Below are 144,179 nucleotides of genomic sequence, written 5' to 3'. Positions count from 1 at the left end.
TAGTTGCTAGCTACAGCTCAGGGGATGACATCACCAAGTGGCTGGCTGCCTATGAGGTCTCCTTAAGAGCCCATGGGATCCAGGAAAAACACTGGGGGGGTGGTTTATACAAATACATGCCTCCTACTGAACGGGACACACTATTAGCCCTGGAACAGGAAGAGCAGACCCACTACCCCACCATGAAAGTGGCGCTACTTAAGAAGTTTGGGCTGACCCCAGAGAGGTACCGGCAAAAGTTCAGCGGAAGTCACAAATTAGGCACACAAAATTGGGTGGAATTCCTGGACTACGCAAGGAAGGCACTAGAGGGTTGGATACAAGGCAGCGAGGTGAGGGACTATGAGGGGTTGTACGACCTTATTCTCAAAGAGCACCTACTCGAGAATTTTTTTCCCGAGCTGCGTCAACACCTGATGGACAGCAAGCTGACCAACCCCGGAAGCTTGCAGAGGAGGCGTACATCTGGGCAAGTACCCGGGTGTCCTCAAAGGGGACTGGAGGGGATTCCCAAAGGGCTGGACAGGGCTCCCCCCAGAAGAAGGAGGGGGGAGATAAAAAGCGGGAGTTCTCAAAAGGTCCCCAAAACAGTTTCCAGGGAAAGGGAACAGGATTCACCCCTAAGGCTAACCCGCCCAGAAACCCTTATCCTGGCCAAAGCCAGCAGCCAAGGGTTGTCCACTGCTTTGAGTGTGGTGGTGTTGGACATTATAAGGGAGATGTCAAGTGCCCAAAGAGACCACCCCCTCCCACTGGAGGAAAAGCCCCAGGAGTAGCTAGTGTAGTGCTCGGGGAGGAGGTACCCTTAGATAACGGGGGTGAGTGGGCGGGTGTCACTTAGTGTCCCTGGGAGATCGGGAGATGGTTCCTAAGATCCAGGTGCCCTCAAATACTACCAAGTATGGGCAATGGATCACCATCAATGGCCAAAGAGGGGAGGCTCTGAGAGACACAGGAGCCAGTATGACTATGGTAAGGAGTCATCTGGTGTCTCCAGAGCAGGTGATTCCACATGTACTCCACCCCGCCGCGATGGCTGACGGCAGATTGGGCCACTACCCTGTGGCCGAGGTTCACTTTGAGTGGGAAGGGGTTGCAGGTTCACTTCGAGTTGCCGTAAGCCCTGCCGTGCCAGTCGATTGTCTGTTGGGAAATGACATGGAGCACAATGCTTGGAAGGAGGTGGAATACCGGACTCATTCGGAGATGCTGGGTACACTTGACTGGGCCTCTGCAAGCACAAGGTCTGCGACTACCCGGAGAGGGAGTTTTCCTGGGCTGGAGCCTGGAACAATGGCCCAGCCCGCTGCCAAAAAGGGAAAGACCCGAAGACAGGAGAAGCCTGTTTCGGCTTCCACGCCCCATGAGACAGATCTGCCACCTGCGGTGGTGGGCCAGGAGTCCGTGGAGGGGGAAGTAGTCTCCCTGGAGGAACTACCCATCCCTGCTGAGTGGCATGTGGAGGGAGGGCCTACCAGGTATGAGTTTTGTAAGGGCCAGAAGGAGTGCCCTACCCTTGAGGGACTGAGGCGACAGGCCGAAGCCCAGGCAGCAGGGAACGTTGCAGGGCACTACCATATTTACTGGGAGGACGGACTCCTCTACAGTGAACCCAAGGTACCTTTGCCCGATTCATCACGGGCCTTGGTAGTCCCTCAACGGTACTGAGCCTTTCTTCTAGAATTGGCTCATGAGATTCCCTTGGCAGGACCCTTAGGTCAGGACAAGACCTTTGCCCGGCTGGTCCCCCACTTTTACTGGCCTCAGATGAAAGTGGCATCCGACACATACTGCCGGATGTGTGTATCCTGTCAAGCCAGTGGGAAGACAGGGGTGAAGCTGAAAGCTCCCCTGGAACCACTTCCTGTCGTTAGCACCCCCTTTGAAAGGGTGGGCATCGACATTGTGGGGCCATTGGATCCACCAACTACCGCTGGTCACAGGTTTATTCAGGTTCTGGTGGATCACGCCACGCGGTACCCAGAGGCAATTCCTCTGAGGACTGTCACTGCACCTGTTGTGGCTAGGGCACTGATGGGGATCTTTACCCGAGTGGGTTTCCCCAAGGAAGTTGTGTCCGACTGGGGAACCAACTTTATGTCAGCATATATGCGGGCAATGTGGAAGGAGTGTGGAGTGACCTACCGGTTCACCACTCCATACCACCCCCAGTCCAATGGACTGGTAGAAAGGTTCAACAAGACCTTGAAAGGCATGATAAGAAGTCTGCCTGAGAGCCTGCGGAGGAAATGGGACGTCCTCCTGCCCTGTTTGCTATTCTCTTACAAGGAAGTGCGCAAAAGGGAGTGGGCTTCAGCCCCTTTGAGCTACTGTACCGGCACCCTGTGCGTGGACCTCTCAGCCTGGTGAAGGATGGATGGGAAAAGTCTCCCAGAAAGCCTACTCAGGATGTGGTGAGCTACATGCTGGCCTTCCGGAGCCAAATGGCAAAGTTGTGGAAGCAAGCTTCTGACAACTTGGAAGCCAGTCAAGCAGTAATGAAAGAGTGGTATGACCACAACGCTCACCCGGTGGAGTTGGAGCCTGGCCAGAAAGTGTGGGTGATGGAGCCTGGAGAGATAAGTGCTCTCCAGGATCACTGGACAGGCCCCTTTGAGGTATTGGAGAAGAAGGTCCCACAAGGCTCCTCGCTAAGTCCTATGCTTTTTAATATCTATGTAGCGGACTTGGCGAGGATAATAAAGGCCTATGGGATACAGCTTACATCGTATGCAGACGATACCCAGCTGGTGCTGGGTATTCACAAGGATGGTCTCACCGTAGCAGCCAACTTTCAGAAAGCTATGCTTGAGGTCAGTAGCTGGATGGCTCTGAACTGCCTTCGCCTCAATTCGGATAAGACCGAGATCATGACCTTCGGAAGACTCTCCCCTGAATGGTCTCTTGGTTGGTGGCCAGAAGAGCTTGGCCCTCCACCTGTCCCAGTAGAAAAAACCAGAAACCTGGGAGTGATCTTCGATAACAAGTTGGTTTTCGACCTCCACACCAATAAGGTGGTGTCGTCGTCTTTTTTCATGTTGAAAAAAATCAAGAAGCTGCTGCCTTATCTCCCGCCGTCAGCTGGGAAGACTCTGGTCTCTACCCTAGTCTTCTCCAGGATGGATTATGGGAATGCACTTTTCCTTCACACCCAGAAGCGTGTCACAACGAAGCTGCAATCTATTCAGAATGCGGCTGCTAGGATTCTTCTCAACATCCCTCGTCGCAAATCTACCACTCTTGGTATTCGTCAGCTTCATTGGCTGAGAGTGGAGAACCGCGTCAAGTTTAAGGCCCTCTGTATTGCTTATAAGGCTGTACATGGCATTGGACCTAGGTTCCTGGTTGAAGCCTTCCAGATGTATACTCCTAGGAGGCAATTAAGATCGGCCAATAACAGTCTCCTCCCGGTGCCACGCACAAGATCGGTCACCTGGGGAGACAGGCGCTTTCTTGTGGCCACTCCAAAACTTTGGAACCTCCTGCCACTAGCCATCAAAACCGCCCCGAACCTGATGAGCTTCCGCAGGCTCTTGAAAACATGGCTGTTCAATCAGTAAGAGGATGATTTGATGACAGACTCCAGTTGCTCTACAGCGCCGAGACACCTCCGGGTATCTGTTGCGCTATAAAAGTTGCGTAAATAAATAAATAAATAAGGGTAAGGCCACCTACCTGGTGGATCTTAAGACCCCTCGACAGCCCCTACGGGTGCTGCATGCTAATCGCCTCAAACCCCACCATGAGAGGCCCGAGGTCATCTTGATGATGGTGACTGATGGAGGAGAGGAAGCGGAAAGCGAGCCTCTCCCTGACCTTTTTTGTCTCAGGAAAAGGATGGATCGGTGGAGGGAGTTATTCTCTTCCCATCCCTAACTCCTGAACAGCGGGAGGACTGCCGCCAGATATTGGAGCAGTACTCTTCGTTGTTATACCTTGTCCCGGGAAGGACCCACCTGTGTACCCATGATGTGGACACAGGAGACAGCCCACCAGTGAAGTCAAAGACCTACCGGTTGTCAGACAAGGTGAAGGCCAGCATCCACGGTGAGGTTACCAAGATGCTGGAGCTAGGAGTCATTGAACCTTCCAGTAACCCCTGCTCCAGTCCAGTGGTTTTAGTACCAAAAGCTGCCCCACTAGGCACCACTCCAGAGCTGAGGTTCTGTGTGGATTACCGGGGACTGAACTCAGTGACCAAGACTGATGCTCATCCGATCCCTAGGGCGGATGAATTGATTGACCGTCTGGGAGCTGCCCAATACCTGAGTACCTTTGACCTTACTTCAGGGTACTGGCAGATCTCCCTTACAGATGGAGCAAAGGAAAGGTCAGCTTTCTCCACGCCTGAGGGACACTACCAGTTCTGTGTGATGCCCTTTGGGCTCAAGAACGCCCCTGCTACTTTTCAGCGGCTGGTGAACCAGGCCCTCTCTGGAATGGAGGCTTTCTCCGCTGCTTACCTGGATGACATTGCCGTCTTCAGCAGCAGTTGGGAGGACCATTTGCGTCACTTGCAAGCTGTTCTCCAGGCCCTGAAACAGGCTGGCTTGACAATCAAGGCCAGTAAATTTCAGATTGGGCAGGGGTCGGTTGTGTACCTAGGCCACTTGGTGAGTAGGGGAACAGTGCAGCCCCTCCAGGCAAAGATTGAGGCAATCCCCACTTTGAAAAAAAGCAAGAAATCTCAACCCACCAGGCACAAAAGATGGATTCGAGAGACTAAAGAGAAGAATATTGAGTTACTAGTACAATGCTGTGAGAGAGACCTACAGCCACCCAGCAACTTGCAGAAGGTAAGCGATCTAACAGACCACTACACTACGTCAATAGAGAAAATTATCAATAACACCATGCCGCTAAAATTGAAAAGAACCACAGAGAAGATAAAAAATCCATGGTTTAATGGACTGCTAAACGAAGAAAGGCGAAAACTGAGAATGGCCGAAAGAAAATGGAGACAACACCCATTGTGTCCAGAGTTGAAAGCTCTCAGGAATATCAGGAACCAATATAACAAAAAGGTCATCAACTCCAAAAAAGAATTTATAAGATCAGAACTTGATAATGCCAAAAACAGACCGAGGAAACTATTCGAAATCTTAAAGCAACAATCAAATAAACTACCAAATCTGCCCAAGAGAACACAAATATACTACTTGACTGCGAAGAATTCTCATCATTTTTCACAGATAAGGCCAAAACTCTTGAGAAAGAGCTCAAGAGCGTTGCAGATAACCTACCCTCTCAACCAGTAACGACAAAAGATACCAGCCTGAAAACAAACTGTAAGGAGGCCAAAAATAAGGCACATTGGGACACCTTCGATTTATATGACCAGAATACTGTCGCCAAAACGCTCTCTGATATCAAACCTAACAACCACTATCAAGACCCGCTACCGGCGAAATGCCTAAAAAAAATCAGTCATGTTGTGGTACCAATCTGGACCAAAATTATAAATGCATCTCTGACACAAGGGATCCTCTTGGATTGCCTGAAAACAGGACAAGTCGTACCCATAATCAAAAAACCGACAGCGGATGCAACAGATCCGAATAATTTACGTCCAGTGACCAACATCCCTCTACTCGCCAAACTAATTGAGAAATGCGTGCAAGGCCAACTGAGTCAACACATTACCAACTTTTCCCTGCTGGACGATTACCAATCAGGTTTCAGAGCAGGCCATAGTACAGAAACAGCGATCCTCCATATCGTTGACGACGCCCTACATGCTCTAGATCAAAACCAGGCATGCCTACTGATTCTCCTGGACCTATCTTCCGCGTTTGACAGTGTAAATCACGAAGCATTACTGACCAGGCTGCAAGAGAGGATGGGAATATCTGGAAATGTGTTGAAATGGTTTGAATCATTCCTGCATAACCGAACACAAAGATTCCTGGTCAACCAAGCACTTTTACTACCATGCCCTAACTCTATCGGAGTTCCTCAAGGATCGACCTTATCCCCAGATCTATTTAACTTGTATGTTGAACCTCTTACAGAAATCCTCCGCAATTCACAGATATCCTATCACATGTACGCGGATGACACGCAAATATACATAAAGATCTTGTCCTTGGAAGACATTGAACAAATGAACGAGACATTAAAAATGACATTGGAATGGCTAACAACCAATCATCTGAAGCTGAATGCAAGCAAAACTGAGTTCCTACTAATCGCACCACCAAGAAACCACACAGAAATGAAGGAATGGACCAAGCTGGTGACTGTGCTAAACTGCACCCCAACCCTAGTCAACTCAGCGAAATCGCTAGGAATCAATTTAGATGAGAACCTCGACATGCAAGCCCACATTAAGTCAATGGCTAGAAATGCGCATTTCCACCTGAACTACCTGAGGAAACTGAAACCATACATATCAGAGGCGGATCTTAAACTGGCAGTCCAATCTTTAGTTGTTTCAAGAATTGAGTATGGGTGCTCCACCTTGGCTGGTCTACCTAAATTGTCCACTGCACCGCAAGACTTATCACTGGATAGAGGAAATTTGATCATATTTCTCCCTACCTGAAAGCACTAAACTGGCTACCATATGAAGCAAGAATTCAATTAAAAATAGCATGTATCACCCATAAAGCGCTCCACTACAACACCCCCAGTTACCTAGCAGGGAAAATTGAGATATCAGGGGGAAAGAGACCAGCCAGGAGTGCCAAGGAGCTGCTGCTGCGAACAGCCTCTTTCCAGAAGAAAAAAACGTACGATCGAGCATTCTCGGACGCAGCCCCCAGAATCTGGAACTCATTACCTCCAAACATTAGGAAAATTCGGAATACAGGAACATTTAAGAAGGAAGTGAAAAACATCCTGATGAGTAAATACCTACATAGTGGAGGCTGATGACCTCTGACTGGAACTATTGTTCATCCTAATTCACAGCATCAACGTGACTATAAGGGAAAGATGCTGACTTGACCAAAGATAATGCAGAACACTGACTCGGATCAGGAGTCTCTCCCGAGACCTAGCTGTATCCTTACTTGTACCTATTGCTGGTACTTATACACATAGGTTATATCCTCCTAGTACATCCTGCTGTTATGGATACGCATATTTACCTAATCTACCTCCGATATGTATTATAACTACCTACCTCATAGTTATTCAACGAGTGACCCATTTACTATATATCCTATTTACTAAGCTAACTCTTTATGTAGATGCCCATGCTATGTAAATTTGTATATACTCCCAACCCACAATGGCATATAAGGTTCTACCTCAGTATTTCACACAAGTATCTACCTCATTTATGGACTATTTTAAAAATGTTACTATCTATGTGAACTATAACCGACCTCATACTGTGAAGCGCTCTGATACCCACGGGTCTTGTTCGCGCTATACAAAACTCTATAATAAATAAATAAAATAAATAAATCATGGCCTGGGAACCCCCCAAAACCCAGACTGAGGTCCGAGCTTTCCTGGGCCTCACAGGTTACTACCATCGCTTTGTGAAGGGATATGGCACTATTGTAGCGCCCCTCACAGAGCTCACATCCAAGAAACAACCTTGACGGGTAGTCTGGACAGAGGCTTGTCAGCAAGCCTTTGAGAAATTGAAACAGGCAATGTGTGCAGCACCGGTCCTGAGGGCCCCAGACCTCTCCAAGGAGTTCATTGTCCAGACAGACGCATCAGAGCATGGCATTGGGGCAGTGTTATCGCAACTCAATGTAGACGGTCTGGATCAGCCTGTAGTCTTCCTGTCTAGGAGACTACTTCCCCGGGAACAGAAGTGGAGTGCAATTGAGCGGGAAGATTTTGCGGTGGTATGGGCTCTGAAGAAGTTGCAGCCATACCTGTTTGGCTCGCACTTCCTGGTTCAGACTGACCATCGACCTCTTCATTGGCTGATGCAAATGAAGGGGGAGAATCCCAAACTGTTGAGATGGTCCATCTCCCTACAGGGAATGGACTTCCGGGTGGAACATCGGCCTGGAGTGGACCACGCCAATGCAGACGGTCTCTCTAGGTATTTCCGCCTTAGTGATGAGGACTCCCAAGGGGTTGGGTAGCTCTCCCCACTTTCAGCTGGGGGGGGACGCGTGTTAGACCTGTCTGCCCTTTGGGTAGTCCCTCCTAATTATTTATATATTTTTGTCCCCTTTTTGCCCCTCAAAATCTTTAATTGTTATGTCCACTGGGTTTTCAGGTGTTGACCTAGGGGTTAGGTGCTCTGTGCCCCCATAGTCTTTTTCTTGAGGCCTAGGTGCCTCCCTGACTAGATTTACCAGACCCACAAAATGGTGGTCAGTAACTGCCATAACGGTCACCTCAGGACAGGACCAATAGGTTAGAATAGGGACCTTCCAGAACCTTCTGGTCCCTTCTGGACCTTCTGAGGCCAGCCTATAAAAGGTCAGCTGCGGAGCAGCCATTTTGTCTTACAGAGAGAGTCAGCTGGAGTACAGGCTGTAGCATAAGGCGGGGTAGGATATCCAGAGGGTTGACCTCCCACTGTAGGGTTGCTTCCTTACTGCTTCACCACCCTTCTCCCCTTGTAGCTACTGACTTGACCCTGCCACATTGTGTTCCTGATGACCCTGGGCGCCTGACCCAACCAAAACCTAGAGAAAGGAATAGGAGTGGTCGAGGGAGACTGAACCGGTAGATAGTTCTGTCCATTGCCCAGTGGGAAAGCCTTAATAGAGACTCTGAGAGTGCTTGTCCAGAAAGAAGAAAGGACTGAAGCTGAGGAGCCGAGTTCATTTGTCCTCCCCTTTGGTTCACTGCGTTGAACTGAGGCCCTATTTTCTCCACCCGGCATACTAATAACCCCCCCTCCCCATACCTGAGGTAAAGACTGCCAAGTTGAGAGTAGCGGTTCACCCGGGAGTGGAAACTTGGTCCAAGTGACTGGGGTGGTACCAGCGGGCGGTGTGGCCGTGAGGTGGAAGCAGCCTAAATACTGCCTGGGCCGGCGAAAGGAGTGTTGCGACATTGTGAGGGAAAAGTGCCCTTCCAGGACTGCGCAGGCTCGGCGGAGCGGACGCTAGTCCTAGAGAGGGGCGGAGCGATGACAGGAGATCTGACGGAGTTGAGCGGGCTCAATCGTGGAGCCACTGATCCCCTGCGCTTGCCCAGTAGTGCCGCTTTACCCCAAGAAAGGCGGAGGCAGCGCACGGTGAGGAAACGGGTGTGAGGCGATCGCCGAATCTCCTCAGTCTGCTTAGCCTTCCCCCGGCGCCAGCTCTGTGACCGGGTGGCTGGTCCTGGGGGTGAGGTTTAGCTGAGGGCAGACAACATCCTGCAGGTACCGCTGGTTCCCCCCCCCCCCCCGGCGATCCCAGACTTTGGCCACAGTGGCTCAACACTGGAAGTAAGGAGCGAGTTGGGGGTATTCAAAGAGCGGGGATCTACTGACCGGGGGTCCCGAAGAGTGGTTCCTTCCCGTTTTTTTCTAATTGGAGGAGTGAATAGTTAACCCAGGAAGCCCTTGAGACTTCTACAAGTGCCCCTAAACCCCTAAGCTTATATGAAGGCTTTTATCGACTGTGTTGGTGTTTAACCCTTCTGTTACAGGGGTAAAGGAGAAAGCCTTCGATAAAGTCAGTTTGGTTAATAATTGTTGACCCTTTGTGCAGCAGAAGAAATATCCGTTAATATTTTCTCTAGGAAGTACAGAGGTTGCTTGAACATTCATAGTGGACAGACTCTGTTCTTGAGAGCACTTTTATTTGTCCCTATTTTATACAGACTGAGAAGTGACTGAACATCTCCAAAGTTGAGAAGAATGTAGCAGCAATGTTTAATGTGTAATGTAACCGTATTGACAAGTGATATAAAGGAGAAGGAGAACAAAATATTTTTATAAACCAGAATGTATTTTCCTACAAATTTTAGTGTGGTGTCGTTTTTGTATGGGAGAATGCTGAGTTACTGAAAGGTGGAACACAAGCTTAACACTTTTGCCTCTAGGATTTGACTGTCTACCGCTGGGCCAGGCTACCCTATGTGATCTGGTACCCCCCAGGTCCAACATGAGGGATCAGGGTTGTCATGTTCGATAATTCCCAAGAACTATTCTCTCCTTGTTAAGAGGGTTTTTTAGTTGACCTGATAGCTAGCTGGTATGTAGGCTAACATACCCGATAGGGGTGACCAGAATCAGTCTGACACCAATCCTATGGTCTATATTGTCTAAATGCGCAGAACCTCTATATATATAACTAGCAGCCCGTCCAGACGTTGTCCGGGTATGAATTGCAGGCGGCCAGTAGTATATTGTTTTGTAGGATTTCGTTTTGATAGCATTTCTTATCTGTGACAGGCCTGTGAAACGCTCAAATTCACAGTGCACTGCTGATGCACTTAAGAGTGCGCGTTCAGTAGTGTGTGAACTCGAGTTTCCCTACTTTATTTTTCTTTGCAATATTATATAGCGCGAACTCGACAACATGCCATGAGCATAATTTACATTACAGAAGAACACATTAATTTGTGGTAGGCACGGGGAGACAAAGCGATTTGCCTGGAATCACAGGATGTTGAGCTGATGCCGAGATTCGAACGTAGCTCCCCAGCTCTAAAGTTCGCAATTCTAGAACTTGTGGTGGGAGGTGTGTCTAAAAGTGTATGTCGGTGCTGGCCATCAATGAGAGAGACCTATGCATTTTTCAAATGGGTGGTGAAAAACTATGAGTATGTTGCTGGAGATGTGGGCCGCCGTGCCACCAATATACTTACGGGGGAGGGTAAACACCCATTATTCCTCAACTTTCTTTCCGCATACCATCACTCCGCATACTTTAATTACGAAAGTACCATGACTCCGTAATGCCATTACAACGCATGGCATTACATTTTATATGCTTTTACCACGCATACATTTACAACGAAATTCGTTGTAAATGCATGAATGGTAAAAGCATGTTTTTTTTTTAATCTTTGGATAAGGTAAGTATGGGTATAGGGGTATATGGTTTGGGGTACTGAGGTATATGTTTTTGGGTGTTTTAGGGTTTAGGGATAAGTATGGGTTTTGGGGTACAGGGGTATTTTTAGGGTTCAGGGCTAGGTTTGGGTTTTGGAGTATAGGGGTATTTTTAGGGTTCAGGGGTAGGTTAGGGTTTTGGGGTACAGGAGTATTTTAAGGGTTCAGGGCTAGGCTTGAGTTTTGGGGGTATTTTTAGGGTTCAGGGCTAGGTTTGGGTTTTGGGGTACAGGGGTATTAGGGTTCAGGGGTAGGTTTGGGTTTTGGGGTACAGGGTTATTTTTAGGGTTCAGGGGTAGGTTTGGCTTTTGGGGTACAGGGGCATTAGGGTTCAGGGGTAGGTTTGGGTTTTGGGGTACAGGGGTATTTTTAGGGTTCAGGGGTAGGTTTGGGTTTTGGGGTACAGTGGTATTTTTAGGGTTCAGGGCTAGGTTTGGGTTTTGGGGTATAGGGGTATTTCTAGGGTTCAGGGGTAGGTTTGGGTTTTGAGGTACAGGGGTATTTATAGGGTTCAGGGCTAGGTTTGGGTTTTGGGGTACAGGGGTATTTTTAGGGTTTAGGGATAGGTTGCGATTTTGGAGTACAGGGGTATTTTTAGGGTTCAGGGGTAGGTTTGTGTTTTGAGGTACACGGGTATTTATAGGGTTCATGGCTGGGTTTTGGTTTTGGGATACAGGGGTATTTCTAGGGTTTAGGGATAGGTTTGGGTTTTGGGGTACAGGGTATATTTATAGGGTTAAGATGGGTTAGTGTTTAAGGGTGTTGGGGTATTTTAAGGAGTAAGGGTGGGTTATGATTATGGGGTGCAGGGGTATTTAAAGGGAGCAGGGTGGGATTAGCACACAATATGAGACATGGCATGAAGGGCGGAACGTACCACACGCCCCCAGCGTTTGTTACGCCCCCCAGCACACGCCCACAGCACAACGCAGACACGCCCACAAGGGACTACTTTGCTGGCATGGTTCTTTTACCTTTTAAATTTATACTAGCAGCCCGTCCCGACGTTGTCCGGGTATGAATTGCTGCCGGCCAGTAGTATATTGTTTCGTAGGATTTCATTTTGATAACATTTCTTATCTGTGACAGGCCTGTGAAACTCTCCGATTCACAGTGCACTGCTGATGCACTTAAGAGTGCACGTACAGTAGTGTGTGAACTCGAGTTTCCCTACTTTATTTTCCATGCAATGTTATATAACGCGAACTCGACAACATGGCATGAGCTCAATTTACATTACAGAAGAACACATTGATTTGTGGTAGGCACGGGGAGACAAAGCGATTTGCCTAGAATCACAGGATGTTGAGCTGATGCCGAGATTCTAACGTAGCTCCCCATCTCTAAAGTTCGCAATTCTAGAACTTGTGGTGGGAGGTGTGTCTAAAAGTGTATGTCGGTGCTGGGCATCAATGAGAGAGACTTGTGCATTTTTCCAATTAGTGGTGAAAAAATATGAGTATGTTGCTTGAGATGTGGGCCGCCGTGCCACCAATGTACTTACGGGGGAGGGTAAACACCCATTATTCAGCAAATTTCTTTCCGCATACCATCACTCTGCATACTTTCATTACGAAAGTACCATGACTCCGCAATGCCATTATAACGCATGGCATTACATTTTATATGCTTTTACCACGCATACATTTACAACGAAATTTGTTGTAAATGCATGAATGGTAAAAGCATGTTTTTTAAAAATGTTTGGATAAGGCAAGTATGGGTATAGGGGTATATGTTTTGGGGTACTGAGGTATATGTTTTGGGGTGTTTGGGTATTTTAATGGTTCAGATATAGTTTTGGGTTATGGGGTACAGGGGTATTTTAAGGGTTCAAGGCTAGGTTTGGGTTTTGGGGTACAGGGGTATTTTTTGGGGTTCAGGGCTAGGTTTGGGTTTTGGGATAGAGGGGTATTTTAGGGTTCTGGGCTACGTTTGGGTTTTGGGGTACAGGGGTACTTTTAGGGTTCAGGGGTAGGTTTGGGTTTTGGGGTACAGGGGTATTTTAAGGGTTATGGGCTAGGTTTGGGTTTTGGGGTACAGGATTATTTTAGGGGTCAGTGGTAGGTTTGGGTTTTGGGGTACCGGGGTATTTTTAGGGTTCAGGGCTAGGTTTTGGTTTCGGAGTACAGGGGTATTTTTAGGGTTTAGGGATAGGTTTGGGTTTTGGGGTACAGGGTATATTTATAGGGTTAAGATGGGTTAGTGTTTAAGGGTGTTGGGGTATTTTATAGAGTAAGGGTGGGTTATGATTATGTGGTGCAGGGGTATTTACAGTAGAGGTCAGTCAGATTTCCAATTATTAAAACAGAAACCTCATATATTCAAGGTAAAATAAGTATTTCTACATGCTAAAATGCATATAGTCATTTCAAAAAAGTGAAATTAGCTTCCAGCAAGCAGTGAGAGAGGTGATGATTTTGAGATCAAGCCCCTGCAAACCATTATGGGACGAGATTAGCAGTGGGAAGTGAATATTATAGTATCCAAATAATTCTACAAAGAGCTGCAGTTCACCTCGTTCTCCCCAGTTGTCCCCAAGAGGCAAATGCAATAGCATTTAAAATATTATACATCAAGCTACAGTTCACCTCATGGTCCCTAGATGTCCCTGATGAGGCAAATGCAATAGCATTTAAAATATTACACATCAAGCTGCAGTTCACCTCATGTCCCTAGATGTCCCTGATGATGCAAATGCAATAGCATTTAAAATATTATATATCAAGCTGCAGTTCACCTCGCCGTCCCTAGATGTCCCTGATGAGGCAAATGCAATAGCATTGAAAATATTATACATCAAGCTGCAGTTCACCTCGCCGTCCCTAGATGTCCCTGATGAGTAAAATTCAAAAACATTGAAACCCTTTCATGAATGCTTAAATTTATGCTAAGCTTATCCGATAATGCTTTGCAGGGCTTTTTAGTTGTATTTTTGCCCATAACTGTGCTTGGGGTGGTTCTAAGAGAATTGGACCTCAACTGAATTACTATTTAAAGGGAGCTGGAATGTATAGAACCTGGTAAGAAAAAACAACACTCGTGACGGAATGCCCCCAGCGATTGTCACGCCCCCTGCACACACCCACAGCACAATGCAGACACGCCCACAAGGGACTACTTTGCTGGCACGGTTCTTTTACATTTTAAATGTATATGGTGGGCGTCTGCATATTCTGTGTCCTTCTGCTGCAACTGCCCTTTCCAACGCTGTATTGGGTGTTGTGATCGGTGCTGTGGTTCCCGGGTTTACCTGGCCAAAAGGTGCAAGTTCTCTCTTTATAATAGTAGTATAGATGGTGGGCGTCTGCATAGCCTATGTCCTTCTGCTGCAACTGCCCTTTCCAACGCTGTAGTGGGTGTTGTGATTGGTGCTGTGGTTCCTGGAATTACCCGCCTCAAAGGTTTGGGCTCTCTCTTTATTTTATTAGTATAGATTAGTATACATATAGATGGAACCACAAAACACCCTGGGGCATATTATCAAGGGGGTTTATCTCCGCTTTTTTGGTTTTAAAAGCCAAGAAAGCGGAGATAAAATTATCTCCCTATTACCTAGCTGTCGCTAACACCAGTTAGCGACAGCTAGTAGGAGATAGCGACCATCTTGGGCCCCGCTTTGCATGTCAGAGAAATTTATCACTAATGACATGCAAAGTGGGCGTGCCAAGATGTTAGCAATTGGAAACAGTAGCTAACATCGCTATCTCCTATTACCAACTTTTGGAGATATTCGCGCTAAGCGCGAATATCTCCAAAAGCTAACACCTGCCCTGAGCAGTTCTTAGCCATGTTATCCAATGGGAGGTGGATAACATGGCTAAGAGCATTAGCTCGGTAATGCATGAATATCACTGACTTTTCAGCGATATTCATGCATTGCGGCCGATTTTTATCGCATTTGCGATAAACCTTGGTAATACCAAGGTTTATCTGCGATAAAAATCGCCGCAGGTCGGCGGTAAATTTTTGTCTCTAACCAGGCAATAGCGATAATTATAGCTATTGCTTGGAAATATGCCCCCCTATGCTTTTAAAATGACACAGCTGGGCACAACAAAATGGCTTGGGGGACCTCGCTTTGTTATTTTTGTGTAAATGAGGCCTGGTGTTCTTTGTACCACATTGCAATATAAAATGAAGTAGAATTTGTTTTAAAAAAAATTAGCCGCAATTTCCTCTCTAATGAAATCTGATCAGTGGCATCTGATGCTCTTATTAGTTTGATGATTGTAAATAACATATTGGGCCTTCTTATGGGGAGTCTATTGACTGATGAGAGTACTGTGAGTTTGTGTTCATTGGTACAAAGGTACGTCTTGTCTCTCCGTTTTCTTTAAACACACCGCATCTGCTGACTATTAATCTGGGGCTCTTAGAAACCGTTTTATATTGACTGCCTGTCAGTGCACTTTCAGAGAGATTTGTCATTCAACATAAACCTTACAAAATGTATTAGATTGGGCAATTAGCTAGCAGCAAATCCAGAAAAGCATTTGATAGCTTTGAAAGATTGTATAGTTTGCAAAGTACCAAATAAATGTGTAGTGCAAAACACAAAGGGGCTTATTTAAAGCTCATTGTGCCGCTGATGCGTCACCTTTTGGACGCACCAGTGGCGCAGTGTGCCTACCCCTATTTACAAGGCCACATATAGTCACCCAGCGTGGCTTTTCATGGCCTTGTAAATATGGTCCCCTTTCATGCATTACTCTGCATGAAAGGGTCGATGCATGGGTGTTGCTGTGGGTGTTCCCAGGCATCATCCATGGAACGTGATGCATTTCAAGATTTACAATATTTTGTAAAACTGGGACTGTGCTAGAATTCGATGCCTCCCCAAGGGAGTCGTAGGAATGGCGCAACGCAGAGAAACGCTTTTATCTCTCCTCGTTTTTTCCTCTTTCCAGTGCGCATAGAGAAAAATTCCATTTATGATTGTTTTTGTGCAGTCATCCCACAGCGCAGGCACCCTTGCAACATGACCAAGGATGCCTCCACTGGCGCATTGCAGCCATTTGTGCACCAGCACAGGGGAAAGCACAGGGATGCGTTCTATTGTTGTTAATTAGGGTTCCCGGTTTTATGGTATTTATTTTTTTAACATTTCCATCTGTATTTATCCATATTTCATTTTTTGGTTATCTTAATGGCCTTTATCCATATTTACTTTATGTTTTGATAATAAATGGAACTGTAAAATTTGAAATTTACACATTTATTTTACTCTTGGATGTGCACTCATACATGGATGCCTGTCACGTTTTAGCAAATTAAGCAGCCACGTACAACAAAGCACTACACTCTAAGGTTCATATTGTGGCTATACTGCACATATGTGTTAACATGTGTGTGTTTTTAAAGAAATCTCATGCTACATTATACATGTTTTATAACTCTTGCTGCTGTCTATCTGATCAGCTGTTGCCTTGAATTCCTGGAAGACAGCTTGAGGAGTCTCTCCCAAGAAGCACCATTTTCAGTTTTGTTCTGCTTTTAAAAATATATACAGACAGGAAACACATTGGGGTATATGTACGAGGAAGTGGTGGAGTGAGGCGTTAGCTGTCATGGCTAAACGCTTCACTCAGCCACTTCAGAAACGCAAGGCTGCACCATGTTTACAAGGATATGGTGCAGCCTTGCGGTTTCCCCTGCTCCGGCGCTACTCTTACCAGTGCAGCGCCAATGCAGGTTACACTTGCCCCATAGTACAAGGGTGTCTGCGTGCAGGGAAGGATTGTTTATGGGTAGGGAGGTGTCCCTTCCCGCACATAAACATTTCTAAAATGTTGTTTTGTCACTTTTATGCATTGTAAACAAGGCTAAGCCCCTATCGCCACCATAACGTCAGAAAATTGACGTTGAGGTGGCAATAAGGGATTTTGCATAAGCCCCATTGTTTTCTGACTGTATTTGTCTGTAAAAATCATTAAAACGGAAAACCGGAAGCCTTATTGCTAATACAATGCATCCCTGTGCTTTGAAAATGACCAGCACAGCACAGCTAAATGGCTTGCAAAGCTAAGGCATGCAAATTGCAGTATGCAACAAGGATTAGTATCCAGATCAAACGATACATTAGTTTAGAATGCTTCTCCATACTTTGCAGCAGTCTGTGGTCAGTTAGCACACAGTTTGTGCATTGCACGCTGCCAGTAGCGCACCAGGCTCATGCTGATTCACCTAATGAACGTGACGAACTGGAGGCGCATTTCACTTCTCCATATTTACAAGGAGAGGAAAGCCACCCTGCCTGACTTTTCCTCTCCTTGTAAATACGGCCCCTTCACATGCAGCACTTTCCGTGGAAGGGGCGTTCCATTGGTGTTGCTGTGGGTGTTCCCACGCAACACCCATGGAGCGAGACACATTTCCAGATTTAGGAGGAATCGTGAATCTGGAAATGTGCTTCAATGCTCCAGCGAGGCGCAACGAGGAGAAATGTTTTCATTTCTCCGAGTTTTTTTCTCTTTCAATGCATGCTGCATTCTACAGCATGCATTGAAAGAGGAAAATGCTCTTTGTGATTGTTTTTGTGCAGGAAGGTGCCCCTTCCTGCACAAAAACAATCAACCCATGACGCAGCCATCCTTGCATCATGGTACAAGGATGCCTGCTCCGGCACATGGCTGCTGTTTGTGCGCCAGTGCAGGGGAGAGCACAGGAATGCGACATATTATTTTAAATATGTTGCATTCCTGTGATTTGGAAGTGCCGCAGCGTGGTGCAGCCAATGGGCTTGTGGTGCAGCGCTGTGGCACTTCCTTGTAGATCTGACCCCATGTTTTTAGGCAATGCCCTTAATTATAATGGCCATGCCCCTTTGAGAGATCCCCTAGTTTTTTTTATCCCACTTAAAGCCCTGCATACACACTCTCTCTCACTCTCTCTCACTCTCTCTTTCTCTCTCTCTCTGCACTGAAGTTCATGTGTCTGATCTCTGAAGCATGTGCATTAACCTACTAGGCCGTCCTTCCAATTAGTTCCACTGATAACCAAGAGGAACGTTTTTTTTCTTTATATTTCAGATGCACAATTCCACACAGAAAATAAATGTGTGGTGTACACAGTGAAGTTACCAGGCTTGCAATAAAAAGCTTCTGTTTTCGAATATGTACAACAAATAATGTTAGAAATGCATTATGAAAACAGAAAGATAATCAAAGGACCACTTCTCTCCCCCTTGAATTAACGCCCTACTCGTACCTTCGAGTTAATCTTTAATGTTTGGAAAGAGTGTGTCCTTCTACTCATGAAATGAAAAAATGTCACTCTTAAGTGTCACACATGTGGTCACTTAATGACACTCATAAGCCCGATAAAATTATGGAAATGTCACAAAGAAGCAATCTTAAACTTTGGCAGCTATGAGTGCCCTTCCATTTCTGGTTCTTTGCAGAGGTTTGCAGATATCCTCAGACTTTCTTGTTGCGCAAATGGGTGTAATTTCCAATATTTATATGTTTCCCTTGTCTTCATTGCTTGATTTTGCTCACCAGAAAATGTCACTCATAGTTGTTGAATGTCACTCATAATTACACTGAAGTTATGAAAATGTCACTCATAAGCAATCTGAAACCGTGGCAGCTGTGTAAAGATAGAAGACAGGCTTCACACTACACAGTTTTAAAGACAACTCTTTCAAATGAAGTGCGTGCCGCTAAAAGAACGTCATAATCAGAAATGTAAGGGGGTTCGTCCAGTATTCAATTAGTAAAAGAAAGAGAGGTGGGAGGAGAGCACCATAGCTCAGGCGGCTATTCTGTAGCCATGCTCCTATTGGCCAGATCGGACAGCTCTTCTGTAGCCACGCTCCTATTGGCCAGCTCAGATGGCTCTTCTGTAGCCGCGCTCCTTTTGGCCATCTTCTACGGCTCATATATAACCACGCTTCTATTGGCTGCTCGGATGGCTCTTCTCTAGTCGCACCCCTATGGGCCAGAGGAAGCCACGCTCCTATTTGTCTGCTTGGACAGCTCGTCCGTACCCACGCCCCTGTAGCCTAGCTGTGATGCCTCTTCTGTAGCCACTCTCCTATTGGCCAGCTTTGACAGTTCTTATCTAGCCGCGCCTCTATTGGCAGCTCGGACAGCTCTGCAGTAGTCACCCCCCCTCAAGGAGAGGGGTGCCTCCGCTCGGCATGGCTGACAGAAGCAGCTTTGCTGCCAGCTTTAAAGGGAGCCTGGCACTGCCAGCTTTAGAAGGAACACTGCAGCCTCTCCTTGTAAAATCTGATTTACCTCGAGCAAAGCCCCCTCCCTCACTACCCTCTCCCCTTAATTTGTAAAATATGAAGTCCAGGTGCTCAAATGTTGATCGGAGGACACACCCACTTCCTCCACTGGCTCCACCCACTTCCTCCACCGGCTCCACCCACTTCCTTTCTTGGCTCCAACTCCCTCCCGACACTTGTATCAAACACATAGGGCCTCATTTATGAGGCTGTGCATCACTTTTACGCCGCCGAGGCGTCACTTTTTGTGATGCACCAGTGGCGTAAAAAATGCGCCTTGTTGCGCCATATTTACAAAGTGACGCATCTAGGTAGATGCGTCACTTTGTAAACCCCTGCGCCACAATATACCTGCGCCAGGTATAATGTATGCAAGGGGGGGCGTTTTGACGCAAGGAAGGGTTGTAGAAGTGACGCAGTGAAATCTATGAGATTTCACTGCGTCACTTTTAGGACGCCGTTGCGTCAAAATCTTGCGCCTGCCTCACAGCAGGCGTAAGACTGACGCAGGCCCTTTCACATGGGGCTTGCCCCGTGCGAAAGGACGCATTGCTGGAGTTGCGTCACTTTTGTGACACACTCCAGAAATGCGTCACTTTTGCGCTTACAGATACGTCAGAAATACTGACGTATCTGTAACTTCTTGCGACATGATGCGTCATACATTAAATATGACGCATCAGGAATGTCGCAAAGAGTGCGCGCTGAGAAGTGACGCATCGCTGCTTTCACGCAGCGGTGCGCCATTTCTCATAAATGAGGCCCATAATACCGAGCCAAAACTCTATCAGACCAATATCCCCTCTCTATGGTCTTTTCTGACTTGGAAATTGCAAGGCACCATTTTTGAGGAACAAATATTCAAGAAAAGACTGAGGCTGTTTAAACCCAAAATGAGCATCACACAAATGACACATACCTATGATAGGCCATGAACTGCACAAAACAGCATAAGCAGCCTTTTTAGGCTTTTACACTGACCTATATAGAACACAGGGCCTTGAATCACCAGGAAGAACTCCGCTCCTAACTGGATTGGATAGAGTGAACCTGACAGGATTCCCTCCAGAGAAGCAAGGCCCTTTGAAGATGCCCATGATGGATTCAAGCTTCAGTGGGCAATAAAAGAATCGGCGATGGGATATACTCCTAGACCATATGGCCTGCCTGTTACATTTTGCAATGCCAATAGGCAGGGCCACTGGAATTACACATCAGGGAAGGGCCAAATTATGCGGCAGGGTTTAATAAATTATGCGGGAAGAAAAGGCAAATCATGCAGCATAATGAGGCACATCTTATGATAGTATCACTTCATTTAGTCAGTTTTACACTTGTTAATGGAGCCCTATTTAAATACTATACATAATTCTCTTTCTGCCCTAAACGGTTTTATCCATGTGCCTCTCCAGGGACCCTCTGCACATTCCGCTGAACTCCAGTGAATATGAGACACACCCAGCCTCAGACCCACAAACCAGTGTGTGCTACCCTGGTCCTGGAGGGCAGCTCTCTCGACTCTTCTCAAAGGGCCTCAGACCTTCAAGATGGATGAGGCTCCCTTGCGTTCTGAGGCATAGGCCTATTTTGGTCAAGAACATTATTTGTTGTGCCTTTTATCCACATACTACTTTTTTATTGCAGAACTTATGAGATTGCTATTAAACTTCTCCATGCAAGCAGATGCTTGTCTATTCAGTAACCACTTCCTCCCCTACCGCTCCCAGCTGATACTTTTCTTTTTTATTGCTATAGTATCATGTAACATGATTGGTTGTTGTGATACATAAGTTTCACCAGTGCCGTATTTGGACCTTCTTCACACACATGTGGACGTTTATGCTTGGACCTCCCACCCACACATATCTGTTTTCCCTCATACACACCTGGACTCACTCTCAAATACTAACACACATGGACCTACCCTCATGCACACGTGCATCTATCCTCACACACAATCCTGGACCTACCCTCATGCACACGTGCATCTATCCTCACACACAATCCTGGACCTACCCTCATGCACACGTGCATCTATCCTCACACACAATCCTGGACCTACCCTCTTACACACATGCATCTATCCTCACACACAATCCTGGACCTACCCTCATACACACGTGCATCTATCCTCACACACAGTTCCTGGGCCTACCCTCATGCACACACAGGCCTTTTCGTATCTAGCTGGTTTAAGCTTAGGCCAACAACCAGGTATTGCAGTACCCCCAGGAATGGTGCACTTCTCGACCCGTGGAAAACAATGCCAATAAAAAAAATGGGAAAACTAAAGAAGTGTTCCTTTGGCAAACTCTGTTAAAGTGGTGTTAATGTGTTTGGGTGTGAATAAAATCAATCTGGACAAATTTTTTTTCTTCATATTTTGAACTTTTTATTTCTCTCCAAAGAAAATTTTAGAAAAAGACATTTTCAGCAAAAGTGTTTTTGTTTGGATCCATTTCACAGGGGAACAAATAAAGGAACGGAGAGGAACAAGAAGGTAAGTGCCATGTCTTGATGTCCCGGTTTTCAGCAAGTGAGGAGAAGCGAGACAGAAAAATGGGGAATAACAGAAAGAAGGAGAGCAAGAGAGAAGCGGGGGGCAGCTGCCAGAGGCAGAGCAGGAGTAATGGACATTGTCCTTGTTTTCTCTGGGTCCGCCCCGAACGGCCACGAACTGCCTTATCTATAGGACTTAGCCATTTCTGCCATCCTGGACGCAGTTGTAAAATAAACAAGTAGAGGAACGGATTCACTTCAGTTGAAGAAGAAGGGGCCCTACCCTGGCGATCCCTCTCACTTCGACCACTGGGCGAGCCAGAAGCTCACTATTGAAAAGAATGCATGCACCACTTAAAAAACATGGGGGCATATTATCAAACCCATTATCGCCACGTTATCAGCACTTTTCTGCCGCTAATGCGGCGATATCATTATCACAGTATTACAAAGCTGCAGCTAATGAGCCTTAGTGCGAGTTTTTTTGCAATAGCAGCCCGTTTAACGCCAAGCATGTCAGCAATATTTATCGCTAATGACAAGCAAAGTAGGCGTTCCTGTGCAAAAATGCACAAAAACACCCCTACTCCATATTATCAAGGGGCTGCTTGAAGTTCTGAAGAGGCAAAAAACTGGCTCTAACGGCAGTTAGAGCCAGTTACTTTAGACAGAAAATAGCTGGTCTTAAAAATGTGGATAAAACTTGTGCAATGTTGCAGCGCTGCCCTGCGACAAAACTACAGTGCAGGAATGCGCACAATCAATAAGATAGTGCACATTCCTGCGCCACAGTCATGAAAAGTGTTGCTGCGCTGCGACAAGACAGCGTTGCAACACTTCTCACTACGCCCTTCTTACGACAGCATGGATGGGTTGCAATCACTGGACAACACTCCATGACACAAGTAATGACAGATACGTCAGAAATCCTGATGTATCTTCCTGCGCTAAAGTCACACATTGCTGAAGTCGTGTCACAACCATGACGCAACTCCAGCAATGCATAGGGACAGCCTATCCCTGCGGCACTGCCTCAACCTCATGCCTGCCATCAGGCAGGTGGAAGGTAATGACGCAGTGCTATTCATGAGGGGTGCCCGAATGTCGGCGCTGTTGGAGATCTATCGATGGTGGTTGCGCACTGCGGTGTCATCGTTTGGAAGCATTGGTGGAGTGGTGGTACGGAGGGAGTTGACGAGATGTTCTTCGGTGACCTTGATCCAGCTGTGAGGGGGTGCGATGATGGCGGTGGTGTCCGGTTGGCAAGGTGAAGACATGATGTGACTGATAGAGCGCCATGGTATTCAGAAATTTGTAGGGGTGCATCATAATCACCAGTAGTCAGCACCCGCATATTTAGAGGACTGTATTAATGTGTGATCATTAGAAATTTAGTACTAAATCAAGTATATTGCAATATGTAGAAGTGTGCTCATATAATTTGCAGACTAATGTAGTGTTTGAATCGGGAATATGCCTTTAGTAATGTGGAAATTGTCGTTTCACATATAAAATGTTGCATTAGAATAAACGGGCCCCATATTGAAGTTGCACGTGTACGTTTGCTATTCATGAAGTAAAGAGCATTGCTTTAACATGAGAAAATGTAATGCTTTAGAAATAAAGAGAATAGTGCCTTTGAATTAACTTTGAATGTGATGCCGATGATGTTTGTGTTAGAAATGCATTTAAACGTGTAAAGGCCATGTAAATATATATTTTTTTTATATACAATAAAAAATTACAGAAATTAAACGTGTAAAGGCCTGAGACATGAAAACACCAGTAAAGGCCTAATTGTAAGTTTCTATGTTGGACCAAACACTGTAGGCCTGAAATGTAATTTCCATGAGAAGGCTCCTCTTCTCAGTTAATTTAAAACTGTATATTTGTGTGAGTTGCAGGTTGCAGTTTCATAAACTTTCTGTTGCAGGTGCAAGGACGCGGACCTCGTTAAGTAGAATATTTCTTTGTTTTAGGAGTTAGGATGTCAGGGACGAGTATTTCGGGGGTTAACCGGTATTTGGAAGGGATACATTTGGCGGAGAAGGTGCCTGGGACCCAAGGAATCAGCAACGGTTTTTGGATGCAGCTGAAGACGGACGGAAAAATCCAAGACTCAAGGCCAGCCGAAGGGATGTGTTTTAGGGCGTGTTTACTGTTTTGGGATTTTGTATTAGGTGCCCAGAGGGTGGAAATTCAGTCTTAGAGCAGTCTTAGAGAGAGATGGGTAGGTCACTGGGGAGAGAGGAGTCTTAAGGAAGGAGCATCTTAGAACGAGCTTAAATGCTTGGGGCCTCATTTATGAAAAGTGACGCATCGCTGCGTGAAAACAGCGATGCGTCACTTTTCACTGCGCTCTCCCTGCGACCCTAACGATGCGTCATATTTACAGTATGACGCATCTTGTCGAAAGTAGTTACAGATACGTCAGAATTTCGGCGTCCTTGAAGTGACGCAGTAAAATCTCATAGATTTCACTGCGTCACCTCTACAAGGCTTTTTGCGGGGAACGCCCCCCTGTATACATATACCTGACGCAGGTATAATGTAGCGCAGGGGTTTTCAAAGTGACGCATCTGCTTAGATGCGTCACTTTGTAAATAGTATGCAACAGGAGGCATGTTTTACGCCGCCGATGCGTCACAAAAAGTGACGCATCGGAAGCGCAAAACTGACGCAAGGCCTCATAAATGAGGCCCATGGGACTTGCCCATGTGAAAGTACACATTGCTGGAGTTGGGTCACTTTTGTGACACACTCCAGCAATGCATCACTTTTGCGCCTACAGATACGTCAGAAAAACTGACGTATCTGTAACTCCTTGCGCCATGATGCATCATATTATAAATATGATGCATCAATCATGACGCTGTGTGCGCACTGAGAAGTGACACATTGCTGCTTTCACGCAGCGATGCGTAATTTCTCATAAATGAGGCCCCATGTTGTTAGTGCCTGCGTCAGTCTTACGCCTGCCATGAGGAAGGCGTAAGATTTTGACGCATTAGCGGCCAAGAAATGGTGGAGTGAAATTTTATACATTTCACTGCGTCACTTCTCTGACTCTTTCTTGCGTCAAAACGCCCCCCTTGCATACATTATACCTGGCGCAGGTATAATGTGGCACAAGGGTTTACAAAGTGACGCATCTCCCTAGATGCGTCACTTTGTAAATATGGTGCAACAAGGCACGTTTTTTACACCACTGGTGCGTCACAAAAAGTGACGCACCGGTGGCGTAAAAGTGACGCACAGCCTCATAAATGAGGCCCCTAGACTACTTACCTCTGAAAGTGAGTGTACTTCTTAAGAAGTCTTCACTCCTGACACCATTTCTCTTGCCGGGGAGGGATGCTGAGAGGGATGCTAAGTAGGGATGTCACCTTAGAGTCAGTGTAGGGACAGACTAACCCTTTCTTTCCTTTGAGTAAAGCGGTCCACGCTTCAAGTAGGGACTGTCATTGTTTGCCTGATGCTTTTAGAGATTGTACTTATAATCATCTTTAGTCGTCTGAGGCTCTTGCGCAGGATTATGTTTGTATTAGTTCCGGTTTATTTTCTAAACCTCTTGCTGAGGTGCTTGTATGTCCAGTTATTCTTGGCTTTGTAATAAATCTTTAAAAATCTAATTCCGTAGTCAGTCGTCCTTTGAATTTGGTTAAAATTGGTTATGGCAAAGTATTGTGGTTCGTGAATTGGAAATCTTCCTTTACACTCTCAGCAGGCAAAAACGGTGCAGTCGACCACGGATTCTAAGATTGGCAAGGTAAAAATCTAGAGAAGAATCCGGCCCTAACATTACCAATGATGGTCAGTCCAGGAGAGTCCGGTGTTGTGGCTGAAGTCGTAGCTCCCACTGGCGGAGGTGACGGGCTTGACCGTATGTCCTGCTATGTGGCCTGTTGAGAAGAGTTGCAGCTTGCGTCTGATGTTGGAGACCTTCCCCAGAAGGGGGTGGTGTTCTGCTCACTGGGGTTGTCCAGGTGGAACTTGAGATAACCGAGTAGGATGACGTCGGTGGATGGGAGACCCTGGGGTGCAATGAGGTCAACAATGATATTTGACACTGGGGGGCCAAGGGCCGGGGGTCCTGCACATGAGGGTACTGTTGTGGATATGCTTGGGCTTGGTCTGAATCTGGGAGTTGAGGTGGGTATGGGTTTAAGATGTCGGATTGGAAATGATGGGTTTTTTGGGGGGCAAAATATGAAATTTGGGGTGTGTATTGGGGTAAAATATGAAATTTGGAGTGTGTTTGGCAGAATTTTTGACGTTGGTGTGTGTTTTGGGGAGAAAAAAAGGTATTTCTAGGTTCACTGTTGGGTGTGGGGTGCAAAGGTTTTTTTTGTGTTGCACTCACTGAAGTGTGAATAGTGATATGCAGGAAGCAAGCTTAGGGGCAGTAGTGCACCGAGGGATAGTGTGCTCTGCTGAACTGAGCACATCCTGACAGGCTCCCCTCGCTACAGAGGAATACAGTGTACCTTTCTGCAGGAGGCACAAACGGGCAGAGTGCCTTACAGCAGGAGTCACAGACAGACAGAATGCCTTACAGCAGGACGCACAGACGGACAGTGTGCCTTTCTGCAGGAGGCACAGATGGACAGAGTGCCCTGCAACCGAAGGCACGGATGGACAGTGTGCCTTTCTGCAGGAGGCACAGACGGACAGTGTGCCCTGCAACAGAAGGCACAGACGGACAGTGTGCCTTTCTGCAGGAGGCACAGATGGACAGTGTGCACTGCAACAGAAGGCACGGATGGACAGTGTGCCCTGCAACCGAAGGCACGGATGAACAGTGTGCCTTTCTGCAGGAGGCACAGACGGACAGTGTGCCCTGCAACAGAAGGCACAGACGGACAGTGTGCCTTTCTCCAGGAGGCGCAAATAGACAGAGTGCCCTGCAACAGAAGTCACAGATAGACAGAGTGCCCTGCTTCCTGAGGCGCAGATGGACAGAGTGGCCTGCAACAGAAGGCACAGATGGACAGAGTGCCCTGCTGCCTGAGGCGCAGGTGGACAGAGAGCCCTGCAACCGAAGGCATGGATGGACAGTGTGCCCTGCTGCCTGAGGCACAGATGGACAGAGTGCCTTACAGCAGGAGGCACAGACGGACAGCGTGCCCTGCTGCCTGAGGCGCAGACGAACAGTGTGCCCTGCTGCCTGAGGCACAGATGGACAGAGTGCCTTACAGCAGGAGGCACAGACGGACAGCGTGCCCTGCTGCCTGAGGCGCAGACGAACAGTGTGCCCTGCTGCCTGAGGCGCAGATGGACAGTGTGCCCTGCAACAGAAGGCACGGATGGACAGTGTGCCCTGCTGCCTGATGCGCAGACGGACAGTGTGCCCTTCTGCCTGAGGCGCAGATGGGCAGAGTTTACTTCACATTTTCTGCACCGTCACCCTGCTACGGGTGCCTCGGTTTCGGAAAGAGGCTCTGCTCACTGTCTCGAGCTGGGTTCCCACAGATATTGGCACAGAGTGGATTTTCACTTGTCACGCTTCTCTTTCTCTGGTGAGCTCTGTCATCACCTGAAAACAAACCCTTCTCGTCTTCCTTCTTCTCACCACCATTTTCTTGCCAAATCTTTCAGAGAGCAACAATAGAACCACTATTACCTTTAAAGGCCTTTGTAGCAACGCCTGATTTTGTAAAGCTCTTCACTAGAGGGGTTGGCCCGTTTCAAAATTCCCTCTCATTGTGATGGTTATGAAGCGAAGACACTGGAAGTGGACAATAGTTGCACAAGATCACACAATTTGTTCAGGCTAGGTAACCAGGATTAGAACTCTCCCTTCTGGTGAAACAGAGACTAACAAAGTCAACCAATCACATCTCTTCTACCATTGCCAATGAAATATGTTTGATCTGATAATTTCAGGGTCCCAAATCCCCCCCTTTAAAAAAATCAGTTGGGTTTAAGAGACCATAAGTGCCAGTCGTGCTGCTCGTGCTGTGTCCCGTGGTGGTCTGGAGAGATTTCGTGGGAACCCCCTCTACCCCGTAACTTAGGAGGGAAGGTTTTTCTTGACCGCTCCGTAGAAATGGAAATGTATGGAAAAATGCAACCTCAAAAATTGAGTCTCCTCCGCCCATGCTGGTACAGAGCCCTGCATCACTCGCCCGAAAGAAAGGCAATGCCAACAGACTTGAGGGGCGAGGGCTGTGCCCTGTCTGGACTGAGGCTAAACGGGGGCAGACCAAGATGTGCTGAGGCGCGAACAGAGGAGAAAGAGGTAAGCGTTTGAAGGTGTGTGACATCTTGAAGAGCTTCACACAGAAGTGTCTGGAAGACTGGCACTGTTGGATGTCAACTCCCTGCATTTTTAGCACTGTAGGGCTGCGGGCCATACACACCAAGGGGCAGACTTACAAGCCCCTTGCGCCTCTTTGTGGCCGCTGTTGCGTCACTTTTGTGATGCAGCGGCAGCACAAAAGATGTGCTATGCTGCAGGGTTTTTACAACGTGATGCATCTGGGAGGTGCGTCACGTTGGTAAAGCCCTGCGCCAGGCGTTCATGCGCAGGGGGGGGTTCGGCGCAGGAACGCCTCCTAAAAGTGACTGGGTGAAATCTACAAGATTTCACTCAGTCACTTCTGGGCCCATGCTGTGTCAAAACCCTGCACCTGCTTGAAGCAGGCGTAAGGATTGACGCAGCTTTGGAAGAATAGGCCCCCCCAGAGCATTGCTGGAGCTGAGCTGCGTTTGCGATGCAACTCCAGCAATGCACCACCTTTACGGCACAGATGCGTGACGAGTAACTCCACACAATTGACGTGAAACCATTACCCATTGAAAATGTTATAAACATGCCTAGAATTCTTTCTGTCTCAAAACAATTGTCCTCTGTCTCTGCAATTCTGTGCAGAGATTTGTCAACCCACTCTAAAGGCTCGACCGCCATTCAGTATCTGCCTCTGCCTGTCTAATGTGGTGACATCTGCATCCATCGGACCCGTCAGTCCCTGTCACTTGTTTTCTCAGCCTGTCCATCCTGCTCCCTGGGTGTCATTCGCTGGCAGCCTTAGTTTTTGACACAGGTTCTCTCTGCTGGACTCTGCCTGTCTTCGCACTCTCTCCGCATCAGCCACTTGCTGTTTCCTCGAACCTCGCACTGCCCTCCGTCTCATTTTGGCCTCTGTCACTGGCTGTCTTCCCTGCCTTGCCATCCCCACCAGATGTCTCTGCCTGGTGTCTTTCGATGTAACTCACGCTCATTTACCCTCTGTCATGTCTGGGTCCGGAGGTCCCTAACTCCTTTCATTTCATTCCCTAGCCCCTGTCCATGGTTGTTTCTACCTACCCCCATATCACAGTCATTGTCAGGCGCTGGGTTTGCTTGACATCCTACTCACAGTCCCTGTCACCAGCTGTCTCTGTCTGACCTCCTACTAACAGTTCCTGTCGCTGTCTGTTTCTCTCTTTCCCACCACTCACAGTCCCTGTTGCTGGCTGTTTCTCTCGGACCTCCTTCTCACAGTCCCTGTTGCTGGCTGTATCTCTCGGACCTCCTGCTCACAGTCCCTGTCCCTGGCTGGTTGACTTGGACCTCCTGCTCACAGAGAAGCGTGTTGTCGAAGCGAGCAACCACTGCAGCTCTCATCATCGCATCCCCGAAGCGCGGCGCATCGCCAGAGAAGCATTCCGCCCAGACCCGGACTGGCCGTTGCGGGCACCAGGCAATCCCCCGGTGTGCTGCAAGGGTGGGGGCCGGTTTTGGGCCACTGGGGGCGTTGCTGCAAAAACGGCCCTGTAACAAAATCGGCCGAAAACCGCCCCTGACAAAGAGCACGGTCGCACCCCCAACCCCCCTGGGGGGTATGGGGGGGGTGAGGGAGGAGGCCGGCTGAGCTCTTTGCCAGGGCCGGTTTTGGTTCCCAGTCCGGCCCTGATTCCACCGCCGCTGTGTGGGCCCGGAAAGTTGTCTCAGCTGGGCTGACACACACGATGGGGGAGGGGCTGAAGCCCTTTGAGTCTAATGGGCGATGCACGCCTGGTTGTAATCCCCTCCGATGCTACCCCTCGGCATGCTTTGTTGCTGATCTGAAATGGATGGTAGTTCAGGAGCGCACAGGGCGGCCAGTCTTTTACTGGATGTCACGATCACGGCGGCGCTGTCCTCACAAACACACTCCCATTGTGCTCTGTTGGCGCTGGTGCTTCCCAGGAAGGATGCAATCAATATTATGCATCGCACAGAGAATACTGCTCAGCAGAGGAGGGCGGACCGGCAGACCCCGAGCCCACCATGCTGATGGTGTAACCGTCGCTCTATGTTATTCTTGAATGGTTGCAGCCAGGCGGGGAAGGGTCTTTCTTCTGCTGATGCGCAGTGCAATGGCGGCTTCTGGCTTACTCCTCTGCTTTTCTGCTGCTCCCCGTGGGATTTTAAACACCCTTAGGGGCATATTAGCAAGGAATTGCAATATTTATCGCAAAACGCGCTTAACACGTTTATTGTTATCGCTGCCTATCGCTGGATATGTTAGCGTAGGAAACATGCTATTAGCAACGTTTATCTCCATTGTGCTAATATATCCAGCGATAGCGGCAAAATGCCTGAATATCGCTGGAAATCCAGTGATATTCATGCATTAACGCCAATGGGGACTTAACTTGATAATCCACCTCCCATTGAAGAAACAGGTAAGTCATGTTTTTATCAGGTGTTGGATCGTAGCGATAATCGCGCTTAGCGCAACTTTTTCTATCACTTAGCCTTCGTTGCTGATAGGCGATCGCTGTGTTAGCGTTTGCTTTCAGTCGCTAACAGTTTGGGTACTCTCACTTTGCATGTCATTAGCGATAAATATCGCTGACATGCAAAGCGGGCCCCAAACCGGTCGATATCTCCTGAAAGCTGTTGTTAACTGCTGTAAGCGACAGCTTGCTATTAGGGCAATAAAAATATTGTCGCTTTATCTGCAAAGGGAGCCGGTAAAGCGGCAATACTGCCCTTGCTAATATGCCACACAGGTTAATTCTCCCCTATCCGGTAGAAACTAAACCGGCATTTCCTCATGTTATCTTTCAGTGCTAGACAGCACTTCGTTTTTTTGCATGCTAACAGAAAAATAACAGAGCCCTGATGATGGTTTGGACATTTATGGCCCGAACTTGAAACGCGTCGGCAAATCCAGCAAGAGCTAATTGCAACATTTAGTGTGTTTTAGGATAAAAGTGATACATACTCTTTTGCTCTTGTAACGAATTAGCTCTTTTCATGAAAATAATTCTGATCATTGAAATGGTTTAATATATTGCAAAATTGTTGCACCGCAATTTGTATTGTTTGTTGGATGTAATATTGATGTTATTCTTTTGGATATTTTCGTAATGTGTTTTGTGTTAGTTGTTGATTGAGTAAGGCTGTCAGTAATTTTTTGTATTGTGTATTCTCTTTCTGCCATTAGAAATAATTTTTGTATGAAATACCATGACTAAAAGGTATCAATAAATATACCGGACCAGATTTAATGAAATTGTTTATTTGGTCCCCAATTACAAGTAAACTGAGAAGGGGGCAATTTTTTGTGTGTTAGATTTATATAGAGTCCAGCCCTCCCTCAGCCCCGTCAAGGACCTATCTCCTTTTGTGCGCAATTTAGAGCGGATACCATATCCGCGAGAGGTGTAGGGGCACAACGTAGTCTTAAAGAGTGGAAGTATCTCAGATCCTTCGAATAATATGGCAGAGAAAGATACACTCTCTTTTAGTGAGAGTCATATCCAGTCTCTCATAGCCTCTTCACCGTTTGGTTCTATCTCCTTAAGTACCACTGCAAAGCAACAGAACGAGTCCGAAAAACTAACAAGACTTTGCAAAAAACACGTGAGAACTGAACTTCACGGATACTTCTTATTAAAACATCTGCAGGGTGGAACTATCCCCTGGGGACTTCAGGTAAAGAATATACCTGTGATCTTCGTGGACGACGCTGAATACAAAAAGGGATTCAGCTACATTAATACTAAATGTAGCCGAGACTTGATGGTTCATACCATTGAGACGGCGCAAAGGTTATGCACAAAGGAATTGGAGGAAATAGAGGAGTTGACAAAAGCTATAGCTGACAACCCGGCAGTCACTGACGCCAAGACTCTTCTTGACAAAATTCAAAAAGACATACAGGTTTTTAAGGATATAACGATTAATAACAAAAGTTTGAAATACGAGAAGAATATTAAATCCTTCAAAATAGAACAAGTGTATCCTTTTCTAAAAGAGGATTACTATACCCAGGCCGAGTCACGCAGGGTGCTGTACGACTACCAAGGTAGATCTCGAAATCGCTTTACCACCTTCTCTGAGACTTCATCATCAGACTCATCAGACCCAGATTCAAGAGGCAATAATTCACGCAAACAGGTCTCTTTTTTAGAGAGGGGCCAACAAGGAAGAACCAAGTCCAAATCCCCTTGGCAAATGAGAACACGCAAACGGTTTTACCAATCATAAGTAAACCCAATGTGGTGGTGAATTTATCCAAACGGGTATTAACAAGACAGGAAGAATCCTTATTGAATTTAGGCTTAAAATGTGTTCCCTGTAAACGTACAGACTTTACCAAATTGAAAATTGAAACCTTAGACTTTTGCAGGAAATTGAGGCTTAAAGCCTTCTTTTTCAACCAACCAGCTTCCCAGATTATAGAGACAACAGGATTGAGAAACAAATCCAAATTTGTTCCGTATCAAAATATTCCGAAGCAGATACAAGCGTTTGAGCAAATTATGCTCTCTTCTATTAATAAAATGGAAAGAACCAGGAAATACGTGCCACCAAACATCAGTAAGGGACAGCTACATGCAATACAAAGCCTTAAGGAAGACCCCTCCCTTGTCATAAAACAGACTGACAAGGGCGGAGCGGTCGTTATCTGGCCTCGCGACAAATATATTGCTAAGGGACTCAAACAGGTCAACAATACCACATGGTATCGAGCTCTAAACGAGGATCCCACAAAGCAGATCCAAGGATTGATCAGTGAAGTGTTAATACAAGGAAAAGAGGAAGGCTTTTGGGGTAGTAAAGAATTTGAATTTTTGAATAAAAAATTTCCGCGAATACCGGTCTTATATTTACTCCCCAAAATACATAAAAACTTAGCCGAGCCACCAGGGCGCCCGAATGTGTCGGGCTGTGACTCCTGTTTGGAGCCAATATCCTAATACGTGGATTTCTTTTTAAAGCCCTTTCTGACGACTGTAAAATCATATCTCAGAGATACTACAGATTTCTTAACATAGGTGGAAGGAACCAGTTTTGACCCATCCAAACACATAATGGCGACCATGGACGTTACGTCCCTTTACACACAAATTCATCAGGAAGAAGCATTAGAGGTAATCGAGTTGTTCTTAGACAAAAGGGAGAAGCCGCACAGGGTGCCTACTGCATTTATTCTAAAACTCGCAGCACTAGCATTACAGAATAACTATTTCACATTTAATGATCGGTTCTATATGCAAATCAAGGGCACTGCCATGGGGTGTCCTTATGCCCCAGAAATGGCAGTGCTCTACATGGCACAGTATGAGTCCTTGTTTGTTGAGAATAACAACCCATACAAGGACAATATCATACAATGGTGGCGGTACAGAGACGACATCTGGCTCCTGTGGCAGGGGAGCCAGACCAAGCTCTTGGCTTTACATGACTGGATTAACAATAGACATAGTGACATCAAATTCTCTCTCGAGACAAGTACCATGAGAATGACATTTTTGGACGTCGAGGTCACCTGTGAGGATGGTAAATTGAAAAACATCCTTATATAAGAAACCGACTGATAAGAACACCATTCTACATCATAAAAGCTACCACCCCAGAAGCCTGAAGGCCAATTTGCCGTATGGGCAAATGTTACGCATCTAGAGAAATTGCTCCGAGATAGGGGATTACGACCATCATGCCCAGGTATTCTGCAATGAGATGATCCATAGAGGGTATCCACGTAAGCTTTTGAAGAATTCTTACAAAAGGGCAAGGTTTACCCCTCGGGAAACCTTACTACAAATCAAGGAGAAGAAGGAATTAGACCGATTGGTATGCGTTACTACCTTTGGGCCCGATACGCACAAGCTTAGACAAGCGGTCCTCAAAAACTGGCACCTGTTGGAAGACCTGGAATGCCCTTTCCCGCGCCCCATTTTCGCATACAAAAATAATCAGAGCTTGGGACAACAAATTGTTAGAGCGGATCTCCCAAAGTCCCAACCGAAACATGATCTTCTTGCGTTATGGGACATGAAACCAATAGAAGGGCACCATAGGTGCGGCAATTGTGTTTCATGTGGCAGCACTATCGAAGGCACTGAGGGGCATATTACCAAGCAATAGCGATAATTATCGCTATTGCTTGGTTGGAGATAGCTGCGGCGATTTTTACCGCAAATAAACCTTGGTATTACCAAGGTTTATCGCAAATGCGATAAAAATCGCCGCAATGCATGAATATCGCTGAAAATTCAGCGATATTCATGCATTACCGAGCTAATGCTCTTAGCCATGTTATCCGCCTCCCATTGGATAACATGGCTAAGAACTGCTCAGGGCAGGTGTTAGCTTTTGGAGATATTTGCGCTTAGCGCGAATATCTCCAAAAGTTGGTAATAGGAGATAGCGATGTTAGCGACTGTTTTTATTCTCTAACATCTTGGCATGCCCACTTTGCATGTCATTAGTGATAAATATCACTGACATGCAAAGTGGGGCCCAAGATGGTCGCTATCTCCTACTAGCTGTCGCTAACTGGTGTTAGCGACAGCTAGGTAATAGGGAGATCATTTTATCTCCGCTTTCTTGGCTTTTAAAGCCAAAAAAGCAGAGATAAACCCCCTTGATAATATGCCCCTGAGTTCCAACACCAAGGAGTGAAGTGGAAACACCTTGGTTTCTCGAACTGTAAAACCAGAAACTTAATTTACGTGACCATTTGCCCATGCCTGAGGATCTATATAGGCAAAACAAACCAGCAGGTCAACCTCCGAATAGGACAACACAGGTCGAGGATAAAAAAGAAGATACTTACAGCCCCTACGATTGAACATTTTGTCGAAATGTCCCATAATGAAAATGACTTCAAGTGGTCTGTTCTTCATACAATGAGTAACGTACAGCGCCCTGCTGACATTGATAGGATGCTACTTGAGAAGGAAGCATACCTTATTTTGAAATTTAACTGCATAACGACTGGCTTAAACAATATGTCAAAATTGTCAAGAATATGAGACTTTGCGTTATACTGCCAGGTTGTAATTGCTAAAATGGAAAAAAGTTGCAAGCAACTATGTAACATTAACCTTTAGACCCAAGATTGTGTGAAATAATATCTATTTGTTTAAATACTTTTCTTAATGACACACCCCTGCATCCCCCACTCTGAAATACTGGGGTCGATTGAATAATCCCACTTTTGCCACCCATGTACACATCTCTAAGGCGCTTACAAATTCTAATACACTCCAATCCTCTCAATGCATTCTTTTCAATAGCGGTCCATTTATACTTTTGTAAAATGGCCGCCGGCTTCAGAAACGAGCAGTGAGCGATTGAGAAGCATCGTCTGTATGCGGCAGAAGCAGACAGTAGAAACAGGTAATGTGACACACAAGGCCGCGCAGGCCGCGTTTGTGTTCATCACAAGCCCGAAAACCGCGAGGTATTTGATAATGCGTTTCTCTTTTCTAGAGAACGACTGAATTCTTGTCAGAATCGGAACCCGCGAGTATTAAAAGAAAGGCGATTCCGACACACTTACGGCCCCGGACGGGGCGGTACACGGGGCGAGAGGCGGCGCCTCTCTCTACAAAAATACAGGTGCGAGAGCCTTCGAGACCTGTGTTCAAAGTTAGAAGAACTGCTTTGTGTTAAACCCGTAAATAACTGTGCACTCATAAGCGTATTGTCCACACAGGTGTACGTGGCAGCCATTAATGAAAAGACGAAGTATCTGACTGTGATCACTACGGTGGTGTGCATGACAGGTACGCGAGGTACATTATGTATACAAGCACCTTAAGTTCCAGAAATATATTGGGTTGCTAAAAGCAGGTTATGTATTGTTCAAATAGGATTAAAAGCAAAAGAAAAAAATATTCCTCCGCCCCTTCTTGCATCGTAAGATCGTTCAGACTAAGGTATGAATTCCTTAAATATAACAATAAGGTCTTTAAATGCCCCATGGCTACGTCCTGTAAATGTGGACAATTTGTTGTTCATTGTTTTTGTGAAAAAAAAGTTGTCCCATTTGAGACCTGAAGAAAGGATTGTGTCCTCTAATAGAAGTCACTACAGGTCAACTATATGGGAACATACAGGTACATTTATCACTTATCCAAACAGTGGTATCTCAGAAAAGAGGCAAACTGGTTGTATTAAAACTTCGTTTTTTGCATCCTAACAGAAAAATAACAGAGCCCTGATGATGGTTTGGACATTTATGGCCCTTCTTGAAACGCGTGGGCAAATCCAGCAAGAGCTAATTGCAACCATTAGTGTGTTTTAGGATAAAAGTGATACACACTCTTTTGCTCTTGTAACGAATTAGCTCTTTTCATGAAAATAATTTTGATCATTGAAATGGTTTAATATATTGCAAAATTGTTGCACCGCAATTTGTATTGTTTGTTGGATGTAATATTGATGTTATTCTTTTGGATATTTTCGTATTGTGTTTTGTGTTAGTTGTTGATTGAGTAAGACTGTCAGTAATTTTTTGTATTGTGTATTCTCTTTCTGCCATTAGAAATAATTGTTGTATGAAATAACATGACTAAAAGGTATAAATAAATATACCGGACCAGATTTAATGAAATTGTTTATTTGGTCCCCAATTACAAGTAAACTGAGAAGGGGGCAATTTTTTTTGTGTGTTAGATTTATATAGGGTCCAGCCCTCCCTCAGCCCCGTCAAGGACCTATCTCCTTTTGTGCGCAGACAGCACCAAGCAGGCACTCCTCATTTCAGCATGGTTTCACTCTTTCACCCTCGCATGGACTTCAAGCGACAATCCAAAGCTGGATAAAGCTTGCTGTGAGTGTGTGGGAAGTACTAGAGTCACAGCGGAAGTTTGGAAGTTCCACTGCTGTCTACGACTACACTTGACTTGAGCCCATCTTTCTGCTTTTGCTCCGGTGAGAAACCCCCTCCTGCTTTCCTTTAACTTTGTTTTTGACTTTGCTGCCTCCCGTTCTGCGGACAGCTGCCTCGGCGCCCGTGGTCTTACTTCCTTGACACTGGTATCCAGATTAGACACCTCTACCCCGCTGCTCATGGACGGTGCAGCTGTGACTTTGAGGCAGACTGCCTTTCTCCCTCCGGACTTGCTGGCTATAACAGCCCTCTTCCTGGACTTTCGGACTTGGACCTTTGTGCTCCCCGCCATTTTATTTTTACGACTCGCTCCTTCTTCTACCTTTCTCCTGATCCGCCATTTTAGCGCTCTCTGACCTCTCCCTCTGTCCTAGCGACCTTTCTATTGTCTTTCCTCCTGCCTCTGACTCACTCCTCACTGTCTTACTCGTTACTATCTGCTTCCCTCTTGTTTTGTCTCACTTTCCTGTCCCTCTCTGCCTTCCTTCTCCTTTCTCTCTCTCTCTCCCCTCTTCCCCTACTACTTGTTTATGTATGTACTAGCAGCCCGTCCCGACGTTGTCTGGGTATGAATTACTGCCGGCCAGTAGTATATTGTTTTGTAGGATTTCGTTTTGATAGCATTTCTTATTTGTGACAGGCCTGTGAAACGCTCCGATTCACAGTGCACTGCTGATGCACTTAAGAGTGTGCGTTCAGTAGTGTGTGAACTCGAGTTTCACTACTTTATTTTTCCTTGCAATATTATATAGCGCGAACTCGAAAACATGGCATGAGCACAATTTACATTACAGAAAACATTAATTTGTGGTAGGCACTGGGAGACGAAGGGCCTCATTTATGAGGCCTTGCGTCAGTTTTGCGCTTCCGATGCGTCAATTTTTGTGACGCATCGTCGGCGTAAAACATGCCTCCTGTTGCGCACTATTTACAAAGTGACGAATCTAAGCAGATGCATCACTTTGTAAACCCCTGCGCTACATTATACCTGCGTCAGGTATAATGTATGCAGTGGGGCATTCCCCCGCAAAAAAAAGATTTCACAGCGTCACTTTGAGGACGCTGTTGCGTCAAAATCTTGCGCCTGCCTCACAGCAGGCGTAAGACTGATGCAAGCCCTTTCACATGGGGCTTGCCCCATGTGAAAGGACGCATTGCTGGAGTTGTGTCACTTTTGTGACACACTCCAGCAATGCGTCACTTTTGCGCTTACAGATACGTCAGAAATACTGACGTATCTGTAACTCCTTGCGACATGATGCATCATACATTAAATATGATGCATCAGGTATGTCGAAAGGAAGGCGCAATGAAAAATGACGCATCGCTGTTTTCACGCAGCGATGCGTCACTTTTCAAAAATGAGGCCCAAAGTGATATGCCTAGAATCACAGCATGTTGAATGATGCCGAGATTCGAACGTAGCTCCCCAGCTCTAAAGTTCGCAATTCTAGAACTTGTGGCGGGAGGTGTGTCTAAAAGTGTATGTCGGTTCTGGCCATCAATGAGAGAGAGCTGTGCATTTTTTAAATGGGTGGTGAAAAAATATGAGTATTTTGCTGGAGATGTGGGCCGCCGTGCCACCAATGTACTTACCGAGGGAGGGTAAGTTCCCATTATTCGGCAACTTTCTTTCCGCATACCATCACTCCGCATACTTTCATTACGAAAGTACCATGACTCCGCAAAGCCATTATAACGCATGGCATCACATTTTATATGCTTTAACCGTGCATACATTTACAACAAAATTCGTTGTAAATGCATGAATGGTAAAAGCATGTTTTTTTTAATGTTTGGATAAGGTAAGTATGGGTATAGGGGTATATGTTTTGGGTACTGAGGTATATGTTTTGGGGTGTTTGGGTATTTTTAGGGTTCAGATATAGTTTCGGGTTATGGGGTACAGGGGTAGTTTTAGGGTTTAGGGATAGGCATGGGTTTTGGGGTTCAGGGGTATTTTTAGGGTTCAGGGCTAGGTTTGGGTTTGGGGGTATAGGGGTATTTTTAGGGTTCAGGGGTAGGTTTGGATTTTGGGGTACAGGGGTATTTTAAGGGTTCAGGGCTAGGTTTGGGTTTTGGGGTACAGGGGTATTTTTAGGGTTCAGGGCTAGGTTTGAGTTTTGGAGCATAGGGGTATTTTAGGGTTCAGGGGTAGGTTTGGGTTTTGGGGTACAGGGTTATTTTAGGGTTCAGGGCTAGGTTTGGGTTTTGGGGTACAGTGGTATTTTTAGGGTTCAGGGGTAGGCTTGGGTTTTGGGGTACAGGGGTATTTTAAGGGTTCAGGGCTAGGTTTGGGTTTTGGGGTACCGGGGTATTTTAGGGTTCAGGGGTAGATTTGGGTTTTGGGGTACAGTGGTATTTTTAGGGTTCAGGGCTAGGTTTGGGTTTTGGGGTACAGGGGTATTTTTAGGGTTCAGGGGTAAGTTTGGGTTTTGAGGTACAGGGGCATTTATAGGGTTCAGGTCTAAGTTTTTTAATGTATTCTGTGTCCTCAAATTATCTTGTGCGTTTTTTATTCAAAATTCTCCACCGTTAATCGTCACAATTGCAGCTTCACCCTAACCTTATTGGGCGATCATAGTTTTTGCTTCTTAAAATGCATAGCATTATTTGCAAATGGTGATTTCTGTTGGTTGTTGACTATGGAAGCTTCCAGGATAGATGATGTTTCACTTGTATTTTGTGTAGCAGTGAAACTCACTTCTTGAATTTTTGAAAGATGTTTCCTGGAGGAAACGTCCGAATAGGTAGGTAAGAAAAAGATATGCGATATATAAAATGAATGTGTGTATTTTAATCATTAATATCGATAGGGGTATTTCTATGTATGTTTTTTATAAACACTGAAAGTCAGTTTAAAGCAGGATACGTAATTAGCGTCTTTGTTAACACCTGTTGCTAATTCACAAACACGTCCCTGCCAGGCGCGGTTCGTCCATTAGGGTGTGGGGGCATAGCCCCCCTGCCCGAAGCGGCCTGCAGCTTCCTCAGCATTTTTTAGTTAAGACTGTGACAATCATGTCAAAGAATCAACATGACGTCAGACCGCCCTGCATGATTGATTGGCATGATTGTACAGGCGGCAACACAAGTGCGCATGAGTGGGGACGGAGGGTGAATTTTTACCCGTGCCCACGCATGCGCACTTGTGTTTTTGCGACATTGCGCATGCCCATTAGGAGCCCTAATGGGTGTGCTGCGGGCGAGAAGGTACCTGTGCCCCTGGCGCCAGGATTGGCCAGGGGCACTGTGAGCCGGTGACGTGTGGGGAGCAGAGCCCAGAGGTGGCGCGGACCGGGACCGGCAGCAAGGTAAGATAGTGTGTTTTTCTTTTATTTTAAAGTGTCTTGTGCAAGCGTGCGTGTATGCATGAATGTTTGGTGGAGAGTGTTGTGAATGGATGTGTTTGTGTGTATGCGTGTGTGAATACATTTCTTTGAGTGTTGTGTATGTGGGTGGGGTGGGGGGTCGCTGCCGGCCTGAGTGGCCTGGGGCCCGCAGTCGCAAATCAGTTTTCGCCTCACCACTGTAAAATGTCACCAGCCGCCCCCGGTTCCTGCTTTGGGGAGAATGAAGGCGATTGAAGAAATGAGAAGCCTTTGATGATCCCAAGAGAAGAAGGGTAAAATGAGGAGAAGGTGCGCTGGGCTTTGTAGAGCAGAAGGATGAAATTAGGAGAATGATTACATGAAGGATGAAATGAGGAGACGGATTACTTTCTTCACAAGAGGGGCGGAGGACTCTAGAAGGAAGAAATCAGCCTCCACTTGTCCCCTCTGCTTTACAGAGATCAAAGCTCCTCCCCCGCCCCCCTCTCGTGAAGAAATGAACCCAACAGTCCCAGCGTCTCCTCATTTCACCCTCCTGCTCTCTAGCTGGGGTGTGTTTGTGATCTAGGCGGTGTCAGGAGAGCAGAGACAAACAGGCTGGGAAGGGCACAAGTCCTAAAAAAAGAAGTGGGCGGGAAGATACACACACACACACACACACACACACACCAGGAAGTGACATCACGAAAGGTGGCTTGCACCATCGGGCTCATTGCCCCCCCTCGCTCACCCGGTGAACCCGTTACACACGGACACTTTTAGAAAAGGAGACGTTTCACCTCCGTTTGATTTGTAAGTGTAGATTAACAGATCTAGCAGAAGGAGACCGAGGAAGCAGGACCTTGCACCCCCGAAACTCCTCCACACACACTCGGTTTGGATTTTACTCACTGGCAGCTCAATGAAAACAAACTGTGGGCCATATTACCAAGGTGAAGTATTGCCGCTTTTTCGGCGAATTGTGCCGAGAAAGCGGCGATACTTCTAGCGCCCTATTAACAAGGGCATGCTAACGCCTGCCTCAAGCCCACTTTGCATGCCAGCGAGAAACATCACTAATGACATGCAAAGTGGGCGTTCCCACGTCCAACCACATGTAAAATGTGGTTGGAGGTGGTAACACCATATTACCAAGGCAGGCGTTGGGAGAAGGAGACCTGCGATAAAGTCGTTTATCGCAGTTCTCCCAACGCCTGCTCTGATCATGTGTTATGGTACAAAAGAGGGTGGTGATGGATGGAGCATCGGAAACAAGCTTCCGAGGACCGGTTTCTGGCATTCCAGCCATCTTCAGCCCAGCTTGCTTGAATCCAGTGGCAAAGTGAGCAAGGGACTCATGTCTGAGCATACCCTGCCACACTTATGGCGGCCAAAAGCAGTACAAAAGAGGGTGGTGATGGACGGAGCATCTGAATCAATCAAACACTCACACCTAGTCAAAGGTTCTGGGTTTCATCCATCACCGTTTTTTAGCCCACTCTGCCACCCCAGTTCAGACTTGGCTATATGCAGATCAGTCTGACCATGTGGCTCATGGAAACAGTTCAGCCCGAACTGCCAAACCATGTCTTCCCTGGACCTGAAACAAGCTGCGGAGGACCGGTTTCTGGCATTCCAGCCATTTTCAGCCCGGCTTGCTTGAATCCAGTGGCAACTGCAACTGCAACTGCTAACAACCGAGCACTTCACCCAGCACAGGTAGCGGACTCTAACACTGCCGGCTGACTCGTAATTGAACCACTCCTCTGACGCTCGCAGCGCGAGGACTCAGGCCACGCCCACTTGTTTGGCCACGCCCCCCGAAACGACTACTTAACGCTGAGTAAAAGCGTCAGGTAGCCCATTGATCACACTCCTGAGGCGGAAGCCGGGAGAGCACGCAGCGCTTTGCACTGTGCTTTTTAAAATTTTGAAAACTGTCACTGATTTACTTGTGCTAGCTTTTAAAAACTCACCACAGCATTCTGCAACTGCTAACAACCGAGCACTTCACCCAGCACAGGTAAAGGACTCTAACGCTGCCGGCTGACTCGTAATTGAACCACTCCTCTGACGCTCGCAGCGCGAGGACTCAGGCCACGCCCACTTGTTTGGCCACACCCCCCTGTCTCCTCCCCTCAATCTACTATAAAAATGTGCCTATGGCGGAAGCGCAGCGGACGAGCGCAGCGGGAGCGCCGTTTGCGCGCCGAAGGCAAGCCCGTCTGCGCCCGTCCGCGCCAGACCGAGCCTAGAGCCCTCACCCCTGGCCGGTTACGACCCGCATTGAATCAAATACTCACTAGAAACTCTGTACCAACTCAGAGAACCGTCAAATACCAGTTGTAACGGAAGTATTATCCCAGAACAGAAGCTTCTTAGATGCCCAAATTGCGCCTATAGGGCTACGCCCTTATCCCACTCCGAACCCGCCTGCCTTGAGATGGCCCTGCTGAACTGCAGGTCACTCCCTAAGCACCATACTGAAATTAATCTACTATTAACAGAGTCGGACCTGGACGCTCTGTTTTTAACGGAAACTTGGCTGTCTGAGAGCTCCGACCCAGACATTATCCAAGCACTACCTCCTGGCTACCTCATTAAAACCCTCAACAGACCGACTGGCACGGGAGGGGGCATCGCGATTATCTATCGTGAAAACCTCACATGTCAGTTCAAAGACAGCCCCATTCTTGATTGTGAAAATGTCCTCTTTTCTTTACACCTGCCACCATCCTCCACACTAACTGGGGTGTTAATCTACCGTCCACCAGGACAGGTAGGGTGCTTTATAAACTCTCTCATGGATGTCATCTCCTCACTGGCCTGTGTGACGCCAAACTTCACAATCCTCGGAGACCTAAATCTCCATTTTGACGATCAAGGCAATAAACTTGCCTCAGACTTAAAAACCGATCTTAATTCCCTTAATTTACATCTACTCAGCAATAACCCCACCCACATGAAAGGACACCTGTTGGATCCCATTTTCTCTAATCTTTCCAAACTATCTGCTCAAACTCCTCTCCCTCTTCCCTGGTCTGACCACTTCTTGGTGCCGTTCAAACTCCAACTTCCAGGGAAGACCGCGGATACCCCTCGCCCACGAGCCCCGTCACGCCCATGGAAAAAACTCGACACGAGCCTATGGGAACGCTCTCTGTCCTCCACTCTACCCACAGTCGACCCCGACCCCTCCAAAGCTGAAATTCAACTTCACAAATGGATTAGCGACTCTCTCGACACAGTCCTGCCACTCAAAACCCTCCCTCCCAATAGGAAACCCTCCAAACTACCGTGGTTCACTGAGGAACTACGTGAATTAAGACGAAAAGGCAAAAGACTTGAACGCCAATGGAGAAAGCACTGGAACACAGAAGATAGAAGTGGATACAAAGCCCACATTAGGCTCTACAAAAATGCATTAAAAACAGCTCAGGCCTCCTATTTTGAGGGTCAAATTGCATCCGCTACCAACTCCGCAAAAGAGACCTATCGGATAGTTAAACTCCTCTCCAAAATACAGGAACCTCCACCCCCACCAGACCTGGATGGCGCAAAATGCAACAAGATGGCCGAATTTTTTTCGAACAAAATCGAAAAAATCCTGAACTCCCTCCCGGCGGCACCAATCGCACTTAGCGGTCCCTATTACCCGGCCGACCAAGATACCCCGAGGTTGCTTTCCTTTCCCCAAATCACCACCGAAACGTTTCTCAACCTCCTACAGAAAGTCAAAAGCGGCGCCCCTTCAGACCCAGCCCCGATCGGTAAATTGAAGCAAGTTGCTTCCACCATAGCCACTCCCCTCACCAATCTGATCAACGCCTCCTTCGAAAATGGCACAGTTCCAGCTAACTGGAAAAAAGCCATTGTGAAGGCTCTCATAAAGAAACCCCATCTTGACCCCACAGACCCATGGAACTTCAGACCGATCTCACTACTACCGGCTATTAGTAAAATCGCCGAGAGAGTAGCAAATCAACACCTCTCTGAGTTCCTAGACACCAATCATCTCCTCCGCCAAACCCAGACAGGTTTCAGACCAGGACAAGGGACGGACACCGCACTGTTAGCCGTGGTCGAAGAAGCTAGGGGCATACTGGACGCAGGAGGATCAGTGGCAGTGATCCTCCTCGACCTGAGTGCCGCCTTCGACACGGTGGACCACGCAACCCTTGTTCACCGTCTCGGTCTGATTGGAGTGGCGGACTCGGCATTAGCCTGGATCTCATCTTTCCTTGAAGACAGGTCCTTTCAAGTAACAGATGGATTCTCCATCTCCAAGGCTCAGACCCTCAAGTGTGGGGTGCCCCAGGGATCCTCCCTGAGCCCCACACTTTTTAACGTGTACATGGCACCCCTCGAGGATGTGGTTAAGCCTTTCGGGATTAAATCAATTATGTACGCTGACGACACTCAACTCGTCGTCTCCCTTAACCAATCAGACAACGCCCTCTCCAATCTAAGCAGCTGTCTGGAAAAGGTGCACCAATGGATGTGCGAGTCCCGGTTGAAACTAAACGGGGAAAAATCAGAGATACTCCTACTGGGAAACCCAAAGAAAATCCCCACACCCCTTCCCTGGCCACCCTGCATGGGATCTCCACCATCCCCAAAATCTGAAGTAAAAAGCCTAGGGATATGGCTGGACCAGGATCTCAGCTTTAAAACACAAGCGAGGAAAACTGCGGGTACATGCTTCGGCCTCATGAAGATGGCACAAAAAATCCTCCACCTTCTCCCGTTTCAATCCAGGAAGCTCTTGATGCAGGGGCTGGTGAACTCCCGATTGGACTATGGGAATGTCCTATATCTGGGGGCCCCAGTCTCTGTAGTCCACAGACTTCAATGTGCACAAAATGCGGCGGCAAGAATACTCACCGGAACCGCAGCTAGGAACTCCGCCAAGCCAGCCCTTAGAAGTCTGCACTGGCTGCCAGTTAAGGAACGGGTTAGCTTTAAGACCCTGTGCTTTGCCCACAGAATATTACACAATGAAGGCCCTCCCATCCTCAGGCCTCTTGTCTCCCACCAACAATCAAGCAGACAACTTAGATCTAACTCCCTTTCCCTGGCAAAAGTCCCCAGAATAAGGAAGACCAGAACAGGCGGCCGCCTGTTTTCGTACAATGCCCCCAGACTATGGAATGCCCTCCCACTCTCCCTCAGGCAAGAACAAAACCACCTCAGGTTTAGAAAAAGACTGAAGACTCTACTCTTCCCCTGAGCTCTCCTCCCATGACTTCCCCACCTACAGAACTGTGTTCATCAGCGCCGGGATGCCCAAGGGTAGCTGAGCGCTCTACAAAACCCAAAATCAAACAAATCAGGGACTCAAGTCTGAGCATACCCTGCCACACTTATGGCGGCCAAAAGCGGTACAAAAGGGGGTGGTGATGGACGGAGCATCTGAATCAATCAAACACTCACACCCAGTCAAAGGATCTGGGTTTAATCCATCACCGTTCTTTAGCCCACTCTGCCACCCCAGTTAAGACATGGCTATATGCAAATCAGTCTGCCCTGTGCCTCATGGGAACAGTCCAGCCCGAACTGCCAAGCCATGTCTTCCCTGGACCGGAAACAATCTTCCGAGGACCGGTTTCTGGCATGGTGTTAGGCATTGATAACATGGGGGTGTGGATCATAAAGCTGAATCCATCCCCCATATTATCAAGGCACACATTAGCGCGTGACAGCAATGCTTGTTTTCACGCGCCAATGTTCCCTATCGCCGGATTTAATATTGCCTATGTGTTGCGTGTTGATTACCACGAGCTAACACGGCGATAGGGAAATGTGCGATGTGCTTTTTTTAACGCACCTCTTGGTAATATGACCCTGTATGTTTGAAGCTAGCGAGCGGGTAATTCTATATCGCAGGTCAGTATGACACACTATGGGGCAGATTTACAAGCCCCCTGCGCCTCTTTTACGCTGCCGTGCAGCGGCGGCGCTAAAGATGCGCCATGGTGCGGGGTATTTACAACGTGACGCATCTCTCAGATGCGTCACATTGTAAAGCCCTGCACCAGAAGGAGGCGTTCCTACACTCGGGGAGGGGGGGCGTTCTGGCACTGGAACGCCTCCCAAAAGTGGCTGAGTGAAATCTACAACATTTCACTCAGTCACTTTTGGGCCCATGCTGCGTCAAAATCCTGCGCCTGCTTGAAGCAGGCGTAAGGATTGACGCAGCATTGTGGAGATAGAGGCCCCTCAGAGCATTGCTAGAGCCGTGTCACGCTTGCGACGCAACTCAAGCAATGCACCGCTTTTACGGCACGGATGCGTGACGCATCTGTGCCGTTTTTGCCCCATCGTGCGCCGCATTGTAAATTCGGGGCATCCAAGATGGCGGAGCTGCGGCGCACAATAACTAGGCATCCCTGCTGCTATGCAGGGATGCGCCAGTTATTGTAAATCTGCCCCTTTGTATGTTTCTTCTCTAGACAAATGCAATTTCATTACTATGCATATCCATAAAAGTAATTGTGTAAGCCGCACACATGGCCACTACGTGCTGAGCGGAATTCCAACCAGAGAAACCAAAGAGTGAAGTCCATCTGTTTGGCAGGAGGGACGGCGTCCACCCGGTAAAATAAGTGGGGGGACGCCGTCCACCTGCGTGGTACCCCGACCCGAGCCCTGGGGCTGGGGCTGTCTATGCCTGCGTGGAACCTATTTTTGGCCTATGACGAGAGTAGAAAATACATAGCTGCCATGGTTTCAGACCGCTTATGGGTGACATTTTCATAATTTCAGTGTAATAATGAGTGACAATCAACAACTATGAGTGACATCTTCTACGAATTTGAGCAAAGTGAAACTCCAATAAGAGCATTACAACTGTTTTAAAGCACCAGAAATGGAAGGGCACTAACCTAGTAAAAAGTAGTAACTCACAGCTAATCCTCACCAAATACAGTTTTATGAATATGTGGTTCTCGGCCTTTTGGCTCATATCAAGTGCAGTTCACTTGATTGTCCCTAGAGGGAGGACGGTCAGCTGGGATTTAATCATTGCACTTTGTGTGTTAATGAAACTCTCGAGCACGATGACGGAAAGATGACGGTAACACGTTTTTAGTAGCTGGATGCTGGGCGGCTGACTGTGAAGTGGGCTGACTGGCAGACTGGCTGGATGGTGATTTTATAGGTCTCGGCTTACAATGCGCTGTCTCAGCGAGACCTACAGTAATCTGTATGTTGGCTCAAAGTCTGTGGAATTTCTTCTGCCCCTTGTGATTTGTCTAAGTCTGGCATTGCTGCTGTTATCTTTATTTCTGTTGGCTGTTTCTCCGATGCATCACTTCCGTTTTTATCTGAAGCAGCACGGCCCAACTACTGTTTTATTGCCCTGCCTGGCTTTGTTAGTTTTGTTTAGGGACTGCTTGTAGACAATTGCATCCACGCAGAGAGAATAGGGCTATGGGGGGGGAGGGTCGGCCGAACAGCGGTAGGCCTCACCGGTCAATCCGCCTGGTGGGCCGCACGGGTGGGGGCCGGTTTTGGGCCCCTGGGGGCCGTTTTTGTTACAGGGCCGTTTTTGCAGCATAGCTGCAAAATCGGCACTGTAACAAAATTGGCCAAAAAACGGCCCTGGCCAAGAGCTTGGCAGCACCCCAACCCCCCAGGGAGGAGCGGCCAAGCACTTTGCCAGGGCATATTTTGGTTCCCAGTCCGGCCCTGCCCAGGGGGTTTTGGGCCGGAGGATGGGCTGCTGGACATGGGGAGCTGGTTGCGTTGGTTGGGCTGTCGCTGGGCTGGGCTGGGATTGGGCTCCATGGGGTTTATAACCGGTCATTTCGTATCACTAGGCATCATTTAAAATAATAATAATAAAGAGCTTATAGAGCGCTCAGTAACGCCATCACGGCGTGTCCCCGCGCTAAGCTACCAGTGAAGCAGCATAGAAAACCCAGACTCTATGAAGTATATAGGTGTGTTTTGAGCAGAGCCCTAAACCGCAGTTCATTGCTCTCCAGTCTCAACACAGGAGGGAGTTTGTTCCAATTTTGAGCTGCTTGGAGCGCGAAGGAACGTCCACCCATTCTAGCCTTCCTGATCCTAGGGACTGTCAACAATCCGGTACCCTCTGAACGGAGGGTCCTAGTAGGTTCATAGCGGCTGACTAGATCCTTCAGATATGTCGGTGTCTTGTCCCAGACAATACGGTGGCAAAAAAGGAGGCACTTAAATAGCACACGCTTCTTCACCGGCAGCCAATGAAGCGCATCCAGCGCCAATTTCGAGCTAGCTCTCCTGGGTCTTCTTAACACCAGTCTGGCGGCGGAGTTCTGTATGACTTGTAGGCGACCTATGCTGCCCTCGGTTGCCCCAAGGAACAGAATGTTGCCATAATCTAACCGCGAGGTCACCAGTGCCTGCGTTAGTGTTCTTCTGGCCGATAAAGGGAGGACGTCTAAGGTTTTGTTTAGGGTCTTTAGAACTCCAAAACATTTGCCCACAAGGCGCCTTATGTGGCCTTCATATGAGAGAGAGGGATTCATCCAAATTCCTAAATTCTTGGCCTCCTGACATGGTATGGGGGTAGGGCCCAGACATGAAGGCCACCACTCACTTGACCATTTTTCGCTTTTTCCCCCTACCACCAGCACCTCTGTTTTAGAGCCATTGAGTTTTAAGCAATGGGCATCCATCCACTCTGCTAATGCCTGCATACAGGATTTAAAATTTTTAGGGGTGTTGGAGGTGCTCTGCGACAGGGAGATCAGCAGCTGAGTGTCGTCAGCGTACGACACTAATTCCACCCCAAAAGAGTGTACAACTTTCGCCAGAGAGGCCATGTATAAGTTAAAAAGAGTGGGGCTCAGAGCAGAGCCCTGAGGCACTCCCTGGTCTAGTGACATCTCCCCTGAGCGGCAGGTCCCCTGCTGAACCTGGAAACATCTCTCCGTAAGGAATGATTGCAGCCAGCCCAGTTAGTGGTCTTGACACGACTGCCAGTGGTGGAGATTCTCTGGGGCTTCTTTTTCTTAACTTTCTGCTCTTTGGCTTCTGGTAGTTGTTGGGGGAGTGGTAAGGGTAGCTTGGCTTATCGCGCGTTGGTCCAGCGGTGGTTTGTAATGATAGCGGCATCCCTGTGTGTGAAAAGACATGCAGTGCGGAAGTGTGAGGGGGCCTACTTGTGAGGGACCTGTGGTAATGGCGCATTTCAATGACCCCCGCGTGCTGGAGACCATACGCCTGTTGGAGGATGCGGACCACATTGACATCCTGCGGCCCGACATCAAGGTAAGACCCAGCGGCGTGCAGCGAGTGGCGTCGCTGCGGCAGTGCTCGCTTGTGAGCCACCGCCGGTAGTGAAGCGCTTACCGGTGGAGGCTGGGGGGCCGCGACCAAGGGGAACACGCAGCCATGACGCGGAAGCCCCCGCATAAGGAAAAGCGGAGCGGTGCCAAGAGGCCAAGTCTCACCTTCAAGGCGTGGGCGACGCAGCCGAAGGCGATGCGGGGCTCAGGGCCAAGGGTGACCGGAACGGAAGGGGCGGGTATGGTGCAGGTGGTGCAGCCCGAGATGACGGGAGGGGCACAGGGAGTGACGCGGGCCAGTGGGGGGGTGGGAAAAAGAAGGGCCTGCAGGAGGAAGGAGCAGTGGAGCACACAGGCAAGGGGAGGGACATTAGAGACGCCCCCCCCCCCAGGGAGCAAGGGGGGTTCTCACCTGTCCTGATTGACAGCAAGGGAGACGGAGAGGGGCCAGTGGGAGGGGTCACGGGGGAGGTGTTCAGGGGAGATTGCGGGGATCTTGAGGCCCAGCGTCGGGCATCAGGCATGGGGGTGAGGGAGGGGCTGCAGGGTCGGGGTTTAGAGGGGTTGGCTAGGGTCAGTAGGGCGAGGGGGTTTGGGCACAGGGTGGGTGATGCGGTGGGGGTCCATGCCAAATTTGGACTTGGGGTGGCAGGGGAGGGGGGCCGCGGGCTAGGGGGAGCGGTGTTTGGGCGGGGGCCCAGGGGGAGCAGGCGGGTGGGTGGGGCCCGAAGAAAGGTGTGGGGGCATCGGAGGGGCCGCAGGGTGGCACGGTCCCCCGGGAGTTGAAGGCCTTGGTTTGGAGTGACGGGGAGGAAAGTAAGGGGGTGGGGTGCAGGGGGGTCGACACCGTCGCGGCCGGGGGGAAACTCGTCAGGGGTGGGAGGCGTGTGGGGGGATCACTGGGAGATGATGGGGGTGCGGCAGAGTGGGGTATGGTTTTAACCCCGGCATGGACAGGACTGCTTGGCAAGGGGCTCAGGAGAGCAGCATGCAACTCCACTCCACCGAGGGGATGGGCTGGCTCTGCCATATGCGGGTGGTCGCGCTCCCACGAGGGATCTGTCGGGGGTATACTACGTTGGGCGGGGCAGTAGGTACCCACCAGCCCCACCCTGAAGGGTCGATGCGGCCACTGGAGGAGGGGGGCAGAGGTCCATCAGTACGAATCAGGACCCAGAGGAGTGGCACACAGGACAGAGGAGGGAGAGTGTGGATCTGGGGGAGCTTCTGCGCACGTGTAGGGAAAGGGCGGGCTGAGCAGGCTGGAGCCCGTAGAGGGCGGCCTAGAGCATGAACGCAGGGGGACAACAGGACTGGAGTCCGTGGAGGACGGCCCGTCTCACCAGTTGAACGACGGAGAGGAGAGCGGAGAAGAGGGAGTGTTGTTTGAGCAATGGCAGGGGTAGAGCGGGATGGGGGGGAATGGAGTAATGTTTGTCGTAGTCTCTTGCAGAGTGAGCACGGGAGACCCAAGGCGGACAGAGTGACGGCCCCTCCTGCTCAACTGGTTCGGCGGCGGGATCCGGTGCAGACGCCGACCTTGACGCCAGGTAAGATGAGGCATGGAGCACAGTGCGGTGTGGCAAGGGCCCCAGTGGTCAGGGTGTCGGTTGGCACAGATGTGAGGGGGGGAGGAGAGTGGGGGGTTTGAGAAAAGGAACATACGTGAAGGACACAGGGGTGAGGCTGGCAGACACAGGTGCGGACGGGAGTGGGGACCCGGGCACGAAGGCGGAAGGGCGCTTGAATAAAGGCTGGTACATAAAGGACGCATGGGTGGGGCCCGGAGATGCGGGCCGGAAGGGAGTGGAGACACAGGTACAAAGGTGTTTGCAACCGTTTTCAGTCACTTTTAGTTGGGAATGCCTACCTTGCATGTCATTAGCGACAATTATCGCTGGCATGCAAGGCGGTGGGAAAACCGGCCGCTATCGACAGAAAGCTGTCGCTAACGCCACTTAGCGGCAGCTTGCTGATTAGGCGGTAAAAAAATTGCTGCTTTAGTGGCAAAGAGTACCACTAAAGCAGCAATGAAGCCCTTGCTAATATGCCCCAATATTATATACGACGTCACCGTGCCTATACTGTCGGGGAGAAACACATGAAGGCCAGCTACATTAATGGGCAAAACAACAGAAAAACACACAGTAGAAAATAAATCCCTAGGCAACTAACATATATTGAAACAGAACAACTTGATATATAGAGCAATAGTAATAAACTCAGTGTAAAAGATCTAAATGTACAGATATATTAAAATTACATTTTTTAATTTCCAACTCTCAAATTCAATGTTGATATGAGAACATTCATTATTTTAAAATACAGATTAAGTGACATTTAAAACAATATTTTAATAATCATTCAATACATAATTGATATTCATGAAATTACAATAAAACTCCAAAAAGTGGCAGAGAATAAGTCTTCAAATATAATGGAATATAAAAGACTATTTTATGAAATAGGAAATTATCCTGACGGACTATCCTTCCTAATGACCAAGTGTCAGCTCCACATATGCAAAGCTGTACTGTCAAGTGGTATATGTGCTGACGTGGCCCTGGGTCGCGCGTGCTCTCATGAAGTAAAGAGCCTTGCAGGGTGTTTTTAAAAAGCGCGCGCTGAGATGAGCTTTCCTGTGTCCTGCAAGCTCCTCTTGCTGGACAATCAGTGATAACAGGCTTTTATTCACAGCAGACTGCCCCAGTACATTTCCCCTCCCCTGATCTGAACTGACCAAAATTGTGAGCCGTCTCTGGCAGTCACTTCTGCCCGACCCCCTCTTTGCTCCCTGTGGTGTGTGGTAAATATTTGATTTACCGTCCTAATTTCTATGCAGGTAAGTACTTAATCAATAATAACTCAATCGGAAAGAAAGAGACAGAGTCCGTGGTGTTAGAGTTCTTAGGGGTTTTATTCCTTAAAAAGGAATGGTTCTAGAACCGGATATCATATTCCTGCCACCACAGGGGTGCAGGAAGGGATAGAGCCATAATTTATTGACAATACATAGCTTATATACTTAAACCGTATTACAGAAACCAATACAGTAGGCGTAACAGCTGAGAGAAACAAGATAAAACACACACGTGGCAGTGATACGTAATTAGAAGGCGTGAACTAGGCGTGAACATAGAGGTGTGTGCTAGAAACGTCACATGTAGGTGTCATAAGTGGGTGGCAACAAAAGCAGAATCTTGCAATGTCAGCAGAAATCTGAGGCCTGGATGCGCGCGCAGCTGCATGACGTGTGATTGACGTGAAACTGGAGGGTGCAGGGGACTTGACATTTACACTAACGGAAAGAGACAGAAGTCTGGCATGTCAGATCAACTCGTGCCTCTATCATATCTGATATCTGATGTTTGGGAACTATATTATCTGGACGGAAAAGGTCTCTGGGGCAGAAGCTATTCTATACTGACTGTGAGTGCGTGTATAAGCGTCTAAGTGTCTGCAGAAGGAGCGTGGGGGCATGGGCCTTCCATGGTAACGGAGGCTATGAATTACATACTCGGAGACAGTGAGGCCGGGCCCTTTTGCTCTGCAGCTGGGGGAATGTTTACTTAAACTAGTAGGCAGGAATGCATTTTCGAGGAGCGGAACAGATAATGCGAAGGTTGAATACAGTCTTGGCAGGCAGCAGGCTGAGCTAAGCGCGGTGAGCCGCGCAGGGAGTAAGGCAGAGGTCACGGGTACAGAGACAGCCTGGGCTGAGGCTTTCAGAGTCAGAAGGCAGGAAAAGGCTCGATGGCAGAATTCGGGGCCTGCTTCGCCAGAGCTGAAAAACGTGTAAAGTATGCCACAAAAAGACGTTGGCAAGGCATACTTAGGAACTGAATATTCAACCCGTTCATGGCGGGTCTGAAAGAGGACATGTTAACGTTGGACGCAAATGTATCTGCGTCTTTATAGCTGACACAGGAGGGAAGTTACATGCACTTTAACCTCGTACATGGAGACGGTGGGGTACACGCTAGGGAACATAACTTGACCAAAAATTTATATTTCCTCAGGTGTCACCTTTAGGGTGCATTTAAATGAACAGTAAAGGAACCTGGCACAGGCATTCGCCTGGAATGGTCACACTTCTCCCCTGCATTTCCCTGCTCCTCTCTTGACAGTGTGTGCGAGCGGGAGAGAAAGGTCTGCGTGAACAGGTAGGGGGCAAGGATACACACTCCACAACGTGTCTGACTCCCCCCCTCCCCACTGAAGTGTAGAAAAAATACAGGGGCATATTATTAACAAACAGCAATGATTATCGATAAGCGCGTTTAGCGCGGTTTTTCTTATCGCTGGCCATCGCTGGATTTATCGCCGAGATAGAGCAGTATTATCAACGCTTATCTACAAGGCGATAATAAATTCAGCGATAGGGGGGACATGCGGGAATGTCGCATGAAATCCAGCGATAAAAACTCAGCGATAGGTAAAACCTTGATAATACGACATGGTGCACTTAGCCTGACAATCCACCTCTCATAGGATAATATAGCTAAGTCAGGAATTTTGCAGATGTTAGATTCCATCGTTAATGGGTACTTAGGGGGATTTTAATCGTCACTAGGTGGGTCTGGGGCATCTTGTAAATATCGCGAAGCTGCGAAAGCGATGTATTGCCATGAAGTTATGTGAGGAGCGCCTACTTTGCATCTCATCAGCGATGCGATGCAAGGCATTAGTAAAACGGGTGCTAGTACAAGGAAACACGCGCTAAAGCCTGTTAGCGTGCCCTTGATAATACTGAGATAAAATTATTGCCGCTTTTTGGCCGAAAACGGCAGCTAAAGCGTCGATAATAGGCTTGATAATATGCCCCACAGCCTTTTAAAAAGGCAGAGAAGCTCCACATGCCATCGGAAACTTGCGATATAATATAACATCGTCAAAATGAAACTATAAGTTACTCCAACAATAACAAGCATTGGCAATGCCAATTGGTCTCAGCATATTAATGAGGTTAGTGGTGTAGTTGCTATTATAAATATATTAATATACTGTGTTTAGTATCAGATGAATAAGTTAGCAGTTTAACAATGACTTCAGAAGTAGCAAAATAGTAATGCAGCAGTTTTAGTAGTAAAGCAGTTATATAACGATCAATAGAGTAGTGATAGCAGTTAACATAAGAGCATTGCTAGTAGTGTTAGAAGAACAGCAGTATGAGCAAAGTTAGTATGATAGCAGATAGCCTGCGATAATGTAAATTATCGCCAAGCACGACCAGCGATAAATATCGCTGGCTATTGATAATATGCCCCTTATTTTCTACTTTGTGTTTTTCTATTGTTTTGCCCATTAATGTAGCTGGCCTTCATGTGTTTCTCCCCGAGAGTACAGGCGCGGTGACGTTGCACATAATATAGGGGCATATTAGCAAGGGCTTCATCGCCGCTTTAGCGGCACCTTTTGCTGCTAAAGCAGCGATCTATTTTTCTCCCTATCAGCAAGGTGTCGCTAACTGGCGTTTGCAACAGCTTTCTGGCGATAGTGGCCGGTTTTTCCATCGACTTGCATGTCAGCGATAATTATTGCTAATGACATGCAAGGTAGACGTTCCCAACTAAAAGCGACTGAAAACAGTCGCAAACACAACTACCCCCTATTAGCAACTCAGACGAAGCAAGAAAAAAAGTTGTGCTAAGCGCGATTATCACCTGCTGAAAACATGACTTACCTGTTCCTACAATGGGAGTTGGATTGTCAAGCTAAGTCTACCATGGCGTTAATGCATGAATATCGCTGGAATTCCAGCGATATGCAGGCATTTCGCCGCTATCACTGGATATTTTATCACAGTGGAGATAAACGTTGCTAATACCATGTTATCGCCGCGAAAATATCCAGCGATAGGCGGCAATAAAAACAAACGCGATCAGCGCGTTTTGTGATAATTATCGCAAGTTGTTGCTAATATCCCCCATAGTTTTGTCCGGGGGAAATGGAGTTCATGCAGACGCAGCTTCACGCTGCAGTGTCTGAGCAGTTGTTGGGCAGGAGTGTGTGCTCAGAGTTTGCAGAGGAAGAGTAGAAATAGCAAGTATTCCCAAAGCCAAACGCTCTCCCCTCTGGGACAGCTTTTAAATTTAGCAACCAAGGGGGGGACGGCTAAAGGAGGAGGACGGTTCGATGTCTGAATGATTTGAAAAAGCACTAGCAAGCAGACTGTGCTGAATGCTTCATAGCGCTTTAAGGTCCTGATTGCAGAGAGGGGGGTAGGTGGGAGGGGTGAGGAAGGAGGAAGAAAAATTGTTCAAGGGAGGGAAATGGGAAATGAGACAGCGGGGAGAAGGGAAAAAGCAAGAAAGAGGACAAAGTGGAGAAAGAGAGAAAGATCCTGAACCACATATTCACCAAACTGTGGGGCATATTAGCAAGGGCGATATCACCGATTTAGCAGGACTTTTTCCTGCTAAAGTGCCGATAATTTCATTAGCAAGCTGTCGCTAACAGCAGTTAGCGACAGCTTTTAGGCGATAGCGAGTGGTTTGGGGTCCACTTTGCATGTCAGGGACATTTATCGCTAATGACATGCAAAGAGGGCGTACCCAACCTGTTAGCAACTGAAAGCAGTCGCTAACACCGCTATCGCCTATTAGCAAGGCTGGCTGTGTGATTTAAAAAGTTGCGCTAAGCGCGATTATCACCCGAACCTAACACCTGCTCAGACCATGACTTAACCTGTATATCCAATGGGAGGTGGATATTCAGGTTAAGTCCCCATTAGCGTAAATGGCTGAATATCGCTGGATTTCCAGCAATATTCACGCATTGAGCCGCTGTCGCCGGATATTTTATCGCATTAGAGATAAACGTTTGGGACGTGTGGACCTAACCTGACGATCCACCTCCCATACAAAATATGCCTAAATCAGGTTTTAAGCAGCCGTAAGAAACCAGCAATAACAGCGGTTACCGCGGCTTTTAATACTGCTTCGCGGTTCCTTGGCCGCGTTGTTAATACCTCAATGACTTGTTTGCGACCTTATTCATGTTGTTTGAAGAAGGAACGCTTACTTTGCATCAAATTAATGATGTATATCGCTAAGATGCGAAGCGTTACGAAAATACCAGCTAACATGCGCTAATGCATGTTAGCGCTGCCTTGATGATTGTGCGATATAAAAATCGCAGCTTTTTCGGCGCTATGCGCTGAAAAAGCGTCGGTGTGTGTTGATAATTGGCTAGACGCCGAGCTGCCAGTGATTCCTGATATCGAACGAGACAAACAAATACGGGCATTCAGGAAAACAAAATGTATGATTTTAAAAGAAAGTGCCCGACCTTTGGTGACTTTTAAGTAAAGTAAAGCTCCAGATATTACATATCTAGAAATCTTAAGTTGCGTTACAAGAGGCAATAAGCCACTAATCAGGTTAATTTCCTCACAAAAAGAACAAACCCAGTAGATATTACCCTTCAGAGACCTTTTTCAACTGCCCTGACGAAGTCCTCAGGCTTATTAGCCGGACGAAACACGTGTTGGCAATGAATTGTATGTTAAGGAATTGATTGGAAGAACTGTGCGCTGTGACTGCATATGAACTGTTGAAGAAATAAAGAAGAAAATATTTTGAAAATCACTTAATTGGAGAATCAGTATTTTGATTGGACTTTATTGACTTTTACCTAGAATTGCTCAGGTTGAGAATTGTTAAGAATTAGATATAAACTGGCATACTTTGCATAGCTGTTTGATTACAACTATTGACAAGGGTTGTATTTCCACCTTAGAGCCCTTACTAGAAGACCAGACAAGTTATATGATATAAAAGAACACTACCTTTTGCGCATAAGTTTCCCTCTTGTCAGTTCTTGTACATAAATTGATAATGTGCCCCCATTTACTTGCTAACAAGGATTTGTTGTGTTTTCACCCCGCTTATGGCCCCTGTATCTCCACTCTGCATATTGCAGGAACAATCAGCCCACCCTGACATTTTTAGTAGCCCCCACCCCCTGAAATAAGTCTCTAGTTGCGCCTGTGATTACAACAGCATTTCCTGGTGGTTTAAAGCGCGAGGCCGAGGTATTCTGCCTCCTCCATTATCTCATGTCATGTTATATTTTACTACTTAATCAGGATTGAAATTAGTGCCTGGCGTGTTTTTGACCCAGCTTGCGAGCTTGACATGTGCTATTGTGCTGCCTGTGGGTCTTAGAGTGTCCTCTCCGGGGGTCTTGTCAGTCACTGCCCCAGGGCGTTGTTATCCTTTCTTCTCCTTGATATGTAAGTCTTCTGCGGCGAGAGTTACACATGCTGCAGCTCCCGGTGATGGTCTGCCGTGACTACATTGCTGGCACACACCTCTATGGGGAAGTGTTAGATTTGGGGGTCTCTAGTTGACAGAAGTAGGTACCTTTGACCAAATAGGAACCCTTGCATCTAGTCAGGGTAAGGGGCTACACTCCTAAAATAACCCTGTTCACCCCCTGGTAGCTTGGCGCGAGCACACAGGCTTATCTCAGAAGCAGTGTGTAAAGCATTTGTGAACACATACAGTAATACAGTGACAACACTTCAGATGGACACGACGCAGGTTGTATTATAAAAATAAGTATTTTTATATAGACTTAACAGAAGACCAAACAACAAAAATCCACAATACAATACTGTACTCAAAAATAGACTTTAAATAGCTCAGTTCTCTCAAGTTGTAAATTCAACACTTTACTCTCAATATACCTTTGATGCGTAACGCAAGGAAAAAAAAAGGGTAGCAGGGAAGTTTATGCGTCGGTTCCGTACACTCAGGTGAGTCGATGCGTCGGTTCCTTACTGCTGCGCAGGGGAGTTGATGCTCGCTTCCTTACTGTGTGGGGAGGTGGTGCGTCGTTTTTTAAAAATGTATTTATTTATTTATTTTTATTTGCAAAGTTTTATGTAGCACAGGCTAGACCCCGAGGTATCAGAGCACTTTACATGAGGATCAGCGAGTTACAGGTTACATAGTTATATCAGTTGAATCAGCGAGTTACAGGTTACATAGTTACATCAAATTGAATCAAAGAATCACAGGAGGAGGAGGGGGAGGGAAGGAGAAACGAACAGGGAGACGAGGAAAAACAAGACGGTCACCCAGGCGCTCGTCACCAGCCGACTGGACTACGGTAACTCCCTCTACGCCGGAACCATAGCCAAACTTCAGAAAAGACTCCAGCGCATTCAGAACGCATCAGCACGACTCATCCTGGACATCCCCCGACACAGCCACATCTCCGGACACCTGAGAGACCTGCACTGGCTCCCCATCAGCAAGAGAATCACGTTCCGACTCCTCACCCACGCACACAAAGCTCTGGACAACCAAGGCCCCAGATACCTCAACGACCGCCTGACCTTCGGCACTCCCACCCGCCAGCTACGATCGAGCAGCCACGCCCTCGCCGCCGTTCCCCGCATCTGAAGAGCCACAACGGGGGGAGGATCCTTCTCCTACCAGGCGCCAAGACGTGGAACTCCCTCCCCATCCACCTCCGCCTGACTCAAGACCACCTCTCCTTCAGGAAGCAACTCAAGACCTGGCTATTCGAGTAGTAGCGGACCCCCCCCCCCCAAGCGCCTTGAGACCCTTCGGGTGAGTAGCTCGCTATACAAATGCTTTGATTGATTGATTGAATGTCTGATGATCGGCTGGGTAGGTGACGGCCAAGGGGCCAGACACCTCTATAACTGAATAGGACAGCTCCACCGGGCATCGGCCAAGGTTGCTCGGGCTCTGCAGTAGGTAAAAACAGTTATGGGTTCCGCCCAGGGGGCGTCGTCATAGTTCCATCAAAGGGGGAGGGAAAGAGACACAACCGTGGAGACAAGGAAAAGCAATGTCAGATGACCGGCTGGGTAGGTGACGGCCAAGGGGCCAGACTCCTCTATAGTTGCATAGGATAGCTCCACCGGGCATCAGCCAAGGTTGCTCTCCGGTACGATGAGACAAGATGGCACCTCGATGCGATACTCTTCTCCGGTGCGATGCGACAAAATTACGTCTTCCTCACGGTGCGACAACGTTTATGTGATGCGTGCATGCCTGATGGCCGTGCGGCGCTTAGATGATCTTTGGAGCTGCGACAGGGCCCTTGGCCCCCTATTGTCAAATACCATTGTTGACATCATTGCACCGCAGGGTCTCCCACACACAGACGACATCCTATTTGGTTATCTCAAGTTCCACCTGGACAACCCCAGTGAGCAGAGCACCACCGCGTTCTGGGGGGGAAACATCCTAAACCACGATGATTTAACCACGACTCACCTGAACAACGAGGGGAGAATAACGAAGAATAATGAACAACGAAAGGCTGAACAACTAGGTATAACGTGTCCTGTATAACGTCACTCCTCATAATTAAGGGAAGATTGGGGGGCTGGGGGGGTCTTCCCCCAAAAAAAGGATAAATTAAAAATAAATAAATAATGGTATGCGTTGTTAACATTTTTAAAAAATATAACATTTAGAACAGTTTTTTTTAAAAATTGGTTTATGCAAGAAGTATTGCAAATACAATAGTGCCATCTAATGGCTAAACACAAGATGTTTAATTTCGTGGTTTAGGAAGTCGTGTTTAAAAAGGTAGTGGTTAAAAATAGATCATGGTTAGGCTTACGTGGTTAAGGCAATCGTGGTTTAGGCAGTAGTTGTTAGACATACAACCGTTCTGGGGAAGGTCTCCAACATCAGAAACAAGCTGCAACTCACCTCAACAGGCCACATAGCAGGACATACGGTCAAGCCCGTCACCTCCGTCAGGGGGAGCTTCGACTTCAGCCACAACACCGGACTTTCCTGGGCCAACCATCATTGTTTACATCATGTCTTCACCTTACCCACCGGATGCCACCGCCATCATAGCAGCCCCGAGCAGCTGGATCAAGGTCACCGAAGAAAATCTCGTCAACTCCCTCCGTTTCAACACTCCACTAATGCTTCCCAACGATGACACCGCAGCGCGCAACCACCATCGATGGATCTCCAACAGCGCCAACATTCGGGCACCCCTCATGAATAGCACTGCGTCATTACCTTCAACCTGCCTGATGGCAGGCGTGAGGGTGAGGCAGTGCCGCAGGGATAGGCTGTCCACATGCATTGCTGGAGTTGCGTCATGGTTGTGCCACGACTTCATCAATGCGTGACTTTAGCGTAGGCAGATATGTCAAGATTCCTGACGTATCTGTCATTACTTGTGTCATGGAGCGCTGTCCAGTGATTACAGTGCATCCATGCTGTCGCAAGAAGGGCGTAGTGAGAAGTGTTGCAACGCCGTCTTGTCGTAGCGCAGCAACGCTTTTCATGACTGTGTCACAGGAATGTGCACTATCTTATTGATTGTGCGTATTCCTGCACTGTAGTTTTGTCGCAGGGCAGCGCCGCAACATTGCTTGCAGGGCTGTTCAGCGGCAAAACCTGCAGAGATTTGGGCCCAAGCTTTATCCATGTTTTTAAGACTAGGGGGCATATTATCAAGGAACGGTGTTATAATTATCGGCATTTTAGCGGCAGAAAACTGCAATATTGGCCTTGATAATATGCCATTGTGAATTCCCATAGAAGCCCATGTTCTGATGTGAACATGGGCTTCTATGGGAATTCTCTATGGCATATTATCAAGCCCATTATCGCCGCTTTAGAGGAATTTTTCTGCCATGCTTGATAATATGCCCCTTGCTATTTTCTGATCTAAAGTAACTGGCTCTAACTTCAGTTAGAGTCAGTTTTTTGGCTCTTCAGAATTTCAAGCAGCCCCTAGATAACATGGAGTAGTGGTGTTTTCATGCATTTGTGCACAGGAACGCCTACTTTGCATGTCATTAGCGATAAATATTGCTGACATGCTTGGCAATAAAAAACGGGCCACTATCGCCAAAAAACTCTCACTAAGGCCCACTGGCTGCAGCTTGGTAATACTTTCATAATGATATTGCCGCATTAGCTGCAGAAAAGTGCAGATGATGCGGCGATAATGGTCTTGCTAATATGCACCCATGTTTTCTTAAATGATGCATGCTTTCTATTCCCTAGTGAGCTTCTGGCTCGCCCAGTGGTCAAAGTGGGAGGGATCACCAGGGTAGGGCCCCTTCTTCTTCAACTGAATTGAATCTGTTCCCCTACTTGTTTATTTTACAACTGTGTCCAGAATGGCAGAAATGGCTTAGGTCTATAGATAAGGCTTGGCTGTTCGTGGCCGTTCGAGGACAGGTCCAGAGAAAACCAAGACAGTGTCCACTTCTCCTGCTCTGCCTCTGGCAGCTGCCCCCCTCTTCTCTTTGCTCTCCTTCTTTCTGTTATTCCCCCTCTTTCTGTCTCACTCCTCCTCACTTGCTGAAAACCGGGACTTCAAGACACTGTGCATACCCTCTTGTTCCTCTCCATTTCTTTATTTGTTGCCCTGTGAAATGGATCCAAACAAAAACACTTTTGCTAGAAATGTCTTTTTCTGACATTTTTCCATGTAAAAGTGCAGCCTCTGGACGGAGAGAAATAAAAAGTTCAAAATATGAAGAAAAAAAATTTGTCCAGATTGATTTTATTCACACCCACACACATTAGCACCACTTTAAATAGTTTGCCAGAGGAACACTACTTTAGTTTTCTCGTCTTTTTAGGGCTCGCACCCTGCGTTGCACTGCGTAGCGAGAGTCCTTTTGTTCAGGGTTCAGAAATGAACCCTGGAATTGCACACTCTTGTGCGTGTGATCTTACCTTTGCAGCCCACAATTGGCCTTTCCCTGCATGTTCTTTTGTAAAATAGCACACAATAGGCCAGAGGCAGGCCATAGCTCTGCCCCTGGCCAATTGGTGTCTATGACGCGCATTTGCTGCCATATGGTTTCAATTATCGTGCCCAGACACGGGCGCGATAATTGAAAGCATATGGCGTGCGCACCACTCACGGCTTCTATGGTTCCAAAAGCCATCGCTTTCAATTTCGCGATCGCTTTACTTGTGGCTTTTTGTGCAATATGCCTGGATGCAATGATAAAATAGTGAAGGACTTACAGAGAGGCAGGCACTTGGAGAGTGGTTGGTTTTGACTTGCGGGAGCATCATGGGCGGAAGTGGCTGGGTTGTCTCTGTTTCAATCTGGGTCAGGGGGAAGGCGGATAACCCGTTTTTTCACTGTCTCCATGTTTCCTGTTTTGAGGTGTTGTCATACACGGTTTTGCCCCCAACCACCCTGGATGTGCCTCTTTCCTGCGGAGCGCGAGTCTACACGCCGCCCTCTCTTTCCTGAGCAGTGGGGATTGAGCCAGCAGCTGTACCCTAGGCTCTTGGCTTTCACTTTCTCTGGAGTGGAGGCTTGGCTCGATCTGTGGAGCATGGAGACACGGAGGTAGGGAGGGTGGGCGCGGTAACGCTGGAGGAGTTGTGGGCAGGGTAGACACGTCACCATACAGCGGAGTCGGGTGGGAGTGGAGAGAGGGCTGCCTTGGGGGTCTGCACGGGAAACCCTCAGGAGCTGAGTTGATGGTGATCGGAGGTCGTGTGTTGTCTGCGGGACTGTTTTGCGGTTGCCAAGGTGAGCGGCTGCAGAAGAGATCTTTGTAGAATTTGTACCTTAACACCACAGCAGGGAGGTGCGTTATAATGCCACTGGTAAGGTCCCACAGCAGATATGAGCGTGCTGCTGCTGTACATGTGCGGGCGGTGCGAGCAGGGTGGGGTAGGGGTTCAAGCTTCTGGGGGTACAAAGCTCGGGCCTCGTTATACAAATATCCTGTACATTTCAGTCCTTGCGGGCTTCCTGCCCCCAAGTACTGACATTTACAGGATATGTGCATTAAAAAATGGCCCATTGTTTTTGGCAAGAGAGAGATTCAGATAGCAATCTGCATGTAGTGCGCACTGTTCCTACGGGAACTAATTTCCAATATATCAACAATATTAATCACACAACACAGCTTTAACTCAAATGCAATTAGCCAATTTTTAGTGGCAAATTTTCTTCAAAGATCATAAAACAATTCCATCATTGTTTACATTACATCCTATTTAAATGTCAATGATATTTCACAATTTTCATGTCATTGGAACATTAATACATTATCTCAACATTTCCAGAGCACAATGCATTTCGGGAAATATTCTTCCCTTCATCAGGGGCAGTATCCTAAAACACAAAATAAGCAAACATCACAATTTTATCTAATCAAAATGAACAATAAGACACTCTATTTAGGTGAGTCTAAATTGTAATATCTCCCTGTGTCATAAGCTATGATGTACCCGTGATTGCAGTGCTTTAAAGCATTCTTAAAAAGTGGGAAAATTATCATGCACTCAAAGTATCAATCCAAAGGACCCAAAGGAACATTTTAATCAAATTGTCAAGCGGTTTTGCAAACCTTCTCATTAGAGTGAAACTGTTGTGTTCTATGATGCCCTTTAAAGTGGTGAACCATTACATGCATCTGTTATTTGCGTGTAAATACCTGTGTTCTGGCTTAAGGGAATATTAAAAAACGTGGTAAAAATGCCACGTGCCACAAACGTTTACTGCAAAGCAAATAATAGTTGCCCATTACTGGATATATAAAGACGACAGGAAAGCTACTGACTTCAGTAGTCTCCATTGGCGCCACGTTTTGTCATCACTAACCTGCAGTAATGGAATGAAGAAAATGCCTCCTCTATTCCGTGGTTAGGATCATAAATACTCCTTGTTTTAGCGACAATCATCCGTCTGTGGAAGATATATTATCTAGCATTACTCTTTTTAACTACCACGGAACTGCGAATAATTACTGCTTTGATGAAATCAGACCTACCAGTCTTCTTCTTCTAGCACTCATGGATCCATACTGTCAAATCCGCAAAAGATCCCCACCTCAAATTCCTAAAAGTTGTAAATAAAATCCTATTACTGCTCTACTCATGTAATGTGTTAAAAAACACCCGAACAGTTATACACGCTAACATACCTCCTAGAATGTCGATGTAAGTTTCTCCTAGTCTGTTCTTGGTCCGTGTTCTGCTCTGTACTAGTGTAGATGGATATTCGGTATCCGTGGATGGTTACCATACAGGTGTAAAGTAGTCCTATGTACTGAGAGGCGGTGGCTCCGTCTCCAAGGGCTATGGGAGATGTAGTCCTCAATATTAACAGACTTCCCAATGTGCAAGAAATAACCTGGCAACACATTGTTGCGGTAAGAATCGATAATATTGAAAAAATAACGGACTTCTCTTAGAAGACTGAAAAATATCCTGTACATATATCGTCAATTGACGCTTTAGGTGTCGGAAGTAAACCTAATATGATTGCCAACGAGAGATAACCTCATAGTTGACTCTGTTGAACTGTCAGGTCACTAACACTCTCTCACTGTTATATATGCAGTCTATATAGTTGATAAAATTGTTACTGCCCAAATGATAAGTGCACACTAAAGGGAGGTTCTACCTATGAGGTGTCCTTAGCTGTATATATGGTCCTTAATGTGTGCAAAACCTCTTGCATTTTTCCAATGAGAATCAATAAGGTGCTATACTCATGAAGTACCTAGATGCCTGGTGGGATCATCTATATATGCTGATACTGTAGATACTGATGTTCGAATGAATTCATTATAGTAATCATTCTTTGGTTACATACGTTTCAAATCTTATAGCAACATACCAGTAAAGTTAAAGTTAAGATTTGACGTTAGGATAAAGTCCTATGGTTAAGTCAAAGTCAAAGAATTTATATAGCGCGCTACATACCCAGAGGGTCTCAAGGCGCTTGAAGAAGGGTGGGGAATTACTTGGCGAATATCCAAGTTTTAAGTTGCTTTCTGAATGCTAGGTGGTTCTGAGTGAGGCGAAGGTGAGTGGGAAGTGAGTTCCAGGTTTTAGCTGCCAGGTAGGAGAAGGATCTTCCTCCCATGGTGGTTTTGTTGATGCGAGGTACGGCAGCAAGGGCTTGGTTGGAGGAGCGTAGTTGGCGGGAGGGGGTGTAGAAGGAAAGTCGTGTGTTGATGCAATCGGGTCCGAGTTCGTAAAGTGCTTTGTGTGCGTGTGTTAAGAGGAGGAATGTTATTCTCTTATTGACGGGGAGCCAGTGGAGGTTTTTCAGGTGACTGGAGATGTGGTCTTTACGTGGGATGTCTAGTATGAGTCTGGCTGAGGCGTTCTGGATGCGTTGGAGTTTTTTCTGAAGTTTTGCGGTGGTACCGGCGTATAGGGTGTTACCGTAGTCCAGGCGGCTCGTGACCAGTGCGTGGGTGACCGTTTTTCTAGTTTCGGTGGGGATCCAGCGAAGTTTTTTTTGAGCATGCGAAGAATGTTGAAGCACGATGATGAAACGGCGTTGACTTGTCTGTTCATCGAGAGTGAGGAGTCCAGGATGATGCCCAGGTTCCGTGCGTGGTCCGTCGGGATGGGTGCTTTTCCAAGGGCCTCTGGCCACCAAGAGTCATCCAAGGCGGAGGGGGAGGTGCCTAAGATAAGGACTTCTGTTTTGTCTGAGTTCAGTTTCAGACGGCTATGCTTCATCCACTCGGCTACTTCTTTCATTCCTTCATGTAGGTTGGTTTTGGCGGTGTTAGGGTCTTTGGTGAGGAGTAGGAGATGATGTTGAGGTTGTGTTGGCGTGCGATGGTCGCGAGGGGGCTCATGTATACGTTGAAGAGGGTAGGGCTGAGTGAAGATCCTTGTGGCACGCCGCAAATGACTTCAGTGGCCTCTGGCTTGAATGGTGGAAGGCGGACTCTCTGAGTTCTTCCGGTAAGGAACGAGGTGATCCAATCCAGTGCTTTTCCTTGGATTCCGATGTTTCTGAGGCGTTGTAACAGGGTGCTATGACAGACTGTGTCGAAGGCTGCGGAGAGGTCAAGGAGTATGAGGGCGACTGTGTCTCCATTGTCCAGTAGGGTTCGAATGTCGTCTGTTGCTGTACTTTATCCTAAAGCTAAATCTCGCACCAGCCATTACACTGACATTTACCCTGCACAAGGTTTTGGGGAGATTGTTTTGCAGTCCATATTTTTTCCCCTAAGCGTTTTCACCTGAGAAAATGACCTTTCACCTCAGTCAGCACAGCACATAGCTCGAGTCAGGGTTTCTCGTGCCTCTACCCTCTAAGCCTAGTCTGGACCAAATCACCTGTTGCATATGTCTCTGCAGCCTGCTGCTTAGCTACCACCTTGGGATGCTCTGCATTACTATATAGTAACACCCGATGTTTCTGGCACCCTGAAACCGAAAAACATAGTCGACATGCACTATGTAAAGAAACATCATTTTTCTATGCGCACGGAAGGTGCCAGTTGCGAGAGTGGACAACAAACTCACCATGGGTGACCAAGTAAGCATGGTGACCTCAGCTTCCTTTATGATTCTTAGAATCATAAGGAAAATTAAGTTCTTCTTGACCGAGATCAATCTCAAGACAGTACTCATGGCCCTTATAATGTTGCAGTAGGACTGTTGTAATAGCCTATATCTGAACATACAAAAACAACATATGCATAGGCTTCAATTAGTCCAAAACGCAGCGGCCAGGCTGCTGTCCGGAATATCCAAATTTGTCTCTGTGAAAGGAGAGCTTAAGATGCTACACTGGCTTCAGATAAAACAAAGAGCTCGCTTTAAGGCACTCTGTATTGTTTTTAAGGCCATCAATGGAATTGGTCCTGAGTTTCTTAGGCGAAAGTTTCACTGGAACGTTCCTGATAGAACACTACGATCTACCAGTGCTAAACAAGTGCAAGTCCCTATGTCAAAAAAAATTGAGGGGCAGGAGTTTCACTCTCTGTACCCGAGAGCATGGAATGAGGTTCCCTTTATTCTCAAGATTGCCCCGGAGCTTCTTTCATTTCGGAGGGGCCTGAAGACATGGCTCTTCCCTCAGTAGTACTCTTTCAGCTTCCCCAGGTAACCAGTACTTAGTGCCAGGACACCCAAGGGTAATCGAGCGCTCTACAAGTGCAAATAACATAACATATGTCTCTTCGAACGCTGTGTTTCACGACCTTACTTACACGTTTGTAGGTATCACGTGACACAAAGGTGCTGGCCCTTTAAAGGGGCTGCCGAAAACACTCGGGCATTAGATGCAGTTTGAACTGGAGTGCGGGGACCTTCGGGGGACAAGAGCATTTTAATTAGGTGACAAAACGTCAGTGAATGAATCGCTAATGACCGTGACGAGGCCCGTCAGACTGAAATGTGAAAAGGGAGGGGGCGGGAGGGCACTGCCACAAAGGGCCTGTGATGCAAACACCACAAAATACTTCCAAAGAGGCAAGCGAACAGCAAAAATGTAGCGGACTGGAAAGGCAAACTGAATGAATACTCTGTCACACTCATTTCAGAATGGTTCCCTCACCTGCTGTCACAGACACTAATACCATTGTAAGCGATTCCAAAATTATTTTAAATTGGATCCAAAATGTACCAAAATAGAACATTTCTTCTTACATAAAAAAGTTGCTTAATCAAAGCGACGGTTAATCTATCCAGTGCTATCTGTCCCTCCTGCTCTCACCAGAGTTCGCCATCACGGATGACAAGCAGCGCTCTAGAAATCGAATGATTGAGTGATTCTGTGAAAGTAGCACAGCCAAGACCTGCACCCAAATAAATTGCAATTTGCCCCTTTTCCTTCCTCAAAATTTCTGCCAGCTGCTGATTGTGGCCTATTTTAACATACCATTAGGCATGCTAGTGCACAGAGATTGTACCTCATTTAGGGTGACCAGATTTTGAGGTGCAAAAACCGTGACAAACCAGTCATAAACGTAGGACTAAAGGCTTTAAGACTTAAGTTCTGGGGCGTGGCTTGACACCCAAGGAGTATAGCGGCATCCGAGTAGCGGTCTCCAGCGTACCTCGGCGAAGCTGCATACAACGACTGTCTCCTGCGAAGTCTCCTAGCGGTAAATGCCTCAAAAGGTACGCTGAAGGTGATGGGAGCTTTGCCGCTCATGCCCGCATCCTGAATGGCTTTTACTTTATCGGGGAAGTTTCTCCCGCACCGACGCTTCACAGCGGCTGCCATTTTTTTTTTGAGGCATGCGTCTGATTTCCAGAAGCAATGAGGCATGTTTACCCGTGAATGCCGCTTCCTCGTACCAGACTGCTGATAACTGGGTAATTTTCTTCGTTTTTTTTGTATCCCAGTGCTTCTCCTCAACACCTCATGCCATTTCTCCTCAGATATGCTTCTGCAATATTAAAGTGAATATCATGTTGGCCATTTTGTGGCTTCCTTTACAATGCAGCGTCACTGGCTTTGCTGCACTTCTTTATTGACTGGAGTTTACCTACCTGCCACATTTTCTGAGTTTTGTACTCCGCATGTTTATGATCTGGTAATATTAATCTCAATTCTTAAAGGGACACAATCAGACTTGTTGACTAGGCATCTTTTTTGAATTTTTTTTTTCTCTTTCTTAGTCAGAATTTCAATGCCATCTTCCCCTAATATATGCATGATTTATTTTATTCTATTTGATAGTATGCTTAATGTTATGTTATGTTATGTTATAAAGGGCTCTTCTATAGCGCACGGCTACTCCATGGAGTGTCCCGGCGCTTTGGCAAAGAGAGACTAGAAGGAAAGTACATAACACAACGCCCTCCGAATGGTAGCGCAGAAATTACTAGGCTAATGGGAAGACCAAAGACACACTCTTCTACATTCTCTAAAACAAAGCAGATTTTTATTAAAAATTCAAAAATATTCACAGAGTTCTCCAAATTAGAGGACTCTCTGTTGTCTGTACCTCACACTCAAGAAGTTAACATGGAGCTTTCTTCGGCCACGTCAGGAAAATCAGTCACTAAGCGCTTAAAAAAGGATTCTCCTTCTCCGCCCAAGTCAGTCTCGCCGGTCTCCAAGGAGCTACTGCTTGAAGAAAACAGAGCTCTCCGACCTTTCATGGAAGAGACTGGCGCCAAACTGCAAATACTTACAGATAATTGGTCCAAATTAGATACGCGAGTTTCTGCAGTTGAACAAAGTGTGTCATCTTTCAAAGATATATGTGCTACCGTCTCTCAACTTCACTCCCAAGTCTCTGTGCTCCAACGACAAGTTGAGTACCTTGAAAATCGAAATAGGCATAACAACCTTCTCATTTATGGCTTGGCGGAGGGACTTGAGGGGTCAGATGCTCTCACCTTTTTTAAATCTTTCCTTCCTAAACTACTTCACATGCCGGATGGCACTACGCTTAACATTCAATGAGCACATAGGTTGGGACGCACTCCCTCCAATGCCTCCTCTTCACAACGACCAAGAGGTGTCATTTTATATTTCTTGGAGTACACAGACCTGCTAAACGTTTTGTCAGCTGTCAAATCTACTCAAAGAATCACATGGTCAGGCTCCACCTTATTCTTCACACAGGATTACGCTAAAGCTACTGCTAATAGACGCAAAGCTTTCCTCAATATGAGACCTGACTCGATGGGAGCCCATTATTGTCTTTTCCATCCCTGTCTTTTTAAGGTTACGTACAAAAACAGAACAACTACATATGAAGACCCGTTATGACTACAGAGCTTTATTAACTCACTAAGCGCTTAAAAAAGGATCCTCCTTCTCCGCCCAAGTCAGTCTCGCCGGTCTCCAAGGAGCTACTGCTTGAAGAAAACAGAGCTCTCTGACCTTTCATGGAAGAGACTGGCGCCAAACTGCAAATACTTACAGATAATTGGTCCAAATTAGGTACGCAAGTTTCTGCAGTTGAACAAAGTGTGTCATCTTTCAAAGATATATGTGCTACCGTCTCTCAACTTCACTCCCAAGTCTCTGTGCTCCAACGACAAGTTGAGTACCTTGAAAATCGAAATAGGCATAACAACCTTCTCATTTATGGCTTGGCGGAGGGACATGAGGGGTCAGATGCTCTCACCTTTTTTAGATCTTTCCTTCCCAAACTACTTCACATGCCTGTTGGCACTACGCTTAACATTCAATGAGCACATAGGTTGGGACGCACTCCCTCCAATGCCTCCTCTTCACAACGACCAAGAGGTGTCATTTTATATTTCTTGGAGTACACAGACCTGCTAAAAGTTTTGTCAGCTGTCAAATCTACTCAAAGAATCACATGGTCAGGCTCCACCTTATTCTTCATACAGGATTACGCTAAAGCTACTGCTAATAGACGCAATGCTTTCCTCAATATGAGACCTGACTCGATGGGAGCCCATTATGGTCTTTTCCATCCCTGTCTTTTTAAGGTTACGTACAACAACAGAACAACTACATATGAAGACCCGTTACGACTACAGACCTTTATTAACTCACTAAGCGCTTAAAAAAGGATCCTCCTTCTCCGCCCAAGTCAGTCTCGCCGGTCTCCAAGGAGCTACTGCTTGAAGAAAACAGAGCTCTCCGACCTTTCATGGAAGAGACTGGCGCCAAACTGCAAATACTTACAGATAATTGGTCCAAATTAGATACGCAAGTTTCTGCAGTTGAAAAAAGTGTGTCATCTTTCAAAGATATATGTGCTACCGTCTCTCAACTTCACTCCCAAGTCTCTGTGCTCCAACGACAAGTTGAGTACCTTGAAAATCGAAATAGGCATAACAACCTTCTCATTTATGGCTTGGCGGAGGGACATGAGGGGTCAGATGCTCTCACCTTTTTTAAATCTTTCCTTCCCAAACTACTTCACATGCCTGATGGCACTACGCTTAACATTCAATGATCACATAGGTTGGGACGCACTCCCTCCAATGCCTCCTCTTCACAACGACCAAGAGGTGTCATTTTATATTTCTTGGAGTACACAGACCTGCTAAAAGTTTTGTCAGCTGTCAAATCTACTCAAAGAATCACATGGTCAGGCTCCACCTTATTCTTCACACAGGATTACGCTAAAGCTACTGCTATAGACGCAATGCTTTCCTCAATATGAGACCTGACTCGATGGGAGCCCATTATTGTCTTTTCCATCCCAATCTTTTTAAGGTTACGTACAACAACAGAACAACTACATATGAAGACCCGTTACGACTACAGAGCTTTATTAACTCCTGTAAAACAGTCAGCATGGACTCCTCCAATTTTTCAGCTTCATTTAATGGTTGATGTTGTGTTTATATTTCAAAGATTTTTCACAGTTTATTCTTTTCTTGGTAGTATTTATTTGTTTTGGGATAATACTTACTGGTCTTAGATGACCTTTTGATCTACATTGATTCCAGTTTACGCCTTACCGATTGATATGTTTAATTATTTTTCAGTGCGTAATATGTCTTAACTAATTGTTGCTCTTCACTTTCACAAATCCTTTTCTTTTATGGTGTGGCTTCCCTTGGTCCTCCGTGTGGTCCCGCCCGGATGTTCCGCCTCTCCATGTGGTTTCACCTCCCCCTCTTCATATTTCCCTTTTGTAGGTATGTTTTTTGTTTCGTCTTTTGTTCTTTGTGTCACAATGTGTTTGTTCCTTTTGTTTGCTCTGTACCCAAAACTTACCTATTCATTTAGTGTCTTCGATTCTCTTCTGTGATACTTTCTGATTCGTTTTTTTTTCACGCCTAATATCGCATGCCCATTTCTTTTCATTTTTTCTTTTTATCTTTTCACTAGCAGCCCGTCCCGACGTTGTCCGGGTATGAATTGCTGCCGGCCAGTAGTATATTGTTTCGTAGGATTTCATTTTGATAGCATTTCTTATCTGTGACAGGCCTGTGAAACGCTCCGATTCACAGTGCACTGCTGATGCACTTAAGAGTGCGCGTTCAGTAGTGTGTGAACTCGAGTTTCCCTACTTTATTTTCCTTGCAATATTATATAGAACGAACTCGACAACATGGCATGAGCACAATTTACATTACAGAAGAACACATTGATTTGTGGTAGGCACGGGGAGACAAAGCGATTTGCCTGGAATCACAGGATGTTGAGCTGATGCCGAGATTCTAATGCAGCTCCCCATCTCTAAAGTTCGCAATTCTAGAACTTGTGGTGGAAGGTGTGTCTAAAAGTGTATGTCGGTGCTGGGCATCAATGAGAGAGACCTGTGCATTTTTCCAATTGGTGGTGAAAAAATATGAGTATGTTGCTGGAGAGGTGAGCCGCCGTGCCACCAATGTACTTACGGGGGAGGGTAAACACCCATTATTCCGCAAATTTCTTTCCGCATACCATCACTCTGCATACTTTCATTACGAAAGTACCATGACTCCGCAATGCCATTATAAAGCATGGCATTACATTTTATATGCTTTTACCACGCATACATTTACAACGAAATTCGTTGTAAATGCATGATTGGTATAAGCATGTTTTTTAAAAAATGTTTGGATAAGGCAAGTATGGGTATAGGGGTATATGTTTTGGGGTACTGAGGTATATGTTTTGGGGTGTTTGGGTTTTTTAATGGTTCAGATATAGTTTTGGGTTATGGGGTACAGGGGTATTTTTAGGGTTCAGGGCTAGGTTTGGGTTTTGGGGTATAGGGGTATTTTTAGGGTTCAGGGGTAGGTTTGGGTTTTGGGGTACAGGGGTATTTTAAGGGTTCAGGGCTAGGTTTGGGTTTTGGGGTACAGGGGTATTTTTAGGGTTCAGGCCTTGGTTTGGGTTTTGGGATACAGGGGTATTTTAAGGTTCTGGGCTAGGTTTGGGTTTTGGGGTACAGGGGTATTTTTAGGGTTCAGGGGTAGGTTTGGGTTTTGGGGTACAGGGGTATTTTAAGGGTTATGGGCTAGGTTTGGGTTTTGGGGTACAGGGGTATTTTAGGGTTCAGGGGTAGGTTTGGGTTTTGGGGTACAGGGATATTTTTAGAGTTCAGGGGTATGTTTGGGTTATGAGGTACAGAGGTATTTATAGGGTTCAGGGCTAGGTTTTGGTTTTGGGGTACAGGGGTATTTTTAGGGTTTAGGGATAGGTTTGGGTTTTGGGGTACAGGGTTTATTTATAGGGTTAAGATTGGTTACTGTTTAAGGGTGTTGGGGTATTTTGTAGAGTAAGGGTGGGTTATGATTATGGGGTGCAGGGGTATTTAAAGTAGGGGTGGGCGGAATTGGCGCGAACATGGTACAATAAATCCGCAATATTTCGTTCCGTCAGATTTCCAATTATTAAAACAGAAACCTTATATATTCAAGGTAAAATAACAAGTATTTCTACATGCTAAAATGCATATAGTCATTTCACAAAAGTGAAATTAGCTTACAGCAAGCAGTGAGAGAGGATATGATTTTGAGATCAAGCCCCTGCAAACCATTATGGGACGAGATTAGCAGTGGGAAGTGAATATTATAGTATCCAAATAATTCTACAAAGAGCTGCAGTTCACCTCGTTCTCCCCAGTTGTCCCCAAGAGGCAAATGCAATAACATTTAAAATATTATACATCAAGCTGCAGTTCAACTCATGGTCCCTAGATGTCCCTGATGAGGCAAATGCAATAGCATTTAAAATATTACACTTCAAGCTGCAGTTCACCTCATGTCCCTAGATGTCCGTGATGATGCAAATGCAATAGCATTTAAAATATTATATATCAAGCTGCAGTTCACCTCGCCGTCCCTAGATGTCCCTGATGAGGCAAATGCAATCGCATTTAAAATATTATACATCAAGCTGTAGTTCACCTCGTCGTCCCAAGATGTCCCTGATGAGTAAAATTCAGAAACATTGAAACCCTTTCATGAATGCTAAAAATTATGCTAAGCTTATCCCATAATGCTTTGCAGGGCATTTTAGTTGTATTTTTGCCCATAACTGTGCTTGGGGTGGTTCTAAGATAATGGGACCACCACTGAATTACTATTTAAAGGGAGCAGGAATGTATAGAACCTGGGAAGAAAAAACAACACTTGTGACGGAATGCCCCCAGCGATTGTCACGCCCCCAGCACACACCCACAGCACAATGCAGACACGCCCACAAGGGACTACTTTGCTGGCACGGTTCTTTTACATTTTAAATTATATGGTGGGCGTCTGCATAGCCTATTTCCTTCTGCTGCAACTGCCCTTTCCAACGCTGTATTGGGTGTTGTGATTGGTGCTGTGGTTCCCGAGTTTACCTGGCCAAAAGGTGCAAGTTCTCTCTTTATAATAGTAGTATAGATTCATATTCTCCCTACTTTCTACTTTGCTTTTATAATGAGCCCACGTATTGGGACCCGAATCCTTCATTGGACTTTACGGCCTGGCCCTCACATTTCTCCTTACTTTGACTTTACACCTCTTATTACTTTTTCTCTGTCCTGTTTTTATATCTTATATTGTTATTACAATGAATTGGACTCTCATTTCGCATTCTTACTTCAAGTTATTTCTATTAATCTATGTCATTAAAATTACTTACCTGGAATGTTAGGGGTTTGAATTCGCCAATTAAACGACAAAGAGTTTTGACCCACTTAGCTAAGTTAGGCGCTGATATTGTTTTTCTCAAGAGACTCATCTTTCCAATGCTGAATCCTTAAAATTAAAAAAAGGTTGGGTAGGAGAAGTGTTCTCTTTTCCTGGGGATGGCAAACATAATGGAATTATGATACTTTGCCGTAAATCCCTTCCGTTATCCATCTTATCTCAAGAATCAGATGTCTCTGGTAGATGGTTGTATGTCAAGTTGTCTCTTAGGGGTATTCCAGTCTCTCTCCTCAATATTTGCGCTCCTACATGCGGAGAACCTGCCATTTGGCCTTCATTGGCTAAGCAAATCACTCACTGTATAGATGACAACTTCATCCTAGCTGGTGATTGTAATCAGACTTTTGATCCATTTATGGACAGAAATTCTAAAGTCTCCTTTATACCTAATAAACCCCATAAATCGTTTGTCCATGCTATTAATCAGCATAAACTCCTTGACGCTTGGTGTTTATGTAATCCGACCACCAGAGAATTTACCTTTTATTCCCCATCTCATCGATCTCAGACAAGGATTGATTATATATTTGTATCCCACAATATCTCGCAAACTCTCACACATGCAGAAGTTGGCCCCATCTTACTGTCAGATCATGCCCCTGTTTCAATTGGCCTTGACATTTTACCCAAATTCACAAGTCCCAGAAGATGGCGTTTTAATAATGCCCTTCTCTCAGATCCAAAATTCACAGCCTCCTTTACTGCTTTCTTTGATGAATTTTTTATGATAAATCAAACCGCATCCATGCCCTTTTCCACTGTTTGGGACGCTTTTAAAGCCTCTGCAAGAGACTTCATAATTGGTTTTGTTGCTAAGAAACGAAATATTTCCCCTAAATTCACTAAGACTCTCCTTCAAAATATCAAGAGACTGGCGCACTCTTATTACATCTCACACTCAAAAGATTGTCTGACAGCCCTTATTAATGCCAAGATGCAAGTTAATAAGAAGTCCACAGAAGATGCCTCACTATATTTGTTGAAATCCAGTGCTAAGTTTTATCGGGGACAAAATAAAGCTGGAATTTTTTTTTGCCAACTACCTGAAAGTTAGACATAATAAGCTGAACATTGAATTTGTATACGAAGCGAACTCGAATTTAAAGTTTAAGGACGCTGACATTTTGAATGAATTCTCTATCTTTTATAATTCATTATACGCTTCTGAAACACAACCCACTGATCACTCCTTGCTACACTTTTTCTCCAATATTCAAAAACCCCAAAACTCTCTCCCAGATTTATCCTCACTGGAATTAGACATGACACAGAAAGAATTATTGCAAGCCCTTCATCATCTTAAAAAAGATAAAGCGCCGGGACCTGATGGTTTCACTGTCGAATTTTATTTACATTTTTCTAAACTTTTGCTTCCCAAATTGCATTTTCTAATAACTTCCTTTGGCGCATCAGGTGGTTCTTCAGATGCTTTCTCAGAAGCACATATTTGCCTCATTCCCAAAGAAGGTAAGGGCCCCAAATACTGCAAAAATTACAGACCCATATCATTGGTTAATATCGACCATAAAATCTTCTCCAAAGAATTAGCCTTCAAGATTAGACTCCTACTTACCAGATCTTTTGGGAAAAGAACAAATTGGATTTGTTAAAGGAAGTTTTATAACCGACAACACACAACTCCTTTTCAATGTTCTGTCCAAATCCTCACATTTCACACAACTCACAAAACCCATAGCAGCAATAGCCTTAGACGCTGAAAAAGCATTTCATAGAGTTGAATGGGCCTATCTGTTTTACACTCTCAAATGGTTTGGTTTAGGCCCTAAATTCATATCTTTAATATCTCTCCTTTACTCCAACCCTCACAGTTTGATATCTCCATTTTTTTTATTTAGGAAGAGGTGTGCGTCTTTCCCCATTCCTTTTTAATTTGGCTTTAGAACCCTTTCTTTCTAAGTTACGCCAGAACTCAAATTTACATGGCTTTCAAACATTAAATTCCCACATCAAATTGGCAGCGTATGTAGATGACATCTTGCTTTTTATGTCCACACCAAATGAATCAATCCCTGCCTTTTTGGCAGAGGTAAAAGCTTATTTTAGCATCTCTTGTTGCAAATTAAACAATGATAAATGTGAGATTCTACCCATAACAAAATACACCTTTAAGTCAGATTTTGCCACTTCCAATTTTATATGGAATTCGCATCACATTAGGTATTTAGGGCTACATGTTACTTCTTCTATTTTGGATACTGTAGCTCTTTGCATGAATAAATATATACAAAAGATCTCAGACCTAACCACTAAATTGCATCCCTTTTATCTGTCATGGTGGGGTCGCTTAGACACTATCAAAATGATGATTTCACCAATAATTTTATATACTATCTCTAATATCCCAGTTCCTATTCCCACAAAAAATTTCTAAAAGATTAATTCCATCCTTTCTTCCTTCCTTTGGAATCACAAGAAATCCTGAATGTCTCTTTCAAAACTAATTCGCCCCAAAACAGAAGGTGGAGTAAATTTTCCTGACTTCCTGGTGTATCAAAAAGCTTTCCTTTTACGCCAAGCTTCTCTTTGGTTACACGATTCCACGGAAGATTGTCCCTTATGGACTACTATTGAACGTCTTTTTTAATCTCCATTTTCCTTTGATGAATACCTCTCCTTCTCACGCAAACCGCAGGCCTTATCTACTCCCATTATTAAATTCACATCTAAACTTTTGCTATCATTATCCCCCCTCTCCTCTGAATACTGTAGACTCTTTCCTAAATTCTACAATTTGGCACAATAACAAAGTGCTTATTGGAAACAAACCATTTTATTGGAAGGCATAGCGTCAGAAGGGATTCATTTAGATTCACCAACTATTTTCGCAATCGTATTTCATATCTTTCTCCTCCCTCAGTCAATCATTCAAGTTACCTGCCTCATTCATTCATACCTTCGACTTTAAAAAGCTGTAATGGATACACATACCCAATTGTCTACTGCATATGATGTATCCACCACTCAAGATTCCCCTTCTCAACTCCACATCCTGTTGAAAACTGAACCCAAAGCTTCTACTATATACAGTCTTTTACATAGTACTATTGCTGTTAGGCAGAAATCCAAAATTGAAGAGGCGTGGAAATGAAATTTTTGTATTATCTTGGCCGGTCCACCAATGGAACAAGGTATGGTCTAAGATTTGTAAGTCATCCAGAGCTGCTAACATAACACAAACATTGTTTTTTGTTTATAACAGACTTTTATTTACACTGAGTGTTTTAAGTAAACAATTTACAACTGTACCTGATGTTTGCTGGACATGTTCTTCCCCAAAAGCTGATTTGTTTCATATGTTATTTGCATGCCCAACTGTTCTACATTTTTTGAAACAGGTCTGGTCTCAAATTAACTTGATTTTTGATACAAAATTTCATTCATTCATTCTCATATACTCATCTCTTCTTAGACTCTCAGACTAAGACTGTTGGGAGACTGTTACGCTGAATACTAAAATAATCGATTTGTTATTAGCAGTCGCATTCCAGCAAATCACAGTAAATTGGAAAGACTTTTCTAAAATTTCTTACAGAGCATGGTGGTATGCTGTATGCCATAATCACAGGGTGGACACTTCCTTTGTATACCCTTTACATACGGAAACAAAACGATTGGATCTATGCTCACGTGTTACAATATATTTGGACGCAAATACCAGTCGTTCTTTTCAGCTGCAACTTACCCAACAGGAAGTCTTAAAACCCCCATTGAACTCCCTAAACGTTCCTCAAATATTTGATATTCTAATATTTTGTCTGCCTTGCTCGTGCTATTTACTATGCCTAGTCTTATTACTGAGTCCAATTTGTTTTACTGTATAACTTCGTTTTACTGTATAACTTCATTGTAGTGTTTCCTCCTGTATGACATGCATTTAGCTTTGTGAACTATGCTATGACACTTTTCATTTCATTACCAAAACTTTCTGAACTTAAAAAGACTTAAGTTCTGCCCATCTGGTCTGGGTGGTCTGTGCAGGACCGCCCGTGTGGATGTACCCAGTGTCACCTCTGCAATGGAGGCCGAGCCCTCGCCCCCCTACGGCGCTCACAGGCAGACACACACACGCAACACTGCCACGTAGCAGCACACATCACATACAACACAGCCGTCTACACATCTGACAACAGAGACACGCACCCACCACCACAGACACACCAACTACAAAGAGTACAGTTGCCCCAGCAGCACGTTACACAGGGGCTCACACTGCAGACACATTAACATGTATTTATTATGTATAACATTCACACTACACACAAGGGCAGCACAGTGACACATTGTGAACACAAGAGAGATGAACACAGAACAGAGACTCGAAGGCATACGGGCACAGGCACTATACAGGTGCACACACAACAGAGGTGCAAATGCACACTACACGTGAGACAAACACATAATGAGTCCACAAAGAAAAGCAGTACGCACAAAACTGAGGTACACAGACTAGATATTCATCAGCCTACACCCCATAGACGCGCACACATACATACACTATCTACATGCATACAGTACAAAGATATGAGCACCAAAAACAGAGCATTGGTGCACAAACAAGGACAGATAAGCAATGTCCAACATCACACGACAGGTGGTCAAAGGCCCTCACAAAACCAAACACGCTGGCGCATGCATCCGTGGCGTAACAAATCCTGAGGGGTGCCCCCACAAAGTGCCACAGACATGCATCCTCAGCTCACAACGTATAAAAACAAGCATTTGCAATGCAATAGGTCTCACAGTCACACAAGTTAGAGTTATTGGCATTGTAAATGACAATGTCTTTTATATATATGTTTTTAAAACGAAAACAAATATAAAAGGCATTGTTATTTGCAATGCCAGTAGCTCAAACTTTAATAAAGCGAGACCTATTGCATTGCAAATCCTTGTTTTCAATATCATTTCTTTCCACGGGTCGAAAAGTGCATCATTCCTGGAGGTACTGCAATATCTGGTTGTTGGCCCAAGCTTAAACCAGCTAGATACGAAAAGGGCTGTGTGTGTATGAGGGTAGGCCCAGGATTGTGTTTGAGGATAGATGCACGTGTGCATGAGAGTAGGTCCAGGATTGTGTGTGAGGATAGATGCACGTGTGCATGAGGGCTGGCCTGGGATTGTGTGTGAGGATAGATGAACGTGTGCATGAGGGTAGGTCCAGGATTGTGTGTGAGGATAGATGCACGTGTGCATGAGGGTAGGTCCAGGATTGTGCGTGAGGATAGATGCACGTGTGTATGAGGGCAGGTCCAGGATTGTGTGTGAGGATAGATGCACGTGTGCATGAGGGTAGGTCCATGTGTGTTAGTATTTGAGAGTGAGTCCAGGAGTGTATGAGGGAAAACAGATATGTGTAGGTGGGAGATCCAAGCATAAACGTCCACATGTGTGTGAGGAAGGTCCTAATATGGCACTGGTGAAACTTATCTACAACAACCAATCATGTTACATGATACTATAGCAATAAAAAAGAAAAGTATCAGCTGGGAGCGGTAGGGGATGAAGTGGTTACTGAATAGACAAGCATCTGCTGGCATGGAGAAGTTTAATAGCAATCTCATAAGTTCTGCAATAAAAAAGTAGTATGTGGATAAAAGGCACAACAAATAATGTTCTTGACCAAAATAGGCCTATGCCTCAGAACGCAAGGGAGCATCATCCATCTTGAAGTTCTGAGGCCCTTTGAGAAGAGTCGAGAGAGCTGCATTTCGAGGACCAGGGTAGCACACGCTGGTTTGTGGGTCAGAGGCTGGGTGTGTCTCATATTCACTGAACATACATGAATTGAACCCCTGCCCCACAATCATGGAACTGATGACACCATCACTTTTAACTGTATCTCAATACTAGTTTTTAGGCCATTTGGAGACATTTTGTATTAACTGTTTTCCCATGAATTATGTAATATAAATAGTGTATATACATGAATGTCTGTAAATATATGCTTGTTTATTTTAATTGTACATATATTTTTATCTATTTTTATGTATGTATTGCTGCTTCTTTTATGATTTTAATTAATCGAAATAAAGAGTTTTGACTGACTGACTGACACTGAATCCACTGAACTTGGAAACGATGATTGAAAGGCTGGAAGGTCTGAGGCCCTCTGAGAAGAGTCGCGAGAGCTGCCCTCCAGGACCATGGTAGGGCACGCTGGTTTCTGGGTCAGATGCTGGGTGTGTCTTATATTCACTGGAGTTCAGCGGAATGTGCAGAGGGTCCCTGGAGAGGCACATGGATAAAAGGTCCTGCACATCTTACCTGGGCATCTATAGGAATTCTATAACGCATATTAGCAAGCCCATTATCGCCATTTTAGCAGCAGTTTCCTGCCGCTAAAACGGTGATAATTTTAATGAGGTTCCTTGCTAATATGCCCCTTTGACCCTTGTTTGCAGCTCATATTAACCCGTTAACCGCGGCGGTAATTCCGCCGCAGTGCGGCCGTTTTCGTGCGTGGGTGGAATGCCGTCGGCCAATGGCCGACGGCAGCACTGGGGAGGTAGCACTGCCTTCGGCCATTGGCCGACGGCAGCGCTTAAGGGGTTAATTCTAACCTGCGATCTATGTTTGTTATTACTCTATCCCCCACTCCATGGGCCTCATTTATGAAGGCCTTGCGCCGCCGGTGCGTCACTTTTAAAATGGGAAAATGTGACGTACCAGTGGCGCAAGGCCTTCATATATGAGGCCCCAAGAATCTGAGCATAAGGAAAGTTGTTTACATCTAACTTGTAGGAGCACTCGAGTGGAATTTGGAATTGCTGGGCTGTTTTTGCATGAAGCAGTGACAGCTATCATTATCTGTCGGTCTATTCTCGTTTTTGAACGAGTGATTTCAGCTACGGAAGCAGTTTGTACTGCCCCCTTTGTGCTGTCATCAGTCAATGAATTCTCTTCAACGTGAACGCCATCACGTTGATGACTCAAAGTATGTATCACAGGAGTTCTTGGTAGTTCATTTTTCAACTTAGCTTCCTGTTCCCATAGCATTTTATAATTAATTGTGCCACCTTTTGAATCTTTAAACCCATTCAGTCCCCAATAGTGAAGATATTCATTGTATGACTGGACACAGTAAAAGGAATCACCCACAATTAGTGTGGGGAATTGCCGATCCATATTTACCAATGCAAGTATAAAAGCTTTTAATTCTGCCAGCTGAGCTGTGCAGTCCCCTAGGGACTGTGGCATATTATCAAGGGGGTTAACTTCGCTTTTTTGGCTTTAAAAGCCAAGAAAGCGGAGATAAAATTATCTCCCTATTACCTAGCTGTCGCTAACACCAGTTAGCGACAGCTAGTAGGAGATAGCGACCATCTTGGGCCCCGGTTTGCATGTCAGTGATATTTATCACTAATGACATGCAAAGTGGGCGTGCCAAGATGTTAGCGACTGGAAACAGTCGCTAACATCGCTATCTCCTATTACCAACTTTTGGAGATATTCGCGCTAAGCGCAAATATCTCCAAAAGCTAACACCTGCTCCTGAGCAGTTCTTAGCCATGTTATCCAATGGTAGGTGGATAACGTGGCTAAGAGCATTCGCTCGGTAACGCATGAATATCGCTGACTTTTCAGCGATATTCATGCATTTCGGACGATTTTTATCGCTTAGGAGATAAACCTTGATAATAGCAAGGTTCCTAAGCGATAAAAATAGCCGCAGCTCGGCGATAAAAATATTGCCGCTAAGCCAACATAGCGATAATTATCGCTAGTTGTTGGTAATATGCCCCTGTGTTTTTGTACAGCTTGCATGGAACATGCCGTCCTGCATGCGACCTTTTACGATTGCACACGCTGCACTGTATTGCTGTTTACTTTTTATCGCCGGCAGCGCAGATCCATCAGTGTAAAGTATGTATTCATACTGCTCTAGAGACATGATTACATTTGGTACAGCATATTCTTGTTCATATTGCAGGATTGCTTGTGTTTTTAGACTTGGGTCGTATTTGTATTCTACATCTGATGCAGTGAGATAATTAGCTTGGGATGGTTGCCATTGTAGCAATCTCTAAGGCCGGTACTGGAGTCATGACAATTATTCGTTTCCCCTGAGCCAGTGCCTGCTGTCTCCCATTACCGCAGTCTGTACGGTTGTCCAAATGTTTTCTGTAGATGCGAAACACATCTCTTCATTTGTGTACAAGTGTAATTTGTATGCTGTTTTGCCTTCATTAAATGTTAAGTATGTGTACCCAGATTGACCCGCAACTACACAGATCACTAGATTGTGGATATTCACACGTGGCTGTACATGTTTTGATGCAATCATGTCAGCTTGTAGGAAACAAAGTATATCTGTGTGTACTTGTGTACATTGCCTAGCTGAAAAATCAGGCCATATGAGGTCATAGAAAGGTTTAACGCCTCACTCCCCCACTTTTATTGTGCATATCCCCCAAAGTGATGAGAGAAAAGGGGCGATATTTACAAGCACTAGTAAAGCCACGCAGGGTGGTATTACGTGTGCTTGTTAATATTACGCAAAAAACAACAGGTGATGGACAGAATGCAGAATAATGTCATACATTCACACCAGTACAGAGATCTGGGCCCAAATCCATAGTTTTTTGCTCACCATGCCATTCCAGTTTGAACCCAGCCATATGCAAATCAGTCTTGACCCTGTACCCCATGGGAACAGTCCAGCCCGAACTGCCAATCCAGGTCCTCCCTGGACTGGAAACAAGCATCCAAGGGCCGGTTTCGGGCTTTCAGCCCTCATCAGCCTGGATAGCTTGATTCCAGTGGCATGGAGAGCACGGGACTCACGTCTGAGCATACCCGTCTCACTCGGGGTGACAAATGCAAAAAACAACAGGTGATGGACAGAACGCAGAACAATGTCATACATTCACCCCAGTACAGAGATCTGGGCCGAAATCCATCGTTTTTTGGTCACCATGCCATTCCAGTTTGAACCCAGCCATATGCAAATCAGTCTTGACCCTGTGCCCCATGGGAACAGTCCAGCCCGAACTGCCAAGTCAGGTGCTCCCTGGACTGGAAACAAGCATCCAAGGACCGATTTCGGGCTTTCAGCCCTCACCAGCCGGGATAGCTTGATTCCAGTGGCATGGAGAGCACGGGACTCACTTCTGAGCATACCCGTCTCACTCGGGGTGACAAATGCAAAAAACAACAGGTGATGGACAGAATGCAGAACAATGTCATACATTCACCCCAGTACCGGGATCTGGGCCTAAATCCATCGTTTTTTTGCTCACCATGCCATTCCAGTTTGAACCCAGCCATATGCAAATCAGTCTTGACCCTGTGCCCCATGGGAACAGTCCAGCCCGAACTGCCAAGCCAGGTCCTCCCTGGACTCGAAACAATCATCCAAGGACCGGTTTTGGGCTTTCAGCCCTCATCAGCCTGGATAGCTTGATTCCAGTGGCATGGAGAGCACAGGACTCACGTCTGAGCATACCCGTCTCAGACGTGAGTCCCTTGCTCACGTTGCCACTGGATTCAAGCAAGCCGGGCTGAAGACGGCTGGAAGGCCAGAAACCGGTCCTCGGAAGCTTGTTTCTGGTCCAGGGAAGACATGGCTTGGCAGTTCGGGCTGGACTGTTCCCATGAGGCACAGGGTCAGACTGATTTGCATATAGCCATGTCTGAACTGGGGTGGCAGAGTGGGCTAAAGAACGGTGATGGATTAAACCCAGATCTTTTGACTGGGTGTGAGTGTTTGATTGATTCAGATGCTCCGTCCATCACCACCCCCTTTTGTACCGCAAGTGTGGCAGGGTATGCTCAGATGTGAGTCCCTTGCTCACTTTGCCACTGGATTCAAGAAAGCCGGGCTGAAGACGGCTGGAATGCCAGAAACCGGTCCTCGGAAGCTTGTTTCCGGTCCAGGGAAGACATGGCTTGGCAGTTTGGGCTGGACTGTTCCCATGAGGCACAGGGTCAGACTGATTTGCATATAGTCATGTCTGAACTGGGGTGGCAGAGTGGGCTAAAGAATGGTGATGGATTAAACCCAGATCGTTTGACTGGGTGTGAGTGTTTGATTGATTCAGATGCTCCGTCCATCACCACCCCCTTTTGTACCGCTTTTGGCCGCCATAAGTGTGGCAGGGTATGTTCAGACGTGAGTCCCTTGCTCACTTTGCCACTGGATTCAAGCAAGCCAGGCTGAAGACAGCTGGAATGCCAGAAACCGGTCCTCGGAAGCTTGTTTCCGGTCCAGGGAAGACATGGCTTGGCAGTTCGGGCTGGATAGTTCCCATGAGGCACAGGGTCAGACTGATTTGCATATAGCCATGTCTGAACTGGGGTGGCAGAGTGGGCTAAACAACGGTGATGAATTAAACCCAGGTCTTTTGACTGGGTGTGAGTGTTTGATTGGTTCAGATGTTCCGTCCATCACCACCCCCTTTTGTACCGCTTTTGGCTGCCATAAGTGTGGCAGGGTATGCTCAGACGTGAGTCCCTTGCTCACTTTGCCACTGGATTCAAGCAAGCCGTGCAGAAGACGGCTGGAATGCCAGAAACCAGTCCTCGGAAGCTTGTTTCCGGTCCAGGGAAGACATGGCTTGGCAGTTCGGGCTGGACTGTTCCCATGAGGCACAGGGTCAGACTGATTTGCATATAGCCATGTCTGAACTGGGGTGGCAGAGTGGGCTAAAGAACGGTGATGGATTAAACCCAGATCTTTTGACTGGGCGTGTGTGTATGATTGATTCAGATGCTCCGTCCATCACCACCCCCTTTTGTACCACTGTTAATATTACGCAGCAGGTTGCCCGCTGGTATGTTACAAAGCGTGACGCACAGGCGGCGCAAGGGGCTTGTAAATCTGCCCCTTAATTTCTCACAAGTCTTTTATTATCCAAATGTTGGAAAAAGGATTCAGTTGAGTAGAAATCAATTCTTTTTAAAAAAGACAACTCCCAGCCACGGATGTGTATTTTAAATTCTGAGATCCTTATTTATGGAAAGTGACGCATCGCTATGTGAAAACAGCGATGCGTCACTTCTCAGTGCACCCTCTATGCGAAATCATGGATGCGTCAAATTTACTGTATGACGCATCATGCTGCAAGGAGTTACAGATATGTCAGTATCTCTGACATATCTGTAGGCGCAAAAGTGACGCATTACTGGGGTGTGTCTGAAAACAGCCGCATCTCCATCAATGTGTCCTTTCACATGGGGCAAGTCCCTTGTTTTAATGGGCCTGCGTCAGTATTACGCCTGATGTGAATCAGGAGTAAGATATTGATGCAATGGCGTCATAAAAGTGGGGCAGTGAAATCTCATAGATTTCACTGTGCCACTTCTACCAGGCTTTTTTGAGGGGGAAGCCCACCCTACATACATTACACCTGACACAGGTATAATGTGGCACAGGGGTTTACAAAGTTACGCATCTGCCTAGGTGCGTCACTTTGTAAATAGAACGCAACATGGAGCATTTTTTACGCTGCCTCAGCATCACAAAAAGTGACGCACCGGTGCCGTAAAAGTGATGCAAGGCCTCATAAATAAGGAGATGAGTTTGTGCTTCTCCAGATCAAGCACTCTTAATCTATAACCAGTATATATGACGTATGATTCCTTTCCTACACTTCTTATGTAACATTTCCTGTAGACTGCTTAACACCCGTATGATTCATTGTCTCTGTGTGATGTAAAGTGCTCTGACACACTACACTGGTATGAGTAGCTCTAAAAAACAAAACAAAAGCATGTGAGAGAGAGTGGTTATGGAGACTTGAGGGTCACTGTATAAGGGTGGTAAAGCGCAATTATCTTCATTGCTTGATTTTTCTCGCAAAAAAGTATCACTCATAGTTGTTGAAATATCACTCATAATTACATTGAAATTATGAAAATGTCACACATTGCATTCTGAAACCCTGGCAGCTATGCATCTAGTGAGGAACTGTGATACTGCAATTTGTGCTGCTGACTCCACCGGGACATCTAGTAATGACCTGCAGTACCGCACCCCAGGTCTGCTGACTCCACAGGGACATCTAGTAATGACCTGCGGTACTGCACCCCAGGGCTGCTGACTCCACAGGGACATCTAGTAACGACCTGCAGTACTGCACCCCAGGTCTGCTGACTCCACAGGGACATCTAGTAACGACCTGCGGTACTGCACCCAAGTGCTGCTGACTCTAAAGGGACATAAAGTGATGATCTCTGGTACTGCACTCTTGGCTATTCTAGTAATGAGTGGGGAAGGGCAGAGATGGCAGTGTACATAGGAAGTGAACGTAACATCTGTCTTTCCTCGGAGCAATAACTCCACATATTTCTCACAATACTTGTTTTTCATACTTAAAGGAATATAGAATCATTTTGATTTTCATGCACAGTAAAATATGTGGAAGAAATTTGTCTGGACTGGGGGCAAATTTACTAACATTTTGCTCCAGGTTTGTGTCACAAAAATGACGCTAACCAGCACAAAGTGTGTTTTTCCTAATTTACTTGCTTTGTGCTGGAAAGAACCCTGGGGCATATTTACAAGCCACTTGTGCCACCTGATGCACAAGCAGCGCATTTTGCTGCCCCATATTTACAAGGGCAGGTAAAGCCACCCTGGGTGACTTTTCCTGTCCTTGTAAATATGTCCCCTTGACACGCAGCACTTTGCATGAACGGGGCGTTGCTTGGGTGGTGTTGGATCCAGACACATTTCCAGATTTACAAGAATCGTAAATCTGGAAATGCGTCTGAATACTCTGCCTCTCCAGGGGAGGCGTAGGGAGGCGCAAGGAGGAGAAATGTTTTCATTTCTCCTTGTTTTATTTCTCTTTCTATCCGTGCTGCATTATGCAGCAAACATAGAAAAAGGAAATCACCGCTGGTGATTGTTTGTGTACAGGAAGGTGTCCCTTCCAGCACATAGACAATCATTTCAACAATGACGTTTTGAAAGTTCTATGGGGCATATTAGCAAGAATCTCATTAAAATGGCGCTGTTTTAGCGGCAGGAAACTGCTGCTAAAACGGCGATAATGGGCTTGCTAATATGCGTTATAGAAGCCCAGGTTAGATGTCCTGCACATCTAACCTGGCCTTCTATTGGAACTAACGCATATCATCAAGCCCATTGTCGCAGTTTTAGCTGCAGTTTCCTGCCGCAAAAACTGCGATAATTTTAATGAGGTTCTTGCTAATATGCCCCCTGTGTGTGCTAATGCAGCACACATAGAATTTGTAAAACACCAGATTGTTTCTGCACATGAACATCATCCCCGTGACGCTGGCATCCTTGCATCATGGTGCACGGGTACCTGCTTCGGTGCATGGCTGCAGTTTGTGCACCAGCGCCGGGGGAAGCACAGTGATGCAACATATTGTTGTAGATATGTCAGTTCACAGTGCTTCCAAACTAACGCAGCGCGGCGTGGCAAAATGACCTGCTGCGCCGCGTTAGTTTATTGTAAATCTGCTGCCCTGAAAGAAACACAAATCAGCTTAAAGCATTGCTTTCCATTATTTAGCGCCATGAGGCATTACATGGGTATTCCCATGCAACCACCCATTCCTTTTTAACTTAAAACCCAATCTACAAACAATAGCAGACAGGGTTTAGCGCCAAAGATTAAACCATTTAAAAGAAGGAGTTAAGAGGAGAAATGTTTTCATTTCTCCTTTCTTTTCTGACTTTGCATGCGTGCTGCACTGTGCAGCGCACATACAAATTAGGGACCTTTTTAAAGCATGTCACATTTAGAGTTTTGTATTGGAAGGAAATTCTTCCAGTACAAAACCTATGGCAGACTAAGGCACGCACCCTGGCACTATGGTGCTAAGTTGTGTGCCTGGCGCACAATAGCCGAAATCAGCGCTGGCGCTAAGGAAAGGAGAGAAGAGAGACATATCTTTGTAGATATGGGGGCAGATTTATGAAGGGATTGCGCCACGTTTACGCCGCCGTTGCGTGACGCAACGGCGCGGAAACGTGGCGCATCCCTGCGCCCTATTTACAACGTGACGCATCTAGGAGATGCGTCACGTTGTACAGCACTGCGCCATGAGGAGGCGTTCCTGCGCAGGGGGGGGCGTTCCTGTGCAGGAACGCCTCCTGAAAGTGGCTGAGTGAAATCTATGAGATTTCACTCAGTCACTTTCAGGGCAATGCTGCGTCAAAACCCTGCGCCTGCTTGAAGCAGGCGTAAGGCTTGAGGCAGCATTGAAAGAATAGGCCCCCACAGAGCATTGCTGGAGCTGCGTCGCGCTTGTGACGCAACTCCAGCAATGCGTCACTTTTACGGCACAGATGCGTGACGCATCTGTGCCGTTTTTGCCCCATGGTGCGCCGCATCATAAATGCGGCGCACCATGGGTGGCGTAGCTGTGGCGCACTGTGGCGCATGTTAACTGGCGCATCCGTCGGGATGCGCCAGTTAACATAAATCTGCCCCTTGGTGCTCTCCTTCTACCTCCCTTCCACCCAACGCAGCGCAGCATTTGTGGCTACTGCGTTCTATGACGTTGTGTAAATCTGGACTAATGTGTTGTAAATTTTAACAAATGATGGCCCCTCCTTAATATGACATGGTGATTATAATGTTTGGTATATTCAACCTCCATCATTTTGTTTTTTGTGTTAAGTTTTGACCTATGTGTGTTTTTTTTATTTGCACTTTGAACGTCAATGATTGACCGTTATGGAAGTAAAACTGTTTTTACTTTGATTTGGTGATGGATTGTTATTCTGGGAACATGATAGTTTGTGACCATTACCTGAAAGCACAACATTGTTGTATTTCAGTTAAGATTTCTGTATTATTTGGTGTCATTTTGCAGTTTATAAAAGTGCTTCTGGGTCAAGCTGCAGGCTTCAAAGCGGGCACCTCAACAACCTATTTTAAAAAGGCGTGAGTAGATGTATGCCTTTTAGTTCTAGCCGCGGGAAGCGCACATTCGCTGTTACTTGCCAACCTATTGCGGTTTTTTTCAAACCTCTAAATGTTTTTTTTTAGCCCCTCCCATTACACAAGTTCACATACATTTTTTGTGACTTTAAACAAAATCACATTCATGTAGTTAAGTGACTTGCCCAGAATCACTAAGGGCCTTATTTACAAACCACTTGCGCCGCTGGTACATCACTTTTCCCTTATTAAAAGTGACGCAATGGTGGCGCACTGGGATTTTAAATGAGCCCCTGGATGTTTAGCGGATGCCGCCCCTGTTTTTTTTTATGTCGGACACATGCTGGGGCATATTTACAAGTGCCTACCGATACTAGACCGTCTCATTTTCCAAAGCTCCGGTGGAGTTGATCTCTACCCCATATTTACCAGGTGGCGTCAAACCACCTAACGTGGCTTTATGTTATGTTATGTAGCTTATAGAGCGCACGGCTGCCCCTGCAAAGGTGCGTCCCGGCGCTAATAACAGTCGAATGGAGAAGACGACCAGAAAAGGCACATGGACCTACAGGGAAGGGAAACGATGAGTCTTAGTTGCCATACGGAATGGCAAGTAATTATTTAGGCTGCGGATGGACAGTGGGAGAGAGTTCCAACATTTGGCTACCAGTGTACAGAAGCCACGCCCCCCAGGACGTGCTCTCCTTAACCCTAGGAACAACCACCGAGTGTTGGCCCATAGAAAAAAGTTGGCAAGAGGGAATGTAGGGCGAGAGCAGGGTGGCCAGAATGACCGGGGAAGAGGAGTTCAAGATCTTGAATGCGATGCAAAGGTACTTAAATTCCACGCGTCTGGTCACCGGTAACCAATGTAGTCGGCGAATGGCAGCCGAGATAGAGCAAGCCCTCGGGAGGCCAAGAAGAGTTCTGGCCGCCGCATTCTGAAGCCTCCATAATCTTAAGATCTCTGACTTGTTAGTCCTCAAGTAGTCTCGACAAAATGGGGGCCTGGACTTTAACTTGCCGAGTGGACGGATCAAAGTAACCTAACAATGGTTAAAGCCCACGCAGAATACCCTTACAGGTCCCTGACACTTTTTTAGTTTGGACCTGGAAGCTGAGAGCAGAGTTCACCCAGACACCCAGATTCTTTACCATCTGTTTGAAGGTGGGGCACAACCCAAGGCTGTAGGCCACCAATGCTCACTCCGCAGCTCACATCCCCCCCAACCAACAGCATTTCAGTCTTGCTTGCATTAAGCTGCAGACAGTTGGCAGACATCTACTCAGAAATGGCTATGAGATTGCTTCGAACATGGAGGCATCCTGTGCTGAGTTGCCAGAAAGCGTCACTACCAACTGTGTATCGTCGGCACACAATACCAATGTCAGGCCTCTGCTCCTAGCCACTGCTGCTAAAGGTTGAACATACAGATTAAACAGAGTAGGGCTCAATGCTGCGCCCTGTGGCACGCCTTGTTGAATAGTATGAATCCGAGAGCAAAAAGAGGGGCCGACACCTGAAGGTCCTTTCAAGGAGGAAGGAGGCAAACCAGTTGAGGGCAGAACCCGAAATCCCCGCATCCTCCAGCCGTTGCAGCAGGTTCTGGTGGGAGATCATATCAAACGCTGCACTGCGGTCTAGTAAAATCAGTGCCAACATACGTCCCTCATCCAGTGCGGCTCTCAGATGTTCGGTCACCGCTAGGAGGGCTGATTCTGTGCTTGCCCAGGGCAAAAGCTGTTCTGAGAAATGACCAAGATATTATTGTCTTCCAGGTAGCCTGTCAGAATGGAATTGACATGGGACTCAGCAATCTTAGATATCCATGGCAGGAGAGATATAAGACGGAAATTCTCCAGTTCGGCTGTGTCCAAGGAAGGCTTTTTAACAGGGGAGTCCCCCTCGCTTGCTTCCATGTCCTGGGGACAACTGCCCTGGACAGGGACATATTTAATCACCTGACACAAAGGAGACAGGAGCACAGGTAGGAGTTCATAGATTGCTCCGCTTTAAGGGGGTCAGCAGGAGAGCCTGGTTTCACCTTGCTGCATAGCACACACAGCTCGTCCTTAGAGATTGATGGAAGGGACGTCAGAGTGTAGGTGATACAGGGGCTGAATGCTGAGCTCAAAGATGAGGCAGCTGGCAAGAAGGAATATAGATGTTTTCCACCTTTTCCACAAAGAAGGTGGCAAGAGCCTCACATTGCTCATCTGATGTCATGCGGTGCGATGCGGGTAACCCCGTCTGTTTAAGATCTTTAAGTATACCAAAGAGACATTTAGCAGGGTTTTTACTGCCCGTGATCTCATTAATGCCACCTTGTAGATACGCCCCTTACCGCAGGAGTCCACTGTGGCAAAGGGGCGGACAATGGGTGTTGCTGTGGGTGTTTCACTGCATCACTCATTGCTTTTGATGCTGCCACAAATTTACGATGCTGGGGCAGCTCCAAAAACATATACATTTCTTCTTGTATTTTGCTCTTTCTAGATGTGCATTCTGCAGCACACTTAGATACAGCAAATCGCCTTTCAATATAGCTTATGTGCAGGAAGTATCCCCATCCTGCACATAAACAATCGCCCCTGCAGCGCAGGCACCCTCGCAACATGGCCCAAGGTTGCCTGCTCTGGCGCTAGGTGCACCGTATTTTTAAAATACGGGCATCCCTGTCTATTCAAAATGTTGGAGTGCAACATTACCAATTTCGGCATAACACCGCGCTTGGACATTAACTTGTAAACATCCTCTGCTATCTCCCAGTACTTCTACTTCTACTTGTATATTTTTTCATAAAACTGCACGGGGCTGCTCTTCTCTGAATAATTACACAGGGTGCTCTCTGAATTCCCCAACATGATATGAATTGTTATAATTACTCTTACTCACTACCTGCCTGAAAAGCACGGACCAATAGGAAGTTTGCAGTCAACAAATCATTGGGACTGACCTATGTATTGACACTGAGGGGCATATGTACAAGCCCCTATCGCCACGGAAGTGTCAGTTTTTTAAATGTTCCTGTGGTGATCGGGGATTCGCCTTATTTACAAGGCAGCTTCAAGCCACTTAATGTGGCTAAAAGCCGCCTTGTAAATGTAGGGGCCCTATTTTACCGATTCGGTAAATTTACCGAATCGTTAAAATACCGAATCGGTATTTTTACCGATTCGGTAACTTCCTGATGTAGGTTGGACTCTTCTGAATCCCAATGGCCTTACAGATTCGGTAGTTTACCACCCAATCCAATTGGGTGGCAAAATACCGAATCCAGGTGTGCATGCACATGTGTGCATGCACACCTATGCCATGTGGCAGACAGACATGCCCTAAGGGCATGTCTGTCTGTCACATGGCACACATGACAGTATTTGGGGTGCTAGAGGGTGTCAAAGTGACACCCCCTGCACTTTTGCTTCAATGCCCATAGGAATCAATGGGCATTACCGAATCGTATTTACCGATTCGGTTAATACCGATTGTTACAGAATCGGTAATTCAATTACCGATTTCACCTACATCTCCCCCCTTCTATTTTACCGATTCATAAATACAGAATCGGTAAAATTCGGTATTTATGAATCGATAAAATATACTTATCTACCTCTGGCCCTTAATGTGGCTTAAAGCTGCCTTGTAAATAAGGCCCCCTTTCACGCTATGCTTTAAAAACAAACAAAAAATTATTAGTAATATTTTTCTTTTTATTGATTTTCATAACACAGAGGACATTTGATACAATTCCACATTGCCATGTTACACATGTCTGATTGCATAGCATATGCGACCACATGCATCATTGCACCCGTTTGCGATTCCTAAATTGCGAAAATTAAGGAATCGCAATTTAGAAATCGCAAACTGCAATGCATGAACAATTCGCATTTATTTTTTGCGATTCGGTATTTTTCCTTAATTGCGATTCACAATTTGCGAATCGCAATTAAGGAAAACCCTTCCGATTGATTCCTATGGGCCAAAAGGCCCTTAGGAATGAATGGGAAGGCATTCACATTTTCCGAATTTCAAATTGCGATTCGCAAAATGTGAATGCAATTTCAAGGGTGCAGGGGGGTTCAAAGAACCCCTCCCTTCACCCCTGAAATGTAACTTGAAATGCAATTTACAAACACACATGCCCCAAGGGCATGTGTGTGTAAATTCAAACTTTCAAAAATGCAATGTGTGCATATTTGAAAGTTTTCGGTAAATTAGCATGAAGTTGAACTTCCTGCTAATTTACCACTTCCAAATTGCAAATTCGCAATTGAAAAATGATCATGCATTGCATTTAAGAAATCTGAAATTGCGATTTCTTAAATACAATCGCAATATTAGAAATCGCAACATGGTTGCGATTCCTAAAATTGCGAAATGCATGATGCATTCCAAATTAGTCAATTGCATTTGCAAATGGCCGACAATTGCGATTCTCACCGTTTGCAAATGCAATTGACTTTGATGCATGTGGGCAATGGTGCCGCTGTGCAATGCAGTGACAAATATTCTGCATAACCATAAAAAATAACAGTAAGGACAATCTCCATCTAATGTGATTCCTTGATCTGTACATTGCCCATTCCTCTATCATGGGATGCCATCGCCGCCATGTACTTAACAATAAACAAAGGTAAAAGCACGTGTTATCGATCACAGCATATTATACTATCCCCACATTTGCATATATTAGTCTGTTAGGTCTGAGTTTGCATTCATCATATAAACAACATATGGGGCCAAGATACCTCGCCGTCGTGAGGCTTCAGGTAGCTCTTCTGCATAGTTTTCCAGCTGTGTTTTACAGTAGGCCATATCACGAAGCCAGCCTTTTTTATGCGGTTAATTTTTCCCACCCCATCAAATTGATATTCGCCACCGCTGCTAACTTACGGTGCGCCCCGGGTATCGTTTTCAGAAGGCCTAATAGACATAGATCCGGTGTATGCAATCTCCACCCCTATCATCTCGGTCAGTATGCCTGTTATCTGTGACCAGTACGTTGCTATAGGTTTGCAGAGCTAGGTAAGGTGGATAAAATCTGCGTCATCCGCTTGGCAGCATTTTGCATTTTCCCCTTTCACGCTACGCTTAGCGTGAAAGGGGAGGGCAATGGGTGATGTGATGGGCGTTGCACTGCAACACCCATTGATTCTGACGCTGCCTCCTATTTACAAGGGAGGCGTAAAGAGGAGGCAGCACCAGAATTAAGACCAGGGAAAACCTGGGCTTAACCTGGTGAAGCAAGGAGAATTGTTTCAATCTCCTTGTTTTTGCTGTTGTCATGTAAGCTATGTTGTGCAGCACACATGAAAGCAGAAAAAAGCCAATGATTGTTTAAGTACAGGAAGGTCCCTCTTCCAGCACATAAACAATCATTTAAAAAAAATGCTTTGCATTAAGGTGTGCACATGAAAGTTACAAAACGGCATTTCATGATTGTTTATGTGCAAGAAGGGGGACCTTCCTGTACATAAACAATCTTACCCTGCATGCAGACACCCGGCGTGCCTGCGTTGGCGCTAAGCTGCTAAACCAGGCACCAGCACAGGGGGAAACTCAGGGCTGCACCATATTCTTGTAAATATGATGCAGGTGTACGTATCAGAAATGGCAGAGCGTGTCATTAAGCCAGGAAGGTTAACGACGCGCTCCTTATAACCAACGAGAGTCATTGTTCCTATCAGTGGAAAAAAGAGTAAAGAGCGCTTGTCGTTCTACTACTGCGTTTGGTGGGGACAGTGTGTCCGGTTCATGATGCCCTCACACACCCCAAAGGATGTCATGCTTCATCATTGGGCAATGCTCCTCGTGAGGCCGGCGCTGCAATGCTCGATGGGTTCCCCAAAGAGTCACTTTTTCAGAGATCTTTTTGATAAAGCTGTATTGGAGCATGGGGTAAGTGGCAGTGGCGTCCTAGCGTGAAGGTAAAAAATTACTGGAAGGGTGCTTGAGGAATTTGATTGCAAAAAGGGTCCCTCTGTCATTAGTAAAAACCAAGAAGGCGATGCTGCTGTGAGGGATATAATGGCCCTCTGTAGCTAAATAAGTACCATACCCCTAGTGGATATGATTTGTAGGTCGACCTGTTTCGCGCTATATCACGGTCTCAGGAAGAGATCCCGTGCGCTTCTTCAGGACCAGAAAGCTGTTTTGTGATAAGCAAAGAAGGTGTGTGGCCTATAATGATTGATCTGGTGTCACTTAGGAGAGGGTGGGAGTAGTATTCCAAGACAAGCGGGAAGAATTCCCATGAGAATCGGCTGTGGGTCCCTCAAGACAGTTCCTCGTGGGTAAAAGCGCCCAAACACCTATACGATCTCACTCCGTCTCTGCCACACCTCTTGTACATATGGCCCTTAGGGGCATATTTACAAGCCCCTACCGCCACAAGAATGTCACTTTTAATAACATTTCGGTGGTGATAGGGGCTTCACCTTATTTACAAGGTGGCATTAAGCAACTTACTTGACTTAACGCCACCTTGTAAATAAGGCACCCTTTCACACTATACTTAGGGGCATATTCACAATGAAGTGATGGAGCACGGCGTTAGCCTTGTTGGCTTTACACTGCACTCCACTACTTCAGAAATGCAGGGCAGCACCGTATTTACAAGAATACGGTGCAGCCTTGTGTTTCTTCTTCTGCTGCCGCTAATTGCAGCTGCCTATCCCCAACGCAGGCCCTCTTGCACCATTGCGCAAGGGTGCCTGCATTGCAGGTAACGATCGTTTATGTGCAGGAAGGTGTTCCTGGTCTTCATTTTGGTGCAGCCCCATATTTACACCACTCTTGTAAATAGGGGGCATCGTCAAAATCAATGGGTGTTGTGGTGGGAGCCCAGGAAAAAACCCATTGCCTGCTCCTTTCACGCTAAGTGTTGCGTGAAAGGCGGCCTTATTTACAAGGCAGCGTTAAGTGGCTTAATTCGTTCTTGTAAATAGGGTGAAGCCCCTATCACAAAAGGAACGTCGTAAAAAGTGACATTCCTCTGGTGATAGGGGCTTTTAAAGATGCCCCAAAAGCTTGCTGAGGGTGGCTGATTTTGACTCCTCATCAGGTGACCATGTGAAGGGGGCCAATATTGTGTCACACATGGTGGGAGTAAGTTGGCACGTACAGCCCTGCCAAGTAACACACATCAGGGGTTAAACTAATGCATTTTAATGCAGATGACCACATCACCACATTAAAATGCATTAATCATGATTAATTAGAGCTCCTCTGACTTAATGATATCTTGAGGCACTGCATCTATTTTAACAAAACTAAGGCAGAATGCTCGGCCGGCCATTGAAAGGGTTGCTCTTTTAATAATGGCATACACGCAGGATGTACTTGCAGCAAGTATTTATGTTCACTAAGTCGCATATTAACAAGGCAACTCTATAAAATTATCGCCGCTCTTGCGGACGTTTTCGGCAAATTTTATTGCCTTATCAGCAAACACACGCTATTGCGTGTTTTGCTGACTAAGCGCTCATTTCCAGCACGTCTACCTTTGCATCGCTAATGAGATGCAAAGTAGGCATGGCTGTGAAACCAACCAGGGAAAATATCATGAAGGCCGCTTTGTAATATTAAAAGGCAAACTTAACATGGGGGGTGGATTCTGTGGCTAAGACCAAAGGCCCTATCATCTAGGATATCCTGTTTTCCACTATGGAAAACGGCAATATCCACACTATCTCTGGAATTTTTATCGACTCGGTGATGCGTGTTGTTGATAACGCGCTAACCGGAAGATACATTCCAGAGATAGCCTGCGATAAATATCCAAGCGCCAAGCGCGCTTTGCGATATTTATCGCCAGCCCTTGTTAATATGCCCTTCAGTGAGGCCGCTTTTATTGTTGATTGAAAAAGACTGGATATACAAGTAACTTTGCAGTGCCAGCCCCAAGTAACAAAACCGCCCCCCCCCCCTTTCCAGCCTCCCATGGTGCCCCTCAGCTTCACATAGACTGGCTCTGATGTGTACTTAATTTCTTTTACAGTGTGACTCATCCCAAGTATGTAGGGCAGGGTGTCGGAGTGCTTACATCACACACACATTATATAGAGACAATGACTTAAATAAACGTGAAAGTCAATGTATAATAAATGTTACTTAATATAATGGGTGCTACAAGGTGTAATCATTCTTTCATCTTTCATTCAGCCTTTCATTGTTCATTCTGTCCTTCCATCTGTGTGCCCATTTATATCCAAACATATTCAACCATTTGCAAACCTATCCAACATGTATCCTTCCATTCATCATTTCACTCTCCATCCCCATCCACCCTTTCACTCATCCATCCATTATTTATCCGTCCACCCTTTTACCTCATCCATCCATACACTCATCCATCCACTCTTCCACCCATCCATCTATTCACTCATCCATCCAGCCATTTCCCCTTTCACCCATCTAGCCATCCTTTCACTTACTCATCCATCCACCCAGTCACTTATCCTTCCACCCATGCACCCTTTCTGTCATTCATCCTCCCTTTCTCTCTCCATCCCTTTTCACTTATCCATCCTTCCACCCACCCACTCATCTACTCATCCATTCATGAATCCATCCATTGACCCTATTACTGATCCATCCTTTCACTCATCCATCCACCCTTTCACTTCTTCACTCATCTAGCAATCCTTTTGTCCAGCTACCCCCTTTCACTCACTCATCAATCCTTACATACACCCTTTCACTCATCCATCCATGTATTCACCCTTTCACTTATCAATTCATCAATCCATCCATCCTTTCACTCATCCACCCAGCCATTCACACGCCCATCATCTACCCTTTCACTCATCCATCCACCCTTTCACTTACCCATCCACCCTTTTACCCATCCATCTACCCTTCCACCCATACATCCATCTATTTACCTTTTCTCTCATTCGACCTTCCACTCACTTATCCATCCATCCTTTTTTTCACTATGTATCCATTCAGTCTTTTATTCATCCTTTCACAAATCCATCCATCCAATCACACATTCCTTCACTTATTTACCTACCCACCTTTTCGCATTATGAGCTGAGCCTTTGTCTGCAGAGTTGCAGAGAGAAGAGGCCCATCAAGACCTTCACCGCACTGTAGTTCCTAAAGCAAGGGGTGGGGTGGGTGAAGGTTCACTATGCCCCTGCACATAGGCAGTCTGAAAACTTAGGGGCAGATTTACAAGCCCTTTGCGCCTCTTTTACGCCGCCGTTGTGTCACTTTGTGACGCAGCGGCGGCGCAAAAGATGCACCATGGTGCAGCGGGGTATTTACAACGTGACACATCTGGGAGATGCGTCACATTGTAAAGCCCCGCCCCTGCGCCATAAGGAGGCGTTCCTGCGCAGGAAGGCCTCCTAAAAGTGGCTGAGTGAAATCTACAAGATTTCACTCAGTCACTTTTAGGCCAATGCTGCATCAAAACCCTGCGCCTGCTTGAAGCAGGCGAAAGGCTTGACACAGCATTGGACAGATAGGGCCCGAAAGAGCGTTGCTGGAGCTGTGTCGCGCTTGCGACGCAACTCCAGCAATATGCTGCCTTTACGGCACAGATGCGTCACGCATCTGTGCTGTTTTGCCCCATGGTGCGCCGCATTATAAATGCGGCGCACCATGGGTGGCGGAGTTGCGGCGCACAATAACTGGCGCATCCCTGGGGATGCGCCAGTTATTGTAAATATGCCCCTTAGTAGTCATGAGTCATGCAGGATGCACAGTGCCAGGACGTGAGGTGACTGTGACATGGTGTTGTTTTCAGGGCTTTAAGTGGGGTAAGAAAACTAGGGGGTCTCTTCAAAGGGGGTGTTCGATGTAATTACGGGGGGCATGGCTTAAATCGCCTAGGATAAAAATCTGTGCTTAGCATTGTGTTCTGCCCACCCGACTAGTATTATGTTGTTTCTGTCATTGCATTCAGATATATAATACAGCAAGTATCATTACAACAACAACAAGCCGGACTATTGGCTTTGTCAATGGTTGTTAGTTGCTTAAATTAAAAAAGCAGCAACCATGGCATTGTTCAATATAATATTGAAAAAGCTCAGCCATGAAATAACTATAACCCGCACTTTTTACCTTGTTTCTCAGGCTCCTTTATATAAACTGTTTTCTCACGTTGCAGCATGGGCGTTTTACCTTTTATCCCTGTCCCAGCCCAGACTGCCCCATTGTCATTCTGAATGGGGCAATTGGGGGCTGCTCTTGTCTTCAGGGGGGCCGCATCAGGGGGCTGAGGCTTCTGGCAGGGGGCAGTGCTGCTCCCTCTAGTGGCCATAATTAGGAACAAAAGGCGTCCGCAAATAGGACCCTCATGGACCAGGGACTGAGGTCCAAATTTACGAAGGGCTGGTCACCCTACTCTGCAGTGACCAAAGACTATTGGCAACACCGCCTTCCCACAATCCTTTGCGTAATATCTACATACAAACCCTCATTGCGTGGGATCAGGCAACTGCAGCGCCCCAAGACTTAGTGTCACAGCCTGCCCACAATCCTTTGCGAAAAATCTGCATACAAACCCTCATGTCACTTCTCTTTCATCCCTGCGAACCATGGATAACTCGTTTTAAATCTTGTGTTTACAGATTATCTTGAGCGTTTTTGTTCCAAACTCTCTATTGTTTGACACACGTTGCAGCCTCGCCCTAACCTTATCAGGCGATCATATTTTAGCCGTAACGAGAGCTGCGAATGTTTAAGTACAGTGGATTGCGTGCACCCAGTGCTTTTTTTTCCTAGCGTGGTGTTTTACTTGTACTTTGTGTGACAGTGAATCCCACGTTTAGAATTTTTGGAAGGCATTACCAGGAGGAAATGTCTGATTTCGTACAAAGATAGAAATGAAAGGGCCAAGTTTAAACAGAGATGACATGAGTTTATCGAGTGTCGAACACTGCCTCTAGAGTTTCTACATTGACCATTTACAGGATTGTCCATCTGGACATGCTGACGGACATGCTGACGCTACTTAGGTTTGGCGTGACATAGGAGAGTATGCTGACTGTACAGCAGCATCAGTCAGTGACCACGGAGCCTGTGCCACCTTTATGCCATCAACTGGCAACAATATATTCACTAGAAATACAGGGGCAGATTTATGAGGCCCTTGTGTCTCCGTGCGCCGCAATTCCGTCACTTAATGTGACGCAACGGCGGCGCAAACAATGCGCCCTATTTACAACGTGACGCATCTAGGAGATGCGTCACGTTGGAAAGCCCTGCGCCATGAGGAGGCGTTCCTGCGCAGGGGGGGTGTTCCTGCGCAGGAACGCCTCCTAAAAGTGGCTGAGTGAAATCTATGAGATTTCACTCAGTCACTATCTACGTCAATTCCTTACTCCTGCTTGAAGCAGGCGTAAGGGTGACGCACCATGCATTGAAGAGGTGGCTCCTGTGCATTGCAGGAGTCATGTCGCACTTGCGACATGACTCCTGCAATGCGCCGCCCGTACGCCGAGAGATGCGTCACGCATCTTCACTAACTTGCACCATGGTGCGGCGCATCATAAATGCGGCGCACCATGGGTAGCGGAGCAGTGGCGCACTGTGGCGCATGTTAACTGGCGCATCCCTGGGGATGCCTCAGTTAACATAAATCTGCCCCACAATATCTAGTGTGTGTATCGTTGCCAGCTGATCACATGAGCGTGGCACAGGCTCTGCTCTCTCTGACTACTGCTGCTTGTTTTCTATTTGTTTACTTTAGTTCATTTAAAACACAGTGGCGGTTCCCCCATTGGGGTAAATGTAATGTAAATTGATACTTGTATAGCGCACTACTCACCCGCAAGGGTCTCATGGCGCTTGTACGAATACTGCTGTGGAACCCATCCTGGCTTTCCATGTGAGGCATCCACTCCTGGGCACCCCCAAGGTGGAGGGCAGGCATCCTTAGGTGGGGCGTGGGCCCACTGCTTTCTCGCGGTGTGAGAAGGCAGAAACATAACCGGTAAAATCTACCATTTATGTTTCTGCCTTCTCGCACTGGGCCAGAGTGCCCGAAAGCGCTGTTTAGAATAAGGGCAGGGGCATGGAGGTGCCGAGGTAAACGAAGAGTGGCCCTGGCAGGAAGTGTGGTCAGCGGGAGTATGCAAAATAAGGGATACTAAGTTTGTGCTGGACAACTGGTCGCTGTCCTGCGGGTTTGACAGTTAACTGATCCTAAACAAGTTTGATATGAGGTGCACACTTGCACCAGCACGACCTTGTTACTTTCAAAATGCATTGTCTAAACTGAAATTCGAGGACCTTTCACAACAAGCTTGGATGCAGAGTTGTTGGTATTCGTAAAGCGCACGCCTGCCTCTGGTGCATTGTGGCATCGTGCCGGGTGGTGCAGCCTGCCTCTGGTGCATTGTGGCACGGTGCCAGGTGGTGCATTGCTGCGCAGCTCCTGCCAACTGTCAGGTGCCCAGCTATCGAGAACCTGCAGACCAGGCTCAGATGAAGTGATATAGTGTAAGATTGACTGGCTGTGTTCACAACGGATCAATGAAATTATATCGACCACAAAAATATCGACATACATTAATATCGAGGATAAAATATCGAGGGACAAAATATCGACTGGCTATCTTCAAACAGGTAAGTACTAAAATATCGACTCAAAAATATCGAGTTACAGTAATATAGACTGTCAAAATATCGTTTTTTTAAATGTCTTTAAATTAAGTTAAAACTAATATAATATTAAATATATTTAATATAATCTTAGTTAAAATTATTAAATAAATGTGATATTAATAAATAATTAATGTAAATTAAAAAAAATATATAACAAAAATAATACATATCTATACTACTATTATAAAGAGAGAACTTGCACCTTTTGGGCAGGTAAACTCAGGAACCACAGCACCAATCACAACACCCAATACAGCGTTGGAAAGGGCAGTTGCAGCAGAAGGACATAGGCTATGCAGACGCGCACCATATACATTTAAAATGTAAAAGAACCGTGCCAGCAAAGTAGTCCCTTGTGGGCGTGTCTGCATTGTGCTGTGGGTGTGTGCTGGGGGCGTGACTATCGCTGGGGGCATTCCGTCACGAGTGTTGTTTTTTCTTCCCCGTTTTCTATACATTCCTGCTCCCTTTAAATAGTAATTCAGTGGTGGTCCCATTCTCTTAGAACCACCCCAAGCACAGTTATGGGCAAAAATACAACTAAAAGGACTTGCAAAGGATTATGGGATAAGCTTAGCATAATTTTTAGCATTCATGAAAGGGTTTCAATGTTTTTGAATTTTACTCATCAGGGACATCTTGGGACGACGAGGTGAACTGCAGCTTGATGTATAATATTTTCAATGCTATTGCATTTGCCTCATCAAGGACATCTAGGGATGGCGAGGTGAACTGCAGCTTGATATATAATATTTTAAATGCTATTGCATTTGCCTCATCAGGGACATCTAGGGACCATGAAGTGAACTGCAGCTTGATGTATAATATTTTAAATGCTATTGCATTTGCCTCTTGGAGACAACTGGGGAGAACGAGGTGAACTGCAGCTCTTTGTAGAATGATTTGGATACTATAATATTCACTTCCCACTGCTAATCTCGTCCCATAATGGTTTGCAGGGGCTTGATCTCAAAATCATCACCTTTCTCACTGCTTGCTGGAAGCTAATTTCACTTTTGTGAAATGACTATAGGCATTTTAGCATGTAGAAATACTTGTTATTTTACCTTGAATATATGAGGTTTCTGTTTTAATGATTGGAAATCTGACGGAACGAAATATTGCGGATTTATTGTACCAAGTTCGTGCCAATTCCGCCCACCCCTACTTTAAAAACCCCTGCACCCCATAATCATAACCCACCCTTACTCTATAAAATACCCCAACACCCTTAAACACTAACCCATCTTAACCCTATAAATATACCCTGTACTCCAAAACCCAAACCTAGCCCTAAACCCTAAAAATACCCCTGTACCCCAAAACCAAAACCTAGCCCTGAACCCTATAAATACCCCTGTACCTCAAAACCCAAACATACCCCTGAACCTTAAAAATACCCCTGTACCCCAAAACCCAAACTTACGCCTGAACCCTAAAATACCCCTGTACCCCAAAACCCAAACCTAGCCCATAACCCTTAAAATACCCCTGTACCCCAAAACCCAAACCTACCCCTGAACCCTAAAAATACCCCTGTACCCCAAAACCCAAACCTAGCCCAGAACCCTAAAATACCTCTGTATCCCAAAACCCAAACCTAGCCCTGAACCCTAAAAATACCCCTGTACCCCAAAACCCAGACCTACCCCTGAACCCTAAAAATACCCCTATACCCCAAAACCCAAACCTACCCCTGAACCATAAAATACCCCTGTACCCCATAACCCAAAACTATATCTGAACCAATAAAATACCCAAACTCCCCAAAACATATACCTCAGTACACCAAAACATATACCCCTATACCCATACTTGCCTTATCCAAACATTTTAAAAAAACATGCTTTTACCATTCATGCATTTACAACGAATTTCGTTGTAAAAGTATGCCTGGTAAAAGCATATAAAATGTAATGCCATGCGTTATAATGGCATTGCGGGGTCATGGTACTTTCGTAATGAAAGTATGCAGAGTGATGGTATGCGGAAAGAAATTTGCGGAATAATGGGTGTTTACCCTCCCCCGTAAGTACATTGGTGGCACGGCGGCCCACATCTCCAGCAACATACTCATATTTTTTCACCACCGATTGGAAAAATGCACAGGTCTCTCTCATTGATGCCCAGCACCAACATACACTTTTAGACACACCTCCCACCACAAGTTCTAGAATTGCGAACTTTAGAGATGGGGAGCTACGTTAGAATCTCGGCATCAGCTCAACATCCTGTGATTCCAGGCAAATCGCTTTGTCTCCCCGTGCCTACCACAAATGAATGTGTTCTTCTGTAATGTAAATTGTGCTCATGACATGTTGTCGAGTTCGCGCTATATAATATTGCATGGAAAATAAAGTAGGGAAACTGGAATTCACACACTACTGAACGCGCACTCTTAAGTGCATCAGCAGTGCACTGTGAATCGGAGCGTTTCACAGGCCTGTCACAGATAAGAAATGCTATCAAAATTAAATCCTCCCAAACAATATACTACTGGCCGGCAGCAATTCCTACCCGGACAAAGTCGTGACGGGCTGCTAGTATATATATATATATATATATATATATATATATATATATATATATATATATATATATATATATATATATATATATATATATATATATATATATATATATATATAAATTATTATTAAATAAGCATATATAATATTTTTACCGTAGCATAGCAAAATGGTTACAATTTATTGTAACAACTCTAGTGAGTTCAACAGTAGCAAAAGCATTGGATAGCGTAGGGGTAAAATGTACTATTCCCACTCCAGTGGGTGCAACAGTAGGGAAAGCGTTGGATAGCGTAGGGATAACAATTACTATTCACACTCCAAAGAGTGCAACAGTAGGGAAAGCGTTGGATAGCGTAGGGGTAACAATTTCTATTCCCACTCCAGTGGTAGCAACAGTAGGGAAAGCGCTGGATAGCGTAGAGGTTAAAATTACTATCCCCACTCCAGTGGGTGCAACAGTAGGGTAAGCGCTGGATAGCGTAGGGGTTAAAATTACTATTTCCACTCCAGTGGGTGCAACAGTAGGGAAAGCGCTGGATAGCGTAGGGGTTAAAATTACTATTCCCACTCCAGTGGGTGCAACAGTAGGGAAAGCGTTGGATAGCGTAGGGATAACAACAACTATACACTCCAAAGAGTGCAACAGTAGGGAAAGCGTTGGATAGCGTAGAGGTAACAATTACTATTCCCACTCCAGTGGTAGCAACAGTAGGGAAAGCGTTGGATAGCGTAGGGGTAAAAATTACTATTACCACTCCAGTGGGTGCAACAGTAGGGAAAGCGCTGGATAGCGTATGGGTTAAAATTACTATTCCCACTCCAGTGGGTGCAACAGTAGGGAAAGCGCTGGATAGCGTAGGGGTTAAAATTACTATTCCCACTCCAGTGGGTGCAACAATAGGGCAAGCGTTGGATAGCGTAGGGGTAAAAATGACTATTCCCACTCCAAAGAGTGCAACAGTAGGGAAAGCGTTGGATAGCGTAGGGGTAAAAATTACTATTCCCACTCCAGTGGGTGCAACAGTAGGGAACGCGCTGGATAGCGTAGGGGTTAAAATTACTACTCCCACTCCAGTGGGTGCAACAGTAGGGAAAGCGCTGGAGAGCGTAGGGGTAAAAATTATTATTCCCACTCCAGTGAGTGCAACAGTAGGGAAAGCGTTGGATAGCGTAGGGGTAAAAATTTACTATTCCCACTCTAGTGAGTGCAACAGTAGAAAAAGTAAAAACTTAATAAATAAATATAATTAATATAAATATTAGTACCATGTAAATTTAATTTCCTATACCAATTACTTTTATTTACCAATTACATTTTATTTAATGGACAATTATTAATTAATTATCAATTTTAATTAATTTACATAATTAATTAATTATTAATAAATTACTTCCCACCCTATCCCCCTATACTCACAACCCACTACGGAAAATATTTTACTAAATATTAATTATTTATCAATTAAATATTTATAATTAATTACCAGTTATATTTTAATTAATTACCAATGAATAATTATTTAACAATTATTATTAATTTATATAATTAATTAATTATCATTAAATTACTTCCCACCCTATTCCCCTATAAACCCACAACCCACTACAGAAAATAATTTACTAAAAATTAATTATTTATCAATTAATCAATTATTATTAATTACCAATTATATTTTAATTAATTACCAATTAATTATTATTAAAAGATTATTATTAATTTACATAATTAATTAATTATAATTAAATTACTTTCCACCCTATTCCCCTATAAACCCATAACCCGCTACAGAAAATAATTTACTAAAAATTAATTATTTATCAATTAATCACTTATTATTATTTACCAATTATATTTTAATTAATTACCAATTAATAATTATTTAACGATTAATATTAATTAACATAATTAATTAGTTATATTTAAATTACTTCCCACCCTATTCCCCTATAAACCCACATCCCGCTACAGATTTATATTACACAATTATTACAATCTATTAAAACTTACCTTATTTTCGATTTTTTTTGTCTATATTCTATCTAGTCGATGTTATATCTAGTCTATATTTTTGATTCGATATTTTGGCTATTAATATCGATATAACTCGATATTTTTGTAGTCTATATTATGTCTGGTCGATATTTTGTCTAGTCTATATTTTTTCCTCGATATTATTTACAGTCGATATTTTTGAATCGATATTATGTCTGTTTACCGTTCACAACATATGCATTCTGTGGGGTGTCTTTGTCTTTGTGAAAGTGCAACAAACACCCCGCATGCTTTGACATCATATTTTTTTCCCGAAATAACACACACTGGGGCATATTACCAAGGGCATTATCGCCACTTTAGCGGGAACTTTTCCCGCTAAAGGGGCGATAATTGTATCGCCCTATTACCTAGCTGTCGCTAACACCAGTTAGTGACAGCTAGTAGGAGATAGCGGGCATTTAGGTGCCTACTTTGCATGTCAGCGATAATTATCGCTAATGACATGCAATGTGGGCGTGCCAAGTTGTTAGCGACTGGAAACAGTCGCTAACCTCTCTATCTTCTATTACCAACTTTTGGAAATAATTGCGCTAAGCGCGATTATCTCCAAAAGCTAGCGCCTGCCCAGAGCTGTTCTTAGCCATGTTATCCATGTGGAGTAGTGTGGCTAACTGGTTAGAGGCGGCAGACCCAGAAGCAGAGGTTGGTCCGGAACCAGGGTTCAATTCAGTGGGCTCGATAAATCTCGCCTTCGGTGTCACTCTAACCATGGGTCTCACTCAGCATCTCTGGGCAATAGCTTGCTTATCCTCCACAAACGGCCCCATCAATGCCGGGGATGCCTGGCTTCACCTAGGGGGTGCCCAGTAGGGACTATCTCAAAGGGAAAGCCAGGATGGCTTCCGCAGTGTTATACAGCGCCAGGAAACCCACGGGTATCAGTGCGTTTTACAAGCTCAAATACACACACACACACATCCAATGGTAGGTGAATAGCATGGCTACGAGCATTTGATCGGTAATGCATGAATATCGCTGACTTTACAGCGATATTCATGCATTTCGGCTGATTTTTATCGCTTAGGAGATAAACCTTGATAATAGCAAGGCTCCTAAGTGATAAAAATCGGCGAAGCTCGGCGATATTAATATTGCCGCTAAACCAACATAGCGATAATCATCGCTAGTTGTTGGTAATATGCCCCACTACCCTCAGCAAGAGCACAAACCCTCCGGAGTGGCGGTGGCCCTGGTGCTGTTCTCGACCAGTGGAGAGCCCGTAAGGAACCCCTGCACGGAACTACCAGGTCCCGGAGGAGGCCCTGTGACCCTACTGGCAAGAAGAGTGTGCAGCGAGGTGTCCCCGTGGTGCAGGGCCCGGATCACACTCACGCTGGGTGGTGGAATCTTAGCTGAGCGGCCTCCCTTGCTTGCGCCCCCTGTCCCAACAACACCGTCATGTGCCTGTACACCCCGGCGTGTGGTGTCTGCAGCTCCAGTGAATCGCCGGCGGGACTGCGGGCAGGCGGCATGGTGCACAGCCTGGCGGCTTGTGTGGCCATCTCCGCAGTCCTGTGAAGCTCATGGTGGTCCCGATAGGCCCTGCCCAACAACTAACCAGCGCAGTGAGTAAATGCCCACCCGCGGCTGCGGGGAGTCGGACACCCTGCTGGAGACTTTGCCAGCACTACAGCGAGTGAGACATGTGACATCAGGAGAGATACTGACAGCTGTTCCTGGATCCCCAGTAGGCCATATTTGAAGAACAGGTCCCTGTGGGCCAGCATTAGAAGCATCTACAGCTCATTTGTCAGTGCAGTACACCTGGATTGTCCTGGTTAATCTACGTCACACAGTGTCCCCCTCATCGGCTTGATTGTGCATGGTAGCACTTCAGTGGTAAGGAACCTTTTTATTCTGCTCTGTGGTGGGCTTCAACAGTGACCTTGAGATCAGTGCAGTTTACATCGGCGTCACTCAGCTGCCTCACTATCATCCAGTTGGCGTCTGCGACACGTGCACTTGGGCCCAGTGTGCTGGCTACTGACAACAAGCACTACGGTGTCAATATTGTTAAGCTCCACCTCCTGAGGCACGTATGTTATGCACAGGACCCTCCTTAGCTGCGGGCGCTCGATACTGTAGCCGGCCCGCAGCTGAAGGCTGACTGACTCAGGCAGAATGTAAAATACTTTGAAATGTATAGTAGCCTACTCACATTTAATTGGGGGGAGGGAACAATATATGAATGTGAAATAGTGGACCCCCCTGTGAAGGACCCCAGGTTCACAACTGCACCCAAACAATATTTCCACACTACTTTTGTCATAGTATAAGTGGAAGCAGTATCAACCGCATTGCATATGGTTCCTGCCGTAAAGTTACAATGGAGGTTCAGACTTGAGGCGCGAGAAAAGAAGCAGGCGAATAAAATGGTATTTTAAAATAATGATAAAATATTACAGTAGTTACAGACAAAACAATGTCGGTTGAAACCAACAAGAGAAGTTGAATAATGTCCTCTGGTTAACTTTAATGACAGGAAGGGTCATCTTCCCACATTCACAAGTTGTGGTTTCTCTTTTAAGACTAATATAATACAGCTACATGCCAGCAGACTTGAATACATCAAGTAATACTTGATGGTTGCAACCAGCCTGAAGTTGCCATCCATTGCAGAAGCACAAAAGAGCCAGCATTGGTGGCAGGATTATTAACTCTTCAGGTAAAATAACATTTTGCCCTTGGAGCGCTCCCCCAACACTAATTTTACAATGCCAATTCTTATCTTTTCATTTCATTTGGAGCCACGGTCTGGTTGTGGCCTGAAGCATCAGCTGTACCCTGCCTTATGGAAATAATGGGGCCAGTCAAGGCAAAACTACAGACCTCTGGTTTATGTAGAGGTCCAGAAACAAGGGTACAGTATAGGAACTATTCTGGGCATGTTAGTAGCCAGACAACATCTCCCGGGCCCCTGAATCAAAAAATATTTTAGATTCCATCATAGCTTTGTTTCCATGTGAATGTTCACCCACTTGCGATGCGATGGGTCCCACACTTGCGTTGTGTAAATGGTTTCTGCCCAATGCATTTTGGGCCCTTCTGGCCCCTCTGGCCCTTCTTCAGGGGCTGTGTCTCGATCCTGCTGGTGCTCGGTCAATTGGAATCGCTGCGAAGTGCATTACTTTGAACCCGATGCGATACGAGAACCTCTCAACAGAGGTTACGCGCTTACGACACAACTCCAGCAATGCGTCACCCTTACGCCACGGGATGCGACACGCATCGCCCTATCCTTGTGCCACGGTACGCCGCATTGTAAATGATTGCGTGTCGCATCTTTTCTCGCGCATCCCTGCTGATTTGCAGAAATGCGCCAGAACTTGTAAATCTGCCACTTCATGTGCAATTGCAGGCAACAAGTGAGCAGCGTCACAGCCCAAACTGTAGTGTAGTTCCTATATTCCCAATAGGCTCTGCGCATTGGAATAATATATCCTATAGATTAGACTTAGGACTGAGGTCGACTAGGTCTCTATCGAACATATTAGACGTAATTGTGAGTGCCAGCAAGCTCAGAGGTCACTAGAAACTTTCTTGAATAAACAAGAAGGGATTCGTTTCTGACAACTGCATAAACATGACAACTTTGTTTCCCAAGAATAAGAAACATATCTCTAGAGTTGCGGAAACAATAGATAGTTTTTTCACTCAGTCAATCGTGCAAGCTTCATTTCACCAGAGGTGCAGAGAAATAGAGAGACAGGTGTTTTCAATAAAAGTATTTATTGAACAGTCTTCTTTCTCATGCTGAAGAAATTAACTGCTACAATCGTAATACTGGTTGCAAAGTACAATGCGTACAGTAAGAATAGTATTATAAAATACTACTGTAAAAGCATGGTATGCTTTCTAAGCCATATAAAGTAACATACATAAATACTAAAAAGTACTCAACTGGTGCTTCTAAAATACGCCAAACCCGATGTACCTAACCTAGGTCTAGTACGAGGGAAGAAGTAAGTGAGGTGTAGCTTAGTTTTAGTATTCTTTTGCCAATAATCTATCCAAGATTTCTCTTAGGGTCTAACCAGCTCCGTACCTTGGTTTAGAATGAAGGAGGTCTGGTATCTCTCTCTCAGGACTCGATTTCCCAAAACCAGGCAAGGGGAGCTTGGAAACACTGCAGCTGGATTTCTCGGCAGGAGAAAAGACAGCGTCTCTCTGATTGCATCTGCTGAAGCCTCTGCTTCCTTCGGCACTTGCTGTAGCGAGCTGCATCGGGCAAGTAGATAGTCGAACTGCTCCAAACCACCGTGTGTTTGCTTGGGCAAGTGTGGGCATATTTATACCTTGAAGGTGCCGAGTTTGACGTAAGGTTGGACATAATAACGTCATCAAAGGGTCTTAGCTCTTTGAAGTTCTTGGATAAATCAATATTCAAGCAAGGGGAAGTCCCTGACTGCTGAAGGCGAGTTTTCCAAGAAATCGTTGTGGATTTTCGGAACTAGTGGAAGTATGCATGCCGTATTTGGACTGCATGAGCTATGTCTAAATATGGTTATGATTTCAATGCCTATACAAGGATATGGTGAATGATACCTATATAAGGGCATGAATCGAGAAAATTACACTGCAGTCCTAAAATGTTATACAACACCCACTCAACTTATTATGTTTGTCATTACTAAAGTATAAGCATCTAAAACATAACTAATGCATGTGTTTACAATCCCACTCAAAAATACATAAATGTTTCTGACAATGGTTGTACACAAAAAATGAGTATTGGTACTGCACGCATTTTTAAAGGCAATAGTTGACATTCACAGGATATGTAACGACATTTAATGCTATCTGAATTAATTATTAAATGGACATTCATTAAATGGCTCTAGGTTTTACAGAAAGGTCGAGACCATTCCATATCAGAATATATAAATTGTTATTGTTTTTAAGGACAAGGCCAAATATTGTCTCTAGGAAGTGTTCAAAAGCATTTCTTGTTCTCTAAGAATAGTTCTACTTTAAGCAGATTAATTAGCACCCCAAAAAATCTGTTTAAGTTTTTCTGAAAAAAAGTCAAATCAAAATAGTAGAAAAATAGAGTACCAAAGTTAGAAGCTATGTTGTTGAAAAATGAAGGTCGAATTCAGAGCTGTGTGCTAATTTCAAAAGTTAATCTTGGTGTCAGGAGAAAACATCAAATTGTCTAAGCTGGCAAAGAAATCGTGTACCACAGTAGGTGAAAGCTGAACCACTTCATTAAGTAGATCAATTGTACACAGATGAGAATCATCACCGCCAGCGTCAACCGCATTAGTAACATTCACAGTATATGGTACCAGTGTGCCGGTTAGTCCATGAATCTCACTGGCAGTAGCTTGCGTCTGTGAGACCTCAATGAATGCCGTCATCAGGATTGGTAGCCGTTGGAGACAACACAATGCTGGAGCCGCTACCGGACCTAGCAAACCGTCACCATCCGTTGGCAGTGCTGATGGAAGTGTCTAACAAACGTCTAAAACGCATACCTCTCCACAAAGTAGGCATCGTAGAACAGGTAAGATGCAATCTTGCCAGATTGGTCTGAACTAAAGGAACCTTGTGGTATTCAGATCTCTTAAACGAGCCAAGCCAAGAATCTGTGTTATTCGGTCACGATACTGCATCGCCAGAAGAGCATTTTCCATGGTAATCTGGGTATCGCTGGTGACTGGACTTGCCATGTAGGAGCAGAAGTAATAAAAATAGTATCCCTGCTACAAATCCCAAGATGGGAGGCAGGCCGCCGAACCAGAATGCACAAAATTTGGGAAAATGCCTAGGACTGCTTCAAAGGGTGCTAACAGTCCAGAAAAAACTGCCTTAAATACATGTACAATACCACTGGTATCAGACATGTTTAAGATATGACCTAATATTTCTGCGAAAAGTATTGGGCAGTTTGTTGATAATAGGGCATGTATCTCCTCATAGGACCTTGCAACTTGCAGATCATACGTTTCTTTGGTCGAGGTCAGTGGCACAGTTTTTTGTAAAAGAAGGGCTTTTAGTCTGCTTAAAATATCAATTCGAATAGAAGAGATGTTCAGTGAAGGCCATAGCGGCGACTCCCCGTCTGTCTTACTTTTAGGAAACAATACTTGCATACAACAAGTGACCCTGGCTGACACACTAACTAAATAGGATTTTCCTGGCATCATTCCACAACAGCTGTAATCATTCAACATTATGTAGCTACCATTGGATAGCTGCCTAAAAACTGGATCTATCACTGCTGCCGGGGAACCCTGAAGGTGGCAAGAAAGATTATTTGAAGAACCCTTTGCAGGCTCCGTGTAAATTAATACCTTGACACAAGTGTACCGCTTAGTGAATGTTTGCAATTGATACCACTAAGAAATATCTCCTTTCCCCCACTCCAACATGTGTGTCTGTATGGTAAATCCCAGGTTGACTTAATGAATTCTTTACCCAACCCTTCATACAGGGCTGCTAGTATGTGTTTCAAGCAACATTGAAACTGGAAAATCGTCACTGGTATTGTGATGGTGCCATGTATTATCCATTCAATGGCTGGTTGCTCAGAAACGGTTAATGGTTATCTTTCCAGTTTTTCAATGCTCAGCACTGTATAGTCTGCGCCCCTCTGTGCCAAAGAGATTTGTTTATCTGTAAGGTTAAATGCAGAAAACAATGATGTAGTGTTGATTAGACGCCAAGGCACGTAGCCTGAACGAATGTTCTGTAACTTCCAGCCTAGCAGCATTATAGAACGTAATTGAGACTGGCCATGTTGTCCACCCTAAGCGTGGAAGGGTATACTCAGATGTGAGTCCCTTGCTCATTGCACCATCAGGATTCAAGCAAGCCGGGCCGAAGACGGCTGAAATGCCAGAAACCGGTCCCCGGTAGCTTGTTTCCTTCCCAGTGTAAGAATTGGCTTTTGTAGTTTGGTTTGCCCTGTTCCCATCATGCACTGGGACAGGAACAGACTAATTTGCATACAGCCAGGTTCTGAAACTGGGATGGTGCAGTGAGCTAAAAAACGGTGTTGGATCTAGCCCTGATCTCTTGACTGGGTGAGAGTATTCTGTTTAATTCAGAGACTCTGTCCCTCACCACCCCTTGTTGTAAATATTTTTGTCCACCCTAAGCGTGGAAGGGTATACTCAGATGTGAGTCCCTTGCTCATTGAACCATCAGGATTCAAGCAAGCCGGGCCGAAGACGGCTGAAATGCCAGAAACCGGTCCCCGGTAGCTTGTTTCCTTCCCAGTGCAAGAATTGGCTTTTGTAGTTTGGTTTGTCCTGTTCCCATCATGCACTGGGACAGGAACAGACTAATTTGCATACAGCCAGGTTCTGAAACTGGGATGGTGCAGTGAGCTAAAAAACGGTGTTGGATCTAGCCCTGATCTCTTGACTGGGTGAGAGTATTCTGTTTAATTCAGAGACTCTGTCCCTCACCACCCCTTGTTGTAAATATTTTTGTCCACCCTAAGCGTGGAAGGGTATACTCAGATGTGAGTCCCTTGCTCATTGCACCATCAGGATTCAAGCAAGCCGGGCCGAAGACGGCTGAAATGCCAGAAACCGGTCCCCGGTAGCTTGTTTCCTTCCCAGTGTAAGAATTGGCTTTTGTAGTTTGGTTTGCCCTGTTCCCATCATGCACTGAGACAGGAACAGACTAATTTGCATACAGCCAGGTTCTGAAACTGGGATGGTGCAGTGAGCTAAAAAACAGTGTTGGATCTAGCCCTGATCTCTTGACTGGGTGAGAGTATTCTGTTTAATTCAGAGACTCTGTCCCTCACCACCCCTTGTTGTAAATATTTTTGTCCACCCTAAGCGTGGAAGGGTATACTCAGATGTGAGTCCCTTGCTCATTGCACCATCAGGATTCAAGCAAGCCGGGCCGAAGACGGCTGAAGTGCCAGAAACCGGTCCCCGGTAGCTTGTTTTCTTCCCAGTGTAAGAATTGGCTTTTGTAGTTTGGTTTGCCCTGTTCCCATCATGCACTGGGACAGGAACAGACTAATTTGCATACAGCCAGGTTCTGAAACTGGGATGGTGCAGTGAGCTAAAAAACGGTGTTGGATCTAGCCCTGATCTCTTGACTGGGTGAGAGTATTCTGTTTAATTCAGAGACTCTGTCCCTCACCACCCCTTGTTGTAAATATTTTTGTCCACCCTAAGCGTGGAAGGGTATACTCAGATGTGAGTCCCTTGCTCATTGCACCATCAGGATTCAAGCAAGCCGGGCCGAAGACGGCTGAAATGCCAGAAACCGGTCCCCGGTAGCTTGTTTCCTTCCCAGTGTAAGAATTGGCTTTTGTAGTTTGGTTTGCCCTGTTCCCATCATGCACTGGGACAGGAACAGACTAATTTGCATACAGCCAGGTTCTGAAACTGGGATGGTGCAGTGAGCTAAAAAACGGTGTTGGATCTAGCCCTGATCTCTTGACTGGGTGAGAGTATTCTGTTTAATTCAGAGACTCTGTCCCTCACCACCCCTTGTTGTAAATATTTTTGTCCACCCTAAGCGTGGAAGGGTATACTCAGATGTGAGTCCCTTGCTCATCGCACCATCAGGATTCAAGCAAGCCGGGCCGAAGACGGCTGAAATGCCAGAAACCGGTCCCCGGTAGCTTGTTTCCTTCCCAGTGTAAGAATTGGCTTTTGTAGTTTGGTTTGCCCTGTTCCCATCATGCACTGGGACAGGAACAGACTAATTTGCATACAGCCAGGTTCTGAAACTGGGATGGTGCAGTGAGCTAAATAACGGTGTTGGATCTAGCCCTGATCTCTTGACTGGGTGAGAGTATTCTGTTTAATTCAGAGACTCTGTCCCTCACCACCCCTTGTTGTAAATATTTTTGTCCACCCTAAGCGTGGAAGGGTATACTCAGATGTGAGTCCCTTGCTCATTGCACCATCAGGATTCAAGCAAGCCGGGCCGAAGACGGCTGAAATGCCAGAAACCGGTCCCCGGTAGCTTGTTTCCTTCCCAGTGTAAGAATTGGCTTTTGTAGTTTGGTTTGCCCTGTTCCCATCATGCACTGGGACAGGAACAGACTAATTTGCATACAGCCAGGTTCTGAAACTGGGATGGTGCAGTGAGCTAAAAAACGGTGTTGGATCTAGCCTTGATCTCTTGACTGGGTGAGAGTATTCTGTTTAATTCAGAGTCTCTGTCCCTCACCACCCCTTGTTGTAAATATTTTTGTCCACCCTAAGCGTGGAAGGGTATACTCAGATGTGAGTCCCTTGCTCATTGCACCATCAGGATTCAAGCAAGCCGGGCCGAAGACGGCTGAAATGCCAGAAACCGGTCCCCGGTAGCTTGTTTCCTTCCCAGTGTAAAAATTGGCTTTTGTAGTTTGGTTTGCCCTGTTCCCATCATGCACTGGGACAGGAACAGACTAATTTTCATACAGCCAGGTTCTGAAACTGGGATGGTGCAGTGAGCTAAAAAACGGTGTTGGATCTAGCCCTGATCTCTTGACTGGGTGAGAGTATTCTGTTGAATTCAGAGACTCTGTCCCTCACCACCCCTTGTTGTAAATATTTTTGTCCACCCTAAGCGTGGAAGGGTATACTCAGATGTGAGTCCCTTGCTCATTGCACCATCAGGATTCAAGCAAGCCGGGTCGAAGACGGCTGAAATGCCAGAAACCGGTCCCCGGTAGCTTGTTTCCTTCCCAGTGTAAGAATTGGCTTTTGTAGTTTGGTTTGCCCTGTTCCCATCATGCACTGGGACAGGAACAGACTAATTTGCATACAGCCAGGTTCTGAAACTGGGATGGTGCAGTGAGCTAAAAAACGGTGTTGGATCTAGCCCTGATCTCTTGACTGGGTGAGAGTATTCTGTTTAATTCAGAGACTCTGTCCCTCACCACCCCTTGTTGTAAACATGTTGTAACATTAGCAAGTCTTGTTCCATTATGTCTATGGAAGAGGATACTATGCGGTCCAAAGAATACATTCTGGAGGACATAGGGGCATAGGGGCCCCTCACTTGCCGTCATCTCCACGCCTCGCCCTTGGCCACGCCCACCGCAGCGAGGCCACGCCATGTTTTCTCTCTCATAGGCATGTGCTTCCCCCGTACGCGCAGCGGACGGGCGCAGCGGGCACGCCTAATGCAAGCCCGTCTGCGCCCGTTCGCGACGGGCAGGGACCAGGGCCCACGGACCCTGCCCTTCCCCATTCCTTGGTGTATTCCTCAGCTCAACTCTCTGCACACCCCGCTGTTTCCCCTCTTTCACCTTCTTTATTGCGCTGCCTTGACTCTTTCGGCATCCTCGCCTCCTGTCCTCCCAACTCACCCCCCCTCACCCGCAGTCTCATCTCCCCCACTACTGCTCCCTCTGGCGCCACCTTTTCCCCATCCACCCCTCGGTTAGCCTCCGCTTACCTGCTCAACACTCGATCTGCAGTTAAGCATCAGTTGGAACTTTTTAACTTATTGAGCACTGATTCCCCTGACTATCTTTTTATTACTGAAGCTTGGTTTTCTGCTGATTCCCTTCCGGACCTTTTGGCCATTCTCCCAGATACCCACTATGCCCTCCGGGCAGATCGCCCGGCTGGCAAGGTTGGCGGTGGTGTGGCAACTTCTTGCTCACCCCCCCATACCCAACATGGACTACTTAGTGGCCCGCTCCCTTAATCTCCCTACACCTCTTACCATTGTTTTTATGTACCGCCCACCTCAAGCTATGCCTTTATTTGTAGCAGCTCTGCAGGATCTTTTGGCCACACTCGTGGTCAACAACTCTACGGTTGTCCTACTCGGTGATTTTAATTTTTGGCCAGGCGACCCCAGGGAGGATTTATCCTCGAAAGACTTCACTGCCACTTTACAGAGTCTGAACTTCTCATCTCACGTCATGGCCCCTACTCATATCCAGGGCCATATCTTAGACCAAATCTGGTCTTCTTGCTGTAATATCTTATCTCTTTCTATACTTCCCTGCATTTGGTATGATCACTCTATCATATCATTTTTTATTCATATGATTTCGGCAGATAAGTTTCTTCTACCCAAACATACTCTAGCCCGCAGCCGGAATGACACTGACCTCAATTCCCTCTCGCTTGCTTTGGCTTCTTCAGCTCCGAATCTTTCCGGTCTTTCTTTGGACTCGCAGGCTGATTCCATCAGTGCTTGGCTCTCCTCTTCCTGTGATCAGGCTGCCCCACTTAAAAAAATCAAATCTGTCCGCTCCCATGATGCGCACAAGTGGTTTACTAAGGAGCTTAAAGCTCTTAAACTTGATCTCAGGCGGTCGGAGCACCATTGGAGACGAAACTACTGCCCCAATCTTCGGGCTAAATATAAACTCCTCCTGAACAACTATAAAAAAGCAATTCTTGCGGCAAAAACAAACTATTTCACTGAAAAAGTTGCTCAGTCTGCCAATAAATCACGAGAAATCTTCTCCCTGGTCCACAACCTAGCCACCTCCGACCGCACTAATGCCAGTCCCGCTCCATCTCAGTCCCTTTGCTCCCTACTCAATGATTATTTCATTGATAAGATTATTAGCATTAAGGCCAACATTCCCATAGTGCTCCATGCTGACTCTCCTTGCTCCCCTCCTGAGCCCGCTTCCTCATTGGATCACTTCCCACCCATCTCTCTGGACTGCTTCCTTAAACTACTTACAAAAGTTAAATCTGGCTCTCCGGCGGATTGTGCTCCCGCACGGATTCTAAAGATTCTCCTCACCGGCTCCCCTGCTCCCCCTCTCACTCTTCTTAATTCTTCCTTAGCTCTGGGCTCTGTTTCCTCATCTTTTAAAGCTGCTATAGTTTTCCCGATCCTTAAGAAAATTGGTTTGGATCCCACTTTTCCATCTAACTTCAGGCCTATTTCTCTACTCCCCTACTTGGGAAAAATTTTGGAAAGCCATATTACATCTTGCCTGTCCAACTATATCGAGGAGAACATTCTCCTGGCCTCCCATCAGGCTGGCTTCCGCCCAGGACACTCTACGGAGTCAGTGATCATCGCAGTTCTGGACGAACTCAAAGGGAAAGCAGACATCAATCTTCCCCAGGCCTTGGTTCTTCTCGATTTGTCCGCTGCGTTTGACACGGTCGATCATTCTATCCTTCTTGGCCGTGTCAGCGCAGCGGGCATTTGGGGCGCCGCCTTTTCCTGGCTTGCATCCTTTCGTCAGGGCAGAACCCAAGCGGTCCATCTATCAGGCTTTTCCGCCCCTCCCCGCTTGGTCACTTGTGGGGTCCCCCAAGTTTCTTCACTTTCTCCCCTTCTTTTCAACCTGTATATCTATCCTCTTATTATCTCTCTTCTTAAGCTGGGGGTCTCTGTTTATAACTATGCGGATGACCTCCAGCTTGTCTTAGATCTTTCCTTTCCCTCTGTCACTCCCTAAATTCTGCTCTACCTTAGTTTTTATATCTGAGTGGATGAGCTCCAATCATTTGAAGCTCAACCCGGACAAGACGGAGCTTGTCCTCACGGGTAGCCCCTCTAATCCTTGGTCCGCGGTTCACTGGCCACCCTCTTTTGGTCCCCACCCTACACCGGTTTCCTCTGTCCGGACCTTGGGCATCAAGGTCAGCTGTGATCTGACTATGCATGCCCAAGTCAGCTCCGTAGTGTCCTTTGCTTCTTCTCCCTCCGCCTCATCCAGAAGATTTCTCGGTACTTCTCGACGGATGCTCTCAAAACCATAGTCATGGCCCTTATCATCTCCCGCCTTGACTATGGGAACGGCCTGTACATAGGCATACCCGCCTATGAAACTCGCAGTCTCCAGGCCATTCAAAATCAGGCCGCCCGTATCATTCTTCGCCTTCCCAAATCTTCTCATATCACCCCTGTACTCAAGTCCCTTCATTGGCTTCCTGTACAGTTCAGATCTACTTTCAAATTGGCCTGCTTGGCCTTCTGTGCTCACACTCATTCCGCCCCACTCTTTATTGGGTCTCTAATCACTCCTCACGTTCCCAGCCGCACTCTCCGTTCTTCCTTCCTTTCTCTTCTTCATTTCCCCCGATTTCGCAAATCCAAAACGGGAGGCACACGATTTTCGGTTCTGGCTCCCCAGATCTGGAATAGTCTCCCTCTGTTTATCCGTTCTATTCCCATCTACACCCACTTCCGTAAAGCCCTTAAAACTTTTTTGTTCTCCCAAGCATTCCTCTGCTAGTGCTTCTGTGCCCCCCTCATGAGTCTGGTCCTTCTCCCCAGCGCCAGGAAGCCGCTTGGCCGCAGTGCGCTTAACCAAGTTCTTTTTTCAATTTCAATTTCACTTTCAATTTCATATTATCAAGGAGGTTTATCTCTGCTATCTCCAAAAGCTAACACCTGCCCCAGAGCAGTTCTTAGCCATGTTATCCAATGGTAGGTGGATAACATGGCTAAGAGCATTAGCTCAGTAATGCATGAATATCGCAGACTTTTCAGCGATATTCATGCATTGCGGACGATTTTTATCGCTTAGGAGATAAACCTTGATTATAGCAAGGTTCCTAAGCGATAAAAATCGCCGCAGCTCGGCGATAAAAATATCACAGCTAAACCAACATAGCGATAATTATCGCTAGTTGTTGGTAATGGTACACAGTCAAAATATCGACTTGGAAATATCGACCTACCATAATATCGAGTCTGAAATATCGAAGGAGCATAATATCGAAGTCAAGAATATCGTAGGACAGAATATCGACCCAAGGTAAGTAATATCGAAATTCTTAATATAAGTTAGTAATATCGATAGCATATATATCGATGTTACTAATTTCGATGACACTAATATCGATATTTTTATTATTTTATAGTTTTTTATTATGTATGTGTTATATGTTTAATTTAAGTATTTAAAATAATTACTATTATATGTGTATTAATTTTATATAATAATAAATTAATTTATAAGAAAATTGTATGTTTTAGTACCGGAGCGGGTTGTGGGTTTATAGGGGAATAGGGTGGGAAGTAATTTAATTATGGTAAATTGATTATTAATTAGTAGGATTAATTAATAAATTATAATTAATTGGTAATTAATTGAAAATAATAGGAAAATACTATTATTTAATTTATTAATTGATATATATGTTCTGTAGCTGGTTGTGGGTTTATAGGGGAATAGGGTGGGAAGTAATTTAATTATGGTAAGTTGATTAATAATTAGTAGGATTAATTAATTAATTGGAAAAAAATAAATTAATTGATTAATTGATATATATTTTCTGTAGCGGGATGTGGGTTTATAGGGGAATAGGGTGGGGAGTAATTTAATTAAGGTTAATTATTTAATAATTAGTAGGAATTATAAAATAAATTTTATTAATTGGTAATTAATTTTAATTAATAGTTAATTAATTATCATTATTTACTAATTACTTTCATTAAATCATTATTGGATAAATGTGTTATATTATGGGTAGTTGTTTTATAGGGAAATATGGTGGGAAGTAAAGTAAATGTAATTAATTAATAATGTATTAAAACTAATTGTATTGGTAATAATATAATTGATAATTAATTATTAATTGGTAATTAAATATTATTAAATGGTATTATTTTATATTAATTTTAGGTGAAATATATTTTGCTAAGCATGTGTTTTATAATTAAGTATAGGTATTGTATATGGTTTATATTTATTTAATAGTTCATTAATTACAAAAGTCGTTTATTTATAAGTATGTTATTTTAACCCTTATACTATCCAACACTTTCCCTACTGTTGCACTCTCTGGAGTGGGAATAGTAATTTGTACCCCTACGCAATCCAACACTTTCCCTACTGTTGCACTCTCTGGAGTGGGAATAGTAATTTTTACCCCTACGCTATCCAACGCTTTCCCTACTGTTGCACTCTCTTGAGTGGGAATAGTAATTTTTACCCCTACGCTATCCAATGCTTTCCCTACTGTTGCACTCTCTGGAGTGGGAATAATAATTTGTACCCCTACGCAATCCAACGCTTTCCCTACTGTTGCACTCTCTGGAGTGGGAATAGTAATTTTTACCCCTACGCTATCCAACGCTTTCCCTACTGTTGCACTCTCTTGAGTGGTAATAGTAATTTTTACCCCTACGCTATCCAACGCTTTCCCTACTGTTGCACTCTCTGGAGTGGGAATAGTAATTTTTACCCCTACGCTATCCAACGCTTTCCCTACTGTTGCACTCTCTGGAGTGGGAATAGTAATTTTTACTCCTACGCTATCCAACGCTTTCCCTACTGTTGCACTCTCTGGAGTGGGAATAGTAATTTTTACCCCTACGCTATCCAATGCTTTCCCTACTGTTGCACTCTCTGGAGTGGGAATAGTAATTTTTACCCCTACGCTATCCAACGCTTTCCCTACTGTTGCACTCTCTGGAGTGGGAATAGTAATTTTTACTCCTACGCTATCCAACGCTTTCCCTACTGTTGCACTCTCTGGAGTGGGAATAGTAATTTTTACTCCTACGCTATCCAACGCTTTCCCTACTGTTGCACTCTCTGGAGTAGGAATAGTAATTTTTACCCTTACGCTATCCAACGTTTTATATAAATAATTGTAAAACAATTAAATGTATATTTTATTTTTTATATTACTTACATTTTATTTATGTTATTGTTTTATGTTTGTAAATGTATTAGTAAATTAGAATATATTTTAATAATTTATAAATTAGTAAAATAATTATTAATACTTATAGTTCAGTACATATATATTATATATTTAGTGTATATAAATAACTAGCAGCCCGTCCCGACGTTGTCCGGGTATGAATTGCTGCCGGCCAGTAGTATATTGTTTCGTAGGATTTCATTTTGATAGCATTTCTTATCTGTGACAGGCCTGTGAAACGCTCCGATTCACAGTGCACTGCTGATGCACTTAAGAGTGCACGTTCAGTAGTGTGTGAACTCGAGGTTCCCTACTTTATTTTCCTTGAAATATTATATAGCGCGAACTCGACAACATGGCATGAGCACAATTTACATTACAGAAGAACACATTCATTTGTGGTAGGCACGGGGAGACAAAGCGATTTGCCTGGAATCACAGGATGTTGAGCTGATGCCGAGATTATAACGTAGCTCCCCATCTCTAAAGTTCGCAATTCTAGAACTTTTGGTGGGAGGTGTGTCTAAAAGTGTATGTCGGTGCTGGGCATCAATGAGAGAGACCTGTGCGATTTTCCAATTGGTGGTGAAAAAATAAGAGTAAGTTGCTGGAGATGTTGGGCCGCGGTGCCACCAATGTACTTACGGGGGAGGGTAAACACCCATTATTCCGCAAGTTTCTTTCCGCATACCATCACTCTGCATACTTTCATTACGAAAGTACCATGACTCCGCAATGCCATTATAACGCATGGCATTACATTTTATATGCTTTTACCACGCATACATTTACAACAAAATTCATTGTAAATGCATGAATGGTAAAAGCATGTTTTAAAAAAATGTTTGGATAAGGCAAGTATGGGTATAGGGGTATATGTTTTGGGGTACTGAGGTATATGTTTTGGGGTGTTTGGGTATTTTAATGGTTCAGATATAGTTTTGGGTTATGGGGTAAAGGGGTATTTTTAGGGTTCAGGGCTAGGTTTGGGTTTTGGGGTATAGGGGTATTTTTCGGGTTCAGGGGTAGGTTTGGGTTTTGGGGTACAGGGGTATTTTAAGGGTTCAGGGCTAGGTTTGGGTTTTGGGGTACAGGGGTATTTTTAGGGTTCAGGGCTAGGTTTGGGTTTTGGGATACAGGGGTATTTTTAGGGTTCAGGGGTAGGTTTGGGTTTTGGGGTACAGGGGTATTTTAAGGGTTATGGGCTAGGTTTGGGTTTTGGGGTACAGGGGTATTTTAGGGTTCAGGGGTAAGTTTGGGTTTTGGGGTACAGGGGTATGTTTAGAGTTCAGGGGTATGTTTGGGTTTTGAGGTACAGGGGTATTTATAGGGTTCAGGGCTAAGTTTTGGTTTTGGGGTACAGGGGTATTTTTAGGGTTTAGGGATAGGTTTGGGTTTTGGGGTACAGGTTATATATTTACAGGGTTAAGATGGGTTAGTGTTTAAGGGTGTTGGGGTATTTTATAGAGTAAGGGTGGGTTATGCTTATGGGGTGCAGGGGTATTTAACACCTTGGCTGCTAGGAGTTTTCCCCCTCCTGTGCTGGGAATTACCATTTTGCTGTTTCCATGACGAGCTCAGCTCGTCATCAGCACACAACACCCGTGGGTGATGACGAGCTGAGCTCGTCATCAGCATCGAAAGGGTTAAAGTAGGGGTGGGCGGAATTGGCGCAAACTTGGTACAATAAATCCGCAATATTTCGTTCCGTCAGATTTCCAATTATTAAAACAGAAACCTCATATATTCAAGGTAAAATAACAAGTATTTCTACATGCTAAAATGCATATAGTCATTTCACAAAAGTGAAATTAGCTTCCAGCAAGCAGTGAGAGAGGTGATGATTTTGAGATAAAGCCCCTGCAAACCATTATGGGACGAGATTAGCAGTGGGAAGTGAATATTATAGTATCCAAATAATTCTACAAAGAGCTGCAGTTCACCTCGTTCTCCCCAGGTGTCCCCAAGAGGCAAATGCAATAGCATTTAAAATATTATACATCAAGCTGCAGTTCACCTCATAGTCCCTAGATGTCCCTGATGAGGCAAATGCAATCGCATTTAAAATATTATACTTCAAGCTGCAGTTCACCTCGTCGTCCCAAGATGTCCCTGATGAGTAAAATTCAAAAACATTGAAACCCTTTCATGAATGCTAAAAATTATGCTAAGCTTATCCCATAATGCTTTGCAGGGCCTTTTAGTTGTATTTTTGCCCATAACTGTGCTTGGGGTGGTTCTAAGAGAATGGGACCACCACTGAATTACTATTTAAAGGGAGCAGGAATGTATAGAACCTGGGAAGAAAAAACAACACTCGTGACAGAATGCCCCCAGCGATTGTCACGCCCCCAGCACACACCGACAGCACAATGCAGACACGCCCACAAGGGACTACTTTGCTGGCACGGTTCTTTTACATTTTAAATGTATATGGTGGGCGTCTGCATAGCCTATGTCCTTCTGCTGCAACTGCCCATTCCAACGCTGTATTGGGTGTTGTGATTGGTGCTGTGGTTCCCGAGTTTACCTGGCCAAAAGGTGCAAGTTCTCTCTTTATAATAGTAGTATAGATTATTGTATTATTAATATATAGGTATTATTTATTAATTTTAAACATTATTAGATACTTTTAAATATGTATATTTTATTTATTAGTGTTATATACTTAATTTTACATTTATATATTAAAAGAAAAAAAATCGATATTTTTAACATCGATATTTTTTACATCTATATTATTTTTTCGATATTTTTGTACTTATCATGTTGTAGATAGGATGTCGATATTTTTGCCCTCGATATTATTGACTCGATATTCTTGTAGGTCGATATTTATGAGGTCGAAATTCTGTCAGTGATTCGTTGGTAATATGCCCCATAGTCGTTAACCCATTGTCCACTACAGAGAGAGCTTTCTCTAAATGAATACAATCAATTTCTCGTATTCTTTCTGCAGTTTCTATTTGCATGACTTTCCAAAATTCATTATAAGCAGCGTATATACCGGCGTATATGAAACGTTTATGACGTGGTTTACGAGGTCCTAGTAAGAAATCTCTCAAATCAACGCCATCTTTAAGTAAAGTTAAGTGTTGTTTCATTTCTGGAAGTGTGGATTTCTGTAGCCACTCAAGGCATACTTTTCGTACATTGTACGTTGTTATTATCCCTGGATGTTGTCTCTGGGTATATCTTGGATCTGGCCTGGTTACTGTGAACCCTTGTGTCTTTTTCAGGAACCAATCTTGACAGTTATTCGTGTCTGTTGGCCAGATTAACCATTTTTTCCAATCAGGATTAGTTCTGTTCTGTTGTAAAATATAGTTTACGTCTACCTCCTCATCTGTAGTTCTAGTACTGTCAGTTGTGGATCTAGGTATGGATGTTTTGTTTAAATATTTTATCTTAGCTAGGCCAAGATAAGATGTCTGTTGAATAGTGTCATTTAAAAACATAAGTTGTTCTGGGATGATGCAGGCGCTAAACAAGGCTTCTAAACCTTGCATCTGCCAGTCTTTTGTGCCCCAGAAAGTTTTTGTCTCAATGTTGTCTTTCCAAAAGTTAATGCCTAATGTAGACATCTGAGCATAAAAAGCAGCAGAATAAATTTGCTTAGTATTGGTCAACATACTTTTCATTCCTGTCTCATTAACATTTTTAAAGTAAAAAGATTCCGGATTTGTGACATTGAAGCCTGAAAAGTATGGAAACTTTGCATAAAGTATTTTCGAGGTACCCTTTGGCGGCGTTGGACAATGTTCCCATTGATTATAAGTTAAAACATTTCTAGGGTTTTCAGATTTATGCAAATAACGATGACCATAATGATTAAAACAATACATTTGTTCATAATCTGATGAACCTTCTAAGTATTCATGTTTTGTGAATTTAGCTGACATTTCTAAATCTGCCATCATGTTATTAACAGTCTCAAAGTCCCAATCATCAGAGAATGTGCTAGGTGAAACAAAATCAAACCTTAAATTAGTGTGGAATCTTCAACAGCTCCACCGGGCCTTAGATGTCATAATCAGTTGTGTCCCATGCTATACCACCAGGTATAGGAACGGCTGTGATGTTCACTGATGACAGGTCTGTTTGTTCACGATGGTATTTGTGAGGTTTCAGGAGCAAGTTGATGTTCTTACTTGCTGTGTACATTTTACTATATTGTCCATCTATCAGATTTCCCAAACTTAAAACAAGGGTGAGCCAAAGTAGGAGAAAAAGTACACCTGTCACAATCCAAAATTCAACCCATGGTGAAACCAGATATGTCTTCTCAAGTTTATGAAATTGCTGTTGTTGTTTCAGGCTCATAGGGATCCTCGAAAAACGCATCAAAGTTGATAAAATAGCCAGAGGCAGTTCTGTCAATTGTCGGAATTGCATCCGGATTACTTGAAATCGCTGGAGCTGTTTCTTCCTTTGTCATATTAGTATAGTAAGAGGCTATAACATTGTAGACAGGTGTTTCTTGACGAACTGTTATTTGGGTCTCAAGAGGCACAAGTTCCATGGCTTTGTTGCATAGTCCTTCTTTTCTCACTGCAGGCTTATCAAAGGTGATGAGTCACTCAGTTTGAACCTCTTGGATTGTTGCAAGATTTGGCTGTCTGCTACATCTTTAGAGTCCACTGGGCCTACTACTTATTATTGGCCACATGATGTGGTTTGACCAGGTCGATTTACACAACTCTGTTCTCCTTTCTTCCAGCAAGGGGCGGCATTAACACTGATCTTGTTCCGTGGATTGCTAAGACAGGTACTGGTTTTCTGAGAAGACCCAAATTCCTTCTTGACCGCGATATTTTCCCTGACTAGATCCTCAATCTTTGGAATCCAGAGAGGTCTTGCTGGGACAGGTGGTTTTTCCTCAGTGGTCGTTCGCTTTTGTGTTGTATTGCTCAGACTTCTTCTTGTTTCATTTAAGTCCTGTAAAACAGCCAAACGTTCTTTGATATCAAAGTGTTTTTGTTCCACCACTGAAGTACGATGATCAAGATCCTGGATGAGCATTCTAGTACCAAACAGTATTTCGTATGGAGTGATTTCACCCAGAGAATTTCTTGGCAGATTGTTAAGACTACGTTGGACACTTATTAGTTGTTTGACCCACCCGTCACCCGAGCCTAATACCCTAGCTGTTATAGATTGCTTTGTGTCTTGGTTTTTTCTTTCCACCACCGTATTTCCCTCTGGATGGAATGGACTTGAATACCGCAATGCAATGCCCAAACTGGCCATGGCCTCCTTGTAAGCTCGAGAGCTAAACGTAGGACCCTGGTCAGAATGTAGCATGCCGATTGCGTATGTGCCGATAAAGACTCGCAAATCTTTTATAACAGTTCGAGGCAACATCCAAATGAATCTGTCCTAATAGTTGTGGGAGCGCATTTGTCGGTGGTGATGTCTGCGTGTAGAAAGTCTAATGCTGTCTAACAAAGGTGTCTGGACTGGCTACACTGTAGTCAGGTATCTGGTGGCGTTCAAAGCTATGATCTCTGAAACAGACATCACAATTGATTCAGAATTCGTAAATATGGGCATTTATCCCTGGCCACCAGTACATCTCTTATAGTTCTAGTAAAGATTTTGAGATCAGTTGATGTGTCAGACCCTCTCCCATATGTGCTTCTTGTATCACAGCACCTCTGTGTTTCCTGTTTGGAATTACTCTGTCCCCCACTCCAGGGATTCGAGCAAAAGGAACGCAATTTGCATCAATATGTATAAATATTCGAGAGGATAGTTTAGGGGTAACATTGCACTGCTGCCTTTGCTAGTGGAAATGACAGCTAGCATTGTTTCACCATTTATTTCTGTTTTTGAACAAGTGATTGTAGCTACGGAAGCCGTTTGTACAGCTGCCTTTGCGGCTTCATCAGCCAATGAATTGCCTTCAATGTGAACGCCATCCCGCTGATAACTCAGTGTATGGATCACATGAGTCTTTTATAGTTCTTTCTGTAACAGACCTACTTGTTCCCAAAGCATTTTATGTCTAGTTGTGCGACCTTTTGCGTCTTTGAACCCGTTTTGAACCCAGTTCTGCAAGTATTCATTGTAAGATTGGACGCAGTAATACAAATCGCACACTAGTGTGGGGAATTCGTGATCTGTATTTTCAAGCTCCATCTTGAATGCCTGTAGTTCAGCTTGCTGAGCTGTACAGTTTCCTAGTGATTGAATTTTTGTGACCATGGGTCGGAATTTACCATCGTGCCATCGTGCCATCTAATCGACCTTTAACAATCGCGCACGCAGCACTGTAAGCTTGTTTATCCCCAATTGCAGGCTGTGCTGATCCATCTGTTTAATATATACAGCTGTAATGTTCTAGAGGCAGAATCTCAGCGGGCAGAGGACATTCGGATTGTAGAAATTCTTGAGTTTTCAAGTAGGGGTCAAAAACGTATTCAACATCTGTTGTAGCAAGAGAATTAACCCATTATATCCATCTCGTATGTAAAGCTTTAGCTTTCGGAATGCTTGCTTTCGTCACTGCCTCTAAGGCAGGTACAGGCATAACAACCATTATGCGTTTTCCCAGTGCAAGGGCTCTTTCTTTTGCTACTGCAGTTTGAACCGCTGTCAGAATTTTTTCTGTTGAAGTGAATTTCATTTCAGCTTGTGTGTGCAAGTCTGATTTATATGCAATTGGTAACTTCTCACCTTCATTAAAAGTTAGATATGTGAATCCGCATCTCCCTGGGATTACAAGATTGCGTACGTTGTCGCGTGTTTGTAACTGTGTTTTTGCTAACATATCTAATTGCACTGAACGCTAAATTTCTGTGTGTTTTTGAGTCCAATCAGTTATTTTGAAATCATGTTTGATTAGTTCTTAGAGTGGTTTAATCCTTTCTGCGTAATTTAGAATGTAAGTTCTTCCAAAATTCAGGAAACCTAGAATTGACTGTAAGCTTTACAGCATCTTTGGAGGTTGGAGCAGTGCACATTTCTCTAGAAAGTTTGCTGCCAGGCTTTTGCCTTCACTTGAAAGTTCATATCCCAAGAATAGGACGTTGAGGTGGGCAATTTGTGATTTCTTAAAATTGAATTTGTACCCTTCGGAAGCGAACCCAAGTATTATGGTGTTCACTCTTTCCAAGTGTACGTCCAAATCATCGTCTGTAAGATAGATGTCATCAACATAAAATAATACCTCATCATACGTTTGTAGTAACTCTGTTACTCTGGCTGAAAATAACCCTGGACTATTCTTGAATCCCTGAGGGAAATGGCAAAATTGTCGCTGTGTCTCCATTATTGAGAAAGCGGTCAAATACCTGCTTTCTGGTACAATGTTCTGACAGAAGAAACTGTTTGAAATATCTAATGTTGTTTTATATTTCTTGCGAACGATGTTATTCATCAGTGCTGCACTGTGTGTATTTTGTACTGCAAAAGTTTTGCAACAAGAGTTTAAGTGTCTGTAGTCCAAAACTAGACAATATGTATTGTCTGGTTTGGAGACAGGAAACAAAGGATTATTCATAGACTAGGTGCATGTTTCAATCAGCCCTTGGTATTCAAGTTGATCTAAGATCTCCCTGACCTGTTTGTTAGCTTCTTGCTTAACTGGATACTGCCTCTTTGCAGTAGGTTGATTTTTTAACTGGATTTTATGGTGAGGAGAGTCCTCATCCCATCCTACATGATTTTTATATAATGCCACTCCCTGACAAATTCAGGTGACCAGTCTTTTTCAGCTAGAAGAATGTCATAACCCTTAGAAAGCTTCTCCCAAAAGAGCACTTTTACTTTTCTGGGTATGTCCCCCTCCATCCGGAGCGTTACTTCATATAACGTATGGGGTACACTAACCCTGGTGTCGGCAGTTTCAACTTGAATGCATTCAATCAAGTCCACTGTCTCCAGATGATTGTTCAGCATTTTGCGAACTTTGGCAACCTCTGTTGCGCTGTCCAGCATTGTCTGGGCCCACTCCCCGTTCTTGAGTTGTGTCCTCAAGATCCTCGGCATGTCTGATTTTTAGACTTGCTACCTTCTTTTTGGTGAATTGGGTTTTCTTATTTTTCTGAACGTGTTGATCGTCTTTGGACTTCACGTGTTCTTCCTTTTGTTCTGACCGTCCTCTTCGGATATATGACGTTACCACGCGCGTGTTACAACGACGTACCATTACAACGCGGTTGTAACAACGCAAGTCGTTACAACGACTTGCATTGGGGGGGCGCAAATTTAAAACATTTAATTTACTATTCCAACACCAGTCCCCGTGGATAGTAGGGAAGGTGTTGGGATAGTAAATTAAATGATTTACTATCCTCGAGCGCCCCCCAGCGCAATTCGTTGTAACAACATTCGTTGTTACAACCACGTGGTAATGGTACATCGTGGTAACGCGCGCGTTGTAAACGTTGCATACCTCCTCTTCTTTCTAATTTCTGCGAGGAAGTCTGAAAGGTACGAGAGGAACATGTATCAGTATCTTGATATCTATCAGGTTTTCTCAAATTATAATATTTCTGAGGTTATACCTCTTTTCAGAGGGTTTCTGTTGAGGAGACCTTCCTCTTGACTGAGAACGCTTCTCTTTAGGATGTGTCTGTTTTGTGTTTTCTCACTTCTTTTTAGGAGTAGTAAGATTATTTTTCATAAAGACCTTTTCAGGAATTTCTGTTAGTTTGGGTTTTACTGGTTTCCCACCCAAACTATCTCTACCTAGTTCTTCATAGGATTTTTCAATAATTCTTGCAAGTTCATATGGTTGCTCAGTTATATCTATTACTTTTAGCTTTTGGCGGATTGCCACATATGCTGCCTCACCTTTAATGTTACCTAATAGTATAGCCGAAACCTGTTTGAAATCTTTTAGTAATTTCATATCAAGATTCAAAGCAGTTTCTGGTCTGTATTCATTTTGAATCTGTCTTAGGACACGTGGTATTACCGCCATAGATGGAACACCATGTGTTTTTGTGCAGATTGAAGCAAAGACTGTACCCCAAGTGTTGCAGTCCTCCACATGTGGTGCAATCCCCATTGGTAAACAGATTGTTAAAATCCTGTGTTTCTCATGAGGTGTACTATCGGGAAATACTGCCTCTATTTGAGTAATTTTTTTAGCTAAACAGAACGGAATTTGTTCCCGTTTTGCGGGTAATTTACGAATGACTGATTGTATAGTCTGTGGTGTAATTTTGTTTGTGTTCCCCTGGTGAGGGATGTGCTGTGGAATTCTTACAGCAGGTTGGACTGCAAAAGTTCGCATGACATATTGAACCAACTGTCTATCTTTTTTGAATGACTGTTTCAGCTGAGCTAACAGTTCTGGACCTGTCATTCTTTCAGTGTCAGGATGTTGTGTATAGCTGGCCAGTACCAGCCATGTTGCTCCTGGTCTACCTAGTGGACCGAGCCTGGTAATGTGATTTTGATGTTGTAGGGTGCCTTTAAACCAGAGCTGATGCTCTTGGTAAGTTAATGGAATTCCAACGTCCTCGAAAGTAACGTATTCCGCTGAAGGTTTCTCTACTTTGTTTCTGGATTTGCTGTAGGAAACAGAATCCATGAATAGAATACCTCTGTCTGCCGATATTCATGTGCCTCTATTACAAAGATTACTTTACCACCTCTCGATTATACTCCATTATTTATAAGTTTGTAAGTTATAATTTTTCTTACATTTGCTGGGATGTGTATTACACCTGGATCATTTTCATTCAAACCTGTAGTGTCTAGCTTTTGTTCAATTGCTGCTGCTGCAGCAGCTCTTTCCTCGTCACTATCCGTCATTTTCATGAAGGTTTGAAGAGCTAGTTTCAAGGAAACAAAGATAAGGTGCACACTATTTTGGAACACTGTATCCTTCAACTTTGACCAAACCAAAAACTAATACACAGGATTTTCGTCCTACTCAGTTATGGTGGATATTATATCCTTTTACCCACTCAAGGCGTCTATTGGAGTTTTTACGGGAAAAAAGGGGTCTGTGTGAAAAGCACGACTGTGTTACTCTAGTATATAGCTTTAAATTAGTGCCTTACCAAAGTTTGGGCGCCATGTAGTGTAGTTCCTATATTCCCAATAGGCTCTGCGCATTGGAATAATATATCCTATAGATTAGATTTAGGACTGAGGTTGACTAGGTCTCTATCGGATATATTGGACTTAATTGTGAGTGCCAGCTAGCTCAGAGGTCACTAGAAACTTTCTTGAATAAACAAGAAGGGATTATTTTCTGACAACCGCATAAACATGACAACTTTGTTTCTCAAGAATAAGAAATATATCTTTAGAGTCGCGGAAACAATAGATAGTTATTTCACTCATTCAATCGTGCATGCTTCGTTTCACCAGAGGTGCAGAGAAATGGAGAGACGTGCATTTTTACTAAAAGTATTTATGGAATAGTCTTCTTTCTCATGCAGAAGAAATGAACTGCTACAATCGTAATACTGGTTGCAAAGTACAAAGCGTACAGTAAGAATAGTATTATAAAATAATATTGTAAAAGCATGGTATGCTTTCTAAGCCATATAAAGTAACATACAAAAATACATAAATAGTAAAAAGTACTCAACTGGTGCTTCTAAAATACGCCTACCCCGATGTGTCTAACCTAGGTCTAGTGCGAGGGAAGAAGTAGGTGAGGTGTAGCTTAGTTTTAGTATTCTTTTGCCAAGAATCCATACAAGATTTCGCTTAGGGTCTAACCAGCTCGGTACCTTGGTTTAGAATGAAGGAGGTCTGGTATCTCACTCTCAGGACTCGATTTCCCAACACCTCACAAGGGGAGCTTGGAAACACTGATGCTGGATTTCTCGGCAGGATAAAATACAGCGTCTCTCTCAGTGCGTCTGCTAGAGGGTCGGCTTCCATCGGCACATGCTGTAGTGAGCTGCGTCGGGCAAGTAGATAGTCGAACTGCTCCAAACCACTGTGTGTTTGCTTTGGCAAGTGTGGGCATATTTATACCTTGAAGGTGCTGAGTTTGACGTAAAGTTGGACATAATCAGGGCCGTTTCTAGGTGTTTTGCCACCCTAGGCGAGAATTTAAAAATGGCGCCCCCTCCCGTGTCCAGATTTTTTTGCTTTTAAAGTTATAGCCAAAGCACAGAACAGAATTGTGACAAGTCTGGGAAAAGTCCCAGGATTTGCCTCCTGGGCACATTTTGCGCTCTGCTGGGGTCAGGGATTCGTGTTCAAAACAGCTGCAATTTGAACCCAAGACACATGTTTACCAAGTGGAGCCCCAGGGCTAAGAAACACTACATGGCTTGGAGGGGACAGTGAAAGCAGGGGGTGAAGTTGACCTAAATCTGTACCAAATGCTCAGAAATACTTGTTAAACACAAATGAAGGACCATCAAATATAAACTTTATGTAACTGACATTAACTCCAAATTGTTTCATCCAGAAGTCCTGGCTGGGGAGCGCCATCAGATTAGGTGTGCCTGCTTCCTCGGGATCGCGCAGGTGCATTTTGTTGATTAGGCCACATCAGCTGGCCCCCACTCCAATATTGTGCCCGTGAGGATTACAGCTTTGAGCTGCTTGTGCCAGGGTGGGAGTGAGCCCTACTGTAATTTTCTGAACACCTTCGGAGTCACGTGGAAGGGCCTAAAGCGAGGCCAGATTTCTACCCAATGCACGTTTACTTTTTGCAGTTATATTTAGGCCAACTTGACCCAAAGGTAGTGGAGCACTTTACATGAGCGCCACTCATGTTACACAAGGGCACATTCATTTTTGGTAGGCACATGAAGGTTAAGTGATTTGCCCACAATCACAGGATGTTCAGCCTACCCGAAGGCTCGAACCTGGTTCCCCAGCTCCTATGTTGGCATCTCTGACCCTTACCCCACATCCTCTTCCCTTGGTACCAGGAGCAGGGCTAAAAAGGGGGAGACGTTGATCCAAAAATAAAACAACAAATCAGAAGCTCATTTTCAAGACAACGCCATTAAAAAAAATGTTTTGGTTGAAATAAACTTCATATTGTGTACCAAAGAAGCCCTAGGCGGCGCTAACAAATGAAGCCTGTCTCTAGTGCTTTCTCAGGACCGGGCACATCCATCTTCTGTAGTGTTGCACCATTACTACTTACTAGAAGGGGCCTGCGGGGATGACAGTGTCAAGCTGGCGGTGACCGCGGAATATTACTAGTTCTGGCTTAGACAGACATCCCTTTTTTCCAAGCCAATATACTGAAGCCTCTGCGGGAAGCGGCCCTTGAGGATGCCTTTCCTGAGTGCCGGCTGGCTGCAATCAAAGGCAAAGATTATTTCTAAATGGGAGATTGACCCCATCCAGCTCTGTGGAACGGATGAAATGCATTGCTAATGAAAGGCTCTGTGGACCTGGCTAGGGTTTTCTGGGCCTGCCTGCCTCACATCTGCATCCATGTGCCGGGGGAGTGGTAGGTGTTACTGAAGGAAAAGTCGAGCTCCTAGTAACGCTCTCACTCCCTCTCTGAAATAACCGCTGGCGCTATCTGCCCTGCTAACGATTGGCTTGAAAGGGCTGGCTTAACTCCACATAGTGTGTGTTATAAACACAGGCAGTGCAAACCTCCATTACCAGTTCGGAAAATGAGAAAGTATTTTATGTCAGTATTTTATGTTTAAAAATAAATCAACATGACAAAAATTAGATTAGGCACTTCAAAGTTCCGAGTAAGGTCTTCAACTGCAGTTCGGCATTGACTTTAATAGATATATTTGTGCATTGCCCACAGCTGGCGGCCTGAGGATGTCCAAGGGCTTAGAGGTGGGCACTGGGAGGGAGGCCCTGCTAAAGGCCGGGGCCACTGGGCGTGCAGGTCTCGGCACCTTCCAACTAAAGTCTTTCTGAGCAGGGAAATGGATCCTGCTTGAAGATGTCCCCCCACCCGTTAGTCTAGCGCCTCTGCTGCTCCTCGGGGACTCAACACGCCCTCCCCTGTGTTCAAGAAGGGGGCACAGTGCTGTGCATGCCACATCCTCGGACAGGACTCTAGCAAAGCACGCCAGGGCCCTCCAAGGGACCCCGACCTTCAAGAACACAAGTTTTTTGCAGCCCTCCACCTTTTACCTCCCTAGGCGGCCGCCTAGTCCTGCCTAATGGCAGAAACGGCCCTGGACATAATAACGTCATCAAAGGGTCTTAGTTCTTTGAAAACTCCATGAGTTCTTGGATAAATCAATATTCAAGCAAGGGGAAGTCCCTGACTGCTGAAGGTGAGTTTTCCAAGAAATCGTTGTGGATTTTCGGAACTAGTGGAAGTAGCCATGCCGTATTTGGACTGCATAAATATGGTTATGATTTCTATGCCTATATAAGGATACTAGCAGCCCGTCCCGACGTTGTCCGGGTATGAATTGCTGCCGGCCAGTAGTATATTGTTTCGTTGGATTTCATTTTGATAGCATTTCTTATCTGTGACAGGCCTGTGAAACGCTCCGATTCACAGTGCACTGCTGATGCACTTAAGAGTGCGCGTTCAGTAGTGTGTGAACTCGAGTTTCCCTACTTTATTTTCCTTGCAATATTATATAGCGCGAACTCGACAACATGGCATGAGCACAATTTACATTACAGAAGAACACATTGATTTGTGGTATGCACGGGGAGACAAAGCGATTTCATGGCATTTAAATGTCACATGAGCACACAGAAAACATGTTGACATAAAGCCCAATGCAAAACTGGGCAGCTAGGTTGATGCCAATGTCAGCAGATGGCCTGAGCTTTTGAAGTACAATTTTGGGTGGCTCCGACGAGGACCATTTTAAGTAACTTCTTTTAAGTGTATTCACCCAGCACCTCTGTAACTCCAATAAGACTTTTGGAAAAAATGAGGGATGCAGGAGAGCATTAGCGACCAAGCATTCCCAGACAGGCTGTAACCTTCCCATTAGCCACATTCCTTAGGAACAGCATAGACCGCAGCTCTACCCAGAAGAAAGTAGCAAACGCAAAAATGTGAAAAGCAAGTAACACCTCATGTCATCTGGAATGTACGAATGCACCCCAGAGAGGCTGTCTAAGTACTCTCCCATTAAAGCTGCACTTCTAGAAAAGTAATTTGCTCTTGTTTTGTTGTAAATCATTTTAGGACCCTAGCTTAATTTTCCCGATTCATGCCCTTATATAGGTACCATTCACCATCTATACTACTATTATAAAGAGAGAACTTGCACCTTTTGGCCAGGTAAACTCGGGAACCACAGCACCAATCACAAAACCCAATACAGCGTTGGAAAGGGCAGTTGCAGCAGAAGGACATAGGCTATGCAGACGCCCACCATATACATTTAAAATGTAAAAGAACGGTGCCAGCAAAGTAGTCCCTTGTGGGCGTGTCTGCATTGTGCTGTGGGTGTGTGCTGGGGGCGTGACAATCGCTGGGGGCATTCCGTCCCGAGTGTTGTTTTTTCTTCCCAGGTTCTATACATTCCTGCTCCCTTTAAATAGTAATTCAGTGGAGGTCCCATTCTCTTAGAACCACCCAAAGCACAGTTATGGGCAAAAATACAACTAAAAGGCCCTGCAAAGCATTATGGGATAAGCTTAGCATAAATTTTAGCATTCATGAAAGGGTTTCAATGTTTTTGAATTTTACTCATCAGGGACATCTTGGGACGACGAGGTGAACTGCAGCTTGATGTATAATATTTTCAATGCTGTTGCATTTGCCTCATCAGGGACATCTAGGGACGGCGAGGTGAACTGCAGTTTGATATATAATATTTTAAATGCTATTGCATTTGCCTCATCAGGGACAAACCTAGCCCTGAACCCTAAAAATACCCCTGTACCCCAAAACCCAAACCTCACCCTGAACCCTTAAAATACCCCTGTACCCCAAAACCCAAACCTACCCCTGAACCCTAAAAATACCCCTAAACCCCAAAACCCAAACCTAGCCCTGAACCCTAAAAATACCCCTGTACCCCATAACCCAAAACTATATCTGAACCAATAAAATACCCAAACACCCCAAAACATATACCTCAGTGCCCCAAAACATATACCCCTATACCCATACTTGCCTTATCCAAACATTTTTAAAAAACATGCTTTTACCATTCATGCATTTACAACGAATTTGGTTGTAAATGTATGCGTGGTAAAAGCATATAAAATGTAATGCCATGCGTTATAATGGCATTGCGGAGTCATGGTACTTTCGTAATGAAAGTATGCAGAGTGATGGTATGCGGAAAGAAATTTCCGGAATAATGGGTGTTTACCCTCCCCCGTAAGTACATTGGTGGCACGGCGGCCCACATCTCCAGCAACATACTCATATTTTTTCACCACCAATTGGAAAAATGCACAGGTCTCTCTCATTGATGCCCAGCACCGACATACACTTTTAGACACACCTCCCACCACAAGTTCTAGAATTGCGAACTTTAGAGATGGGGAGCTACGTTAGAATCTGGGCATCAGCTCAACATCCTGTGATTCCAGGCAAATCGCTTTGTCTCCCTGTGCCTACCACAAATCAATGTGTTCTTCTGTAATGTAAATTGTGCTCATGCCATGTTGTCGTGTTCGCGCTATATAATATTGCAAGGAAAATAAAGTAGGGAAACTCGAGTTCACACACTACTGAACGCGCACTCTTAAGTGCATCAGCAGTGCACTGTGAATCGTAGCGTTTCACAGGCCTGTCACAGATAAGAAATGCTATCAAAATGAAATCCAACGAAACAATATACTACTGGCCGGCAGCAATTCATACCCGGACAACGTCGGGACGGGCTGCTAGTAGTTTATAAAGAAGGACTGAAGGTAACTATAATTGAACAAAGAAGTTGTTCCCTGATGGAAGTCATGATCTTAAAGATCGGTTCGGCTTCTAAAGCTCTCTGGAAGGGAGCATTAGTATACCGCCCTCCAGGGCCTAGTACAGGGCTCACTCTAGCTTTGACCGAATTATTGGCTCCATATTTTAAAGCTAAAGAAGATTTCCTTCTTTTGGGGGACTTAAACATTCACGTAGACCTCCCCAATCTTCCTGAGACGATGTGTTTGCTTTCTGATCTCTCCATTTTAGAGCTTGAAATACAGAACAAAGGTCCTACTCATACAGGAGGTCACACTCTGGATCTAATGTTTTCTAACTGCTCTAAGATATTATGTAGACCCTCGACCCGAGTAAACTGGTCCAACCACTTTTTGGTGGAATTTGTCCTCCTTGGCCTGGACAAACCTAATAAACAGCCTGTCCTTCCGCCCCAGTGGCGTAGACAATGGCACAAGGTGACACTGGATGACCTACAGAAAGTGTGGACAGAACCCACTATTTTAGCTACGGACAATGTGGACTCTGTTCTATCTAGGTTTAACACTACCCTTTCAGAGGCGGTTGATCTGTTGGCCCCTATGAAACTGTATAAACAGCATCCCATTTCTAAGCAAGAGATTTGGTATACTGAACAACTTAGGTCGGAGAAACAGAGATGTAGGAGATTGGAAAAAGTCTGGCGGAAGAACTACACAGAGGAAAGTAGGAAAGAATATACTGATGCCCTGTCCTTATACCACAAAAACATCAGGCTGGCTAGGAGGAGCTGTCTTACTTTACAGCTGACAGAGGCGGGCAATTCCTCCAAAGAACTCCACAGGATTCTACAGACTTTTGTGAGACCCATAGCCTGTGAGAGTCCTGATGATTTCTCTCAATCCCTGTGTGATGATATTTCCTCATTCTTTGAAAATAAAATAGAGCTGATCTATGAAAAAATCATAAAAGCAGTTAACCATAAGAGTAATGCCACTAGTACTCCTACACTATCAATCTCACATAATAGTGACTTACATATACACACATTCACTGGTTTTCCGTAGATTAGTCGAGATGACATCAATTCGCTGACAAGTCATATTAAAACAGGGTCTCCTTTGGATTTCCTGCCTGCCAAAATGGTTTCTTTTTTAGGCAACCTACTTGGCCCTATGATTCAAACAACAATAAACCTTTCTCTTAGGGAAGGCTGGGTACCTCAAGAATGGAAAAGAGCTGTAGTTAACCCTATTCGTAAGAACTCGGCCTCACCATGGACAGATTTATCTAACCTCCGCCCAATTTCCCTTCTGCCATATTTAAGCAAGCTGACCGAGAAACATGTGAATACCCAGTTGTCCAAATTCATCGAGGCATCAGGAGGGCTTGGCCATACACAATCAGGTTTCAGACCCAACTACAGCACCGAATCAGCATTCCTCTCTGTGACAGATAACATCAGGATGGCACAGGATAGAGGGGTCTCCATGATTCTGGTGCTGTTCTGTCCGCAGCCTTCGACACGGTTTCACGTGATATTCTCCTCGGCCGTCTGCAGAAGGTGGGGATAGGAGGTTTGGCTCTGTCTTGGTTTGAGAGTTTTCTCTCAGGCCGCTCACAAAGTGTCAGCTTGGGCTCCTACCATTCCATCTCTAGGGAGCTCACCAAGGGAGTTCCACAGGGCTCATGCCTAAGCCCCACACTATTTAATCTGTATGTGGCCCCTTTAGCTGACATTGTGAGAGCATATGGATTCACTCCAGTATCGTATGCTGACGACACTCAGCTTCTGTTTCCATTCCAGACCCTCACTCCTGCAATTAGACATTCTTTTGCGGAGGGAATGAGAGCGGTGTCTGACTGGATGGCCTCCCACTGCCTACAATGTAATGTGGGCAAGACAGAGGTCATGCTTTGTGGGACGGCTCCTCTCCTCTGGTCTCTGGACTGGTGGCCATTGGATTTGGGCCCTGTCCCTTGCCCTAAACAGACAGTGAAGAACTTAGGTGTACGATTGGACCAGGGACTACTGCTAAAAGAGCATGCGAATCAGGTGACAGGGTCCTGTTTTCGGATGATTGGGCTTGTGAGGCGTGTATTTCCGTTCTTGTCGGACACTTTTAGAAAGACCCTTGTCCAGGCATTCGTAGTCAGCCGGTTAGATTACTGTAATGGCCTCTTCTTATCTGCTCCCTTGCTCATTGCACCATCAGGATTCAAGCAAGCCGGGCCGAAGAGGCTGAAATGCCAGAAACCGGTCCCCGGTAGCTTGTTTCCTTCCCAGTGTAAGAATTGGCTTTTGTAGTTTGGTTTGCCCTGTTCCCATCATGCACTGGGACAGGAACAGACTAATTTGCATACAGCCAGGTTCTGAAACTGGGATGGTGCAGTGAGCTAAAAAACGGTGTTGGATCTAGCCCTGATCTCTTGACTGGGTGAGAGTATTCTGTTTAATTCAGAGACTCTGTCCCTCACCACCCCTTGTTGTAAATATTTTTGTCCACCCTAAGCGTGGAAGGGTATACTCAGATGTGAGTCCCTTGCTCATTGCACCATCAGGATTCAAGCAAGCCGGGCCGAAGAGGCTGAAATGCCAGAAACCGGTCCCCGGTAGCTTGTTTCCTTCCCAGTGTAAGAATTGGCTTTTGTAGTTTGGTTTGCCCTGTTCCCATCATGCACTGGGACAGGAACAGACTAATTTGCATACAGCCAGGTTCTGAAACTGGGATGGTGCAGTGAGCTAAAAAACGGTGTTGGATCTAGCCCTGATCTCTTGACTGGGTGAGAGTATTCTGTTTAATTCAGAGACTCTGTCCCTCACCACCCCTTGTTGTAAATATTTTTGTCCACCCTAAGCGTGGAAGGGTATACTCAGATGTGAGTCCCTTGCTCATTGCACCATCAGGATTCAAGCAAGCCGGGCCGAAGAGGCTGAAATGCCAGAAACCGGTCCCCGGTAGCTTGTTTCCTTCCCAGTGTAAGAATTGGCTTTTGTAGTTTGGTTTGCCCTGTTCCCATCATGCACTGGGACAGGAACAGACTAATTTGCATACAGCCAGGTTCTGAAACTGGGATGGTGCAGTGAGCTAAAAAACGGTGTTGGATCTAGCCCTGATCTCTTGACTGGGTGAGAGTATTCTGTTTAATTCAGAGACTCTGTCCCTCACCACCCCTTGTTGTAAATATTTTTGTCCACCCTAAGCGTGGAAGGGTATACTCAGATGTGAGTCCCTTGCTCATTGCACCATCAGGATTCAAGCAAGCCGGGCCGAAGAGGCTGAAATGCCAGAAACCGGTCCCCGGTAGCTTGTTTCCTTCCCAGTGTAAGAATTGGCTTTTGTAGTTTGGTTTGCCCTGTTCCCATCATGCACTGGGACAGGAACAGACTAATTTGCATACAGCCAGGTTCTGAAACTGGGATGGTGCAGTGAGCTAAAAAACGGTGTTGGATCTAGCCCTGATCTCTTGACTGGGTGAGAGTATTCTGTTTAATTCAGAGACTCTGTCCCTCACCACCCCTTGTTGTAAATATTTTTGTCCACCCTAAGCGTGGAAGGGTATACTCAGATGTGAGTCCCTTGCTCATTGCACCATCAGGATTCAAGCAAGCCGGGCCGAAGAGGCTGAAATGCCAGAAACCGGTCCCCGGTAGCTTGTTTCCTTCCCAGTGTAAGAATTGGCTTTTGTAGTTTGGTTTGCCCTGTTCCCATCATGCACTGGGACAGGAACAGACTAATTTGCATACAGCCAGGTTCTGAAACTGGGATGGTGCAGTGAGCTAAAAAACGGTGTTGGATCTAGCCCTGATCTCTTGACTGGGTGAGAGTATTCTGTTTAATTCAGAGACTCTGTCCCTCACCACCCCTTGTTGTAAATATTTTTGTCCACCCTAAGCGTGGAAGGGTATACTCAGATGTGAGTCCCTTGCTCATTGCACCATCAGGATTCAAGCAAGCCGGGCCGAAGAGGCTGAAATGCCAGAAACCGGTCCCCGGTAGCTTGTTTCCTTCCCAGTGTAAGAATTGGCTTTTGTAGTTTGGTTTGCCCTGTTCCCATCATGCACTGGGACAGGAACAGACTAATTTGCATACAGCCAGGTTCTGAAACTGGGATGGTGCAGTGAGCTAAAAAACGGTGTTGGATCTAGCCCTGATCTCTTGACTGGGTGAGAGTATTCTGTTTAATTCAGAGACTCTGTCCCTCACCACCCCTTGTTGTAAATGAAGAGGTACTCAGCAGACTGCAAGTGGCCCAAAATACCGCGGCGAGACTGATCTTAAATGTCCCGCCTAGAACACCCTCTCCCCCTCTCCTGGAAAGACTCCATTGGCTGCCCATTAGTCAACGGGTTTAGTTCAAGATCTGCTGTGTTGTACATAAAAGTTTGTTTGGCTCAGGCCCTCAATATTTGCCTGAAAAAGTTTACATCTGTAATCCTGGACGTTTCCTTCGCTCCAGCGGACAACTATTGCTACAGATCCCTTCGGTTAGGAAGGTAAGGCAGGGTGGTCTAGCTCTATCTTATATGGGCCCTACCCTTTGGAACAAACTTCCCCTTGGCCTGAGACAAACTACCAATTATCTCAAATTTAGGAGAACACTCAAGACACATTTGTTTCTGACAGCATAATTTCACTTGCCTTCCTAAAGCTCTGCTTTGATGTACATCTGGTGAACCAAGCGCGGAGATACCCCTACGGGGGTCGAGTCCTGCGCTATACAAGCACTTAAATAAATGAATAAATACATCGGCTCACACTTTTTTAAAGCAGGTTATTGAGGTGCCATCTTTGAAGCCTGCAGCTTAACCTAGAAGCACATTTATGAACTGAAAAATAACCAAATAATACAGAAATCTCAACTGAAAGTTGTGCTTTCAAGTATACATCACAAACTATCATGTTCTCAGAATAACAATCCATCACCAAATCAAAGTAAAAACAGTTTTACATACAAGTTCACAAGATGTTTTTTCTTAAAAACGTTTTCCAAATATTCCTCCATAATGGTCAATCATTGACGCTCAAAGTACAAATAAAAAGAAACGCATAGGTCGAAACGTAACACAAAAAAGAAAACGTTGGAGGAAGAGCATACCAAACATTGTAATCACCATATAATATTAAGGAGGGGCCATAATCTGTTAAAATTTACAACACATTGGTCCTGAATTACAAAAAGTCATAGGGGCATATTCTCAAGGACTTATCGCTCAGTTGGCGGCACTTTATCGCAGCAAAAGTGGTGGTGAATTTATTGCACCATTCACAACAGCCGATAGCACCAGTTTACCTGCAATGGCAGCCGCAAAAAAACATTGCCACGGATGGCATCGGCAACTAACGCTAATGAGATGCAGAGAAGGCGTTTCCCTGCAAAAAGCCCCAAAAACACCACTTTGTCTCAACTACCAGCCAGATTCGCGATAAGATCCCAAAACAGGCGATAAGGCACGCTAGCAGCAGGGATTTAACACCTGCCCTGACCAGGTGTAAAGTCGGATGACAACCTGCACCATGAAAGGGATCCCAGCGCACAGCCACACCTGCAGAACAACTGATGCCAAGGAGCTACTGATCATGCAGCTCAGACACCTAACAGGGCCACAACACCCCACCCCCCCTTCCTGGACCTACCCCGGGCACCCCCCCAGACAAAGATATGTCACATCAACCTTACGGAATCATGAACCAAACAATTCACCTGATGTCGCACAATTAGAACATTCATGTGTGGTCAGAAAATGGAGAATCATACATTCATAATTGCAATTCCCAACACAAAATTTTATTCAAAATAACTCAAAACAACTATTCGGAAGAGCCATAGCGGGTCTTCCCTGGACAATCTGTAGGCCACAGCCTGGAAGATAAAATTAAAGAGAAGGAGGTGTGTCATGCGCTCATCAAAGGACAGAGAGAAAGAGAGGGAGAGAGAGAGAAAGAAAGAGGGAGAGAGATTGTACAAGGAGCGCAAGGCCACTCGGGCTTGTGGCTCTATATGCCAACTGATGTGTGTGTATATTGGTGCACCATAAGCCTAAGGC

This window comes from Lissotriton vulgaris, chromosome 3_1, assembly GCF_964263255.1.
Source record: "Lissotriton vulgaris chromosome 3_1, aLisVul1.2, whole genome shotgun sequence".
NCBI classification, from domain to species: Eukaryota; Metazoa; Chordata; class Amphibia; order Caudata; family Salamandridae; genus Lissotriton; species Lissotriton vulgaris.
The sequence above is the reverse complement of the archived record's forward strand: the minus strand, read 5'-3'. Positions refer to the sequence as shown.